The sequence below is a fragment of the Chiloscyllium plagiosum genome, unplaced genomic scaffold (genome assembly GCF_037043375.1).
Source record: "Chiloscyllium plagiosum isolate Xiang-an unplaced genomic scaffold, Cpla_swu_hap1 HiC_scaffold_15, whole genome shotgun sequence".
Lineage (NCBI taxonomy): Eukaryota > Metazoa > Chordata > Chondrichthyes > Orectolobiformes > Hemiscylliidae > Chiloscyllium > Chiloscyllium plagiosum.
Window position 1 is genome coordinate 63,403,970 of NW_028270153.1, and position 144,179 is coordinate 63,548,148.

The 144,179-nt window shown below is 43.2% G+C and overlaps 3 protein-coding genes and 1 long non-coding RNA gene across 6 annotated transcripts; 1 reads left to right on the top strand and 3 right to left on the bottom strand.

The window, feature by feature from the left end:
- Positions 1 to 19,268: 19,268 nt before the first annotated feature.
- LOC148147671 (uncharacterized) lies at positions 19,269 to 25,011 on the bottom strand. The gene has a single exon (XM_087994992.1). The coding sequence runs from the start codon at positions 20,364 to 20,366 to the stop codon at positions 19,581 to 19,583; it is 786 nt and encodes a 261-aa protein (XP_087851118.1). The 5' UTR covers positions 20,367 to 25,011; the 3' UTR covers positions 19,269 to 19,580.
- A 145-nt stretch (positions 25,012 to 25,156) lies between these two features.
- Positions 25,157 to 86,798, bottom strand: ctsz (cathepsin Z). 3 transcript variants are annotated; one of them, XM_087994990.1, is made up of 7 exons: positions 86,659 to 86,798; positions 81,122 to 81,230; positions 41,015 to 41,178; positions 37,758 to 37,937; positions 37,006 to 37,156; positions 26,655 to 26,817; positions 25,157 to 25,530 (listed from the first exon to the last, which is right to left on the bottom strand). In XM_087994990.1, the coding sequence occupies exons 2-7, from the start codon at positions 81,199 to 81,201 to the stop codon at positions 25,420 to 25,422; spliced, it is 849 nt and encodes a 282-aa protein (XP_087851116.1). In that variant the 5' UTR covers positions 81,202 to 81,230; positions 86,659 to 86,798; the 3' UTR covers positions 25,157 to 25,419. The 3 variants fall into 3 exon arrangements, with proteins under 3 accessions (XP_087851116.1, XP_043566054.1, XP_087851117.1); XM_043710119.2 differs by lacking the exons at positions 81,122 to 81,230; positions 86,659 to 86,798 and adding an exon at positions 50,347 to 50,577; XM_087994991.1 differs by lacking the exons at positions 26,655 to 26,817; positions 81,122 to 81,230; positions 86,659 to 86,798 and adding an exon at positions 50,347 to 50,623.
- Positions 68,766 to 93,810, top strand: LOC148147672 (uncharacterized). Its single transcript, XR_015759620.1, has 3 exons — positions 68,766 to 68,869; positions 75,706 to 75,796; positions 93,719 to 93,810. It is a non-coding gene; the product is annotated as an uncharacterized LOC148147672 (long non-coding RNA).
- sys1 (SYS1 golgi trafficking protein) lies at positions 86,213 to 106,202 on the bottom strand. The gene is made up of 4 exons (XM_087994993.1): positions 105,993 to 106,202; positions 102,796 to 103,107; positions 96,754 to 96,821; positions 86,213 to 87,283 (listed from the first exon to the last, which is right to left on the bottom strand). The coding sequence occupies exons 2-4, from the start codon at positions 102,955 to 102,957 to the stop codon at positions 87,043 to 87,045; spliced, it is 471 nt and encodes a 156-aa protein (XP_087851119.1). The 5' UTR covers positions 102,958 to 103,107; positions 105,993 to 106,202; the 3' UTR covers positions 86,213 to 87,042.
- Between the last annotated feature and the right edge of the window lie 37,977 nt (positions 106,203 to 144,179).

Here is a 144,179-nt window from a genome sequence, read left to right on the forward strand (position 1 = left end):
TGGTCTGTAGTTTCCTATTTTCTGCCATCTTCCCTCCCTTTTGAATAAGGGTGTGATATTAACATGTTTCCAATCTACTGGAACCTCTCTTGTCGTCAGGGAATTTTGGAATATTATCACCCATGGAACCACTATTTCTGCTGCCACTGCTTTCATTCTTCTAAAGGCTAGTGAATATAGTCCTTACCAATCCAATCTCTTTCTGTACTTAAGTCCTACCAGCCCAGGAATCAGGATAGTAAACATTCTTTTCCACTACTGATGTTAGGCTAATCAGTTTATAATTTGCTGTTTTCTCTCTGCCTTGCTTCTTAAGTAGTGGTATTACATTAATTAGCTTCCAATCAGGAACTGTTCCAGAGTCTAGAATTTGGAAGATGACCACTAGTGCAGCTCCGTTTTGAGGGTCATTTTCTTAAATACTCTGGGAAGAATGTTATCAGGCCCTGGAGATTTATCTGCCTTTAATGCTGTTAGTTTCCCCAGCACTATATCCCTACTAGCATTAAGATATTTCAATTCCTCCTTCCCATTAGGCCCTGAATGCCCCAAAAGTTTTGTGTCTCCCTTTGTGAAGACAGAACTAAAGTACGCATTTAATTAGTGTGCAATCTCTTTACTCCCCGTTATAAGTTCCAGTATTTCTGACTGTAGGGCACCTATACTTGTCTTTGCTAATCTTTTTCTCTTATAGAAGCCTTATCTATTGTTTTGTATGTTCGCTGCAACTGTACTCCTACTTTTTCCCCTCTTAATCAGTCTCTTTGTCTTTTTCTGTTGGAATCTAAATTATTCCTAATCCTCAGGTCTGTTGCTTTTCTGGCCCATTTGTATGCCTTTTCCTTGAAGTCACTACTATCCATAAGTTCCTTTGTTATTTAAGATCTGACCATGTTTTCCATTTTACTTTTAACTTTTGCAGTTTGTCTATGCACTCATTAAATGTTTGCCATTGCCTATCTACAATCATCCTTTTAAATAACCATCCCCAATTCATCATAGCCAGTTCACACCTCAGACCATTGTAATTTCCTTTATTTAAATTCAGGACCCTAGTCAGAAACAGCTACGTCTGTGAGGATCCACAACTAGACATTTAATGATTCCTTCCTTATTACACAATACCCAGTCATTGATGGCCTTCTCTCTAATTGGTTCCTCTACTATTGATTCAAAAAACTATCCCATATACACTCTAAGAATTCCTTCTCTACAGTATTGCTCCTGATTTGGTTTGCCCAATCTATATGCACTTTTATGTCTCCAATAATTACAGCCATGCCTCTATTACTTGCATCATTAATTTCATTTTTAATGCCTTCTCCAATTGGTGATTTGTAGGCGATCCCTACTATTATTTTCTGCCATTTCGTGTTTCTAAGCTCAACCTATACAGATTCTAAAACAACAAAACACTGAAATTGCTGGAGAAACTCAACAGATCTGACAGCAATTGTGAAGAAAAACCAGAGTTAATGTTTCTAGTCTGTGACCCTTCCTCAGAACTGGAACCATATAGATTCTACCTCACCAGAGCCAGTATCCTTCCTCACAATTGCATTCACTTTCTTTTTAATCAACAGTGCTACCCTCCTTTTTCCTTTCTGTCCATCCTGTCTAAAAATTGAAAACCCTGGATATTCAGTTCCCATTCCTGGTAACCCTGCAACCATATCTCGGTAACCGACACTATATCATACTCATTTAGATATATTTGTGTGACTAATTCATCCATTTTATTTGCAAACGTTCCATGTATTAAGGTACAAGACATGAAGGCCTGTCTTTTTAGCATTTTTAGTCTTGTTCATAGTGGCTCTGCTCAATTCAATTCTTGAATTCTCCTCCCATCACCTATTTAACTTCCCCTTCTGTCTTTTTGTTTTAGTCCTTACCTGTCATCCATCTCCCTATGTAGGTTCCCATCCTCTGCCATGTTAGATTAAAACAATCTCCAACTGCACTTGCAAATACATCCCCTCGAGTATCGATTCTGGTCCTGCCGCAGGGTGCTAGGGATGTTTTTTAAAAAGCCCTATCTACTTTTTAGCTATGTGGCTCGTGAAAGTCCCTGGAAGGTTACGGTGTCATCCATCCCAATAGTACAGATCAAATTATTCCCAGAATTGGTGCCACTGCCAAATGAACTGTAGCCCACATCTCCCAAACCAGTCTTTGAACCATGAGCTTCTCTAATCTTATTCACACTGTTAAAATTTGTATGTGGCTCACGGGGTACTCCCGAACTGGTTACCTTTCAGCAAGCACCTAACTTCTCATGCTCGCTCAGCAGAATTTCTTTTCTAGTTGTGTCTATGTCATTAATACCAACATGGACCATGCTCATCACATCCTTCCTTTCCCACTATAAGCTTTTTTCTAGCCCTGGGCACATGTCCAAAACCCTGGCACTGAGTGGATAACCCAACTGTCTGGACTCATACTCTGCTGCAGAGAATAGTGTTAGACTCCTCACTGCACTCTCCCCGATGACTATTACATCCTGATTACTTCTGCCTCTGGAATGGCATCTTGTACTAGGGCACCATGATCCAGTTAGCTCATCAATACTCCAGCCCTCACTTTAAACAGGATGAGAGAACTTCAAACTTCTTGGACAATTACAAAGGCTGAGGTTTTGATGCTCCTGCCCTCTAGTTCCCTATACCTGCCATGCTTGCAATCACTTTTTCCTGTCCCTGAATACTGATCAAATCATCCTAATAGGTGTGAGCGTATTCCTATGTACAGCGAATTTTCCCCCTCCCTGATGTGTGTCAGTCGCTGAGGTTTACCTCCAGCTCTTAAGCTGAAGTTTCTAAAGCTGCAAACACTTACTGCAGATGAGTTTGATCTGGATCATACCGATATCTAGAAGCTCCCATATTCTGCAGTTGCAGCACATCACCTGCTCTGCCATTTCCAACATGTCACTCATATAGGAAGCCAATGCTGGGGATAAAAGTCAGAAGCTCTGCTTTGAAACCTCAGTCATTCCAGGGTAGGGGGCTGGCAGAGGGTCAGACTTAGTGAGGAACTTGGCTCATTCTGCCACTCAATAGGATCATAGTCAATCTGAGGTTGGTCATTAGTTTAGTGCTGTTAGATTTTGGAGGTTGTGATCATTGTTACTTAATACAGGCAATCAGCCATCTGTAAACAATGTTAGAAAGTATATGGAGTTTGTTAAGCAGCAGTTTCTAACTTAAATAGACACAAAGTAAACATGTGGCCCATGGCAGATGAGAATACCTTACCAATCCCGAAGCTATTCTCTCGAGTGGAGGAGTGGTGGGAAGTTTGGGAGTGGTGGAGTGTTCGTCCCTGACATCGTGCAGTCTTTGATGGTAACCATCTTTGATCTTCCCTTGGGCTGCTGGAGGAGAACTTTAAGACCCCTCTCAAGAAAGTGGTGATTGGTCCTCATGCTTACCCCCACCTACCCCTGGGGGACTGGTCACCTATATTGTGCCAATCACCTGAATAAACCCACTTGGCCAATGACATGGGCAGTTCCTTATTAGTCAGGATGACTGTTATCCTCTTGCCCAACATCATTTGCACTTCAGTTGCCCTTTTAAGGCTAAAACACATGATTTTCCGAGAATAGGAAAACTTGGAATTGACACAGTTTTTGCATCAATTGATACTTTTGATCATTGATATTGGATGAGTGTAGCATCTGGTAAATTTTTGACATCATTCCAGTAGAACATTATAAACTTGGTGATTCTTATAACCTTCCTTTTGTTTTCGTATGCTTGAGGTCTGTTTATATTTGTAGAAGGGTGGTTACTGCTGTAACCCTTCAGCGATACTGGAAATACTAAATGCAAGATGTTAAAAGAATTTAGTTTTAAAGAGAACTCAAATTTCTAATAGTGGGAATGAGATCAAATGCTCAGGGGAAGGGTTTTAGCGATGAGGAGGGCTGAGACAGGGTATGAGGGACCAGGAGAGAAAGCCCAAGGAGGCATTGGTTCAGGGAATGGGAGTCTGCTCGAAGATTTACCTAGGTGGACAAGGAGGAAGGAAGAAAGCAGCTGAACAACTAATTTCAATCTTAGTGACAAGTCTGATCTCACATTTCCTACCATGTTAGTGTTAATGCAATAGGAATTAAATGGTTCATTGAGAGAAGCTTCTTTCATCAGATTTATCGTAATGTTTCAACATGCAGATAAACTGCAGAGCGGTGCATCATTGACAAGGGACATTAATTCTGACTCTTCCCCTTTCAACAGATAAATCCCGACGTCGTGAATGTTTCCACCATTTATTCCAGGCCATGAGGGGCCTGTGTTTGTGTCTCTGAATGTAGTCGGGCTGAAGCAAGCTTTACACTGTTAAATATAAGGTTCATTGTTTAGTCATCATATGTAGGTTAACCTTGCTACTATCTTTCTGATGAGATTTACTGAAATCCAATCTTGGATTTAGCAGGGTTCTGTTTGCCTTGCCACAGGTGGTGGGAAGTGAGGAATGACAGGAACAGGATCCGGCAAAGTTCCAATTCTTGGAAATCCAATCACTGAAACAGTAGATTCAAGCCAGATGAAATTGCAGTCAAATGAAACAGTGCCTTTTTCACACTGCAGTTTCAGTATTTGCAGTGGTTCTAGTCAGCGACAGTTGAGGGAGATATTCAAGTGTTGAAGGCAGTGCAGAGGGGAGCCACGAGATTGATAACCAATGTCATGCTGACAAATGAGGCTACGCTGGAGAGATTGAATTTTTTTTTAAGGCGATATCTGGCAAGTGAGGTTACTGAGTGAGACATAGGAGTCGAAGGGCAGCAAGAGGTGAATATGGAAAAGGTCTTCAGATTGTGTGAGTAGCACATGAGAAATTAGTAAATGGTAGACTTACAGATTGATACGGGCAGATTCTTACTCACAGGAAGAGGCACCAGTACTGGGCATGAACTATCAGGTAAAGCAGTGAAAGCAAAACTTTGAAATAATTCAGTACAGAGTTGGACACTGCAATGGGGTTACTTGCAGGATAATCAGACAGGATTCCATATACTCTTTAATGTCTATAGTTGACCGTCTCTTCTGGAAGATAGCACCTCCAATCGAACAGGCACCCTTCAGCACTACACTGGATTGTCAGCCCAGAATTTGTGCTCAGGTTCCTAGCAGAGGGCTTGAAGTGAAAGTGCTGCCACTGAGTCACACGTGACACCTGTCTAAGTTTGAGATGTAGAAAAGATTGGGGGGTACTTGTGGTATTGTGGCAGTATTCTGACCTCTGAAGCAGTAGGACAAGGTTCAAGTCCCAGAGGTGTGGGACAACACTTTTTAACAGGTTGGTTAGAAAATATCCAGAGAAAAGACTGGAGGGTTTGTGTGGGACAGAGGTAGTGTCCCTACCTCTGGGCTACAAGGTCAGTTTCAGGTTCTACCTTGCCTTAGACATCTGCTGTTAACAGACCTGAACAACTTGGTTAGAAAATATCTCTAGGAATAGACTGAAATTTAAGTTAAATTAACGATATGGAAACCGATTTCAGTGTGTGTAATTGGTGCAAAGGACAATTGGCCTTTAATTGTTGGAGACCCTTAACAGACTTTGAATAACATTGGACCAGCAAAAGAAGAACTCAACAAACGTCACATGGCTCCAGATAGTTGTAAAGAGGTTCTAAAGTCACAAGATTTTGGAATGAAAAGATGCATTAAGGCAACTGAAACTGATGTGTTCAGAAGTTGATAAAGTAAATAAGGAATCTTGGTGATGGGTAATTCATTCAGGTATGTGATAATACTTCTGGACTTTAAAAGGAAATAAAGTAAATGAGGAAGGACTATAGTGGCACAATGGTAGTGTCACTACCTGTCAGCCAGGGGCCTGAGTTTCAAGTCCTGCCTCCTCCAGGGGTGTAATGACATCTCTGATTAGTTTAATTAGGAAAATATCTGAAGTGAATAAGGAGAAACTGCAGTTTCAGAAGGATTTTTGTTAATTAGAAGACACCAATTTAATGCAATTGGCAAATGAACCAGAAGCAACATAAACAGAAATAAAATAAATATTGCTGATACTGGAAATCTGAAATAAAAACAGGCACGGTGGCACAGTGGTTAGCACTGCTGCCTCACAACGCCAGAGACCCAGGTTCAATTCTCGCCTCCCCATGTCTGCGTGGGTTTCCTCCGGGTGCTCTGCTTTCCTCCCACAGTCCAAAAATGTGCAGGTTAGGTGAATTGGCCATGCTAAATTGCCCATAGTGTTAGGTGAAGGTGCAAATGTAGGGAAATGGGTCTGGGTGGGTTGCTCTTCGGAGGCCGGTGTGGACTAGTTGGGCCAAAGAGCCTGTTTCTACACTGTAAATAATCTAATCTAATCAAATGCTTTAAATACTACACAGGTTAGGAAGTCTGTGTAGAGAGCCAGAGCTCATGTTTCAAGACCTTACGTCAGAACAGATTTCTATCTTTCCTCAGTTATGATAAAAGCTTATTATTAATCTGAAATGTTAACTCTGCTTCTCTCCTTCAAAGCTAATTGAAATTCTTAAAAGTCTATTCATGGGATGTTGACATCGCTGGCTGGGTCAGCATTTATTGTCCACCACTAGATGTCCATGAGGAGCTGTTGGTGAGCTGCCTTCTTGAACTACTGCAGTGCATTTGCTATAGGGAGACCTATAACACCATTAGGAGAGAATTCCAGGATTTTGACCAAGCAATATTGACAAAATTATGATATATTTACAAGTCAGGATGGCAAATTTTTGTAATGCAGTTTGCAGGTGGTGGTGGTATTGTGTATCTGCTGCCCTTGTCCTTCAGAATGGTAGAGGTCATGGGTTTGGAAGGTTGCTGTCTCAGGAGCCTTGGTGAATTTCTGCAGTGCAAATGGTACACACTGCTGATGTTGAGCATTGGTGGTGGAGGGTCTGAATGCTTATGGATGTAGTACCAATCAAATGGGCTACTTTGTCCTGGATGGTGTTAAATTTATTGAATGTTGTTGCAGCTGCACTCATCCAGTTCATTCACATACCCAAGTTGTGTCTTGTAGATTATGGACAGGCTTTTGGGAGTCAGGAGGTCAGTTACCTGCTGTAGCATTCCTAGCCTCTGACCTACTGTTAGAGCTATAGTATTTATATGGTTCGTCCTGTTGAGTTTCTGGACAATGGTAACCAATAGGTTGTTGATAGTGGGGAATTCAGTGATGGTAATGTCATTGAATGTGAAGGTGCAATAGTTAGATTCTGTCTTGTTAGAATTGGGCATTGCCTGGCATGGACTACAGTGATTCAAGAAGGCAGCTCACCATCACCTTCTCAAGTAAGGATGGGCAATAAAGGTTGGCCCAGCCAGCAACACCCATACAAGAGTGAATAAAAGGTGAAGTCAATCTAACCTTTCAGGTTTTGAGGGACAAAGTAAATCTGGATTTGGAGAGAAAGATTAATCAACGATAGTCAGTATGGATTTAAGGAAAAGACCGCCGGTGGGCGGCACGGTGGCCCAGTGGTTAGCACTGCTGCCTCACAGCGCCTGAGAAAGTTCAATTCCTGCCTCAGGCGACTGACTGTGTGGAGTTTGCACATTCTCCCCGTGTCTGCGTGGGTTTCCTCCGGGTGCTCCGGTTTCCTCCCACAGTCCAAAGATGTGCAGGGTCAGGTGAATTGGCCATACTAAATTGCCCGTAGTGTTAGGTAAGGGGTAAATGTAGGGGTATGGGTGGGTTTCGCTTCGGCGGGTCGGTGTGGACTTGTTGGGCCGAAGGGCCTGTTTCCACACTGTAATGTAATCTAATCTAAAAAAAAACCTGTTTCACAAATTTGATCAAATCCTTTAAGGAATGTTGATGCAAGAAATTCAGTTAATGTAGTCTACATGGACTTTAGCAAGGCTTTTAATAAAGTTTTTTTATGACAGACTGGTCATGGAAGTAAAAGCCCATGGGATCTAAGGCAAAGTGGCATGTTGGATTCAAAATTGACTGAGAGGCAGGAAGCAGAGGATGTGGTAGAGGGATGTTTCGGTGACTGAAAGTCTATCAACGGTCAGTGGTTAGGATCTCTCTTAGAATCATAGAATCCCTACAGTGTGGAAGGAGACTATTTGGGCCACCGAGGTTGCATCAACCCTCTGAAGAGCATCCTTCCCTATCTCTGTAACCCCACATTTAACATGGCTAATTCATTTAACCTAACATCCATGGACACTATGAGGCAATTTATCACCTAACCCGCCCATCTGTGGTCTGTGGGAGAAAACCGGAGCAGTTGGTGGAACCCCGCAGACACGGGGAGAACATGCAAACCCCACACAGACAGTTACCCAATACTGGAATCGAACCTGGCACTATGAGGGAGCAAGAGCTAACCACTAAGCCGCCATGCTGCCCATCACTCATTGGAGATGGTCATTGCCTCATTGACAGTGCCTGTCTATCACTTCATTCAGATATTAGCAAATCAGATGAGTTTATAGCAATCAGCAATAGTTTCATTTGCACCATTAGACCAGCTTTTAGATCCATGGATTATTTGAAAGTAAATACCCCTAGCTGCTACGTTGAGGTTTGAACCCATGTTCCTAGAGCATGGGCAGTGGCATTATCATTTCACAATGAGCCAATTGATACCCCCTACACAGTGAAGTTCTATATATGTTAAATGTGAGGCTTATGGCATTAAAAAATGTTATAGCGTGAATTATTATGGGATTCCTTGCATACTTCGATAAGATCTCTTCCTGATCATCATCTATCTCGATAGTAGATTGTAAACTTCTTCATGATGTTCTTCATAAATTCCTGATCAAGGGCTTTTGTCCAAAGTGTCAATTTTCCTGTTCCTTGGATGCTGCCTGACTTGCTGTGCTTTTCTAGCACCATACTCTTGACTGTAAACTTCTTCAGTTTTCATCATGACATATCCCTCAAACACTTCGGTTTAGTCTTTTAACCCCTTTGATTCCACATACAGTTCAAGCATGTGTGGGAACTAGAATTAGTTGTGATTATAAAACATCAGGCTCTGTGTAATCCCAGGTTTCACTTTGCCCCTTTGCTGCTGCATGTACTCTTTGAAAATGATGAATGCCCTGAGACATTTTGAAGTCTTCCTGTAATACTTGTGTAAGATCTGCAGAATGAGACCAGGCCATTTAGCTCATAACGTAACTCCCAGATTTGTACTCTGCACAGGTCTTCTCCCACTCTAGTTAGTACTTCAAACCTTCCTCATCTCTGCCTGATCGCCTTTTCACCCAATGGTTTGCATTTAAGGTATTAATGTGTGCTATTTGTCTGGCAGTTGTATAACTGACCTTAATCCTTTCACAAAACTGATCCTTTCTGAGCTCACTATTTTAGACTTTGAAAATTGGACCTTACAATTGCATTCTATAGCCTTGTTACTAAAGTCCTTGAATGTACTGTATTGTCACCTCCAAATTGTTTCTGGTATTCTAGACTAGTATTCCTCTAATGAAGTTTATGCCTATGTCACAGGAGCAAACTGGCAGTTTGAAAGTCTCAAATTGTGACCTCTGATGTGAGTCGAGAGTGTGTTGCTGGAAAAACACAGCTGGTCAGGCAGTATCCGAGGAGCAGGAGAATTGATATTTCGGGCATAAGCGCTTTATCAGGAATACGGCTTGTGGGCTGGGGTGCTGAAAGATAAATGGTAGGGGGTGGGGTGGACAGGGGGAAGGTAGCTGAGAATGCAATAGCACCACACTCTCGACTCTGATCTCCAGCACCTACAATCCACACTTTCTCCTGACCTCTTATGTGCCCAGGAATCTATTGTTTGTCTCTCTCTATTTCTCATCTCCACAACCCCCTTGGCAACGGAATCTGAAAATATAGTGTCTGATATGATATATGTGTGCTTAAATATGTAGCTTTACCTCAGATGCTGCCTGACCTGCTGCACTTTTCCAGTAACACATTTTCAGCTCTGATCTCCAGCATCTGCAGTCCTCACTTTCTCCTAGCTTTACCTCAGAACCACCTCTCTAAAACTGCTTGTACGACATCCAACAGTGCATGGTCAGAAATTTCTTGAGCTAACTATTTGGAAGCCTGAACGACTGTTTTCAGGATCCACCACAATGTCCATCCACTAGGCAGCAACACCATTCCTTTCTGGCCATTGTCTGCAAAGTCAGAAAGATAACTGACAAAGAATGCAAAACCGTGCTTTCCTTGTCCCAACATTCACCAAATCTCATTCACATTAGCTGTCCATCAGGCAACAGCTTAATTTTGATATTTCCAACCTTATTTTCAGATTGCCTATTGACTCCAGCCCCAATTCCCTGATATTCACGATAATTTTATCCAACATAAATCTCAGAGAGATGTCTGTAATCCTCCAATTCTGGTCTCCTGAACTTGATTGAAATTCAGACTTACTTAGAGTCATAGAGATGTACAGCATAGAAACAGACCCTTCGGTCCAACTAGTCCATGCCGACCTGACAGCCCAACCCAATCTAGACCCACCTGTCAGCACCAGGCCTATATCCCTCCTTCCTAATCATGTACCCATTCAGACACCTTTTAAATGTTGCAATTGTATTAGCCTCCACCATTTCCTCAGGCAGCTCATTCCACCCTCTGCATGAAATAGTTGCCCCTTAGGTCTCTTTTATATCTTTCCCCTCTCACCCTAAACTGTGCCCTCAAGTTCAAGACTCCACCATCTCGGGGAAAAGACTTTGTCTATTTACCTTATCCATTCCCCTCATGATTTTATAAACCTCTATAAGGTCAACCCTCAGCCCCCGACGCTCCAGGGAAAACAGCCCCAGACTGTTCAGCCTCTCCGTATACCTCAAATCCTCCAACCCTGGCAACATCCTTGTAAATCTTTTCTGAGCCCTTTCAAGTTTCACAACATCTTTCCAATAGGAAGGAGACCAGAATTGCACGCAATATTCCAACAGTGGCCTAACCAATGTTCTGTACAGTCGCAACATGACCTCCCAACTCCTGTGCTCAATACTCTGACCAATAAAGGAAAGCATACCAAAGAACCTGCACTCCAAGATCTCTTTGTTCAGCAACACTCCCTAGGACCTTACCATAAAGTGTATAAGTCCTGCTAAGATTTGCTTTCCCAAACTGCAGCATCTTGCATTTATCTAAATTAAACTCCATCTGCCACTTCTCAGCCCATTGGCTCTGAACAAGATCCTGTTGTAATCTGAGGTAACCTTCTTTGCTGTCCACTACACCTCCAATTTTGGTGTTGTCTATAAACTTACTATACCTCATGCTGACATCGAAATCATTTATGTAAATAACCCAGCACTGATTCTTGTGGCACTTGACTGGTCACAGGCCTCCAGTCTGAAAAACAATCCTCTTCCACCACCCTCTGTTTTCTACCCTTGAGCAGGTTCTGTATCCAAATGGCTAGTTCTCCCTGTATTCCATGAGATCTAACCTTGCTAATCAGTCTCCCATGGGGAGACTTGTCGAACGCCTTACTGAAGTCCATATAGGTCACGTCCACCGCTCTGCCCTCAACAATCCTCTTTGTTACTTCTTCAAAAAACTCAATCAAGTTTGTGAGACATAATTTCCCACGCACAAAGCCATGTTGACTATCCCTAATCAGTCCTTGCCTTTCCAAGAACATGTACATTCCATCCCTCCAACAACTTGCCCACCACCAACGTCAGGGTCACTGATCCAAATTTCCCTGGCTTGTCCTTACCATCCTTCTTAAACAGTGGCACCATGTTAGTCAACCTCCAGTCTTCCGGCACCTCACCTGTGACTATCGATGATACAAATATCTCAGCAAGGGCCCAGCAATCACTTCCCTCGCTTCCCACAGTGTTCTAGGGTATACCTGATCAGATCCTGGGGAATTATCCACTTTTATGCATTTTAAGACTTCCAGCACTTCCTCCTCTGTAATATGGACATTTTGCAAGATGTCACCGTCTATTCCCTGGCATTCTATATCTTCCATGTCCTTCTCCACAGTAAGTACTGATGCAAAATACTTGTTTAGTATCTCACCCATCCTCTGCTGCTCCACACAAAGGCTGCCTTGCTGATCTTTGAGGGGCTCTTTTCTCTCCCTAGTTATCCTTTTGTCCTTAATGTATTTGTAAAAACCCTTTGGATTCTCCTAAACTCTATTTGCCAAAGCTATCTCATGTCCCCTTTTTGCCCTCCTGATTTCTCTCTTAAGTACACTCCTACTTCCTTTATACTCTTCCAAGAATTCATTCGATCTATCTTGTCTATATCTGACATATGCTTCCTTTTTCTTAACTAAACTCTCAATTTCTTGAGTCATCCAGCATTCCCTATACCTACCAGCCTTTCCTTTCACCCTAACAGGAATATACTGTCTGTGGACTCTCGTTATCTCATTTCTGAAGGCTTCCCATTTTCCAGCCGTCCCTTTACCTGCGAACATCTGCCCCCAATCAGCTTTTGGAAGTTTTTGTCTAGTACCGTTAAAAATGGCCTTTCTCCAATTTAGAACTTCAACTTTTAGATCTGATCTACCCTTTTCAATCACTGTTTTAAATCTAATAGAATTATGGTAGCTGACCCCAAAGTGCTCCCCCACTGACACCTCAGTCACCTGTCCTGCCTTATTTCCCAAGAGTAGGTCAAGTTTTGCAACTTCTCTGGTAAGAACATCCACATATTGAATTAGAAAATTTTCTTGTACACCTTTAACAAATTCCTCTCCATCTAAACCATTAACACAATGGCAGTCCCAGTCTATGTTTGGAAAGTTAAAATCCCCTACCATAACCTATTATTCTTACAAATAACTGAGGAGTCCTTATAAATTTGTTTCTCAATTTCCCGCTGACTATTAGGGGGTCTATAATACAATCCCAATAAGGTGGTCATCCCTTTCGTATTTCTCAGTTCAACCCAAATAACTTGCCTGGATGTATTTCTGGGAATATCCTCCCTCAATACAGCTGTAATGCTATCCCATTATCAAAAATGTCATTCCCCCTCCTCTCCTGCCTCCCTTTTTATCCTTCCTGTAGCATTTGTATCCTGGAACATTAGGTTGCTAGTCCTGACCATCCCTGAGCCATGTTTCCGTAATTCCTATGATATCCCAGTCCCATGTTCCTAACTGTGCCCTGTGCTCTGCCTTCCCTGTTAGGCCCCTTGCATTGAAATAAATGCAGTTTAATTTATTAGTCCTACCTCGTCCCTGCCTGCCCTGACTGTTTGACTCGCTTCTTTTCTCGACTGTACCAGTCTCAGATTGATCTCTTTCCTCACTATCTCCCTGGGACCCACTCCCCACCCTTACTAGAGTCATAGAGATGTACAGTACAGAAACAGACCCTTCGGTCCAACTTGTCCATGCCGACCAGATATCCCAACCCAATCTAGTCCCATCTGCCCGCACCTGGCCCATATCCTTCCAAACCCTTCCTATTCATATACCCATTCAGATGTCTTTTAAATGTTGCAATTGTACCAGCCTCCACCACTTCCTCTGGCAGCTCATTCCATACATGCACCACCCTCTGCGTGAAAAAGTTGCCCCTTTTATCTTTTATACCACTTTTATATCTTTCCCCTCTCACCCTAAACCTAAGCCCTTTAGTTCTGGGCTCCCCCACCCGAGGGAAAAGACTTTGTCTATTTATCCTATCCATGTCCCTAATCATTTTATAAACCTCTATAAGGTCACCCCTCAGCCTCCGACACTCCAGGGAAAACAGCCCTAGCCTATTAAACCTCTCCTTATAGCTCAAATCCTCCAACCCTGGCAACATCCTTGTAAGTCTTTACTGAACCCTTTCAAGTTTCACAACAGACCAGAATTGCACGCAGTATTCCAACAGTGGCCTAACCAATGTCCTGTACAGCCACAACATGACCTCCCAACACCTGTACTCAATACTCTGACCAATAAAGGAAAGCATACCAAATGCCGCCTTCACTATCCTATCTACCTGTGACTCCACTTTCAAAGAGGTATGAACCTGCAATCCAAGGTCTCTGTGTTCAGCAACACTCCCTAGGACTTTACCTAGGGTGCAAGTCCTGCTAAGATTTGCTTTCCCAAAATGCAGCATCTCGCATTTATCTAAATTAAACTCCATCTGCCACTTCTCAGCCCATTGGCCCATCTGGTCAAGATACTGTTGTAATCTGAGGTAACCTTCTTCGCTGTCCACTACACCTCCAACTTTGGTTTCATCTAGTTTAAATCTTCCTGAGCAGCTCTAGCAAATCTCCCTCCCAATATGTTAGTTCCATTCCAATTCAGGTGCAATCCGTCCTTCGTGTACAGGTCACTTCTACCTCAGAAGAGATTCCAATGATCCAAAGATGTGAATCCTTCTCCTATACACCTGTTCCTCAGCCATGCATTCATCTGCACTATCCTATTTCTACCCTCACTAACCTGCAGCACCTACTGCACCATTTGTGACCGTGCTATAAGGCTTTAAGATCTGTACCTGTACATCTCATTCCTCCTTTAAGGTACCCTTTAAAACCACCTCTTGCATCAAGTTTCTGCTCATCCTGTAAAATATCCTTCAGTGGTCATTTTGTTTGCAAATGTTCCTGTGAAATGCCCTGTAGCATGGTAGTGTGTTAAAGGCATAAAATAAATACAAACTGCTGTGGTAAAGTTTGCCAATTGTCTTTGATCATCCAGGAATTAAAGATTAATCTTTTAGATATTGCTGCTGTGAGTGTCCTGTAAGAAATATCATAATTAAAGTAAATATAAATTTGGCATTTTTTACATTTATGTCAAAAATTTTCATTGTGTATAAAATTATTAAATGTTTTTTAACCCAGTGACATTGCTGGAGAGTGTATAATGAAATCTCAGATTGAAGGGGATCTGATCTTGTCTGGCACCTAATTCAGATGATCTTTAGAACAAAATTTTTTTGGGAAATTTCGTAATCTTTCTTTTGATAACGAAGCCTGCTGCAAGATAGTTTTGGTTCTCATTCTTTTAGTGGCCCTTGCAGAAAAAGAATGCAGATGTTCTTTGTAGGATAGTAGATGTAGTAGGGTGTCTCTAAAATTAGAAAGTGGATTTCTGACACAAACCTTATGGATATGATGATTGAACAGCAGTACCAGGCCAATAGGAGAATATTATGTAACATTTCCTTGTGATCAAATGAGGTAAGATTTGAGTTTGCTTTGTCATAAGATAAAAGAATATGAATTTATTTAGGAACAGTGGATGCAGGAAGATTAGCACATCAACGTGGAGGTTCAGTATTCTGGTACCTCAGAAGCAAAGCTGGGTTACGATTGTACAGGTTCTGGAATGGTAACCATATAGACTTTTAAAAGGATCTGCTTGGTGCCCCTAATTACTCTTAATCATTTATCCTCACGTTCTTACGGTCTCTTGTATCATACCATCTGGATGTGAACCCACCCACAACTAAAAGTTCTTTGAATATTTGAGCTAGATGTCTGATATTTTGTCGGATAAAATATTAAACAAAAACATATGTAACATGAAGAGAAGATGGTGGCATTGTGATAGTGTCATGTTTTCCGGAGGTGTTATTCTGGGTGGATTAGATTCCCTACAGTGTGGAAGCAGGCCCTTCAGCCCAACAAGTCCACACCGACCCCCCGAAGAGTAACCCACCCACACCCATTACCCTCTGACTAATGCACCTAACACTGTGGGCAATTTAGCATGGCCAATTTACTCTAACCTGCACATCTTTGGACTGTGGGAGGAAACCAGAGCACCCGGAGGAAACCCACACAGACAGTCGACCGAGGCTGGAATCAAATTCAGGTTCCTGATGCTGTAAGGCATCAGTGCTAACCACTGAGCTATGTGCCGCCCACTGGTACAATGGTTCAAATCCCAAACCCACTGGTGGAATTTAAATTCACTTAGTAAAATCTGGAATTGCAATCAAGTCTAAGTAATGGTGACTGCAAAATTCCCATCAGTTATAAAAGTCCATATGGGTTACTAATGTGCTTTCAGGAAGGAAATCCACTATCCTTACCTTGTCAGGCCTACTACATGTGACTCCAGACCCACAACAATGAGGTTGACTTTAAACTGCCCTCTGAGATGGTCTTGCAAGCTATTCAGTTCAAGAGCAGCTGGGGATAGATGACAAATGCCAGTGATGCCCACATTCTGGGAAAGAATGTAGAACTTATTTTGCTGTTTTCCTCTACAGTGTCCCTTTTACATTCAGAAAACCTTTTGAAAGCCTGTTAAACTTTTCCTGTGTCCCTGTCCTGTACAGATTTTCCTGGTATCTCCATTTGAAATTTCTATGTTTATCCAACTTATTTAACTTGCGTCTCCTTGGTTGTGACATCCATATTTTACCTTTTTAAATGCCTTTCATAGTTTTATTTGAGTAAGACGTGACTTCATTGCTTTTGTATTCTTATTCCATAGATGTTCTGCTTTTTGAAGTCACATTTTGTTGCTGTAGTTCTTGCAGATTCAGGTCTGATAGTTGATCATATTGTGATCACTTGTTTCATGAAGTACCAGTCGTTTTGAATGAAAGATTCCATGATTATAAAGAAGCAAGTTTAGATAACAGCTCCTCCTGCTGGAGTGTCAAGCAGCAGTCTTGGAACAGCCATTTTGAGTTCAGTTGCCATACTTCAGTTCAAACAGGGGTGAACTTGTTAAATTTCATTCATTACACCAACATTTACTAATTTCATGAAATGTTGCTCTTGATAAAAGAATTGAGGGGCTCGAGTTTTCTTTTAGGCAGCAAGTTATGATCCAAAATCCACAGCTTGAAAGAGTGGGAATTGATCCAGTAATAAATTTCAGAATGGAGGAAGGAAAGACAGGGGACTAATTCAATAGTTCTTTCAAAGAGGCACTTCAAAGATTTTGCTCACTCCCCATTGGTGACTGTGCTATGAGGCTCTATATCTAAAACTTTCAGCCTCTCAACATCTCAGTCCTCCTTTAAAGTGCACTTTAAAACCTAATGTTTCACCAAGTTTTTGTTCACCCTCTAACATCTCCTTCTCAAATTTTGTTTGAGAATGTTTCATGAAGTGCCTTAGGACATATTACTGTCTTAAAGGAATATTATACAAAGCATTTGGATGAGCACTTGAATGCCAGGGCATAGTAACTTTGGATCAAGTGCAGGAAAATGGAAATGGTGTATTTTGGTGTTTATTGGTCAGTTTAGACATGGTGGATTGGAGGGTCTGTCTGTCTGTTTGTCAGTTTAGACATGGTGGAATGAAGGGTCTGTCTGTTTGTCAGTTTAGAAATGGTGGACTGAAGGACCTGTCTGTTTGTCAGTTTAGAAATGGTGGACTAAAGGACCTGTCTGTTTGTCAGTTTAGAAATGGTGGACTGAAGGGCCTGTCTGTTTGTCAGTTTAGACATGGTGGACTGAAGGGCCTGTCTGTTTGTCAGCTTAGACATGGTGGACTGAAGGGCCTGTCTGTTTGTCAACTTAGACATGGTGGACTGAAGGGTCTGTCTGTTTGTCAGTTTAGAAATGGTGGACTGAAGGACCTGTCTGTCAGTTTAGACATGGTGAAATGAAGGGTCTGCCTGTTTGTCAGCTTAGACATGGTGGACTGAAGGGCCTGTCTGTTTGTCAGTTTAGACATGGTGGACTGAAGGGCCTGTCTGTTTGTCAGTTTAGACATGGTGGAATGAAGAGCCTGTTTCTGTGCTACATTACTCTTCTTATCTATAAATGTAAATCGTCAATTGTCCTCGATCTGACAGGAATTAAAGATTAATGTTTTTGGACATTGTATCCTGTTAGAAATATCATAATTAAATATACTTGGCATTTTTACATTTATTTTTAATGCCTTCAACGATTGTGTATAAAATTAATACTTACCATTAAACTGCATAACAACCTAATTTAATGTATCTGGTTCTCCCAGTGTGGTCTTCTCTACTTTGGGGAGACCAAATATAAACTCAGGGACCGTTTCATCACCCATCTCCAGTCCTGAAGAAAGCTTGCACCCAAAACATTGACCTCTCCACCTCTTGATGCTCCTCCACCTCCTAGTGTTGGGTCAGAATGGTAATTTCTCTCTTGCAGTCCCTTTGATTGCACAATAGCTGTTTCACAGTGACAGGAGGCGGGCAGCTTTCCCTCTGTTGAACACAAGGTTTACTTGATGCTGTTATTTTGTACAGGATACTGAATACTGAAATCTCTTTTCCAGCTCATTCAAACACTGAGGAAAAACCTCCGCAGTAAAGAGATTTACATTTCTGTCGTTGCATGTCGCTGCATCCGCTGAAGGCTGTACTCGAAGCGGTCCAGAGGTTTGGTGATTGACAGCTGGAGTGAGCAGGTTGTCTTGTGAATAGCTTGGAGAGATTGATAAGATCCTAATGGTTCTGTCAATGCGGACATGGAAAGGGTGTTTTCTGCTGTGGGCAAGTCCAGAAAATTGGAGTCACTGTTTAACAATTAAGTCATTGTTTTGTGACAGAAAGGAGATTTTGTTTCTTAGGATAGTGTGTCTTTGGAACTCTACCTCAGAATGTGGTGCAAAGGGTTCAGAAAGGACTTAAAGATGTTGCCATGGTTGGAGGATTTGCTTTACATGGAGACGCTGAATAGGCTGGGGCTGTTTTCCCTGGAGTGTCAGAGGCTGAGGAGTGAACTTAGAGGTTTATAAAATCATGAGGGGCATGGATAGGATAAATAGACAAGATTTTTTCCCTGGGGTGGGCGAATCCGGAACTACAGGGCATAGTTTCAGGATGAGAGGGAAAAGATTTAAAAGGGACCTAAGGGCCAACTTTTTCACACACAAGGTCGTGTGTGTGTGGAATGAGCTGCCAGAGGAAGTGGTGGAGGCGCAACATTTAAAAGGGTTTAGAGGGATATGGGCCAAGTGCTGGCAAATGAGACTAGATTAGGTTAGGATATCTGGGCGGCATGGACGAGTTGGACCGAAGGGTCTGTTTCCATGCTGTACATCGCTAGATAAGGTCATTGAATAATTTGAAGACACAGGTGAATATATTCTTGTTGGCAGGAGAAACAACAGTTATCGAGATGAATGGGAATTTGAAACACAAATAGATCAGTCTTAATGTTATTGAATGATACAGCAGACTAGAGGGGCTGAATAGACTTCTGCTGTTCCTATGTTCATATGACTTCTGATTTCCTTTAAAGTATTCCTACACATAAATGTAATTTGTGCATATGATGTCTCTGCAGTGATAGTTCAACCTTAGATGATGCCTAATACCACTGATTGGCCCCCAGGCAGATTCACAACACTGCTTTTTTTTAATTTCAAAAATATACTTTATTCATAAAATATTTTGATGATCTGTACAATTGGTCATGCCATACATACGGAAACGTTCCATTTCTTTGCATACAGAGATAGAGTAATCATTTGTATATACAGGTTTGTACGTTTACTATCCAAATATTTAGCTGAGGCGTCAGCGGAGCCCATTTACTGCGTGGGCCCCCAGTTCTTTGGCAGGCAGATGTTACACGGTGGTCTTTCCCCACCGCGCCTTGGCGGCAGCTGCCCCAAGCTTCAGTGCATCCTTCAACATGTAGTCCCGGACCTTGGAATGTGCCAGTCTGCAGCACTCAGTCGGGGTCAACTCCTTCAGCTGGAAGATCAACAGGTTTCGGACAGACCAAAGAGCGCCTTTCACCGAGTTGATGATTCCCCAGGTACAGTTGATGTTCGTCTCGGTGTGTGTCCCGGGGAACAGACCGTAGAGCACGAAGTCCCGCGTCGCAGAACTGCTCGGGATGAACCTTGACAAACACCACTGCATTCCTCTCCAGACTTCTTCTGCATAGGCACATTCCAGAAGGAGGTGTGTGACAGTCTCGTCCCCCCCGCAGCCGCTTTGAAGGCAGCGTGCGGTGCGGCTGAGAGTCCGGGCGTGCATAAAGGATCTCACTTCTCACCACCAGCCAAGCCATGTCTTGGTGCTTGTTCGAAAGTTCTGGCAATGAGGCATTCTGCCAAATGGCTTTGACAGTCTGCTCAGGGAACCGCTCGATAGAATCCGCCCTCTCCTTTTCCTGAAGGGTCTCAAGGACACTACGTGCTGACCACTTCCTGATGGATTTGTGGTCAAAGGTGTTTTTCTTCATAAATTTCTCCACGAAGGACAGGTGATACGGAACGGTCCAACTACTTGGAGCATTCCGCGGCAGCGAGGCCAGGCCCATCCTTCGCAACTCCGGGAACAGGTAGAACCTCAGTACGTAGTGACACTTGGTGTTTGCGTACTGGGGATCCACACACAGCTTGATGCAGCCACACACAAAGGTGGCCATCAGGGTGAGGGTGGCATTTGGTGTGTTTTTTTCCCCGTTGCCCAGAGCTTTGTACATCGAGTCCCTTTGGACCCTGGCCATCTTTGATCTCCATATAAATTGGAAGATGGCCCGGGTGACTGCGACGGCACAGGTCCTGGGAATAGGCCAGACCTGTGCCACATATAACAACACTGACAGTGCCTCATACCTGATGACCAGGTTTTTACCCGCAATGGAGGGCGACAGATTTACAACACTGCTCCCTATCAGTAAAACAAAAGCAAGAAACCTCTGTGCGTGTGTGTGATTTGAACACTTGTTTTATTCACAGGAGCAGCACCTTTCATTTGAAGGAAAGTGTAGGTTTCAGATGCAGATTTTCATGCCAATTTTTCAATTTAGTGAAAAAAGTCAGATCATCAGTTCCTCAAGTGATGTGTCAGCCTTAAGTAGCGAACAACGATCATCCAATGTTCTTTTCTCTTTTGTGCTGTGAGCATGTCTCCCTCTAGCTCGTCAACATTTGCATATTCATGTTCTGTAGCCCATATACCTGTACAGCAATCTTGAGATCCAATTGCGTGACACAGACCTACACCCGTTTCCTGCATCACAAATACTGTTGGTGAGTAATTAACGAAACAAAACAAGAAATTGGAAGCACCCTTTGTTTTTTAAATAATTGCAAATAATGTTGTTTGCAATAACATTTGGGAGTTTTAATCTTTAATTTCTGGAGATTCTTGGACAATTGAGGATGAGAAATCCAACTGCTTGAAACACCACCCATCTCTTGTGTGTTTCATCATCACGTGATGAGTCTGACCTGTGAATTTTCATGATGAGTTTAACTTCTGCTTTCTACTTTTGCAGTGATTACCTCAAAAGGGGAAGAGAATTTGACAATCATTTCTAAAATGGTCGTGGTTGTTTAAATATAAATTGTACGTTGGCAATTGTTCTTGTGAAAATCCCCAGCTGCTTGTTATAATTTTAAAGGATTAATAAAAAGTCTTTGGGTAGTCAGTGTACTCTTAAATGAATTGAAAAAAAAATGTTTTTAATTAAATTGCCACTAATTATCTTATTTAAATTGAAGAGTGAACTCCAAACAAACATGTTTTTAAAAAGCAAACAGGCTGTCAAAGATGCAAATCCCCCATTCAGTTGAATAGAATTAACTAGCTATGACCTTACAATGATGTTGTGACATTGTCAATGCAGTGTTGTATGCTAATTATTTGTAATAGTGTCTGAATTGGATTTCTAAGTGTTTCGTAATTAGGCATTATTAAAACCAGCCAGTTTTAATTGTTCAGCCAGCAGAAATGAAGTGACTATACTTTCACAGATTCTTAGAATTTTTAATGACAGTGAAGGAGGCAGTTTGGCCCACTGTGCCTAGACCAGTCCTATTATCTGGTGCCTTCTCTGGTTATTGGACGGTTAATTTTGCTGCAGTGAAAGTGAGGCTGAGCTGAGGCAAGTACTTATGACTGTACTCATTTTTTAAAATGCAAAGATTTCCCGCTTTCAAGCAATTGGAAAACCCCAGCAAACAATACAGTGCAGTTGTTAACGTTATTGTTAACAGGTGTGACTTGAACCTGAGGGTGTGGACTACACCATGTGGGGGCCTCTAATTGTTAACCTTGGGCTATCAGTGAGAATTATTTTGATTCGTTGTTGATAGCTAAGTAATGTGAATGAATTGAAGTGTTGCCACTCTGCGTAGACCAAGGTCAGTCCAGTTTGGTCACAAACAGAGCAGGAAGCCAAACCCCTGCCACCACAGAGTAAGTAAAAATAGAAAATGCTGGAAGCATTCAGCAGGTGTAGAGAGAGAGAGAGAGAGAGAGAAACTGCTAAAGTTCCAGGTTGATGATCCTTCATAGTCACTGAGGTGTTTGTGTCTCAGATTAAGTGAGCAAAAAAATTTCTAACAGCAATTGACAGAATGATCCATTCATTGCTGAATTATTGCATGTTATTTCTTTGCTAATTCTAAAAGTATGGCCTTTTTCTTTCCTTCTAAACTTTCTTCACAAATTTGAGAAACATCTTCAAATCCCTGAACCTCTTCAGTAATTTTAAGAGCCATTTCTCTCACTGTTAATCAACCACAAGTCACTGAAATTAAACACATTTTCTCACCTGTGATTTATTTGAAGATCTAGGACACTAACCTGCTAGTGTTTAAATCTGATGGGACATTTTTCATAGCCCCAAATCTATTTAAATGTCTAAACCAGTTCAGATCCCAAATCTAAGACCCAAACTGTTCAAATCACAGACAAAAGCCCCCCCACAAACCATTCAAATCCTGACAATGAGCTCCCAAACTGTTATGACACAGGTAAATCCTCCTGCTTAATTTAAACCAGCAACACAGAAATGATTAATCTCGTGTAGTAATCTGTGAAAATCTGAGAGGCCAAGAACTATTTAAAGTAAAAATTAACTTTTTTTTAAATATAACAGAATAATTAACAATTATTTACCGATCTAACTGATCTTTTACTTTCCCTTCTATAATACTAGTCCGATAAAACCCCTGATTAAGATTTACTGAAAAATTCAAATTTCAAAACCAGCCAGCAGTCGAATCTTCTGTTTATATCTTCCTCTGTAGACTTGCTGTAGGCTCTGTAGGCAAGTCGACATTGATGCTTTTCTCTGTGCAAACTCTTCTAGACAGCTACCTCTCAGAGAGTTTGGACTAGCAGCCTAAATCTGTTGGTCTTTTGGCAGATGCTGGAATCCAAAGGAGACAACAAGCCAGGCAGCATCAGGAGGTGGAGAAGTCAACGTTTCGGGTGTAACCCTTCTTTAGGACTGAGGGTGGGTGTGGGGGGGATCTGCAGATCATGGGGTTGGCAGGAGCAGGGTGGTGAAGTGGGGATAGGTGAAGACAGGCAGAGGGTACAACCTGGTTGTTCAATGGAAGGAGTGAATCTGCTGGGTGGAAGGGAGGAGTGGAAGGGAGGGGGAGTGGCTGAACAGGGAGGTTATTTGAAATTGGATAACTCAATGTTGAGTCCTCTGGGCTGTAAGCTGGAAGATGAGGTGTCATTCCTCCAATGTGCAGTTTGGTTTGTTGTGGCAATGGAGCAGGCCAAGGATGGGTCACCGCCCATTTTAATTCGACCAAGTGTGGCATCAAGGAGCCTTAGCAAAACTGGAATCAATGGAGGCTCCCTCTTGAATCAATGGGAAAACACTCCACTCTTTGGAGTCATACCTGGCACACAGGAAGATGTTTGTGGTTGTTAGGGGTCAGTGGTCTCAGCTCAAGGACATCTTCGCAGGAGTTTCTCAATGTAGGTATTTTTTAATCAACCTACTCTGATATGGAATAACTCATGTCTGTTACAGGTTTGGCTTGAACCTTGACCTTCCAGCCCACTAGTAGGAACATTACCACTGCATCCAAGAACCCTAGTTCCTCAGAGTAGATAAATAACCCTGTTATGGACCAGACCAAATCCCCTCAAAATATATCCAGGAAATAGCCTTGACTCTAACGGTTACCTTATTTAAAAACAAATAAAAGATGCTGTGTTCCCGATGTGATTTGATTTGTAAAAATATTAGGCTTACAGCAAAACGCATTTTATTCTTACACTACAGTTAACATTTTTTTAAAAACTGGCATAACTCTTAACTCTATTGAAATCCTTAATATATTATATAACAGTTACTCATCCACTGTTTCACTATAGCAGTATCCCATAAGCGGACCTTTGGCGAAGGCAAATTCAAGAAATCAGATTCGCTCACTTGCTATCTCCTCTGGTCCAGGAGAAAGGAAAAACTGAAAGAATGCACTGAGGAACAGAGCGAGGATGCAAGCTTTTTTAGCAGCAGCAGCAGCACAGAGAGAGAGAGAGAGAGAGCTATATTTAGTTCTTCAACTCCAAAACCCCAAACTTAACAACTGACAGCTAAAACTAAAACCCTGGGTCTGTGGTTCGCCTGACTCCACCCATTCATGCTTCTTTTGTCTAAAAACAAACCCCAAAGGTATTTATTCTGCTTTCCTTGGCACCGAGTTTATAACACCCCTCAGCAGCAGCAGCAGCAGCAGTGTACTGTCCACAATCATGTACTACATGATTTCACTGAGGCTCCTGAGACAGCACTTCCAAACACACTACCATCCTGAAGGCCAAGGGCAGCAGATACATGGGATACCACCCCTGAAAGCTCCCCTCCAAGCCACTTACCATCCCGATTTGGAAATGTATCGCAGTTCCTTCAGTGGCACAGGATTAAAATCCTGCACCACCTCCTCTAACGGCATTGTGGGTCTATTTACAGCAAGTGGACTGCAGCAATTCACGAAGGCAGCTCACCACCAGCCACTCAGTACAGCAATAAATGCTGGTGCAACTAGTGACACCCTCATGTTGTGAATGAATGAAAAACAAAATTAGATTTTGTTGACACTTGAGCTTAGTAGCACTGATACTTTTTTGCAATTCTAGTTGATAACTGGGTTGTGTCAGTAAGATATATTTGCAGACAATGTTGTCAGTGCTGTCTCTGGTAAGTAATATTTATCTTGAACTGCTCTCTGATCCTGCTGCTGATTGAGTCAACTATCATTATCTTTGATCGAGTTTAGTATAGTTGCCATTTACCCAGAGGACTACAGGGCTGCTGTCCCGTTAGAGGGATAACTTAGTGCAGAGTAAACTCACAACCTGAAGCACTCTCTTAATTAATATGTTTCAGGAAAAGATAACATTGTTCTGATTTCCTTTTACTTGCAAAGTGACACGTAGAGATTGTTCAAAATGATATTTTCTGTTGCCTTAGAACCTCTGTGTGCAAAAGGTGTTTGTTTTACAAGTCTGCTGGACATTACTGCAAAAATAAACATCACCTATGGTCCTCAAGGGTTTTGTTTTATTCAAGCTGTGGTCTTAGCCTCTTGGAACCAAAACCTTTCCTCTTCTGTTTCCTGCTATAGAGTTACATCTTTGTTTTAAAATAAAATCACTCAATTCGGTCAACTTTGAGGCGCAGAATATAAAATAATTTGTATAAGTCTGTGATTTGCATTTCTTCTTAAAGTGGAAATCTGAAATGTACTTTTAAAAAGTTTCATTCCTATGAAGAGTAGGTGTGAGGTGAAACCTGTACACCTTTACAGGATAGGATCCCCGTAGGCACATTCCTCTTCGATTGCCAGATTGTAAGAGTTTCCTTTTCCTCCCAGGTAGGCACTGGTGACAATTCGGAGCCAACCTCTTTCCCCCTGAAACAGTAACACAGAGTTAATATAATCTCACACGGCAAAAACCTCTCCATTAAAAAGCAGATAAAACATTAACTTGGGACACCCTCAAGTTACCCTGAAGTAGCTTTTTCCTCACACACTTGTAGGCTGAATCATGTTGAAATCTGTCCCTGGTCAGTGGTTTACATCAAACTATTGAGAAATCCTGACCAGCATGTGGAACAAGGTTGCTTAAATTTGGCTTGTATTTCCTTGGGAAATCTGATTGAGGTGTTTGAAATGATCAAGGGATACAAAAATATTCCTTCTATTTTGACGGAATCTGGGATTTAAATGTAATAAAATTAGAGCTAGGTCAGTCAAGAGTAAATCAGAACATACTTTTGCTTAATAGATGGCAGTAGAACTCAGGAAGTCCCTCCATGGAAGGTCCAATAATGCTGAGGGACTGTTTAAGCTTTGAAGAGCAATACTGATAGATTTTTCTTTTTAGTGAGGGTACCAAGGATGGACCAAAAGGTGATCAAGTCCAGTTGAAGATTTGGATCAGATACTGGATGATCTGTTCTGACGAAGGGGCACCAGACCCAAAACGTTAACCTTGCATACTCTCCATAGCTGCTAGCAAATCTGCTGAGTTTCTCCATCAATTTCTGGTTTTGTTTCAAATCTCCAGCAGTTCTTTGTTTTATAGAATTATCAAGCCTGTCCAAAGAGCAGACTCAATTTTACTCGAGCATAGAAGTCATCCTGGATCTGCATTGAAAGCCAGTTGGTTAAGTGTGTGGTTTTATTGGTTTAGTCTTTCAAGTAAGGCAGAGTTCCAAGCAAACTTTTTTTTTGGAAGAAATGTTAAAGGATGTGGGCATCATTGGTTAGGCCTGCATTTATTGCCCAGAGGGTAGTTCAGAGTCAGCCACATAGCTGAGAGTTTGCAGTTAAAGTCCAAATAATGCTGGCAGATTTCCTTCTCAAGAACATTCCTGAACCAGATGGATTCTTGTAACAACCGTCAGTGATTACATGATCACTATTAGACCAGATTTTATTGATTCAACTTTCCAGCAGCTGTCACAGCGGGATTCGAAGCCACCTTTCGGAAACATCGGCCTGATATAATGAAGAAACTGGGCACCACTTACCCATGGATCACCCCAAGAGTTGCGCACAATCCAGTATTCAATTCCATTCTCTACACCCCAGCCTGCCACTGACACGATATGATTTATCTCTGGTTCTGATTGGTACTCCATATACACTCCCCCAATGTAGGCATCCAGTTTGTTTGTAGCCATAATGCCACAACTGCAAGGGATCAAATAAAAGCATTTAATCAAACACAAAACAGTTCTCCAAACAAGTACAAACTAGAGAACTGTACTACAGATTCTAAGCAGTAGGTTTCATGGTCCTTGAGTGTTAGTCTTGGATCAGGTCTTGTGCTATTACCCCTGTGTGAACTGGTTGAAGGTTAAGCCACATTGATGCATTCAGCAATGCGGACACTTCAGTGCCGTATTATTTGAGACAATACGTTTTCGACGAGATGTTAAACCAAGATCCCATCCACCTTTGTGAATCTGAAAAATTCTGTGCCACTATTCAGAGAGCGAGCAAATTATTTCACAGTGTCCTGCCTATTGTGGATCTTTCAATTAAATTTCCAAAACAATTTGAGCTGGTTACTTAATATGTATGGAACTTTGCTCTGCTCAACTATACTGCTGCATTTTCCCTTTGTTACAATTCACAGGGATACTGTTCTATTGATTTAATAGAAGATAAGGATGATACCTAAATTATTTAGATGACATGATAGCATTGCTGAGTGGTACACTAGTTGCAAAAACAAAAATTAATCATCACTTGGGAAAAGCAAGCTCAGCATTTGGCAGCCTCAGTCACAGACTTTGGAAAGAAAATGACATTTCCCTTGGAAAAAAAGTCAAAGTTTATCAGGCAGTGGTCTTTCATCTCCACTTTTTGGGTGCTAGACTTGGGCATCATTCAAAGCAATGAGACGTGTTCCATCATTGAAGCCTGAGAGCTATTTGAAACAGCTGGTGGCGTCCTTTAAGCTTCCCAGATTTTTGTGCCCTGGGAAACTTGCTGCTTGGGTCAGAAAGAAAATAACTTAAAATGAAGGTATGCAACCTCTTTTTTTTTTGTTTTAAATAGGTATTTTTATTGAAAGAAAAGGAAATTTTAAAAGGTTTTTTTTACCAAAATTACAAAAGTAATACAAACAAGTATAAACACCAATATAAAATTAAATAAATAAGAAAAAGAAAATAAATAAATAATAACCGAAACAAAACGAAAGAAAAAACCAACTAACTACTGATCTATCCTACAAATAACCAAAACATAAAATAGGATATCTTACATTACTAGCGATAAACAACAGAATGATTAAATAACTAAGTACATGCTCAAAATAGATTTACATCAAGTCATAATGAAATCTGTATTTATACGGGATTCCTCCTCCTGGGGGTCCCCAGACCAGCCAGAACCATTACCACAGCCAGACAAAAACCCTGCACAATATGGCCGAAATATCTGTGTTGATATAGTTCAAAAAGGGCTGCCATATTTGAGAGAATAATTCAGTTTATTGGTGCATCATATTTGTGAGGAAGTCAAGGGGGATATACTCCATGACTATCCTGTGCCAGTTCGAAAGTCCTAGAGGGCCTTCAGCTGCCCAATTCACTAAAATATCTTTCCTTGCACAAAAGGAGAGAATGGAAAATAGTTTCCTCCCGTGCACATCCAGGGAGGGAACAGTTGAAAAGCCCAAGAGTAGAGACACTGGATCTCCGTACCCAAGATCTCTGTCAAGACAAGTGCTACTCTGTCCCAATACCTGTGGATATTATGGAATGTCCATAGGCAATGCATGAGAGTGCCAACTTCTATTTTGCATTTATGACACATTGGGGATACTCCTACCTTAAATTTTGCGAGTCGTTCAGGTGCTAGATGAGCCCTATGGAGCATTTGGGAAAGCAAATCTGAGCAGGATTTATACACTTAATAGTAAGGTCCTAGTGAGTGTTGCTGAACAAAGAGACCTTGGAGTGCAGGTTCATAGCTCCTTGAAAGTGGAGTCGCAGGTAGATAGGATAGTGAAGAAGGCGTTTGGTATGCTTTCCTTTATTGGTCAGAGTATTGAGTACAGGGGTTGGGAGCTGAAAATGTGTTGCTGGAAAAGCACAGCAGGTCAGGCAGCATCCAAGGAGCAGGAGAATTGACGTTTCAGGCATAAGCCCTTCTTCAGGAACGGGCTTATGCCCGAAACTTCGATTCTCCTGCTCCTTGGATGCTGCCTGACCTGCTGCGCTTTTCCAGCAACACATTTTCAGCTCTGATCTCCAGTCCTCACTTTCTCCTACAGGAGTTGGGAGGTCATGTTGTTGCTGTACAGAACATTGGTTAGGCCACTGTTGGAATATTGCATGTAATTCTGGTCTCCTTCCTATCGGAAAGATGTTGTGAAACTTGAAAGGGTTCAGAAAAGATTTACAAGGATGTTGCCAGGGTTGGAGAATCTGAGCTACAGGGAGAGGCTGAACAGGCTGGGGCTGTTTTCCCTGGAGCGTCGGACGCTGAGGGGTGACCTTATAGAGGTTTTCAAAATTATGAGGGGCATGGATAGGATAAATAGACAGTCTTTTCCCTGGGGTCGGGGAGTCCAGAACTAGAGGGCATAGGTTTAGGGTGAGAGGGGAAAGATATAAAAGAGACCTAAGGGGCAACGTTTTCATGCAGAGGGTGGTACGTGTATGGAATGAGCTGCCAGAGGAAGTGGTGGAAGCTGGTACAATTGCAACATTTTAAAAGGCATTTGGATGGGTATATGAATAGGAAGGGTTTGGAGGGATATGGGCCGGGTGCTGGCAGGTGGGACTAGATTGGGTTGAGATATCTGGTCTGCATGGACGGGTTGGACCGAAGGGTTTGTTTCCATGCTGTACATCTCTATGAATAGCTTGAGCTCTATTACAAATAGAGATCTTTCTGGCATTTTCCGAGATGTCCTCCCACATTTCTAAAGAGATTTCTAACCCCAATTCTTGGTTTCATGTTTTAAATAATCATTCCATGTCTTTCAATACCTCATTATATAATGAATGATAAAGAGTACTGACTGAGGGCGGCCCCATCAGCCATAGCACTCTCCTTTCCCTATTCGATTTGTAGGGACTGTCTAATAATGTGGACTTCTTCTGTATATAATCTCGTAATTAAAAATACCGAAAAAGATCCCTGTTAGGCAATCCAAACTTCTGGTGCAACTGCTCAAAAGACATCATAACCTCCCCATTGAACAGGTCCCCCCAAGCAAGAGATACCTCTCGACTTCGAAGTTTTAAATATAGCATCGATCAGCCCTGGCTGAAATCATGATGCTCCCACTATAGGAGTATATGGGGAAGTTTTTTTGCAGGTTACCCTCATCTCCTCCAGGCTTTAATTGTATTTAATACAATAGGGTTTTTGCAATAGTCCATAACAGCTCTCATCTTATCCATAAATAAAAGGTTGATGAGGGGACACTTTGCTTGGGAGGTCTCAATGTCTAACCAAATTGATTGTGGGTCACAAGAGACCCAATACAGCATAATAAAGAGCTCAACTGATACCTCCTAAAGTCTGGAAAGTCCAGTCCTCCCCTTGCCTGTGGAAGCTGCAGCTTTTCTAATTTGATAAGGGGCCATCTATGATTCCTGATAAAGGAACCAAGCCAGCCGTGGAGCTTACACAATGCGAGTCTTGACAACACCAGAGGGAGCATTCCTCATAGGATATAGAAGACAAGGTAGAATATTCATTTTAACTAGGGCTACTCTGCCTAACCAGGATATTGGGAAATCTCCCCAGCGTTGAAGATCCTGCCTTATTTTCTCCAATAGGTGCACAAAATTGGCTTTATAGAGCGGACCAAATACTGGGGTGATAAAAATACTTAAGTATAGAAAATCTTCCAGTGACCACTGAAAGGGAAAGCAAGATCCGTACAGTAAGTTGGATATGCTCGCGAGACCACCCAATGGCATGGCCTCCGATTTTGTAAAATTGATTTTATAGCCTGAGAACAAACTAAATAGATTGACCACTCGAATTAGTCGGGGTACGGATATCAAAGGATCACTTCAGAAAAGGAGGACATCTGCATAGAGAGTAATTTTATGTTTACCCGAACCAACCCTCGGAGCCGCTCTGTTAGAGTCAGTTCGTATAGCTTTCGCTAATGGTTCGATTACTAGCGTGAATAATAATGGTGAGAGAGGACATCCCTGACTTCAGTCCCTTCTTCTGGGGCCTTTCCTTTTTTAAGAATGAGAGAGATATTTGCTTCTCTCAACGAAGGCAGGAGGCAGCCCTGACTTATGTGAGTAATTATACATATTTATAAGTGGCCCAGCCAGTTCCCCTATAAATTCTTTATAAAACTCAACCTGGAATCTGTCTGGTCCAGGCGCTTTGCCACTCTGATGCAGTCTAATTGCATCAAGTACTTCCTGGGTTGTCAGGGGCACATTCAAAATCAACACCTGCTTCGAGGTTAAGCCCAAAAAGGCCAAGTTTTTAAAGAAGGATTCCACCTTCTCAGTTTTATCCTCACAGTCCTGCGATTTATACAGTTCAACATAGAACTTTCTAAAGGCTGTGTTGATCTTTTTACGATCATAAGTCAGAGCACCAGCACTTTCTCTAATGGATGTGATAGCTTGTGGAGCCTTTTTGTTCCTAGCAAGGTATGTTAGATATCTACCAGGCTGGTCGCCATATTCATAAAGTCTTTGCTTTGCGAATAATATTTCCCTCTTTGCTGTTTGGGTAAGTGCGGTATTCAAGGCTGCCCTAATGGCTGTGATCCTTTGTAGCTTAGTAATAGAGGGCCTACCAACATACACTGTCTGAGCTGCCTTCAAGCGAGCCTCAAGCAGGTACTGTTGCTCTCCCTTTTGTCTTTTCTGGGTCGCAGAATATCAGATGACCAAACCTCGCGCATAAGCCTTAATGGTCTCCCACATCGTCAACGGGTTACTGGTCGTACCTGAATTAATTTCCAAAAAGGTTTTGAATTCCTGAGAAAAAATACTTTATAAATTTGCTATCCTTCAATAAGAAGGAATCCATACGCCAATGTCAGGGGCCTATCCCATCATTCCTAGTCTTGACTTTCATATATACTGCGGCATGATCAGAAATGCTATCTTACCTATTTTGCAAGACAATATGGAATTCATAAGGGTTGAGGGAGCAAAGAACATATCAATTCTGGTATGACACTTGTGTGGGTTAGAGTAGAAAGTAAAGTCTCTACCCTGGGGGTGAAGGCACTTCCACACATCTGCTAGCCCTAGCTCCTTATTCAGATCTGCTAGTTGTCTAGATCGGAGAGGAAACCCATAGAGCTCTTAGGTATCCTATCTGTCTCTGGATCCACAATACAGTTGAAATCTCCTCCAATAATTGTATGGCGGACCCCAAAAGCCATCAACTTAAAGAACACTTCCGTTACAAATGTAAAGGGGTGCTCCGGAGGGGGCAATAAAGATTCAAAATTCCATATTCCTCTCCCTGTATTAGGGTTTTGATCAGTATATACCTTCCAGACTCATCTTTTATCTGGCTTGAGATTTGGAAAGGAAGGTTCTTCCGAATAAGATTGACTACTCCCCTACTTTTTGAACCGAAAAGGTGAGAGAAAAGCCTGATCAAATCCACCCTGTTGTAGCTTTAAGTGCTCTTTGTCAAGTAGAGGTGTCTCCTGTAAGAGAGCTATGTCAACCCTTTCTTTTTTTGAGACTTGATAATATCTTTTTCCTTTTGATTGGTGAATTACTCCCCTTGACATTCCAGGTGCACCACATAAGTGAATGGCTAGCCATGATCCTCCAGGCAGGTCCGGGGACCCCCCAGGAGGAAGAACCTGAAGCCAGAAGACTTCACGGGGTCCAGCGTCAGTATTAAAGACTCCCAGGGCAACTCTTCCCTGACTGTATACCACTGTGCCAAACCCTCTGCTGGGTCTGTCTACATATCTAAGGATGGTGATGGTGGTGTCTGGGACATTGTTTGTTAGATATGATTCCTGTGAGTATGACTATTGCTTGACCGTTGTGTGGGAAAGCTCTCCCAATTTTGGCACTAGCCTCCAGATGTTAGTAAGCACGGTTGACAGGGCTGTTTCTGCCTTTGTCTTTCCTGGTGCCTTGGTCGATGCTATGGGTTCCATCTGGCTTCAGTTCTTTATTGAAACTTCGCAGTAATTGATACAGCGGAGTGGCTTGCTAGGCAATTTCAGAAGCAGTTGAGAGTTGACTATATTCTGGTTGGTCCGGAGTTACATGTTGGCCAGACCAGGTGGGGATGGCAGATTTCCTTCCCTGAAGGAAGGACATTAGGGAGTCAAAAGGGTTTCATGGTCATCAGTAGATTCTTAATTCGTTTTTTTTTTAATTGAAGCTGCCACGGCTCGTTTTGAACCGGTGTCTGCAGAACGTGAATGGGTTAACAGTTTAACGATAATACCACAAGGCCATCAGCTCCCCTGATGCATAACCTCCCATTTGTGATTGGGGAGGTGCTGGCTTAAATAGTAATATCACTGAACCAATAATCCAGTGGCTCTGGCTATTGGGGGCAAGATTGCAAATGGCACCAAGACAGTTGGGGACAATTTAAATCAGCAGGAAGCTTCCTTGCCCATGTTTAACCTGAAGCCAGAAGACTTAATGGAGTCCAGAGTCAATATTGAAGACTCCCAGGGCAACTCTTCCCTGACTGTTTACCACTGTGTCACCACCTCTGCTGGGTCTGTCTGCATAGCCAAGGATGGTGAATTAAATTGAATTATTTAAAAAACCTGGAATTGAAAGCCAGTTTCAATAATTTGTGGCAGTTAGTAGGTGAAAATTGCCACAGATGACTTTCCATTGTCTAAAAGAACAATTCTAGATATAAAGGGGAAGAAAAAAAAACTAGTTCATTAACACGCTTTAGTGAAAGAAATATTCCCTCCTTATTGAGTCTGGTCGGAAGACTCCCAACTCACAGGAATTTGGGATTGGCAGCAGGGTAGTAATGGTCTGGCTCCTGAGCCCGTCAGCTCTCCAATACCAGGCCAGCCATATCCTCTTTCTCCTTCACTTTCACCTTTTTCTTCTTTTCAGCAATGACAGTGAAAGAAGGTGGCATCATCTGGATCAGGCAGCCCAGGGAGGTAGCAGGGTTGAAAAGTGTAGTGCTGGAAAAAAAACTCAGCAGCTCAGGCAGCATCAGAGGACACACTCCTGCTGAAAGGCTTACGCCCGAAACATCGACTGTCCTGCTCCTCAGATGCTGCCTGACCTGCTGTGCTTTTCCAGCGCTATTTTCTTTTCAACTCTGACTCTCCAGCATCTGCAGTCCTCACTTTCTCCCAGGGCGATAGCAGGAACAAGCTGCCAGACAACGAGAGCCCGAAACTGTGGAGGGCAAGTCCTGGAGGAGTGTGAGCCCAATGTGGCCAGGTGCTTGTGGACTGTGGTATCGAACTATTAACTGCGTTTCATTGTTTTTCTACTTTTGAGAAGGACTGTAATATTTAACTTTTTAAAACTTCGTTTTCCTTATTTTTCTACTTTGTAACTAAAATAGCATTATAAGTGGTGACTTGTAACTGTTCACGACTAGTGAGCATATGACAATAAACCTAATTCAATTCAACAAGTGGTCACCTTGAAAGGAATACCTACATCCCATAAAACCAATTTAAATAAATCACAAGGAAATTCTGGATAAAAGTGGCTGCTGCCAGGAAGCTGGTAACTAGAAGATCAACACGTCACCTGGGCGCACAAAATAGCTATTTTCTTTTAAAAGTGTAGCAAGTTTAAAAGCTAAGCATGCAGTAAAAATATTCAAAGAAATCTGGGTTGGATTGGATGGTAGATGGTCAGGTGAAGCAGGATCCATCACTGGTGCGGTGTTAAGTTACAAACATACAGATTTAGAACAGGAGTTGATCTCAGAGTAATGGAATAGCATTCTCATTGGTCTCACTGTTCTTAACTCTGAGAGACATAGTCAAAAATGAATCAAAGCAGCTTTCTATCTCCTGATTGGTTAAAAATGCAGTTGGGTGGAAATTGACCAAGGACAAAAAAGTGAGGCTATGGTTTAGTCTGGTTTGACTGAACAACTCACCAAAACATGAATGTTGTCTGAAATTACGCCACCCTCTGACTGGCATAAGCACTGAAGACCATAACACATCGGCTAAAAAGGAGCAGAAATTAGGCCAATCGAGTCTGCTCCGCCATTCAATCATAACCGATAAGCTTCTCAACCCTATTTTCCCGCTTTGTCCCTGTAACCCTTGATCCCCTTGACAAGAACCTATCCATCTCATCTTAAATATACTCAATGACCTGGCCTCCACAGCCTTCTGTGGCAGTGAATTCCATAGATTCACCACTCTCTGGCTGAAGAAGTTTCTCTTTGTCTCTGTTCTAAAGGATCTTCCCTTTACTCTAAGGCTATGGCCTCGGGTTCTAGTTTCTCCTGCCAATGGAAACATCTTCCCAACATCCACTTTGTCCAGGCCATTCAGTATTCTGTACGTTTCAATTAGATACCCTCTGATCCTTCGAAACTCCATCGAGTCTAGACCCAGAGTCCTCAAACGTTCCTCATATATGTTAAGCTGTTCATTCCTGGAACCATTCTTGTGAACCTCCTCTGAACATGCTCCAGGGCCAGTACATCCTTCCTGAGATATGGGGTCCAAATCTGCACACAATACTCCAAATGTGGCCTGACCAGAGCCTCAGAAATACAGCTCTGCTTTTAATTTCAAGTCCTCTCAAAATAAATTCCATTGTTGCATTTGCCTTTCTAACTACAGACTCAAGCTGCAAGTTTACCTTGAGAGAATCCTGGACTAGAACTCCTAAGTCTCTTTGCACTTCAGATTTATGAATGTTTCCCCCATTTAGAAAATAGTCCATGCTTCTCTTCTTCCTACAAAAGTCCATGAGCCCACACTTTTCCACTTCTTTGCCCACTCTCCTAACCTAACCAAATCCTTCTGCAGCCTCCCCACCTCCTCAATACTACCTGTCCCTCCACCTATCTTTGCATCATCTGCAAACTTTGCCAGAATGCCCTCAGTTCCTTCATCTAGATCATTAATGTATAAACTGAAAAGTTGTGGTTCCAACACCGAGCCTTGCAGAACACCACTTGTCACTGGCTTCCATCCTGAGAAGGACCCTTTTATCCCCACTGTTTTCTGCCAGACAGCCAAGCTTCTATCTATGCTAGCACCTTGCCTCGAACACCATGAGTTCCTATCTTACTCAGCAGCCTCCTGAGGTTCACCTTGTCAAAGGCCTTCTTGAAGTCCAGATAGATAACATCCATTGGCTCTCCTTCGTCTAACAAGATCATTACTTCCTCAAAAGAAAAAGGGTTCTAGCACATTTATTAGGCACGCTCTTCCCTCGATGAAATCATGCTGACATTGCCTTATTTTACCATACACTTCCAAGTATTCAGAAATCTCATCCATCATGATGGATTCCAGGGCCTTACCCATGACTGAGGTTAGGGTAATCAGTCTGTAATTTTCCATTTTTTGCCTTACTCCCTTTTTAAACAGGAGTGTCACATTAGCAAATTGCCAGTCCTCTGGGACCCTCTGACTCTAGTGATTCCTGAAAGATCACCACTAATGCTTCCACTACCTCTTCAGCTATCTCTCTTAGAACTCCAGGATGTAGTCCATCTGGTCCAGGTAATTTATCCGCCTTTCGGCCATTCAGTTTTTCTTGCACCTTCTTCTTGGTGATGGCCACCATACTCCACTCTGCCCCTTCACTCTCTTGAATTTTTGGGATATTACTCGTGTCACCATGAAGACTGATGTGAAGTAATTATTCAGTTCCTCAGACATTTCCTTCTTCTCCACTACTATCTTTCCAGTGGGATTTTCCAGCAGTCCAATATCCACCTTGCCTCTCTTTTGTCCTTTTAGATATCTAAAGAAGCTCTTACAGTCTTCCTTTATATTACTGGCTACCTTGCCCTCCTATTTCACCTTTTCCCTCCTGTTTTTTTTATTGCCTTGTGTTGGTCTTTCTAAGGTCCCCAATCCTCTGGTTTTCCCCTGCCCTTTACCACATTATATGGTTCTCTTTTGCTTCTAAGCTATCCCTGACTTACCTAGTCAGTCATGGTTGCCTCATCCTCCCTGTACCATGCTTTTTACTTGGGATGAATCTTTGTTGTGTCTCCTGAATTACTCCCAGAAACTCCTGCCATTACTGTTCTACTGTCTTTCCTGCTGGGCTCCTCTCCCAGTCAATTCTATCCAGCTCCTCCCACTTGGTTGAAATCTCCTTGCTCGGAACCCACAAATAGACCAGTGATTGTTGCGTTCCTACATTTCTGCTCAAACATATAGAAAGTGGAGAACCTGATCAAACACTGTACCTGATTGGACCGTTGGCATAAATCTCTGCCATCATATTCTCTCGCCCGTTGACTCTGCCATAGTCACCAACCTTCCAGAGGGTATAATTCTTGACCACGTGGCAGACATTAAAGGTTGTGCAGGTGCCACATCGGTTAAAAGGCTTACAATCTAAAGAGAGGGCAAAAACCAAGCTGGGATTGAATGATTAGATGCTGCCCATTGCTGCTGTTCTACAAAATGGGCTTCTTTGATGTTACATCTACATTATTTGTCCCCAGTCTAAGAAACGGCCAGTCAACAACAATAAAGCATCTCTGTGCAGGTTTAATCAATCCAGGTTAACTTCTTGCAGCCTGGTTAAAGCACAAATTCAGTCCAGAATTCAAGAAAACCTTCATACAGATAGTAGCTTAAATATATTTACTATCACAGGGGGTACTTCAGGCAAAGAGTATAGGTGCATTTGAAGGAAAATAGATAAATGGGGGGGGGGGGGGAGAAAGATTCTAATAGGGAGAGCTAAAGCTTTTAAGGATTAGAACTAACAACATGCACTAGTTGTTCCGAAAGCCTGGTTTTTGGTTGAAGTTTTCTTTTCCCCCAATTGTATTGGATTTATAGCTCTATCCCCTTAAGCCATTTTGTAATATTAATGAGTTCTATCAATCACCCCCTCCATTTCTCCATACATAACCCTGTACATGCTGGAAGTAGAAATAGCACTGTATCTAACTGGTAGTGAGAAGTATGTAGCAGAAAAGGATTTTACCTTGGTCCTTGGCCTGGTAATTGTTACAGGTCTCATCTGGAATGCCGTTTGTATGTGCATATTCCCAGACTCCCATGTGATCCCCCCCTTCACAGGAGCCTGCATTGGCACAGTCAATGACTTCCTGTACAGACAGGTAAGCAGATGGCCAGGCACCTTTGCGTTTAATATTGATCCGATCTGGGAAAAAAAAAAGCATTTGTTGTTACTTATAATTAGATCAACCTATTCAGACAGACATTTTATGACTCAGGTCTAGGGCAGGTGGGACTTGGAACCCAGAACTCCTGGCCCAGTGTGGCACAAGACCATCCAATAATTTGTGCACTCACAATCTGGTGCAAATGCAAGTGGCCACTAATACAAAAATATAGCTCTAGCTTTAACAAATTAACCAGCATGCAATAGGAATATCAAGAGTTTAAAGGGAATAGATTAACACAAGGAACTGCAAAACAAGATTACAGCTACAACCACACATGATAACACAGTACTCCAGACAGTGTGACTGGATTAAAAAAATAGCTTTACCAAACTTCCTACAGAGTTAATGAGTGCAGTCATGACCAGAGATGAACAGGAGTACCAAAGAAGGGGTCTGATGGTATACAAGAGGAAGGAACTAGCACAGTCACACCAAGATCCTAGGAATAACACTGCTAAAGTTTGATGACTGAGTGAAGGGCTGAGAGCTGACAACGAGGTTGGCAGAACAACTCTCAGAGATCTAGAAAACAGTACTTTCCAGACCAGAGTCTAATCACCTTTTTTGTTTCGCTGCTCGCATTTAGGCAAGACGTATACCTCATATCTTGGTGATCCTAATAAACAGTGTCATATAACTGATATTGCCTTTGAGTATTTATCAAATTGCTGCCACGTCACTTTGTGAAAGAAATATCAGTAAAAAGCACAACACCGCACAATGCCACCATGGAGACTGGGGTTTGCTGTAGATCATCTTGCTTCACTTTTGCCTCTAGTCCTGTGTTCTAATCTAACAGACTGGTGGAATCAAGGGACTACAAAAGGGAGGAGAAAGTGAGGACTGCAGATGCTGGAGATCAGAGCTGAAAATGTGTTGCTGGAAAAGCGCAGCAGCTCAGGCAGCATCCAGGGAACAGGAGAATCGACGTTTCGGGCATAAGCCCTTCTTCAGGAATCAGGGCATAAGCCCTTTCCTGAAGAAGGGCTTATGCCCGAAACGTCGATTCTCCTGTTCCCTGGATGCTGCCTGAGCTGCTGCGCTTTTCCAGCAACACATTTTCAGCACTACAAAAGGGAGAACTTGTAAAGAAGTGTCAGTGTCAGCAGGATCATGGTTGAAGCCGTCAAAATTGACAGCCTCACTTATAAAGAACTGTCTCATCAACCTCTGAGTGAAGTTGACTGGTTGGTGTTAAGCAGGTTTGACCAGTAGCTCAGGGGCTACCAAGAGCAAACTTCATTGGTCAAAAAGCCTTTAAATGTTTAGATGCTTGTATCCCGGATAAGTGAAGTGAAACACAGCTGGCTTTTGCTATTGAGGTCAAAATCAAGATCATGACCATTGACAGGGGAACAAATAATGTGCTCATTATGGTAAAAGGATCTTCAGTAGATCCATTGGGCCTGCTACCTATGAATATTCTTGGTATCATTTTCATTGCTGCAATTCAATTTATAAATTGAAGTCACAAAGTTTTAGTTTTCTAAAACTGGACTAATTCTAAAAATTTACAGAAATTTTAAGATCAAAAGAAGGCCATTCAGCTCCTTGAGCTGATTTCATTGTTTAACTTGATCATGGCTGATCCGTACATCAACGCACTTAACTTTGATCTGTGACCTTGAATATTAAAAAAAAATTAAAACCTAACTACAGGTAGAAGATCCTTTATTTGAAATGCTCGGGACCAGCTGTTTTTTTGGAATCTTTCGGTTTTCAGAATGTGACAATTCAATGGTGAAACCTTACTGGAGAAGCTGGCTTCTAATTAAGAACGTGCTTAGCCACGCTCCCCCACCCCCCACCCCGAGTGACACGCATTGAGTCGGTGTCGACTTGGGGCATTCACAGAGAAACCCCAGGCCTGTCGATGCTTGGCCTCAAACCCCACCCCATGTCGCATTTGAGTGACACATGGGTGCCGACTTGGGTTAACTGTTTAACAAGGTTGTTAAGCGAGTAATGAGAAAAAAATTTCACCAAAAACCTTTGGATTTAGGGGCTTTTCAGTTTTTGGATGTTTGGATAAAGGATCGTCTACCTGTACAGTGTCGGTCACAAAATCTCCAATTGACCATCGGCATCCATGATGTTTTTAGGATACCATTCCAGGTTTCTACTACCCTTTATATGAAATAATGTTTGTTGACTTCTCTCCTAAATGGCCCAGCACTAATAGGAAGCTTCTCTTGCTGTGACGAAAACGTGGGTGATTTATATATATTGATATAATTTTGATTTTAAACCAGTCGCATATGGTATAGAAAAGGAGATTGTTCAGAGTAGTTAGGGGAATAAGGTATTGCAGTGTAAGGGTTATCATTTATGGAAACTTTCAGATGAGGGGGGTTTGGTCAGAACTGTGTAGTTTCTTAAAAGACTGAGAAAGCTTCAGCTCTCAGATATATGAATATTCAAGGAAAAGGCTTCAATGCTCACAGGATTGAGACTGTGAAGAAGGAGCTAATTCAAAGCAATAGATTTGATAGGAAGGAAAATTTCCCTGTTTTTGTAAAATAACGATGTTGAGAAGTAATTATACTTGGTTTTGCAATGTGTTTTAAAATCTTTCATACTGTAGATAACTTGGTTTGCTTTATTTCTTTGATGTAGTGAACCTTTGTTTAAGTGTTAAGGCCAAAATTTGCAGCTTTGTGGGCTTACTTTTCAGTGAAAGATAGTCACAGAGAAAACAAAGCAAAAACATTATCGATTGAGCCAGATTTTGTTCTGGATCTGACTTGACCAGTATGATCCATTGGAATCATAACACTGCCAAGGTCCAGCCTTTGTTTATAATGGCTGCAACTTGTTATTATGGATTGACACAAAAAACAGAGTAGAAAATAATGAATATTTCTCACTGCATGCTAGCATGTAGCCAGGTTAGGTCCCTTATCTCCCTCTCACTATAAGGAAAACGGGGTTAGCAACTCTCCTGCAGTATACCTCCAAAAACTAAAGTCTATTTCCACTTTTGCCCTAGTCGCACTAATTCTTTCTGGGTTACAGTTCTACAAGAGCCACACAATCTTCTTAAAGGACATACCTGCCAGAGCACTGGTGCTTCCGTGAGCCCAGCATGATCCACAGTACTGGGGGATGTGCTGGTTCCTGGTGGTGCTAGCAAAGTTAGTGCCATTCACGTTGCGCCAGTCCCATTCCTTTGGCATATCGGCAACGGGAAGGTATTCATGGGGACGAGGGTAAGACCTGGGGAAATGTACAAATGAAGCAACAAGATGTTCTGAAGTCTGACTTTATCTGCAATATTAAACTAGAAAATACACAGTAATGGATGAAGGTCTTGTTTCTAGATCTGTTGTTTCATCGTGACCACAATGATCAAGTGTTGAGGTAAAACACAAGCCAACAGTTCAACTTCCTGCACTTTCACATGCTTAAGATTCTCCAACAGATTCAATGAGCATGACCTGGTGTTGTATAGTGCCACTCACACCCTGGTCTCATCTGCACGGATAATGGTCCTAGACAGCTCAGAACTACGACAATGATAACGAACCAAAACTCCCATTCTTCCCGCAATCTCTACTAGTAGCTGCTTACACACAGTCTATAGTGTAAGGACGGGTGATGAAGGAGCAGCGCTGGTGTTTCCAATTAAACCTGTTAGACTATAACCTGGTGTTGTGTGATTTTTAACTTTGTACACCCCAGTCCAACACCGGCATCTCCATATCATGCCCATCATTATATACCACTCACAAGTGAGACACAGGAATCACATTCTGTCCAGGAGAGACAGGTTTCCTTAGCTAAAGAAAAATTTGTGAACCAACTGAATGTTTAACAACATAACATGGATCAGATAGAGTGAATCTGATATACCTCTTCTTTCAAGATGCAATTGCATTGATTTTTCCAGGCCTTACTCAAGAACACAATTCTTTGATGATTCATGGTTGTTCTCTGCATTCCCAACAGGGGTTTGAACGTTTCCCGTGCAGTTTAGCAACAGAAATCGAGCAGCATGTTAGACTGTTTCCTTCAACATGATTACGGTGTGAAATTTCTTTGAAGCAATTTGATGCTTTCAGAGAGCAATAGAGAGGTCTGACTGGATAAAGACAACAGGTTTTGTTCTAGACGTTTGTGATCAATATGAATTTTTGCAACAGTCCAAAAGCTTTGTGATTAATTTTACTGTTGTTGTTTCCATATTGTTTTCTTGAAAGACTGGATTCAAATTCTCTACTCTGGGATATGGACTCCTATTCACTGGATTATTAATTAGGAATTATCAATCCAGTCACAATTACTTATCACAACCTAGTTTGTGTCTTCTCTCTTCAAGTTGAACAGAATGATTGTGAAATATGAAGGGTTAACTATCAATTTATCCACATGGAATGTCACTTCCTCAAAACTTCCCAAACAGCACGGATCATTGTTATTTATATAGAATACAGGATGTCCTTTATTTTGCTCCTGATAATTGATTCTGTGATTTTATCAAGTTGAAACCAAACACCCAGAAAAGCTCATCTCACCTCGTAATCTGTTAAACTATGAGTGACAGAGAATTCTCATGTTTCACTATTTAGAGAAAATAACATCAATTTTTTTAAACTCTAAAAGTGAAAATTAAACAACTATTCACAACTCTATGCTCCCTTTCTCTTAACTGCTTATTATCTGCCTCCAAATCTGTAACAACATGCTGTTCCAATAAGACACTTATTAAAATTACATCAACTTAATTTCAAACCACACGGCCGCTGTCGTCTTCTGTGTCTTTCTTCTTCCAGCTGAAGATTTTCCTGGGTCGTCTTCTTTCTTTTTACTGCGAGTATATTGCAAATGAAAAAGGTACCTTCGATACACAGTGTTTCCTAATTTCTTGGACGTTAGCTCTCCAGCTGTTTCTGGCTCAATGGCAGTTGCTCTCCATCTCTATCCTGTTAACTTGACTTTCCTGACTAATTGAACTTCTGAAGCTAACAATCTTCTCTCCCTTTCTTTTTCCTTTCTCTCTCATTTTCCTCTAACATGGCTCTTCGTTCCCTCTTATCACAGTTTGCCTCAATTGCAATTCAAGTTTTTCTAACTCTACTGCACTTGTCTGTGTCTCTGATACACCTAAGTGCTCAACCAATTCCATTACAATTTCAGCTTTCCTTTTTCCCTGGTTAAACCCAATGCTAACCTGTTTGCTCATTCTAAAAGTATATCCTTCCTCTGTCTTTCTGAATTTCTTGACAAATTTGGGAAGCATCTTCAAACCCCAGAACCTCTTTAGCAATCTTAAGAGCCATTTCCCTAACTTTTAAATTTTCCACAAGTAACCAAAACTAAACAAATGTTTTCACTTACATTTTGTGTTTAAAGATTTAGGACACTACTCAGCAGAGGTTTAAATCTACTGGAACCTTTTGTACCCCAAATCTGTTCAAATCCGTCCAAACCTCAGACTGGATCTGTCTAAACCTGTCCAAATCTTATCCAAATCCCAGACCTGAAGGAGCTTGTGATTTTAAGTAAACCTGTTACCATGTGACTTCCAACTTTATCCACCCCAGTTACAAACCAACACCGGCATCTCCACATGGTTTTATCAGCTATTGATGGACAATTGAATGACCTGTGGTTGTCTGGATGGGATCTGCCTCCATTTTCTAAACTGGCTGTTTACTTTAGCATTTTCTCAAATCTAATGAGACTTCCTGAATAGTAAATGATAAATAAATAAATAAATAATTTTAAAAAGTTTGTTGCCACTTCACAAATCCCACTATTTGACTCTCTGTTAGGTCACTATTTAAGGTAAAAACAAGAACTGCAGATGCTGGAAACCAGAGTCTAGATCAGAGTGGTGCTGGAAAAGCACAGCTGGTCAGGCAGCATCCGAGGAGCAGGAAAATCGATGTTTCGGGCAAAAGCCCTTCGTCAGGAGTAGAGGCAAGGTGCCTGCAGAGTGGAGAGAGAAATGAGAGATAAATCATTTATCTCTGCACCCTGCAGGCACCCTGCCTCTATTCCTGATAAAGGGCTTTTGCCCGAAACGTCAATTTTCCTGCTCCTAGGTCGCTATTTAAGTCTATCCAGAAATTCCTGTTGATGCCTTTCTATAAAAACTTTGATTCCATTAATGTAGTAAGTTTTGCAATTTGATTGGGTAAAGACAGAAAAAATATTGGGAGCCCAAAACTGGGGCTATAAATATAAAGTAGTGATGAATAAATGTAAGAAGGAAACTTACAAGAAGAAACTTGACAAGAGAATGGATGGACAGTGGAACTGTCTACCATATGGAGCAGTAGAAGTGAAGAGCATCACTGTACAGAATTTAAGATGAAGCTTGGAGAAAGCAACAGAGAATTTGATGGAGTGAGATGAAATAATGTGGGAGAATGTTTGCCTGGAGCATCAATAGTGGCTTAGATCAGTTAGGCCAAATGGCCTTTTTCTGTAAACGCTGTAAATGTTTTGTATTAAATAAAAAGTAACCATTTGACATAGCGTAGTAATTATACACTGTGTTACCTCAGTTTTCAGGCTGTGTATAGGTCAATGATGGCTCAGTGGGTAACCTTTGACTCATTCTCATTGACATTGCAGTGTGGTACTCAATTATTCAGTGAAGACTTTAAAATGGAGGTTATGTCTGATCGATGGTAGAGCTAAAGGAGAGCAGGTTACAGATTCCTGATGCCCAGGTCAAACAGTCTTCTCAAACAGGATATAACAATAGGTCATTTGATAATTTTTTAGTGTGTGTGATCTTGCCATGCGCAAATTTGGCTACCATGTTTCCTTCAACAATGACTGAAAAGGGAGTCCTTTGGCTGTAAAGTGATTTGGGATGGGAGGCTGAAACGGTTGACAATGTAGCTAGCAATATTGTAGTGAGGAGAGAGGGAAATCACAAGAAGCGAGATTAGAGGGACAGAAACAGGGTTGTTTCTAGGGCCGAAAGTTGCAAGGATAATGGGAGGGGGTGGTGCAAAGCACTTTCAATGCAAAAATCAGAATTTTAAACAAGTGGCTTTGTGAAATTGGGAACAAATTGGGAACAGCAGCTGCAGGGCTGATGAATAAACGGGAGTTAGGATATAGGCAGCAAGCCTTTGGATAAAATCAACAGGAGAGAGAAAGAGTCACATGGGATCATAATGCTATGGGTTAATAGGTTAAGCAGCCCGTCGTGCAAGTGCGAGATCCTGTGTTTGAATTTCAGCAGGTTATCTCTGTGGGTTCTCAATTAGCAAGGGTAGTGAGTTGGGCACGTTCAACTCAGCAGGAAGCACGGAGAGTATCTTGTGAATGTTAAAGAATTATGACAGGATCAGAATGACTTTTTGGTTCAAATCATTGCTAGATAGATTCTGGACTAACAGAGGGAATAAATGGTTATCAGGGGTAGCCAGGAATGTGGAGTTAAGGCCACAGATGCACCATGACCTGATTAACGTGGCAGGGTAGGCTAGAGGGTTGAATGGCCTGCTGCTCCCATTATGTGTTCTCATGTGGGAGACTGGCTAGGAAATTCCTGTAAACATTGAGCTAGGCTGTGAAAAGACAGGGGTGGGGATTTCAGCAGCAGATGGGTCGAGATATGCAGTCCTTATGGTGAGGGGGAATGAGGGGCTAAAGCCGAGTTTGGATCAAACAAGAGAGAGTCATAGAGATGTACAGCATGAAAACAGACCCTACGGTCCAACATGTCCATGCTGACCAGTTATCCCAACCCAATCTTAGTCCCACCTGCCAGCACCCGGCCCATATCCCTCTAAACCCTTCCTATTCATATACCCATCCAAATGCCTTTTCAATGTTGCAATTCAACCAGCCTCCACCACTTCCTCTGGCAGCCCATTCCATATATATACCACTCTCTGTGAGAAAAAGTTGCCCCTTAGGTCTCTTTTATATATTTCCCCTCTCACCCTAAACCAATGCCCTCTAGTTCTGGACTCCCCGACTCCTGGGAAAAGATTTTGTCTATTTATCCTATCCATGCCCCTCATAATTTTGTAAACCTCTGTAAGGTCACCCCTCAGCCTCCGATGCTCCAGGGAAAACAGCCCCAGACTGTTCAGCCTCTCCCTATAGCTCAAATCCTCCAATCCTGGCAACATCCTTGTAAATCTTTTCTGAACCCTTTCAAGTTTCACAACAACATTCCGATAGGAAGGAGACCAGAATTGCACACAATTTTCCAACAGTGGCCTAACCAATGTTCTGTACAGCCACAACATGACCTCCTAACGCCTGTACTCAATACTCTGACCAATAAAGGAAAGCATACCAAATGCCTTCCTCACTATCCTATCTACCTGCAACTCCATTTTTAAGGAGCTATGAACCTGCACTCCAAGGTCTCTGTGTTCAGCAAAACTCCCTAGGTCCTTACCATTAAGTGTATAAGTCCTGCTAAGATTTGCTTTCCCAAAATGCAGCACCTTGCATTTATCTGAATTAAACTCCATCTGCCACTTCTCAGCCCATTGGCCCATCTGATCAAGATCCTGTTGTAATCTGAGGTAACCTTCTTCGCTGTCCACTACACCTCCGATTTTGGTGTCATCTGCAAACTTACTAACTGTACCTCTTATGCTCGCATCCAATACATTTATATAAATGACAAAATGTAGAGGACCCAGCACCGATCCTTGTGGCACTCCACTGATCACAGGACTCCAATCTGAAAAACAACCCTCCACCACCACCCTCTGTCTTCTACCTTTGAGCCAGTTCTGTATCCAAATGGCTAGTTCTCCCTGTATTCTGTTCAATCTAACCTTGCTAACCAGTCTCCCATGGGGAACCTTGTGGAACGCCTTACTGAAGTCCATATAGATCACATCTACCGATCTGCCCTCATCAATTCTCTGTTACTTCTTCAAAAAACTCAATCAAGTTTGAGAAACATGATTTCCCACGTACAAAGCCATGTTGACTATCCCTAATCAGGATAATTAAACAGGATATTTCATCAGGATAAACAGTTTACCTCCAGTTGAGACAATGGCTAATGGAAGAGACCAATTGTCTGCCCTCGCTAAAAAAAGTTTTCTAACTCTAGTCTAACCACTGCCCTGTATACATTTACCATTACCTCTTTCCTCTATCTCCCTATTCAGAATTCCATTGGCTTTATTTGTATATGCTGTCCTTGAATCCCTAGGTCTGTGTTCACGTTCGGGTTTATCACATTCGAGTTTACATTCACAATCCTGGTGTATTTTTGGGATAATATGACTGTTTTCTCTTCACATTAAATTTATATTGGTCACCTGTCTGCCCGTGCTCCTGCAACAACAACTTGCATTTGTTTTCGGTCTTTAATGTACAGTAACACACAGTACAGGAAAATAAATCAGACAAAAGCTGACACCAAATCACATACTAAGAGATTTGCCATAAGGTTTACTCAAAGAGGGAAATATCTTCAATAAGTTTAAACAATGTGCTCCCTAGACCCTGATCAAAATTTTCGAAGGATACTCTGAGCAAAGATTTTCAACACTGACCCCCTGCAATATTCCACATTATGCTTCTGTTTTTTGAACCTCACTGTGGGCGGCACAGTGGGTGGCACGGTGGCTCAGTGGTTAGCACTGCTGCCTCACAGCGCCTGAGACCCGGGTTCAATTCCCGCCTCAGGCGACTGACTGTGTGGAGTTTGCACATTCTCCCCGTGTCTGCGTGGGTTTCCTCCGGGTGCTCCGGTTTCCTCCCACAGTCCAAAGATGTGCAGGGTCAGGTTAATTGGCCATGCTAAATTGCCCGTAGTGTTAGGTAAGGGATAAATGTAGGGGCATGGGTGGGTTGTGCTTCGGCGGGGCGGTGTGGACTTGTTGGGCTGAAGGGCCTGTTTCCATGCTGTAATGTAATCTAATCTAAAAATCTACTCTTTCAGTAAGGAATGAGGAAGTCACCCATAGCCTCCCAGTAAGCTCAGATGTTTCCCTCATTTCAAAAGTCCCTTGGTGGCTCCTTGCCAACTTCTTCGCTCTTATCCCGACGAGCAGGATTAGCAAGGGCCAGGCTAGGTGTGGCAGCCCTGTTCTCCGAAACTCCCTAGTTTGCCTTACTTTCTCACTCCATTCTCTAAAAGAAAAACTCTTCACAAAACCCATCCATTTTCCTTAGTTACCTTACCTAACTCCCCCACGTGTGCCAGGAGTTCATTTATCTCATCTGTGAAACACCTTGGCTTGTCTTCTATGTGCTACATAAGCACACATGTTGCCATAAGCAAACTAACCATTCATCTCTGGAGATTTGTTCAGCTTTCATTCAAGTCAGAATCTTTAATCCCTCCACTCGTAATTCACTGAACATGGGTCACCCAACTTCCAGTGCTGAACTCCACCAATCTGGTTCTCCCACCCATTGGGGGGGGGGGGGGGGAAGGTGGCCAAGACATCCCACAACTGGCAACAGTGATGAGAGTATCATTAAAACGCAAATCTTAAGGAAGGTCTTGTGGTGCAGGGGATAGTATCCCTGCCTCTGAGCCAGACGTTCCGAGTGTAAGTACTCCCCTGGCACTTGATAGACACAAGAAGATGCATTCAAAATGCAGCCATAACAGAGTCATAGAGATGTACAGCATGGAAACAGATCCTTCGGTCCAACCGGTCCATGCTGACCAGATATCCCAACCCAATCTAGTCCCACCTGCCAGCATCCGGCCCATATCCCTCCAAACCCTTCCTATTCATATACCCAAACGTCTCTTAAATGTTGCAATTGTACCAGCCTCCACCCACCTCCTCTGGCAGCTCATTCCATACACATACCACCCTCTGCGTGAAAACGTTACCCCTTAGGTCTCTTTTATATCTTATAACAGTTTGAGTATCAATGTGAAAACCTTTCATTGCACACCAATGACAGGCAAGCAGAGCTGAAGAGATTCCTACTCAGCCATGCAACCGAGAGAAAATTGGAGCCTGTGCCATCACTATGCACAGGACAACAGACATGTTTTCAAGTTCCGGTTACCATAACAAAGAGTTCAGGAAGTTAGGAGGAGGGCACACCTCTATCTACATCAATGGAGCTGAGGTGAATGTGGTTGAGAGCATCAGGTTCCTCGGAGCAATGATCACCAACAATCTGTCCCGAACCTTCCATATTAATGCAACAGTCAAGGCGGCACAACCATGCCTCTTCTTCCTCAAGAGGCTAAGGAAATTCAGCATGTCCATAAGGACACTCATCAACCTTTATAGATGCACCACAAAAAGCATTCAGTCCGGATGCATCACGGCTTGGTATAGCAACTACTTTGCCCAGCCATTGTGTAGACAGCCCAGTCCATCACGCAAGCTGACCTTCCATCCACTGACGTTATCTGAACTTCTCACTGCTTCCGAAAGGCAGCCAAAATCAAAGATCCTGCCCACCCCGGTGAGACTCTCTTCTGTCAGGCAGAAGGTACAAAAGCTTGAACACACATGCCAACAGATTGAAGAACAGCTCCTTCCCCACGGTTATTAAACGGCTGAAGGGATCTTTCAAATCTGATTGCTTTTTTATTGCGATTTTTTTTGTAACTCTCCATTTCTTGCTCTGCTGTATCACCCTATGATCTTTGTGTGGTCTGATCTGCCTGTACTGCACACAAAACAGAACTTTTCACTGTACCACTGTACATGTGGCAATAATAAATCAAAACAAGCTGAATTCCCAAATGATCTGTAACACGGTACTAGGGGGAACAATAAACATTCTCTTTAAAAACATAGGCCCCAAGTCTTCCAAACAGATGGGTTTGCAGCAAGGAAGAACAGTTAGGGTAGGGTGATCCATTGACAAAGGAGAATAGTGGTATAAGTGAGTGAGGGAACAGTCTACACTATCAGACCTGAAGATCTCTGACTTTAACAGAAACACCTCCCTTCCCGGACTGACCACTGGACTCTGTCACTTGCACAACAGCCAATTGCGTGGTTGGGGTAATGACAGCTCAGTGCGGATGGGAGCTTTGGACCCAGCACCAACCTGACAATAAAAAGCAGCAGCTCTCTCGGAAATATGGACTGTTACTGTGAAGACGGGGGGTAACCTCTGCTAAAACTGCCTTTTGGGACGACATTGCGAAATGATGTCTCAGCAATACGTTTATATAAATAAAATAATTCAGAATAAAAAAAAACAGGAAGTCACATGTGTAGGAAGCCATTGCTGGGAAGAAAAAGGCAGGAGCTCTGATTTGAAACAACAAGCCTGCCCTAGGAATTGGTCAAGGGTTAGACAGCAGCAGCACTAATGTTAGTGTCTGGCAGGAATCAGAGACAGAGAGTTATTGAACTCTCCAGGACGGTGGGATCACCATCAGAAAGACTGGCTCCTTCCAGCGCTGCCCTGGTTAACACGAGCAGCTTTCTTCCCCCCCATCCCTTTTACCTGACTCCTTGAAACTTTCTACCGGGCAAGATCTTGTAGCAAGGCAGACTGCCTCGGAAGTGCAGGGCTGAGGAAAGGCAGCTGAGCACCGACAGAGTGAGCAGCGAGTGAAACATGGTGAGAGTCGCCAACTTCGGCAGCCCCTGGGGAAACCTGCTGCCCGGCTCGGAGCTCGCACTCGTGACAATATCGTGCCCCGAACCGCAGCTCTTTATAACAGCAGCTGGAGGAAGAGGAACGTCTTTGACTTCTCTCCCCCCACCCTTCAGAATGTCATGTGAGAATGATGCGCCTCAGTGCAAGCTCCCAGAGGCTGTTGCTGTCCCACAGCGACTGCACTGAAGTCTGAGCGTGGAGTAACGCTCAGGGCAGTCCTGTGCTCATTGATGTGGATATTGAAGGCTGAAACTGACCCGGGGCACTGCGAGATCCTCCCCACTTCCCCTTCAGTTGGTGCCATCTAAGTTTTAATGTTCACCTCCGAGGTTTCAGTTTCAAATCCTCATCCCAATTCTCACCCCACCATCTAACATACAGACTCACCAAATTCTTTACTGCCCAGAAAGGTTAACCCAGATGACCCGTATCTCCAGTTTGGAGCTAGTAGCCTCTGTCTGGGAGCTCACACTGATACCCTGCCAACACTGAGTTCAGACCAGTCAAAACAAGAACAGCCTGACACCATCTTAAGACTCCACCTTAACTGACCGGGTCCCAGATATCATTATTCCTGACTATGTTCACCCTCACTGAGAGGTGGTAGTACAGAGGAATACAGTTGGGAAGGAGTTGCCCAGGGTGTCCTTGACATTAACTCCAATATGAATTCTCTTGGCATTGGGTCAAACATGAGTAAGGGAACTTCCCACCATCTCCTCAGTTCCCAGCCACAGCTGATGTGTCAGTGTTTCTTCATGTTGAATACCAGCTGGAGGAAGTATTAATGATGGATAGAACACAGAATGTGCGCTGGATGGGGGATTTCAATGTCCACCAGCAACAGGAGTACTGACGGGGCTGAATCCGAAAGGACAAAGCTGCTGGACTGGGCAGGACTGGGTCTGTGGCAGGTAGTAAAGATGACAAGACAGAAAACCTCCCACTCACCAATCTATCTGTCCATCATAGAATCTTGGGAGTGACCACTGCACAGTCCTGGAGGATATAAATTTCCATCTTGATAATGGGGATACTCTCCACCATGTTGTGTAGTAATATCACAGCAGAAAGTGGGGTAGATTTTATTCAGATCAAACAACTCAAGGCCAGGCATCCGTGTGGGCCATCAGCAACATCAGAATTGTGTTCAATCACAGGCCTATCCTCATCATACCAGAGGACAATCTTGGGTGAAGGAAAAGTAGAAGAGGACATATCACTGACCCTTATTTTATCAGGAATCCTTGATGCCACAGTCACTCTCATCTCACCTCTGGAGCTTTGTTCTTTTGTCCATATTTAGACTATAGAAATTTATACTATTCTGACATCATATCACTCACCTTTGAAGCAGCTGGGATTTGAACCTGGCTCAGAGATATGGAGACTACGAACTGCACCACAAGAATCCGAATGAACCATGACTATAATGAGGAATGTAATGCTGAGTAGCCTTAACACAGCCCAAAATGAGTACCAGTGAGATTATTACCAAGCGGATACTGATTGATAGTACTGTTGATGACACCAATATCACTTTCCTGATGATCGAAAGCAGACTGTTGGGCAGTACTTGGGCTGAGTTGGATTTTTCCTGCTTTTTGTGTAGAGGAACTACATGGGCAATTTTCCACATTGTTGTAGTTATACTGGAATAGCTTGGCTAGGGTGCAGTAAGTTTGGGAGCACAAGTCTTCAGTCTCCTATTGCTGAAATGTGGTCAGGGTACCTAGTCTTTGCAGGATCAAGGGCTGTTTCCTGATATTATGTGAAGTGAATCAAATTGGCTGAAGACTGGCCTCTGCAGGAGGTCTCAATCCGGTGTAGCTATGACACAAAACTATTTACATATCGAAATGTGAAAATCAGCAAATGATAGACGGAGCAATGTGATACCACAACCAGTGGATCCAATCTAAGCTCTGCTAACAATTAAATAACTCACTGAAGGAGGAGGCTCCTTGAATAACCTTATCCTCAACAATGGTGGGAGCGCAGAACACCAGTGCAAAAGATAAGACTGAACTATTTGCACATTTTATAGCCAGAAGTGCTGAGTGGATGATCCATCTTGGCCTCCTCTAGTGATCCCCAGCATCACAGATACCAGTCTTCAGCCAATTCAATTCACTCTTCGTGATATCAAGAAACAGCTGAAGGCACAATTCACTGCAAAGGCTCTGACATTTTAGTAATGGTACTGATGACCTATGTTTTGGAACTAGTGATGCCCTGTGTAAATTTATGGATAATACGAAAATTGGTGGAGTGGTAAATGATGAAGAGCACATTACAGCAGGATGTAGACATGCAGATCAGATGGACTGATCAACGGCAAGTGGAATTCAATCCAGATCAGTTGGGTGATATACTTGGTAAGGACAAACAAAGCAGGGGAATACATGACGAAAGGTAGGATCCTAAAATGCACCGAGTATCAGAGGGACCTTGGGTGTGCATGTCTGCCAGTCCCTTAAGGTTAGCAAGACAGGCAGATAAAATGGTTAAGGCGGCATATGGGATACTTGCCTTTATTAGCTGAGGCACAGAGTTTGTGGGTAGGGAGGTGATGCTGGAAACTTCTAGAATGTTGGTTAGGCCACAGCTGGAGTAAAGACTGTGGTTCTAGAATCCACATTATGGGAGGCATGTGATTGCACTGGAGAGGGTGCAGAGGAGACTTACCACGATCTTGCCTGATTTAAGGTAAAGGGCAGAAAGTTTAGAGGTGATGCGAGGGAAAGTGTTTTCAGTCAGAATATGGTGGAAATCTGGAGCTCACTGCCTGTGAGAGTGATAGAAGCATAAATCCTCATAGCATTCAACAAGTCTTCAGTATGCTAAGACATGCAAAGCTGTTGGCCAAATTCTCGATAACGGCTGCATGGCTAGTTTGCAATACAAATGGATGACAACAATGTAGGTTCAATTTCCTTGGCTGAGGATACAGTGAAGGACAGTCTTTGTTTGCCTCTTCCTTTGCCAGAGACATGGTGACTCTCAGGTTAAACCACTACCAGTCATCTCTTTCTAATGAGAGAGCAGGCCCATGGGCTGGTAAGACAATGGTCACTTGACCTTCCCTTTACTTCAGACCAGCATACACTCTAAGGGCCAAAGCGCATTTTATTGTGCTGTAGATCTCTATGACTGGTTGTTTCAGTACAGCCACAGTATTGACATCTACCCAGCAACATGGAAAAGTGGCCAGTTATATCTTGTCTGCAAAAAACCAAGATCATTTCAACCTGGTCAGATACCACCTTACTAGTCTACTTTTAATCATCGGCAAGGTGAGAAAGGGTTGTTGACAGTATTATCACATTTGCTCTGCAATTATGTGCTCACCGATGCTTAGTTTGGGATCCTTCAAGTTCTTTCGGCTCAGTACAGCCTTGTTCCAAATGTGGACCAACACCTGAACTCCACCTGAACTGAGGCCTGGTATGACGGTTTATGGAGTCAAGAAACACTAGCAAAACTAGAATCATCAGGAGTCACTGACTTGAGTCAAACCTCACTCAAAGGAAGGTGGTTTTCTGCTGGAGGGCAATTATCTCAGTCCCAGGATATTACTGCAGGGCTTCCTCGGGTTAATGTTTTTTCTGTGTGTACCCTGCCTACAAGAGAATTCACCTTCAAGGACTCGAGGTGCAGGGTGTATTTAAAGTTGCATTTATACCTGGTAATTAATCTGCTGTGGATTTGTATATACACAAATAGATTGGTTTGCTATACTTTCTCATTCCTTGCTTATAAAACATTTTACTATTTTAAATAAATGAACCCACAAAGTTAATCAATTGCTGATGAGTGATTCATCAGTCCACTATCATTGACATGACAGTGGTGCAAAACATTGTGCTGAAACCTACAATGTTTGAACAGTCAGCAAGTTAGACTACAGTTGACATATAGGGTTAACAGTATTATTGTAAAGTGCATGAAACAACACCCAATGTTTTGGTTCAGTATAACGTTGAAAAGACCGTTGAAAACACAGCTTGATGGTAAGCCGACAAATCCTGATCCAAAGGTAAGCTTAACTTACTTGAGAAAAGCAAGTCATTGGGATGTGGGCCGGATCAATAACAAACATGTCATAGACATGTTTTTGAGTGTCCACAAAATTCCTGAGTGCAAATCAGGACACAGCAGACTTCCCAACAGAATTCAAAACATTTAAACAGCATTCAGAACTTGGTTTCTTGATTTTAATGGGTTTAATGCAAAAAAAAACAAGCCATTAAAATTTGGAACCAAGGTCTACATAAATTCAATGCATATGAATTAACAGCTGAACTGCAAAAAGATCACCAAAAGACATGGACCACATTAAAGATAATTACAGACAGATTAAACTTATATATTCATTAACTAGAATTTATGTTATTTAGACAGAAGCCTATAAAATCCAAACACGACTCTGTGAGTAGAACCAGTGAAAAGGGCACATTCTATGATTTTTCAGATGGGAAGCTAGCAAGTAATTGTTGTGATGCTGATCTCATCCATCTCCATTGAAGCTTTCCAGAAAGATTTGCTAGTCAATTCCTTCACCTATGGCATTGAAGAGTTACTGATCCTTGAAAGTCAATGAATCTTACGGATCCCAAGTACAAACTCAAATTCTAGCACATCCACTAGAACAGCGAAATACAGCAACTCATGTAGAAGTTTTAGCTTCTGTGTGCACCAAGGACATGTCTAGTTTTCAATCAATTTTTGCAAAAATGCCTATTAGCAGAGGCAGTGTTCTAGAGCAAGAGCTGGTGCAGCTACAAGGAAGTGTGCACCAAATCAACAGAGTACACATGATTATCTTCAAGATGTGATAATGACCATCCGGTATCTGCCAGAAGTGTGTAGATGACATGATCAAGAAACCAGAAGCTAATAATGTACACAACAGGACTAAACAAAATGGCCCAAAAGGAGGAGCTCATAGTGTAGCTGGTGACAGACCAGAATGGAGTGAAAATTGGCTGGCCTGCAGAGAATGTATGTAAATGGGATTTTTATAGATTTGTCAGCATGTGATGATGGGGTCCCACAGGGATCTAAGGCCATCAGATGTAGGAGCATAAGTAGGCCATTCAGCCCATTGAACTTGTTTTGCAATTCAATGAGATCATGGCTGATCTGATGATCCTCAACTCCGCATTCCTGACTTTCCCCCGTAATTCTCGATTGTCTTACTGGTAAGACCAGAAAAAGTAGGAATAGAGGCGTGGTGAGGAGCTGTGATGGTTCCTCAATCTTTTGCAATTTATGCAATTCTTTTTATTCTGTGCTTCAGTTCATAAAGACAAATACTGCTTATGCCTTCATAACCACCTTATCTACCTGTGCTGACACCTTCAGGAGTCTGTGGATTAACACATCAAAATCCCTCTGATCCTTTCCAGGGTCCCATTATTCACAGTGTAGTCCTTTGCCTTGTTGCCCGCCCGAAGTGCATGATCTCACACTTTTCCGAATTGAATCCCAAATCCTATTGCTGTGCCCACCTGACCAATCTTTTGATATCCTCCTGCAACTTGGGGCTATTCCATCATTATTTAGCACCCCACTAATTATCTTGTCATCCATGAATTTCTTGATCATAGCCTTTACATTTAAGTCCAAGCCATTAATGTACACCACAAATAGCAAGGGCCCCAGCACAAAAGCCCTTGGTTCCAAATCTTAATGGCTTGCTTTTTTGCATCAAACACACTAAAATCAAGAAACCAAAGCTCTGGATCCTGTTTAAACCTTTTGAAATCTGTTGGGAAGTCTGGTGTGTGCCAATTTAAACCCAGGAATTTTGTGGCCAATTGACAATATGCCTTTGACCTATACTTGTTTGTTATTGATCCAGCCCATACTCAAAACAGACGTTTAGTCACAGAAACATCCCTCTTCCAACACCCTCTGCTTTCTGTCTCTAATCCAGTTTTAGACAGAACATGCCACTTAGAGTGATAGGCCTTGGATCCCATGGGCTTTTACTTCCTTGACCAGTCTGTCATGTGGAACCTAATGTAGTCCATATTGACTACATTAACGTAATTTGCTGCATCACCATCCTTAAATAGTTTGATCAAATTTGTCAAACATGACTCCATACTGACTATCCTTGATTAATCTATGTTTCTCCATATCCAGATACACTTTGTCCCTCAAAATTTAAAAGGTTAGATTGATTTTTTAAATTCAGTCATGGGAGGTTAGCATTGCTGACTGGGCCAACATTTATGCCCGTCCCTTGTTGTACTTGAGAGGCAACGGTGAGCTGCCTTTTTAAATCACTAAACTCTATGCCAGGCAAAGGACATCTCCAACAAGAGAGAACTTTAACTAATGCTTCTTGACATTCAATGGTGTTACCATCATAGAGTCGTAGAGATGTACAGCACGGAAACAGACCCTTCGGTCCAACTTGTCCATGCTGACCAGATATCCCAACCCAATCTAGTCCCACCTGCCAGTACCCGCCCATGTCCCTCCAAAACCTTCCTATTCATATACCCATCCAAATGCCTTTTAAATGTTGCAAGTGTACTTGCCTCCACCACTTCCTCTGGCAGCCCATTCCATTCATGCTCTCCATGAAACAGTTGCCCCTTAGGTCTCTTTTAGATTTTCCCTCTCTCACCATAAACCTATACCCTCTAGTTCGGGACTCCCCGACCCCAGGGAAATGACCTTGTCTATTTATCCTATCCATGCCCCTCATGATTTTATAAACCACTATAAGGTCATCCCTCAGCCTCCGATGCTCCAGGGAAAACAGCCCGAGCCTATTCAGCCTCTCCCTATAGCTCAAATCCTCCAACCCTGGCAACATCTTTGTAAATCTTTTCTGAACTCTTTCAAGTTTCACAACACCTTTCCAATAGGAAGGAGACCAGAATTGCACACAATATTCCAACAGTGGCCTAACCAATGTCCTGTACAGCCGCAACATGACCTCCCAACTCCTGTGCTCAATACTCTGACCAATAAAGGAAAGCATACCAAACGCCTTCTTCACTATCCTATCTACCTGTGACTCTACTTTCAAGGAGCTATGAACCTGCACTCCAAGGTCTCTTTGTTCAGCAAAACTTCCTAGGACCTTTCCATTAAGTGCATAAGTCCTGCTAAGATTTACCTTTCCAAAATGCAGCAGCTCACATTTATCGAAAATAAACTCCATCTGCCACTCCTCAGCCCATTGGCCCATCTGATCAAGATCCTGTTGTAATCTGTGGTAACCTTCTTCACTGTCCACTACACCTCCAATTTTGGTGTCATCTGCAAACTTACTAACTGTACCTCTTAAGCTCACATCCAAATCACTGATATAAATGACAAAAAATAGTGGACCCAGCACCGATCCTTGTAGCACTCCACTGGTCACAGGCCTCCAGTCTGAAAAACAACCCTCCACCACCAACCTCTGTCTTCTACCTTTGAGCCGGTTCTATATTCACATGGCTAGTTCTCCCTGTATTCCATGAGATCTAACCTTGCTAACCAGTCTCCTATGGAGAACCTTGTCAAATGCCTTACTGAAGTCCATATCACTGAATTATCTACTCTTAACATCCTGGGGGTTCCCATTGACCAGAACTGGTCTAGCCATATAAATACAGTCACGTCTAGAGCAGTTCAGAGGCTAGGAATCTTGCAGCAAGTAACACATCTCCTGACTCCCCAAAGCCTGTCCACCATCTACAAGGCATTAATCAGGAGTGTAATATAATACTTCCCACTTGCCTGGATGGGTGCAGCTCCAACAACACTCAAGAAGTTTGACACCATCCAGGACAAAGCAGCCCATTTAATCGGCACCACATCCACAAACATTCACTCTCTCCATCACCAATGCTCAACAGCAGCAGTGCAGACAATCCAATTCACCAAAGCTCCTTAGTCAGCATTTTCCAAATCCAAGACCTCTACCATCTAGAAAGACAAGGGTAGCAGATAAATGGGAACACAACTTGAGGGCAAGTTTCCCTCCAAGCCACTCACCATCCTGACTTGGAACTATATCTCCATTCCTCGCTGTCGCTGAGTCAAAAACCTGGAATTCCCTCCATATCAACAATGAAGATCTAAGCACAGAACAAGAACTGCGGCAGTTCAAGAGGCAGCTCACCACCACCTCCTCAAGGACAACTCAGGACTGACAATAAATTCTGACTCAGCCAGTGATGCACATAGGTCACGAATTATTGAAAACAAAATCACTGAAACAGCAAGTAGGAAAGATCAATACTTCAAGGAAAACAAAAATTTTTTAAAATGCTGAAAAGGTTTGATAACTATTACATCAGGTTATGATGAAGAAAATATTCTGGACCAACAGGAGCATATAACCTGGATAGAATTATAAGACTCCAAAATAGTTGGAAGCTCTTAAGGAACAAAAAAGCAAATGCCAAGACAATTTCAAGCACTCACCTTTGGTTGATGAATGAGATCAGTCAGGAGCTGCAACAAAACTTGGCTGTAGTGCATCAGGGTAATGTTTGATGTTCCAGAGAGTTTCAATGACAAGATCAATTTTACGAGAGCTAAGAAACAAATAGGGCACAACCAAACACTGACTGAAGCTTACAGACTACCAACTGGTGACAAAGGTGTAGAGGATCAAATTTGCAGGGAAGTCAAGAGATGCAAACATAATAGACAAGTTAAAAAAGGAGGACTTTAATTGCCTGAATATAGACTGGCATGGTAGAGGTAGTGTAGACAGGCGACTGTACGTAGATTGTAACGGGAATATTTTTATAGCAATACTGTTTTAAAAAATTCATTCACACAATGAGGACATCAGTGGCTTGGCCAGTATTATCGGATTACAGAGCAGTTAAGAGTCAATCACATTGCTGTGTGTCTAGAGTCACATTGTAGGCCAGATCAGATAAGGATGGCAGTTTCCTTCCCCAAACAACATCAGTGAACCAGGTGGACATTTCCTGATCATCATTAGACTCTTAATTCCAGATTTTAAAATTGAATTCAACTTCTGCCATAGGAGGATTTGAACCCCCATCTCCAGATTAACAGTCCTGTAATAATACCACTAGACCATCACCCAGGAGAAAGTGAGGACTGCAGATGCTGGAGATCAGAGCTGAAAATTGTGTTGCTGAGAAAGCACAGCAGGTCAGGCAGCATCCAAGGAGCAGGAGAATCGACGTTTCGGGCATAAGCCCTTCTTCAGGAATGACGAAGGTGTGCCAAGCAGGCTAAGATAAAAGGTATGGAGGAGGGACTTGGGGGAAGGGCGTTGGGAATGCGGTAGATGGAAGGAGGTTAAGGTGAGGGTGATAGGCCGGAGAGGGGAGGAGGGCGGAGAGGTCGGGAAGAAGATTGCAGGTCAAGAATGCAGTGCTGAGTCCGCGGGTTGGGGCTGGGATAAGGTGGGGGGAGGAGAAATGAGGAAGCTGGAGAAATCTGCATTCAATCCTTGTGGATGGAGGGTTCCTAGGTGGAAGATGGGGCGCTCTTCCTCCAGATGTCATGTTGCCATGGTCTGGGATGGAGGAGGCCAAGGACCTGCATGTCCTTGGTGGAGTGGGAGGGGGAGTTAAAGTGTTCAGCCACGGGGCGGTTGGGTTGGTTGGTCCGGGTGTCCCAGAGGTGTTCTCTGAAATGTTCCGCAAGTAAGTGGCCTGTCTCCCCAATGTAGAGGAGGCCACATCGGGTGCAGCGGATGCAGTAAATGATGTATGTGGAGGTGCAGGTGAATTTGTGACGGATATGGAAGGATCCCTTGGGGCCTTGGAGGGAAGTGAGGGAGGAGGTGTGGGTGCAAGTTATGCATTTCTTGCGGTTGCAGGGGAAGGTGCCGGGAGTGGAGGTTGGGTTGGTGGGGGGTGTGGACCTGACGAGGGAGTCGCGGAGGGATTGGTCTTTCTGGAACGCTGATAGGGGAGGGGAGGGAAATATATACTTGGTGGTGGGGTCTGTTTGGAGATGGCAGAAATGACGAAGGATGCTACGATGTATCTGGAGGTTGGTGGGGTGGTAGGTGAGGACCAGTGGGGTTCTGTCCAGGTGGTGATTGGAGGGGCGGGGCTCAAGGGCAGAGGAGTGGGAAGTGGAGGAGATGCGGTGGAGAGCATCGTCAACCACGTCTGAGGGGAAATTGCGGTCTTTGAAGAAGGAGGCCATCTAGGTTGTTCGGTATTGGAATTGGTCCTCCTGGGAGCAGATGTGGCAGAGGCGAAGGAATTGGGAATATGGGATGACGTTTTTACAGGGGGTGGGGTGGGAGAAGGTGTAATCTAGGTAGCTGTGGGAGTCGGACGGTTTATAGTAAATGTCCGCGTTGAGTCGGTTGCCCGAGATAGAAATGGAGAGGTCTAGGAATTGGAGGGAGGAGTCTGAGACGGTCCATGTAAATTTGAGGTCAGGGTGGAAGGTGTTAGTAAAGTGGATGAACTGTTCAACCTCCTCGTGGGAGCACGAGGTAGCGCCAATACAGTCATCGATGTAGCGGAGGAAAAGGTGGGGGGTGGTGCCAGTGTAGCTGTGGAAGATGGACTGTTCCACATATCCTACGAAGAGGCAGGCATAGTTGGGGCCCATGCGGGTGCCCATGGCTACTCCTTTGGTTTGGAGGAAGTGGGAGGATTGGAAGGAGAAGTTGTTCAGAGTGAGGACCAGTTCAGTCAGTCGAAGGAGGGTGTCAGTGGAAGGGTACTGGTTGGTTCGGCAGGAAAGGAAGCAGCGGAGGGCTTTGAGGCTTTCGTGATGGGGGATGGAGGTGTATAGGGACTGGATGTCCATGGTGAAGATAAGGCTTTGGGGGCTGGGGAAGCGAAAATCATGGAGGAGGTGGAGGGCGTGGGTGGTGTCCTCAACATAGGTGGGGAGTTCTTGGACTAAGGGGGACAGGATCGTGTTGAGGTATGCAGAGATGAGTTCGGTGGGGCAGGAGCAGGCTGAGATAATGGGTCAGTCGGGGCAGTCAGGTTTGTAGATTTTGGGCAGGAGGTAAAAACAGGTGATGCGGGGTTGTGGGACTATAAGGTTGGAGGCAGTGGATGGGAGATCCCCTGAGGCGATGAGGTTATGGACGGTCTGGGAGATGATGGTTTGGTGGTGGGAGGTGGGGTCATGGTTAAGGGGGCAGTAGGAGGAGGTGTCCGCAAGCTGACGTTTAGCCTCAGCAGTGTAAAGATCGGTACGCCAAACTACCACCGTGCCTCCCTTGTCTGCCGGTTTGATAGTGAGGTTGGGGTTGGAGGGGAGGGTGTGGAGGGCTGCACGTTGTGAGGGTGAGAGGTTGGAGTGGGTAAGAGGGTAATTCAACCAGCACTCTCCCCCACCCTCTGACGACCCCTTCTCCCGCCTCCAACATACCTCATCCACCTGGACACCCCGTGCTGGCCTCTTACCCGCCCTCGATCTCTTCATAGCCAACTGCCACCGCGACATTAACCACTTCAACCTGTCCACCCCTCTTAAAGTGGGGGGTCTTTCAGCTGCCTCTGTATAGAAGTCACTTTCACAGGAATTCAGACACAGTCATATTGCAGGTGAAGGTATGTTGCTTATGAACTAGGATCTGGTTCACTTGAAGGCAGAAACATATGAACATAGGAACATCACTACAGGAGTAGGCCATTCAGCCCCTTGAGCCAGTTCCACTATTCAGTTAGATCGTGGCTGATTTGTGGCCTAACTCCATACACCTGCCTTTGGTCCATTTTCCTTTAGTTCCTTTGCTTAACAAAAATGTATCTATCTCAGATTTAAAATTAATAAATGATCTCACACCAACTGCCATTTGTAGAAGACAGCTCCAAACATCTACTACACTTTCTGTGTAGAAGTGCTTCCACACATTTCTCCTGAACAGTCTGGCCCAAATTCTCAGACTATGCCCCCCAGTTCTAGAATCCCAAATCAGTGGAAATAGTTTAAATTTACTTACCCTGTCTCTTCCTGTTAATCGCTTTATTACTTCAATCAGGTCACCCCTTCTAAATCCTACAAAACACGGGCCTAATTTGTAGAATTTCTCCTCATAACTTAACCTATGAAGTCCAGGTATCATTCTTGTAAACCTGTCGTGCTTCCTCCAAGGCTAGTATACCCTTCTTAAGGTGTGGAGCCCAGACCTGCTTGTCAGACTCCAAAAGTAGGGTCTAACCAGGGTTTTGTTTAACTGCAGCATAACTTCTGTTTTCTGGTACACCATTCTTCTTGATATAAAGGTTAGCATTCCATTAGTGTTTTGATATTTTCTGACATTTTATAGGTCTATGCACCTGAATTCACAAGTCTCTTTGGACCTCCACTGTATTTAACTTGATGCCACCTAGAAAGTTCCCTGATAAATCCACTTTGATTTTCTTAGTAAATGTTTTAGAGAATTCAATCGAACCTTTTAGCTCGCAAATCATGAATGCTTACAAAACTCTAGATATTGGAGCATTTGATGTTCTTGTTGCTGGGATGATTAATTTTTGAGGAAAGAAATAAGGGACAATTTGCCATGGGGATAGCTGGAAAGTCCTTGTACATGGAGTGGGTGCTACAGAATTGAGAGAGAGAGAGAGAGAGAAAAACCTATGCAAAAAAGGTGGGATTAGACTGGGTGACTCATTTAATGATGCAGATTTAATGAGTCAGTGGTTTCTTTTTATGCTGCTTTATGTTTCTGAAACTACTGCCATGGATATGTTAATTCTGCTCTGAATCTGATGCCTCTAACTTCACCTTCACCCACTGTACAGTGTTGAACCCGAACTATCAACCTGCTGACTGCACAGACACTGAAGTAGTCTGGGACAAAACATAGCATGGAAAGACCTAAATCAGGACATGAGACAGTAAGCAAAATTATGGGACAGTCCCAGAAAATCCAGGACTGTTAGTCTCCATGCTTGGAATGTCTTTATCCCCTCATTTGTAGTAGCTGGGCCCATTATTTGCTGCACCGGTCGGGTAACTTCCTTTTTCTTCCTTGAGGATGTGAGTATCACTGGCAAGACCAAAGTTTGTTGCCTATCTCCTTTTACCTTTGAACATATTGACTTACTGGGCCATCTCAAAGGGCAGGAATGAACCAGCAGCATTGATGTTGGTATCAGATGGACCTTTCGACTGGTGCTGTCGGCAATATAGAGTATTCACTAGCTCATTTCTTAGTGTTATTGAAGGTGGAATTCTGCATGATAATTTTCTCTTAATGTATCATTTCCTTTAGTATGATTATGGGACCACATCAAAATTTGTCTCTACCAGAAATCTGCCAACTTCTGTCGGCAAATCAAGAATTTATCATACTTGAGGGAAAAGCTATGATTTTTTTTCCCATTCTCCCACACTCATTTATATTCCATACCACACTGACATTTGCACGCACTCATTGTACATAGTACATACTTCCACTGATTTTGACAAAAGCTGTTGATGAAAGTCACTGGTAAAACCTTTAACATCAAGAAATTTTACCACTGAGAGGATTTTGAAAATTATTACTGTTTAGTTTAAAAAGAAACAACAAAATCTAATCTTATTTTATTTTAAGAGACATCTAAATTAAAGATAATTAATAATTTACATGAAACTTGATTTTTGCAGCAAATAAATTAACACTGTTAGCTTTTCTACACTCAAAGAATCTTTTTCACACATTTTGTTACTCCCTATTGGACTGAAGAGAACAAATTAAAAGAGATTTTACAACAGACATTAAAGTAGTCAGGATTTTAAATATGGAGTTGGAAAAATCTTCAGGCAGGCTTAAAGTCTGAAATGCTAGATTAGTAACTGGAGTTCAGTTTAAAGCATTTTATTTTACACCATAATGTGAAGTCTACTTGTACTAATATAACTGGACACCTATATTTCAAGACCAAATAAATTGATGCTTTATTTTCAATTTCTGTGCAACTTAATGATTAGCATAAAGCTTTATCAGTAAAGGATTGGCAAGGTTTACCAGCAAGGTTGCACTTGGGGGGATGGGATGCTCTTCAGTGAATCAGTGCAGACTCGATGGACCGAATAACCTGTATCTGCACTGTAGAGAGTTTATGATTCTATAAATCCAGCTGTCATAGTTTTGCCCATTCAACGAGTTTATCAATATCTCTTCATTATTTCGTTATCTTTCCTTTATTGGTCAGAGTATTGAGTACAGGAGTTGGGAGATCATGTTGCAGCTGTACAGGATATTGGTTAGGCCACTGTTGGAATATTGCGTGCCATTAGGAAGGATATTGTAAAACTTGTAAATTTTTTCTGAACCCTTTCAAGGATGTTGCCAGGGTTGGAGGATTTGAACAAGAGGGAGAGGTTGAATAGGCTGGAGCTGTTTTCCCTGGAGCATCGGAAGATGAAGGGTGACCTTATAGAGGTTTATAAAATCATGAAGGGCATGGATAGGGTAAACAGACAAGGTCTTTTCCCTGGGATGGGGGAGTCCTGAGAGGGAAAAGATATAAAGGAGACCAAAGGGGCAACTTTTTCATGCAGAGGCTGGTATGTGTATGGAATGAGCTGCCAGAGGAAGTGGTGGAAGCTGGTACAATTGCAACATTTAAAAGGTATCTGGATGGGTATATGAATAGGAAGAGTTTGGAGGAATATGGGCCAGGTGCTGGCAGGTGGGACTAGATTAGGTCGGCATGAACAAGTTGGACCCAAGGGTTTGTTTCCATGCTGTACATCTCTATGACTTTATCTACACTGTCTATAATGCCATCTAGTGTGTGTTACCTACAAATTCAGATATGTATATGACTTTCTATGTCATTATATAGAGTTCTTTCTGGAAATCAGAGTTTGAGAGAGATTGTGATCTGAGGCATGTGATATTTAAGCCTACTTTGCTGTTTTCTCTTTTGATGTTAGACGCAGACTGAGGAGAGTTGAAAAGTGTAGCACTGGAAAAGCGCAGCAGGTCAGGCAGCATCTGAGGAGCAGGAGAGTCGCTGTTTCGGGCATAAGCCTGATGAAGAACTTATGCCCGAAATGTTGACTCTCCTGCTCCCTGTTTGCTGCCTGACCTGCTGTGCTTTTTTCCAGCGCCACACTTTTTAACTCTGATCTCTAGCATCTGCAGTCCTCACTTTCTCTCAGACTGTAGAGAGAAATCTAAAATTGTATGAATAAAAGTAATTCAAACAAACCACCATCTTCAGTTATGTGTTTAGGGTAATGGGATTGCTTTGATGAACCCTTGTCCAGCCTCATTGTGTGCTGTAGAAGATAACTGAGGAATGTTTGGCACCACATTAAGTATAAAGGGTTTCAAACCAGTAGCAGTTGTGAAGACACATTGCTGGGATTCCTTTGTGTTAGCTTGATAGGAATGTTCATACAAATGGGAAGTGTGATATCTAAAAAAGACAGAAGGAAGTGATGGCATAGAAACACAGATAATAGGTGCAGGAGTAGACCATTCGGTCCTTCGAGCCTGCACCACCATGCAATCTCAGTATCCTGCCCCATCCTCATACCCTTTGATCCCTTTAGTTGCAAGGACCACATCCAGTTCCCTCTTGAATATATTTAATGAAATCGCCACAACAGCTTTCTTTGGGAGAGAATTCCACAGGTTCCCAACTCGCTGAGTGAAGACGTTCTTCCTCACCTCAGTCCTGAATGGCTAACCCCTTATTCTTAGACTGTGACCCCTTGTTGTGGACTTCCCCAACATTGGGAATATCCTTCCCGCATCTGTCCAGTTCCATTAGGATTTCATATGTTTCTATATGAAATCCCACCTCATTCTTTTAAATTCCAGAGAATATAAGCTCAGTTGATCCAGTCATTCCTTATATGTCAGTCCGGCTATCCTGGGAATTAGTCTGGTGAACTTTGCTGGACTCCCTCAATAGTAAGAATGTCCTTCCTCAGGCTAGGAGACCAAAACTGCACACAATACTCAAGATGTGGCTCACCAAGGTTATGTATAACTGCAGAAAGACATCCTTATTCCGATACTCAAATCCTCTCGCTGTGAAGGTCAGTATGTCGTTAGTTTTCCTCACCGCCTGCTGCACCTGCATGCCAACTTTCAGCAACTGCTTCACCATGATACCCAGGTCTTGTTGCACTTCACCTTTCCAAAACTGTCACCATTCAGATAATAACCTGCCTTCCTGTTTTTGTGACCAAAGTGGATAACCTCACATTTATCTGCATTATATTGTGTTTGCCAAATATCTGCCCACTCAGCCAGTCTGTCCAAGTCACCCTGCAGCCTCTTAGCATCCTCCTCACAGCACACACTGCCACCCAGCTTAGTGTCATCTACAAATCTGGAGATATTGCATTTAAATCCTTCATCTAAATCATTAAATCATTATATTGTGAACATCTGAGGTCCCAGCATTGAACTCTGCAGTCCCAGTCATCACTGCCAGCCACTCTGAAAAGAACCTGTTTATTCTAACTCTCTGCTTCCTGTCTGCTAACCAGTTCTCTATCCATGTCAATACATTACCTCTGATATCATGAACTTTAATTTTCCTTTCTAATCTCTTACGAGAAACCTTGTTAAAATCCTTTTGAAAGTCCAGATACACAACATCTACTGAATCACCATTGTGTCCTCTATTGGTTACATCCTCAAAACGTTGCAGAATATATTTGTCAAGCATGATTTCCCCGAGTGAATCCGTGCTAACTAGAACCAATTCTGTCACTGCTTTCCAAATGCTCAGTTATTACATCCTTAATAATTGACTCCAGCATTTTCCCCACCACCAACGTCAGGCTAACTGGCCCATAATTTCCCATTTTCTCTCTTCCTCCTTTTTTTAAAGAGTGGAGTTACATCAGCTGCCCTCCAGTCCATTGGAGTCTACAGAATGCTAGAAAATTATCACTAATGCATCTGCTATTTTTAGGGCCACTTCCTTAAGTACTCTGGGATGCATGGAGGTATTGTTGCTGGATTAGTAATCTGGAGACACATTAATGATCTGGTATCTGGGGTCTGAATCCCACCATGGCAGTTGGTGGCAATTCAGTTAAAACAAAATCTGAAATGAAAAGTCTAATGATGACCATGTTAATTGTTGTTTAAAAAGAAATTTGGCTCACTAATGCCTGTTGGGGAAGGAAATCTGTCCTTATCTGGTCTGACCTTCAGGACATCTGGTCCAAGATGGCGGCAGAGTTACTTTACTCTAGTTACCCTAGTCCTGAGCTTGGACAGCATTAGTAGCGATGAGAGCACAGTGTACAGACCTCAGGCGGAGTCAGAGTGCAGACTTCGAACAGGCTAACCCCAGACCTCAAGTGGTGTCAAGCTGCACCCAGGGCATGGATCTTTTGTGGACCCAGCACAGAGAACAGTGAGCCCCTAATTATTTTTCTGGAGCAAGTAGAGGACCTAAAATCGGCAGCTACTACTTTGGCAGAGATGACGTCGGCGAGGTAGACCTAGCAGCAAAGATGGCGCCTGAGGATTGGCGACTTCAATGTTGGTTGGATCTAGCATAGACGGTAGGGAAGCAATGGATGAGGGATAACTGTGCGGGCACTGTTGGTGGTGATGAGCTGGCTCAGGACTGATAAGACTCTTCAAGCTATACCTTTCTTTTTACGATTCTTAAATTATTCAAAATGGCACCACTTCATGGCTACAAATGAAAGCTTTTCACTGTATTTTGTTGCATTTGTACTGTAAAATATTCGTGACAGTAAAATCAACATCCTACAAAAATGTATTTCAAAACAAGGAATGAAACTGTACTTGCCAACTGGCATCAACCCAAAACCACAAGAGCAAACATAGCCCTAAGCATTCCTGCAAAGTCATCATCAGCATCTGGAACTGGTGCCAAAATTGGGAGAGCTTTTTCACAGATATGCAAAACAACAGCCTGACATTTTCAGTAAGGTATGATTCAGTAAGTATGACTCTGTCTTAGACAACAATAGTGGTTAACCGGGGGTAGAGGAAGAAGCTCCACAAAATTCCCCATTCTCAATGATGCAAGAGCCCAGCATGTCAGATTTGCAAATACTTCAGGCAGAAGTGCTGTGTGCATGATCCATTCGAGCCCCCTCTGGAGCAGCATCATAGATGCCAGTCTTCAGCCAATTTGATTCCGCTCCATGTCATGTGAAGAAACAGATTAGAGCCACTGGGTTCTGCAAAGGTTGTGGGGCATGACAACATTGGCTGCAGGTTCCTCTCCAAACTGCTCATCATCCAGACATCGAACTCTGGCCTGGATTTTCTGATGGCCAAATCGACGTTTTGCGGTGTAGAGTGGAGTTATGTATCAGGAGCCTGTGGAATTCCTGACATTGCAGATTCCAAAGGAATTGAAGATTCAGATGGACAATTCCTTTGTGCCTGAAATGATGTGAGGGAATTGAGAGAATTCAGAGGCTTCTGCTGCAGGTAAGTAGTTAAGCAGGAAAAGCTACACTCTTAAAAGTCGGGTCTAACTCCTGGGCAACTATTAAACTGACCTCCCTACTTACCACACACGTTCCCAACAACAACTTCCCCAGACCCCTTACACTCCCCCCGCAATACTATGTTGGCAATATCACCCCTACCCACACCTGAGGCCTGACAAACTATGGTCTGAATATCCACCCATGACCTGAACCTTCTCTTCCCCATGGGATGTAATGCTTCCTTACCCCCCCACCACCTTTGGGACTTGACACCCTCCTTTTGGCCCAAGACCTAAGAACCCTCCCTGCTTCTTCACCTGAGACACAAAACTCCTCGTCCTGACACCCCCCCCACGCTTCTCCTCCCCCACCACCACCTGATCATATATCTCCCACCCTCCTTGACCTATGCTACACACTCCACCAACTTCCTGGCCCCTTTCCCACCTTGCATCCTCCCTACCTGGCACACTATCCCTTACACACCTGGCACCATATCCACGTGACACCATACTTATCTGGAATCCTTCCCCTACTCACATGGCTGTGTCCTGCCTCCCGTTACCTACCTGGCATATTGCCAACCTACTATCCTGGCTCCTTGACCTCACACTTACCCATTTTCAGGATCTGTCAAAGTGGCTTTGGGTGGTACTGGATGAACCACAAAATACAGTAACTGACCACTGTGAAAAAGCATCATAGAGGTCAACAGCACAGAGAAAGGCCTGTTTGATGCCACTGACAATGAGTCTTTTGGTCACTTCACTGATGGTTGAAAGTAGCCTAATGAGGCAGTGATGTTCGGATTCTATAGACTTCTGACTAAATAGCATTGGTTCTAGTTAATGAATACAGAGGTTTAGTCTGTCTCTAATCATCTCCTATGTGGTCCATATCTTTCACTGTTCAGCTGTTAATCCTGACATGTTGAATTTATGTCATTCCACCTTAATTCCTAATTGCTAAACATATGTTAATGGCTTGCCTTTTTGCACCAACCCCACTAAAACCAAGAAACCATGCTCTGAATACTGTTTAAACATTTTGAATTCTGTTGGGACATCTGCTGTGTTCCAATTTAAGCTCAGGAATTTTGTGGTCACTCAAAAATATGTCTTTGACCTACACTTGTTTGTTATTGATCCGGTCCACATTCCAATCACTTGCTTTTCTCAAGTAAGTTAGGCTTACCGTTGGATCGGGATTTGTCAACTTACCATCAAGCTGTGTTTTCAATGGTCTCTCCAACGCTATACTGAACAAAGACATTGGGTGTTGTTTCAGACACTTCAGCACAATTTAGAGTCATAGAGATGTACAGCACAGAAACAGACCCTTTGTTCCAACTCGTCCATACCGACCAGATATCCCAGCCCAACTCGTCCCACCTGCCAGCACCTGGCCCATATTCCTCCAAACCCTTCCTAATCATATGCCCATCCAAATGCCTTTTAAATGTTGCAACTGTACCAGCATCCACCACTTCTTCTGGCAGCTCATTCCATACCTGTACCACCTTCTGCGTGAGAAAGTTGCCCCTTAGGTCTCTTTTATATCTTTCCCCTCTCACCCTAAACCTATGCCCTCTAGTTCTGGACTCCTCCACCCCAGGGAAAAGACCTTGTCTATTTATTCTATCCACGCCCCTCATAATTTTGTAAACCTCTATGAGGGGTACCTCAGCCTCCGATGCTCCAGGGAAAACAGCCCTAGCCTATTCAGCCTCTCCCTATAACTCAAATCCTCCAACCCTGGCAACATCCTTGTAAATCTTTTCTCAACCCTTTCAAGTTTCACAACATCTTTCCGATAGGAAGGAGACCAGAATTGCACGCAATATTCCAACAGTGGCCTTACCAATGTCCTGTACAGCCGCAACATGACCTCCCAACTCCTGTACTCAATACTCTGACCAATACAGGAAAGCATACCAAACGCCTTCTTCACTATCCTATCTACCTGTGACTCCACTTTCAAGGAGCTATGAACCTGCACTCCAAGGTCTCTCTGTTCAGCAACACTGCCTAGGACCTTACCGTTAAGTGTATAAGTCCTGCTAAGATTTGCTTTCCCAAAATGCAGCACCTCGCATTTAACTGAATTAAACTCCATCTGCCACTTCTCAGCCCATTGGCCCATCTGGTCAAGATCCTGTTGTAATCTGAGGTAACCCTCTTCGTTGTCCAATTTTGGTGTCCTCTGCAAACTTACTAACTGTACCTCTTATGCTCGCATCCAAATCATTTATGTAAATGACAAAATGTAGAAGGCCCAGCACCAATCCTTATGGCACTCCACTGGTCACAGGCCTCCAGTCTGAAAAACAACCCTCTGTCTTCTACCTTTGAGCCGGTTCTGTATCCAAATTGCTAGTTCTCCCTGTATTCCATGAGATCTAACCTTGCTAATCAGTCTCCCATAGGGAACCTTGTCGAATGCCTTACTGAAGTCCATATAGATCACATCTACTGCTCTGCCCTCATCAATCCTCTTTGTTACTTCTTCAAAAAACTCAATCAAGTTTGTGAGACATGATTTCCCACGCACAAAGCCATGTTGACTATCCCAAATCAGTCCTTGCCTTTCCAAATACATGTACATCCTGTCCCTCAGGATTCCCTCCAACAACTTGCCCACCACCGAGGTCAGGCTCACTGGTCTATAGTTCCCTGGCTTGTCTTTACCGCCCTTCTTAAATAGTGGCACCACGTTTGCCAACCGCCAGTCCTCCGGCACTTCACCTGTGACTATCGATGATACAAATATCTCAGCAAGAGGCCCAGCAATCACTTCTCTGGCTTCCCACAGAGTTCTCAGGTACACCTGATCAGGACCTGGGGATTTATCCACCTTTAACCGTTTCAAGACATCCAGCACTTCCTCCTCTGTAATCTGGACATTTTGCAAGATGTCACCATCTATTTCCCTACAGTCTATATCTTCCATATCCTTTTCCACAGTAAACACTGATGCAAAATATTCATTTAGTATCTCCCTCATTTTCTGTGGCTCCACACAAAGGCCGCCTTGCTGATCTTTGAGGGGCCTTATTCTCTCCCTAGTTACCCTTTTGTCCTTAATATATTTGTAAACACCTTTTGGATTCTCCTTAATTCTATTTGCCAAAGCTATCTCATGTCCCCATTTTGCCCTCCTGATTTCCCTCTTAAGTATACTCCTACTTTCTTTATACTCTTCTAAGGATTCACTCGATCTATCCTGTCTGTACCTGATATATGTTTCTTTCTTTTCCTTAACCAAACCCTCAATTTCTTTAGTCATCCAGCATTCCCTATACCTACCAGCCTTCCCTTTCACCCTAACAGGAATATACTTTCTCTGGATTCTCGATATCTCATTTCTGAAGGCTTCCCATTGTCCAGCCGTCCCTTTACCTGCGAACATCTGCCTCCAATCAGCTTTCGAAAGTTCTTGCCTAATACTGTCAAAATTGGCCTTTCTCCAATTTAGCACTTCAACTTTTAGTTCTGGTCCATCCTTTTCCATCACTATTTTAAAACAAATAGAATTATGGTCGCTGGCCCCAAAGTGCTCTCCCACTGACACTTCAGTCACCTGCCCTGCCTTATTTCCCAAGAGTAGGTCAAGTTTTGCACCTTCTCTCCTAGGTACATCCACATACTGAATCAGAAAATTGTCTTGTTAACAAATTCCCCTCCATCTAAACCTTTAACACTATGGCAGTCGATGTTTGGAAAGTTAAAATACCCTACCATGACCAACCTATTGTCCTTACAGAGAGCTGAGGTCTCCTTACAAGTTTGTTTCTCAATTTCCCTCTGACTATTAGGGGGTCTATAATACAATCCCAATGAGGTGATCATCCCTTTCTTATTTCTCAGTTCCACCCAAATAACTTCCCTGGATGTATTTCCAGGAATATCCTCCCTCAGTACAGCTGTAATGCTATCCCTTATCAAAAATGCCACTCCCCCTCCTCTCTTGCCTCCCTTTCTATCCTTCCTGTAGCATTTGTATCCTGGGACATTAAGCTGCCAGTCCTGCCCATCCCTGAGCCATGTTTCTGTAATTGCTATGATATCCCATTCCCATGTTCCTAACCATGCCCTGAGTTCATCTGCCTTCCCTGTTAGGCCCCTTGCATTGAAATAAATGCAGTTTAATTTATTAGTCCTACCTTGTCCCTGTCTACCTATTTCCAAATACATGTACATCCTATCCCTCCAACAACTTGCCCACCACCGAGATCAGGCTCACTGGTCCACAGTTCCCTGGCTTGTCCTTACCAGCTTTCTTAAATAGTGGTCCCACGTTAGTCAACCTCCAGTCTTTGGCACCTCACCTGCGACTATCAATGATACAAATATCTCAGCAAGATGCTCAGCAATCACTTCTCCAGCTTCCCACAGAGTTCTAGGGTACACCTGATCAGGTCCTGGGGATTTATCCACTTTTATGCGTTTCATGACATCCAGCACTTTCTCCTCTGTAATATGGACATTTTTCAAGATGTCACCATCTATTTCCCTGCATTCTATATCTTCCGTGTCCTTTTCCACAATAAATACTGATGCAAAATACTCATTTAGTTTCTCCCCCATTTTCTGTGGCTCTACACAAAGGCCAGACCATAGCAACACGACGGTTGGAGGAAGAGCCCCTCATCTTCCGCCTAGGAACCCTCCAACCACAAGGGATGAACTCAGATTTCTCCAGTTTCCTCATTTCCCCTCCCCCCACCTTGTCTCAGTCAAATCCCTCGAACTCAGTACCGCCTTCCTAACCTGCAATCTTCTTCCTGACCTCTCCGCCCCCACCCCGGCCTATCACCCTCACCTTGACCTCCCTCCACCTATCGCATTTCCAATGCCCCTCCCCCAAGTCCCTCCTCCCTACCTTTTATCTTAGCCTGCTGGACACACTTTCCTCATTCCTGAAGAAGGGCTTATGCCCGAAACGTCGATTCTCCTGTTCCTTGGATGCTGCCTGACCTGCTGCGCTTTTCCAGCAACACATTTTCAGCTCAGAATCCATTAGTGCTCTTTTCCCGTCACCAAATCACTCATCACCTATTAACCATCACGAGTTCATATTTACTTTCTTTTTAAATCAACCTATTCAGAATGTTCTTACACACTTCTGGAGTGGGTAGGACTTGAACCCGGGCCTCTTGGCTCAGAGATAGGAGCACTACCACTGGGCCACGATAGCCCCATGTTTTTTTAAACTAATAACAACCACTGTATAAACACTCATGTAGCCAAATCGATATGCAAAGCCCGTTAAGGCAATACTAACAATCACTTACTTAATTTATTTTATATTATATAGGGCCAAATAGTGCTTCTTATTTTAGTTCCAAACCCTTGTTTTATATATATATATTTATTCCATATTGTGAGACAAAGAAAAAGACAGTTGTGAAATGGAAAACACCCATGTAGCCAATTCAATGTTTGCATGCAAAGTCCATTAAAGGCATTGCTAATCATCATTTATTTACTTTATCTACTCTGAACACATTAGTTTCAGTACAGATAATGTGCTAGCAAGTTCTTCCATTCAGAAATTTTGTGACTTTAGAACCTCTTTACAACATCATGGACATTTGTTGAGTTCTTCTTTTGCTGACACAACGTTATTCTATTAACTTCTCAGAACAATTAAGAGCACATGTCCTTTGCACCAATTACACTGACACAAATCAGTTTCTAGATCACGTTGATGTTCCAGTCTGAGAATAACTTTAGTTTCAGGCTTTTGTTAAAATATCTTTTAATCACAATCCTCCTGTTATATCCCATTTCTGGTTAGGTGTAATTTGACCTCCAAACTTCCAGTTCAAGAGGTAGGGACACTACCACTGCATTACAAGACTCTTCAGTCTTTTCTAAACATATTTTTTACAATATTCAGGTGTGTTATGACTTAATTCCGGAGCAGGTGAGCCCTGAACCCAGGCCTCTTGGCTTAGAGATAGGGTCACAACCACTGCATTACAAGAGCCCCTAAGGGCATCAGTGAACCAGTAGAGTTTATAGATATTTCTATTCAACTTGTTCAGTTATGTTGTTACAAACCTCCGGAAAAGGTGGGAATTGAACCTTGTCCTATTGGTTCAGAGGTATGGACATTGCCATTGCACAAGCATCCTCCAGTCTTTCCTGCACCTCAAACTTAAGACAGCTGTCACCTGTGGCTCAGTGGCATCACTTTCACTTCAAGCCCTCTGCTAGGAACCTGACCACAAATTCTGGGCTGACACTCGACTGTGGTGCTGAGGGATGCTTATCCTATTGCAGGTGCTGTATTTCAGAAGAGACAGCCAACAGTAGACATTAAAGAGCACATGGAATCCTGACCAACAATTATCATCACTATAGTGTCCAACTGTGTACTGAATTATTTCAAAGTTTTTGCTTTCACTGCTTTACCTGACAGTCCATGCCCAGTGCTGGTGCCTCTCCCTGTGAATAATAATCTGCCCGTATTAATGTGTAAATCTACCATTTACTAATTTGTTGTTCTACTCACACAATTTAAAAACAATTTCCAAATTCACCTTTTGCTGGCCTTCAACTCCTATGTCTCAATCAGTAACCTCACTTCCTAGATACCCCCTTTTACATATTATAAAAAATCCAATCTCTCCAGTCTCACCTCATTCATCAGCATAGCTCCCCTCTGCACCGCCTTCAACACTTGAAGATCTTCCTCAAGTCTTGCTCACCGGAACTGCTCCAGATTCCGAAATTGCAGTGTGAAAAAGGAACTGTTCCATTTGACTGCAGTTTCATCTGGCTAGTATCTACTGTTTCAGTGATTGTGTTTCTCATTTTCCAACACCAGTGGCAAGGCAAACAGAATCTCGGTCAAATCCAAGATTGGATTTCAGTCAGTCTCATCAGAGTGAACAACGTTGCAGTGGTAGCAGGACTAGGTAAGGAAAGCTGACTTCCTTAGTGAAATTATTGAACCAGATGGATTTTTTACAACAATTGATAATATTTTGGTCATCATTACTTAAGACTACCTTTCAATTCCAGATTTTATGAATTGAATTTAAGCTGTTGTCTACCTGCAGCACATAGACTACAGTACGGCTCACCAACACTGTCTCAAGGGCAACTAGGGATGGGCAATAAACACTGGCCAGGTGGCTGGATGACCTAACAATGAACCTTAAATTTAAGTGTAAAATTTGCTTCAGCCGACTGCAAACACAGATCCCTCGAGGACCTTTCTATTTCTGTCTGCTTACATTTTCAACCAATGCTTTGCATTTAAGGTCTTAAATATCATGTGTTAGTTGTCTGCTAATTGTATAACTGACTTCAACCATTTCAGGAGAAAGTGAGGACTGCAGATGCTGGAGATCAGAGCTGAAAAATGTGTTGCTGGAAAAGCACAGCAGGTCAGGCAGCATCAAAGGAGCAGGAGATTCGACGTTTCGGGCATAAGCCCTCCTTCAACCATTTCACCCTTGCTGCACTCGCTATTTTCATCTTTGAAAACTGGAACCTTTACATCCTGGTCACTAAAGTAATTGAGTGCGACGTACTGTCAGCTTCGAAACCAACGTCTATTTTATTCCTTGCACATCATGATTTAATCCCTTCAATTACATTTATGCCCGATTACAGGAGCACAATGACTTTGTCAAAGTCACATGATAACCTGTGTGACTGAGTGAAACGTAATCTATCCTACCTGGTCATTCTTGACCTATCAGCAGCTTCTGACTTATTTGGCTGCATCATCCTTCTCCAAAACCTCCCCACCATCCTTCACCCGAACAGCAGTACAACTTGGGCCATTTCTATCAATCCAGTTGTAGCCAAAGATTTTCTTGCAAAGGGTTCACTTCTTGCTCCCATAACATGGCTACAAAGCATATGTTTAAAGTATGAGGAGAAAGATTTAAAAGAACATGTGGGGCAACTTCTTTTTACAGTATGTGGTTAGTGTGTAGAATGAACTGCCAGAGAAAGTTGCGGATGCAGGTACAGTTACAACGTTTAAAAGACATTTGGATAAGTTCATGAATTGAAAAGGTTGGGATGGATATGGGACGAGTTTAGTTTTGGAACATGATCGGCGTGGACTGGTTGGATGGATGGGTTTGTTTTTGTGCTGCATGACTCTATGATCTCTAACGTCCCCCAAGAATCTGGTCTGAATCTCCTTGTATTTCTCATCGACATGCTCACCTTGGTAACGCTATATGAAAATTAGATTAGATTCCCTACACATTAGATTCCCTACAGTGTGGAAACAGGCCCTTCAGCCCAACCAGTCCACACCACCTCTCTGAAGAGTAACCCACCCAGAACCATTTCCCTCTAATTAATGTACCTAGCACTATGGGCAATTTAGCATGGCCAATTGACCTGCACATCTTTGGATTGTGGGAGGAAACCAGAGCACCCAGAAGAAACCCACGCAGACATGGGGAGAATGTGCAAACTCCACACAGGCAGTTGCCCGAGGCTGGAATCAAACCTGGGACCCTGGTGCTGTGAGGCAGCAGTACTAACCACTGTGCCACCCAGAAAATACAGTATCTCAGAATATATGCTAAAACATCCAGCTCCACCTCACAGCCAGCTATCTCAAACTGCTTGTCCAACATCCAATAATGGACGGTCAAACAGTTAAATATTGGGAACACCTGAACCATTGTCTGCAGTATCCACTACAATATCCATTTCCTACGTAGAAACGCCACCCTATCCTTGTCCACTGTCTGCAGAGTGGGGTCATCAAGATTTGCTCAGCCAAATACCTGTACCATCCCCAATACCACCATTCCCAACTTCTTTATTCATTCATAGGATGTGGATGTCATGGCCAGACAGCATTTATTGCCAATCTCTAATTTCCCAGGGGCCAGTTAAGAGACAACCATATTGCTGTGGGTCTGGAGTCACATGTAGTCGAGAGCAGGTAAAGATGGCAGTTTCCTTCCCTAAAGGACAATAGTGAACCAGATTGGTTTTTTTCCCCCCCCAACAACTGACAACAGTTTCATGGCCATCATTAGAATCTTAATTCCAGATTTCTTATTGAATTCAACTTCCACCATCTGCCATGATGGTGATTTTAAATCAATTCACATGTCCCTGGAACATTACCTGGGTCTCTGGATTAATAATCTAGCGACATTACCACCTCTCCACAACGCCTCAAAATGTTTTGACTTCACCCCTGATTCAGCTCATTCAGAGGCACTGAAACCCTCAGCTATGACTTTGATACTTCTAAACTTGGCTTTTACAAAGCACTGACCTCCCAGGTTCTAGAAGTCACCCACGAACAGAGAACTCAGAAGGATTAGCACATCAACGGGGCGATTCAGTACCTCAGACGGTAGAATGAACACAAGGTAACCAGTGGATAGGGACAAAACCAGACAGGCTCTGAAAAAAATACTTATATATAACCACAGGGACTATTGAAAGGGACCCTTGATTACTAATGACAGGTTGATCCTCATATTCTTATAATCACATATACAATTTGTGGGTGGCACAGAGGTTCAGTGGTTAGCACTGCTGCCTCACAGCGCCAGGGACCCAGGCGACTGCCTGTGTGGAGTTTGCACATTCTCCCTGTGTCTGCATGGGTTTCCTCCCACAATCGAAAGGTGTGCAGGTTAGGTGAATTGGCTATGCTAAATTGCCCATAGGTGTTAGGTGCATTAGTCAGGGGTAAATATGGGGGGGGGGGTGGCGGCGAGCGAATGGGTCTGCTGGGTTGCTCTTTGGAGAGTTGTTGTGGACTTGTTGGGCTGAAGGGCCTGTTTCCATACTGTAGGGTATCTAATCATATCCTCTGGATACGAACCAACATGTTTCTTTCCGTTAGGCACACATCTAAAAGAAGTTCTTTAAACATGTACACTTTCCCCATTTGTGTAGCTCCTCCAGTTCTTCTAACTAGATAATATTCATTGTAGGATAAACACTAAATAAAATGCTATATAAAACAGACTTAACATGAGGGGCAGATAGCAGCATTACTTCTGTCTCGCTGTATTAGTAGTCCAGAGATTCAGAGAACATGGGCTCTAATGGTTTTCAATCACTTGTGGGCTGTGGGCATTGCTGATAGCCAGCATTTATTGTCCATTCCTAGCTGCCCTTGAGAAGATGGTGATGAGCTGCCTTCTTGAATCGCTGTAGTAACCACTATAGGTAGACAACAGCTGGTGGAATTTAAATTCAATTCATAAAATTTGGAATGTTGAATTTGAATTCAATAAAGAATCTTGGATGGCATGGTGGCTCAATGGTTACAGCACTAGGGACCCGGGTTTGATTCCAGCCTCAGGCATCTGTGTGGAGTTTGCACATTCTCTCAGTGTCTGCGTGGGTTTCCTCCCATAATCCAAAGATTGGCAAGTTAGGTGAATTAGCCATGCTAAACAGCCATAGTATTTAGGGATGCCTAGGTTAGGTGCACTAGTTCTGAGGAAATGTCACTGGACTAGAAATGTTAACTCTGATATCTCTTCACTGATGCTGCCAGACCTGTTGAGCTTTTCCAGCAATTTCTGTTTTTGTTGCTCACTTATCTTTTCTCTACAATGGCCTAGCAAGACAGTTCAAGGAAAGTTAGGGATTGGCAAAAATTGGTGGCCTTGCCCTAGGAAAGAAGGAAAAAAAAAACTTGCCTGTCCAACAGGGTTTTGTTGATAAAAAAAATTTTAAATTTACTCATAACATGTGGGCATCTCTGGTCTAGGCTGGCACTTATTGCGCATAGAGCAGTTAAGATTCAACCACATTGTTATGGGTCTGGAGTCACATGTTGGCCAGACCAGGTTTCCTCTCTTAAAAGGACATGAGTGAACCAGATGGGTTTTTCCAACAATTGGCAATGGTTTCATGGTCATCATTAGACCAAATTCATACACTCAGAATCCCTAAAGTGTGGAATCAGGCCCTTTGGCCCGACAAGTCCACACCGACCCTCGAGTAACCCATCCCGCTATACGATTATCCTATATTTACCCCTGACTAATACACGTAACCTTGGCACCCCTGAACATCATGGGAAATTTAGTATGGCTAATTCATCTAACTCGCACACCTTTGGATTGTGGGATGAAACCCACATTGAGACGAGGAGAGTGTACTAACTCCACAGAGTAACGAAAAGCTGGAATCGAACCCAGGTCCCTAGCGCTGTAAGACAGCAGTGCTAACCATTCAGCCACCGTGCCACCCAAGATTCTTCATTGAATTCAAATTCAACCATCTACATGGCAGGACTTAAACCAGAGTCTCCAGAACATTAGCTGAGTTTCTGGATTAACAATCTAGAAACAATAGCATGAGGCCATTGCCTCCTCATATGAAACAAATCCTGAAATTTAAGGAAGATAAACTTCAGAATGAGAAACAAGCTGGAAACCTAATGGTCAGATTTATTGAGAGGGATATTTGGTACATTACAAAACTGGCATGTGTTCCTCACACAAAGGGTGCATTGTGCAGATTAACAATCAGAGCAATCAAACTGAATATCAAGATAAAAGTGCAGGGTTGCAGAGATAAATGGAAATTCAGCAATAGGGAGAGCAAGAAACAGATTGAGGCAATAAAAAGTGTGTGTTTCTTTTTGCAAAGGTTGTCAAAGCAAACAGAAAACATTTTTACAAAGAGACAGGATGTTAATATGGAGCCATAAAGTGAGGCTGCAGGCGACAGTAATAAAGCAAAGAAATGGCAAACTTGTCAAAGGGAATACGTTGTATCTGTTTTCACAAGTGAAGATGACAAAATACCAGCTTAAAAATAGATCTACTCAATTACTCCCATTGATTTATTAACTTAAAAAGTAATGGAGATGATAATAGAACTTTAACACATCTCCAGGATCCAACAGTTTTCAGCTGAGGGTATTAAACAGAAATTACAGGTGTTAATCATAATTTTACAGCAGATTCGGGAATTGTGCTAATGGGATTGCAAAACTGCAAATGTTTTTTCACCAAGACTGAGAGGGAGGAAACAAGTAACTGAATAACTGCCAGTTTATCAAACTGGGGAAAAAAACTATTGAAATACCATAGAGGATACAGATTGACCCCATTAGACTGTCTGCCTTGGGTTGTGCCATTTGGAAGGTATCAAACTAATACGTTTTCAGAAACTCATGACCATTAGTCGATCAGGAACTAGTTTATATGGTGTATCAGCAGACATTTGATAAGGCTCCACATTAGACATTAATGTGAGCACAATGAATCAGAGCTAACCTCCTGAGGAGCTGGTAATTGACTTGGAGGAGGGAGATGACCGAGATGAAGGAATGTTCTTTGAATGGTGGGATGAACATATGTTGTTTGCAGGGACGTCAACTTTTCGCTACAAAACAGGAAAAATAGACTATATTAGAAGGAGGAACAGAGAGTTGTATTTCAAATTTGCAAATGGCATTGTGTTAAGTAAACAGTACATTCCTTTGTTTGGATGGGAGCAGCAAGTTATAAAGGGATCTAAACAGACTGAGTGAACTCCATCTTTCATTTTACTCAATGTTGACAAGTGAAGATCATCTGCTTACAGTCTCAGAAAGACCAAGTAGCATATTTTCTGAATGGTGAGAAACTAGAAGGTGTGGAGGAAGCCCATGTCATTGAAAGGCAATTACAAAAAGCATTTAAAAATGATGTTGGAATGATAGGCTTTTCTGAAGGAGTTGGAATTAAAGTATGATATGCAATTCAAGAATGAGGCTCCAAGTGTTTACAATCTTGGTTAGACCCCACTTGGAGTACTGTTTTCAATATTATACACAACTGGAAAAGTATATGGATCATGGGATAGGTGCAGTTCAGATTCAACAGAACTATCCAAGGACTTGAGCTCAATAATGAATCTGGTGTGTATTCTCAAGAGTACAGATGGCTGAGTGATCTAATCAAAGTGGTTAAAATGATTAAGCAGTGGATATTTAACACAAAAACAGAAGTTGTTGGAAAAGCTCAGCAAATCTAGCAGCATCTGTGAAGAGAAATCAGAGTTAAATCTAGATTCTCTAAATCCACTGGGTAAGGAATTCAACAACAGTGGGGCCGACTCTTAAAATCAGACCTTGTTCATCTAGGAGTGAGTCAGGAACTGAAAACAAAAAATTATGGAAATCACAGCAGTTCAGGCAGCAATCATGGGGAGAGAGCAAGCTAATGTTTCAAGTCTAGACAACTCTTTACCAGAGCTGATGTGAAGTGTGGAGGGGGTAGCATTTATGCTATAGTGGGGGGGATGGAGTGCTGGGGGAGAAAGGGTACTGACTGTCAGAGTAAGGGATTGGAATGTGAGAATGGCAGAAGAATGGTATGTCTAACTGCCAGATGGTTCCACTGGAGTGGGGGGAAAAGAGGAGAAAGGATAAGCTAAAAGGGAAGAAATGGGAATGAGCTCACAATCTAAAGGTACTGAACTTAATATTAAGTCCAAAAATCATGAATCAGGAACACCTTGTCACATTTAGGGAAGTGTAAAATCTGGAATATGAACTTCAAAAGTGGTAGATGCTGGATGAATTAAAAATTCCAAGAACAGGAGATAGCTTTTTAATCAGGTAAAGCTAACAAAAGATCTGGAGAATAGGTAGGCAAACTGTGTTAAACAGTAGTCATGATTTGGAGATGCTGGTGTTGGACTGGGGTGTACAAAGTTAAAAATCACACAACACCAGGTTATAGTCCAACAGGTTTAATTGGAAGCACACTAGCTTTCAGAGTGACGCTATCACACTATCACCTGATGAAGGAGCGTCGCTCCGAAAGCTAGTGTGCTTCCAATTAAACCTGTTGGACTATAACCTGGTGTTGTGTGATTTTTAATTGTGTTAAACAGGTCCTTGATATTACCTCCAAAAGTATTTTACAATTTGTTTTCCATTATTCACTCCTTCACCATACCAGGTGTTAAGTTCCATAAACCTAAATCTTCTACATCCAGTTTCTTAATTATTTCCATTAGCATTAGTTCTACACTTTGAGTGCTCTCTAATGAGTAATTCATGAAACAGAATGATCCAAGGCAGCAACATAAACATGCTTGTTTTAAGCAACAAATTTTAAAATCTATAAAATACTTTGGTATAGCTGAAAGACAATGCTTTAAATTGGAGAAATGATTAGTATCATCATTTTAAAAAAAAATCACAATTCCATTAGATGCTGACTTTCAGGAAGAGCAAAAGGTGGAAAAATGAAAATTATATTTAGCAATAAACTGGAACTTTTATAATTAAAGTAATTTCTCAACATGGGGTGGCATGGTGGCTCAGAGGTTAGCACTGCTGCCTCACAGCACCAGGGACACAGGTTTGATTCCAGTCTCAGGAGAAAGTGAGGACTGCAGATGCTGGAGATCAGAGCTGAAAATGTGTTGCTGGAAAAGTGAAGCAGGTCAGGCAGCATCCAGGGAGCAGGAGAATCGACGTTTCGGGCATGAGCCCTTCTTCAGGAATCATGCCCGAAACATCGATTCACCTGCTCCTTGGATGCTGCCTGACCTGCTGCGCTTTTCCAGCAACACATTTTCAGCTTTGATTCCAGTCTCAGGTGACTATCTATCTGTGTGGAATTTGCACGTTCTTCCCATGTCTGTGTGGGTTTCCTCTGGGTGCTCTGGTTTCGTCCCACAAGCCAGGTGAACTGGCCATGCTAAATTGCCATAGTGTTAGGTGAATTAGTGAGAGGAAAATGGGTCTGGATGGGTTACTCTTTGGAGGGTTGGTGTGGACTTTTCGGCCAAAGGGCCTGTTTCCACACTGTAGGGGAATGAAATCTAAATCTCAAAATGAGAACCCCCATGGTTACAGCTCAAGGGGAAGCCATACAATTCTATCATGTCCCTTGGCTCAGAGTAAGCCCTTACACACATCCTGTGTGGAGTCTCCCCCTGCAGTTGTGGCATCAAACAGCATTTCAGATCCATTTTAAATGTTTCACATTCAGTTAAAAATTGCCCAACAGGTTTATTTGGAAGCACTAGATTTTGGAGCATTGCTCCTTTATCAGGTAGCTGTTGAGCAGGACTATAAGGCACAGAATTTATAGCAAATGATTAATGTCATGCAACTGAAATGATTATATATTGAACCTAGACTGCTGTTAAGTCTAGGTTTGTTCAATATATCATTTCAGTTGCATGACACTAATCTTTTGTTATAAATTCTGTGATGTATGGTCCTGCTCCACAGCTACCTGATTAAGGAGCAGCGTTTAAAAGCTGGTTTTGAGATCGGTGTGACTTCTTCCAAATTGAAGTGTGTTGGAAAATGGCTATTTTTAAACTTTAGACAGGGTGGGGAGGGGGAAGAGAGAAACGGGGCAGATGGTGTAAAGTCCAGTGCAAAATACTGTATAGAGTTTGTTAATAAGATTGAAAGAGATCTGTAAAATGGGCATAAATTAAGGTGTGAAAGGAAGAAAATTGACCCATTCTACTGAGACAAAGAAAACAGCACACCAACAAGTCAAGGCTGTGGAGAGAGAAGGGAGTATGGAAGAAAATTGAGCAACAGACATAATGCAGTCAGTTTCTGAAGTTGTGGAAGTTGTTGAGATCTCGAGGCTGCAAAATCAAGTGGCGTTCATTGAGCTTAGAACATAGAACTTTACAGCGCAGTACAGGCCCTTCGGCCTTCAAAGTTGTGCATCGTGCAAAATTAATCTGATGCCCATCTAACCTTTCCCATTCCATTATTATTCATATGTATGTCCAACGCCCATTTAAATACTCTTAACGTCAGCGAGTCTACTACTGTTGTAGGCAGGCCGTTCCACAGCCCTACTACTCTCAGAGTAAAGAAACTACTCCAGGTATCTGCCCTAAACCCATCACCCCTCAATTTAAAGCTATGTCTCCTTGTGTTAGTCTTCACCATTCGAGGAAAAAGGCTCTCACTGTCCACCCTATCTAACCCTCTGATTATCTTATATGCCTCGATTAAGTCACCTGCCAATGAAAACAGCCTCAGTTCCATCAGCCTTTCCTCATAAGACCTTCCTTCCATACCAGGCAACATCCGAGTAAATCTCCTCTGAATGGAAACCCACTTCTGCATGGGTTTCCTCCAAGTCCAAAGATGTGCAGTTTAGGTGGATTAGCCACGTTATATTGCCCAGGATTCAGGGAGATGCAGAGTAGGTGGATTAGCCTTCGGAAATGCAGGATTACAGGGATGGGGGTGGGGGGGGGATGCTCTTCAGAGTCGGTGAAGCCTTGATGGCCTGAATGGCTTGCTTCCACACTGTAGGGATTCTATGAAGTAATTATAAGACCCTAAGATGGAGTACGCCATTCAACCCATCAAGTCTTATCTACCACCATTCAAAACAGATCCTGATTTCTCTTACTCACTGAAACTATCGCAGCATTAAATATTTAACAACCCAGCCTCAGCAGCCTTCAGTGGTAAAGAATTCCACAGATTCACTACCCTCAAAAAAACTCCTCCTAATTTGACCCCTTATAGTTATCAGGAAGAGTCAGAGTTTCAATTGAGCTCTGTAGACCTCCACTACAAACCTTCCTCCAGCCCACACAAACATCCATTAACTACTACTGTTTCCTGGACCTCTGGGGCGGCACGGTGGCTAGCACTGCCTCACAGCAGCAGGGACCCAGATTTCATTCCTGCCTCGGGCGACTGTCTGCGTGGAGTTTGCACATTCTCCCAGTGTTTGTATGGGTTTCCTCCAGGTGCTCTGGTTGTGCAGTTTTGGTCAATTGGCCATGCTAAATTGCCCATAGGGATGTGTAGGTCAGATGCATTAGTCAGGGGCAAATGTAGGGGAATGGGTCTGGGTGGGTAACTCTTCGGAGGGTCGGTGTGGACTTGGGCCGAAGGGCCTGTTTCCACACCATATGGATTCTAATTCTCAGTCAAATTTGTATCAGTGCGACTACTATCCTTTTTATTCTATGAGTCGTCACTTGTTCACAACTCTGTTGTGCAGCACTCTACAAAATGCCTTTAGAAGAGCACGCACCCCACATCAACCGCACTGCTCGCCAACTTTGTGTTGCCTCAAGAAACTCCAGCAAGTTAGCCAAACAGAATCTTCCCGTAGTCATCTGTGATTCTATTCCATTTATCAACGTTTTACTTACAGGATGCCTGAAAGTTGTTGGAACAGGTCTGTAATGGTGTCACGACTTTCATCATGAATCAGGCTGAGATACTGGAGGTGGACTATTGACATTAAAGCCGAACCCCAGAAAAAAAAAATCACTGCTATGAGGAGAGGTGAAAACTGAAACAGAGAGAAGGGGAATACCATATAGTGACGGGATAGAGAAAAATATGAATCAAGAGCTAAACCATCAACTTTCAATACTGCAATAAATTTATTCCTCAGTGAGTTTTAAACAAAATAGAGATTAAGCTGTGTTCCCTGCCAATAAAAAAATGGCACAAGGGTCATGGACTGTGTCCACAGGTCAGTCCCTCAAGTCTAGGTCCAGCCTTTAGTTTCAAAGTGCTTTTTATCATTCATTACTAAACTATTTTACACCAGATATATTTCAATATCAAAACAATGGTGCTTAATCTTTGCTTAAAAATCACTGAAAACTGTGCGGATATACCCAGTGTTACAACAGGCTCTAGGTCTCACATTTGAGAATGACAACATTCCTTAAATTTCCAAGTGTTGAGCACTTTTGAGGGTAATTTAGATTCAGAAATGAAGATTGGTGTAAACTCTGGGAAACATTCCAGCTTGACTGCAATGAATGAAGACACTGGGCAGATCAGATGACAAGTTCTTACCACTGAGGAGACGTAAAAGCAGAATTCTGCAATAATTCCAGCATGCTGCATTCTTAGCAAGTCTGAAAAGCTAAATCAATCCATATCCAGTCACAGGTGTCTTCCAGTTTGAACTCTGTTCACCAACTCTGTTCATCAGCCAACCAGATTTTGAATAGATACATGCTTAGAAAGGCTTATCCTTAAATAAAGATGCAGTTTACAAACAGTTTTCACTTTACACATGTTATATTATAGTGGCCAAAATAAGGATTCAATGTTATTGCATTGTGTAGAGAAGTCTTGTTAACATTGAAATTAAATATTTAACACTGGTCATTGGGCAGTTTCATTCACAATTGGACAAATCTGAGGTGCTGAGTGCTCAGGATTCTGCACAACGTGTCACAGGTTAGATTTGGGTCCAGTGTTCACGGGAATGGCCCTCAGTTCTGTCCGCATGCACAAGTACTCTCCTATCACAGCCATCAATGCAATGCACACAATGTTCACCAGCCACCAGCTCAGTGCTGTGGGAAAGTGTAAGTTGTAGATCCAGCAGCCCATGAAGTGGAAGATATGGATGGTCACAGTAAAATCCAAACACTGCTTTCCTCTTCGGATGAAATACCACAATCCAAGGGCGCTGGAGAAGAAAAGAGGAATAGATCATAGATGTACCTTTTAACAGAGCAGACTTTAACATATACTCTGGAGTTCTCAGCATTACGTTTACACTGAACTCCAGAGCATATGAAGGGATAGCTGCACTTTCAAGGGTGTGCCCAATTGGTTGGATGTAAAATATCTCCTCCAATCCACCAGCATGTTATTTCACAGTATCCTTATGGAGATTTGTACAGATTGTCAACCCACAGTTCTGTACAACTCATTTGTATTGTCTGGCAACTGCCTAGTCACTGTCAAATTCATTTCAGATCTCATTGTATAAACTGAAACGAAAGGAAAGCTATCCCTGTATCTCAGCCTGGGGTGATTTCAAACCCAGAGTGGCACTGAAAGGATAGTTTTATTTTACACCATCCCATCAATCCCCTTTTCTGAGCTCTCAAGTGATACAACACCAAGTTCATGAAGCTATCCACAACTAGCTGGAGAACAGCAGCATAGAGGTAATGTCACTGGAGACCTAAATAACACCACTACAAAAGCTGAGTGTTTAAATTTAATTAACAAACCTGAAATAAAACATTAATCTCATAAATAACAATCAATTGCATGACTACAAAAGCTAATGCCTTTTAGGGAAGGGAATCTGCAATCAATACAGAGCCTGGCCTACATGCAATTCTAGACCCACAGAAGTTGACTCTTCACTTCCCTCTGAAATGGCCTGGTGAGCCAGTCAGTTATAGGTTGCTCACCACCACCCACTCAAGAACAATTAGTGATGGACCACAGATATTAGCCTAATCACTACCACTTGAAAAGTTGTATTCCTTTTGGATAATGCTGTCCTCCTGAGTATTTCACAGGTAATTAAACATATGAGTATAGGAGCAAAGTAGCAAAAATGAGCTATTTTGGCAAAAGTAATTATCCTGCTTTTGGTTTATCCATCTTGCACTTCTCATTCGCATTAGAAGGCATATATAGTGCCTGTAAATATGCAACTCTACATTTGGTGTCATTATCTTGTTACATAATGAATTTACAAATGAGACTAAAAGGTACAAAAGAGTGGTATTGATATAGCCCTTTCATGACATCAGAATAGCCATTGCATTTCATAGCCAATGAAATATATTTTAAGTACACATTGTTGTAATATGACAACTGTGGTCCAATTTAAGCAAGTATAACTCCACAAACAACAATGTTTAAATTATGTTCAGCCTTAATGAGATAGGAGCTCATGATGTTGGGTTAGTATATTAGAAGACAGAGTTGGGAGAAAGAGGGCATTTTTAGGATGACAACACATAACTAATGGACTGTCATAGATCAATGATGGGCTGCAACTATTTACAAAATATATTAACGACTTGTATGACAGACATGAACTGGCTGTAGCCAAGTTTGCAGATGACAAAAAAAGACAGAAAGGCAAGGAGTAAGCATGACACAAGTAGTCTACAGAGGGTTATTGACAGGTTAAATGACTGGGGAAAAAAATTGACGGATTGAATTGAATGCGAGAATATCGGAGATGATACACAGTGTAAGAATAGAAGAACCAAGTATTAACTTAACTGGTGAAAGATAAAGAACAAAGAAAATTTACAGCCCAGGAACAGGCCCTTCGGCCCTCCAAGCCTGAGCCGATCCAAATGTACTATCTAAACCTGTCGGTCATTTCCTAAGCATCCGTATCCCTCTGCGCCCCACCTACTCATGCATCTGTCCAGACGCATCTTAAATGAATCTACTGTGCCTGCCTCTACCACCCCTGCTGGCAACGTGTTCCAAACGCCCACCACCCTCTGTGTGAAGTACTTACCGTGTGTATCCCCCTTAAACTTTCCACTTCTCATTTTGAAAGCATGACCTCTCATTATTGAATCCTTCACTTTGGGAAAAAGCTTGTCTCTATCCACCCTGTCTATACCCTTCATGATTTTGTAAACCTCAATCAAGTCCCCCCCCCCAATCTCCTTCATTCTAGTGAAAATAAACCTAACCTATTCAACCTCTCTTCATAGCTTGCACTATGGCACTAGTCAGACCAAAGGTGGAATATTATGAACAGTTTTGGTCCCTTTATTGGAGAAAAGCTATACTGGCATTGGAAGCAGTCCAGAGAAGGTTCATTAGGTTTATCTTGGTATTGAATGGTTTTCTTAGAAGAGGTTCAGTAGCTTGGACTTGCACTTATTGAAGTTTAGAAGGGGACTAATAACATAAATGCAGAGAGGTTGGTTTTCCCTTATTGGGAGTCTAGGACCAGAGGGCATAATCTGAGTACGAAATCACCCATTTAAGACAGAGAATCAAGCAGCACAGAAGTCGTCCTTCAGCCCATTAAGTCTGTACACCAGAAATAAGCTATCACCTACACTACTCCCACTTTCCCCACAGTTGGCCCATAACCCTGAATGTTATGACATTTCAAGTGCTCAATACATTTTAAAAGGTTGAGATCTACCGCCTTAACTGTCCTCCAAGATAATACTTTCCAGATATTTGGGCATCTTAACTGCAAAAACAATTATATCATTAGGAGCCACAATTAGGTATAATCTAATCAACGAATTGGTATACCTTAAAAAAAAATGAAGCAACACATCCAAACAAAAACAGAATCAGATAGAGTGCAGATGACAGACTACTGGGAAATTTGAGCTAACTACTTTTTAAAATCAACTACTGCCTATGATCCTGGAGCTGTAACATCTAAGCCGCATTTCACAATTTAAATTTGATATCCTAAAGGTTTCCAATTTCAGTGACTGTCGGCATAGCTGGCCAGTGACATTCATTAAAATGTACAAGATAAGGACCCAGGGTAGACCCTATTTTGATAAGAGGTTGCTCATGGCAACTCAACTATGTTGCTTTATAAGGACAAGGGCAGTTTTAAAAATATCATATTTATAGATACCAATTGATGCAGCAATATTACATGAATGTTTCATAGGAAACTTATTAGTCAAAAGTTGACATCAAGCAATATCAAGCCACATTAGAACAGATGGCCAAAAGCTTGTGCAAAAAGTTAAATATTAAGGATCAGCTGACAGAGAGATAGGGAGATAGAGATGTCTAAGAGAGGGGTTTTCAGAGCTGTGTGTCCAGGCAGCAAATAGCAGGGCTGCCAGTGACGAAATGTTGAAAATAATAGGATGCAGAAGAGGCCAGAATTGGAGGAGCAAGAATATATCACAGGGGTACAGGGTGGAGGTGGTTTGAGATTGGATCAGCAAGGCCACAGGGAGATTTGAAGGATGAGAATTTTAAAACTGGGGTGTTATCAAACCAAGTGAGAACAGGGCTGATGGGTGAATAGAACATATGGTACCATAGCTATTACAGACCTTACATATTGCTAAAAGGAGACTAAAAGTCTAAGCTTTTCATCTTGTACTCATCAAAATAGGATACAAGAACAGTATTGTAAAAGAGACTCTTTTATACAGAAGGAGAAGAGGGTGCTTGATTGGTTGGGCCATCATTACCATGGAGATGCAGCAACAGTTAACTGTCAATCTTAATTCTCAGGTAGATTCTGATCAGTTAAGATGTTGTCATGTGGGTACAGCAGAATTTGACTGTCTCTCTCACCCTTTTTTGATAAGATGTGTGTGTAAATTCCTTTTGCCTACATTAAACAGGTCATGAATATTTATGTATGTAACTTTTAGCATATGCACACTGCAGGCCCAATGACAGTCTTCAATTGGCTTCCAGTTTAACTCAGCACAGTTCAGATTGTTTAACAAATGATTTACAAAATCAGAATCGCATGTAATGGCGGATATATTTTTCTGAAACTTGCAAACACGGGTGCTCTGGTGCGAGCTACGAATGGTCAACAGGGCATCTTATTTCATACAGTCCACCAATCATAGGGAAGTACAGCCAACACACCTGGCATCACACCAGCACTGAAACTTGGATTACTCATTTGAGGGGTATGCAAAATTTACTTTGGCTTTGTGGCATCACAAGTTAGTGAAGAAAACAACTTGTGGATTTAATGTTTAGTTGCAGCGTGAGACAGCTAGTTTCATCTGTTGTGCAAAGTTTTTAGACACCTTTCCCAGTCAAGATAATGAGGTAGGAGAAAGTGAGGTCTGCAGATGCTGGAGATCAGAGCTGAAAATGTGTTGCTGGAAAAGCGCAGGTCAGGCAGCATCCAGGGAACAGGAGAATCGACGTTTCGGGCATAAGCCCTTCTTCAGGAATAAGGTAGACCAGGCACCATTCAGAGCCAAAAGTGGTGATTGTAGGCCCTTTCATGAGTTTGTGTGATACAGCAAGTGGCGATTTGATTAGATTATCTCACACAATCGTTTTAATTTGCCTTATTTCAGTGTTAAACGTACATGGTGAGCAGGTGGCTACAAGTCCTAATCACATGATTGTCAATAAAATTGATATTGTAGAATGTAGGATTGCTTCTCATGGTAACCAACAAAGTTGTTAGCAACAGCTGAACCTAGGAGTGATCCCATGGCAATGCCACCTAGGTGTGTAAATTAGTGTAACTAAAATGGAATTCAAATGCATAAGTTGCCAAGTTCATGAGTTTGATGAACAGAGATTCAGATGCAGGCAGTATATCTAGACTACCATGAAATAGTGACAGTGCAGAAGTCAATGGCTCCTTTAAGTAGTATATTGGTAAATAAGCTAGCAATGACAAAACAGCACATGAACATACTATTATTCTCAATATGTAGGTTTTGTATGGTCTTAAACATTAAGGAATCCTTCACAGTATATGTGGAAAACTCATTCGGAACAGGTTGCAACAACAGGTATAGCCATTGACAGATACAACAAGACCTTGTGTGTCTTGGGTAGCCCGTACATATGTAGATGGACTAAGCCATGCAGGTTACCAACCTTACCAACAAATGCCTCTTCAGCTTGTTCTCAAATTATGCCCTTCAACGCATCTCGTCCACATCACGCACCTCCACCCTCAGACCCCACCCCTCCAACCGTAACAAGGACAGAACGCCCCTGGTGCTCAGGTTGGTAGGGTGGAACGCCCCTTCCACCCTACCAACTTTTGCATCAACCAAATCATCCACCGACATTTCCGCCACCTCCAAACGGACCCCACCACCAGGGATATATTTCCTTCTCCACCCCTTTCCGACTTCCGCAAAGACCATTCCCTCCGTGACTACCTGGTCAGGTCCACGCCCCCCCTACAACCCACCCTCCCATCCTGACATCTTCCCCTGCCACCGCAGGAATTGCAAAACCTGCGGCCACACCCCTTCCCTCACTTCCACCCAAGGCCCTAAAGGAGCCTTCCACATCCAAAGTTTTACCCTGCACATATAACAATATCATTTATTGTAACCTTGCTCCTGATGCGGTCTCCTCTACATTGGGGAGACTGGATGCCTCCTAGCAGAGCACTTTAGGGAACATCTCCAGGACACCCGCACCAATCAACCACACCGCCCTGTGGCCCAACATTTCAACTCCCCCTCCCACTCTGCCGAGGACATGGAGGTCCCGAGTCTCCTTCACCGCCGCCTGGAGGAAGAACACCTCATCTTCTGCCTCGGAACACTTCAACCCCAGGGCATCAATGTGGACTTCAACAGTTTCCTCATTTCCCCTTCCCCCACCTCACCCCAGTCCCAAACTTCTTTTCTTCCCATCCCCAACCTCCTCTCATTTATCTCTCCACCCTTCAGGCACTCTGCCTGTATTCCTGATGAAGGGCTTTTACTGCACCTCGGATGCTGCCTGAACTGCTGTGCTTTTCCAGCACCACTCTAATCTAGACTCTCAAATGTGGATGTTCAGTCATAACCACAGAACCAGCCACTAGCCACAAGTTTGGATACAACTTTGAGGATAGTGTGCATTTCCTGAATGTAATCACTTTTGTTGACTATGACTTCACTTGGCAGATAATTAAGTACTCCTCAGTATACATGTACTGTACCTAGTCCGCCCCACGTGCTTTCAGTGCTTCAGCATCATTGGTGTATGCTGATTTATGAGGTGGTAACTGGGTAGTATGGTCTCTTTCAAGTTTGTTTTTGCATCCTAGCTCCAATGAGCACAAGATGAAAAATTTCAACTTCAAGTCTCCTTTTAACAATGTGTTAGAACAGTATTTCTCAACCTTTCCGTATTCAACGCCCCTTTCTTATCCTTGAAATCATGCAATGCCCCCAAATCACCGAAGTCTGTTTTTGCACATATAACTGCAATACACTGCAGTGCTGAAATCAGAAAACTTTTGTGAAATATGTTTTATATGCAACAAAAAACAAAATGTTATCATTTATTACTGTTCTTACTGTCCACCTACTTTTGGCTCACTCTGCATAAAATTTAGTCGGTGATAGCAAAATAGTCGATGCAATCCTCGTGGTTCATGTTGTCTTGCTAAATCATATGCATCTGGTTCAATTTTTGTCAAAAGCAATCTCAGGTCACCACGCTGAACAACATCCATGCGATTGCGGGTCTTATCTTGTATTCTGGCGACGGCACTGAATCCTTTCTCAACCAAATAAGAGGTAGGAAATGGTTGTGCAAACCGCTTTGCCTCTTCACTTAATAGCGGGAAACGACATCGGGTGGCATCTTGAATCCAAAAAAGCGGCTCACCCATTTGTGAAAACCGAATTTTCATTGTATTGTCATTTTGGAGCTCTATCATTTCTTCCTGAAGGCGAATATCCATTTATTCTGCGCATGAGATAAAGGGGTCAGCCAGCCATCAGGTGATCTCCATCTCGATAAGATCAGCAAATCGTATTTTCATATCATCCTGCAGTGCACGAATGTGAGCTGAGTAGATAAGTAATTGATCAGTAACATATTCCGCGATATTGTTTAAACTCGGGAACTGGTAAAACTCACGACGACTGATATTCCGATGAAAGAGATCAAGTTTCGCAATAAAATATGTAACAGCATTCCTTGCTTTTATGAAACTCTCATTATCTCCTTGTATCTGCATGATCAGCGAATTGCACTTATCGAATATATCCGTGAGATATGCACACAGTCGTGTTTTATGGTTTCTGCTTTCATACAAAGGTTTTCATTATTTCTGTGTAGGAATTCAATGATAGAATCGAACAGTTCATGGAAACGATTGAGGCATTTTCGAGAGCCATCTCACTTCTGTGTGTAGCAACAATGGCAGAAATTCATCTTCATTATCTTTAAAGAGTTGGTGGAGAAGTCGTTCATTCAGAGCATGTCTCTTTATATAATTTACCACATCTATCACCACTTGTAGAGAATGGTTGAGGGCTTCACTAAATTTCTTTGAAGCCGGATGCTGCCGATGGATAATGCAGTGTATTGTGAAAACATGTGGCACTTCTCTCTTTAATAATGTGACAAATCCCTGATGTTGGCCAGTCATAGCACGTGTGCCATCCATAGCACAAGCAACAATGTTTTTGAGGGGAACAGACTTTTTATCAAAATAATCCTTGACACAGTCGAAGATAGTCTTACCTTTGGTATCTGTTGATAGATCCAGAGCAAAGAAATAGTGCTTCTCATGTTTCATTTTTGTCGATGAAACATATGTACCCCAAAAGTAAAGCTTGATTTCCGCATATAGTACTTTCATCAATTTGTAAGGCGATTTCTTTCGATATCAAAAGGGAACATAATTTATCAACATTTGAGGCAATTTCATCGATGCGCCTTCTCACGGAATCGTTACTAAGAGGAATACGCTTGATAGTCATTGATGGTTCCTGATGTAGCACGGTTGATAATACTTCAGCAATAGTTGGAAGCACCAACAATTCACCCACGGAATGAGGTTTACCACATTTTGCAATTAGCTTCGCTATGTTATATGATGTCACAAGGCCATCCACATTTGTGGCTCCCATCTTTAAAAAAAGCAGTGGAAATCGTTGGTCGCTGATTGAATTTATTCTTTAATGTTTGAAAATATGCCAAATCTTTGTCCTTTTTGTCACTGTGTTGCTTTTCCAAATGTTTAATAAGACGGGAAGGCTTCATGGCCTTGTTGGAAAAACTTTGTTCACAGAGCAAGCACAGTGTTAACTGCTTATTAGACGGAGATTGAATAAAGCCATATCGCAAATAGTCCATGCTATACGGCCTGCACTTTTTCTTACTTGATAAGGCCATTTCTACACTGTTGCTCGAATACCCTGATGGAATCTTGGGTATTACCTTATAACGATAATTGTAAGACGCTCAGAAACGTGGCAAAATTTGATTGGCTAATTAGCTGAAATGTGTATTCATTCTGCCACCCGGTAGAACAGTTGAAAACCTGCGTTTTGTCTTCCTAGAAGCAACATGAGTTAGGTGATATTGATCTCGGCAGTAGAATCAGTGCCAACTGCAAACAAGTTCAAATGGTTTGTCATTCACAACAACCAATCAGTGCAACAACCAATCAGAGCACATGCCTCCATGGGTGCAGGGAAAATAACACTCGTGTTATGCGACTATCCATCTGCACACAGCAACGTCCTTCAAGGACACGGCAGTCTTCCAAATGATTGATAAGCTCTCTACAAAGTCGTTCAGTGCCCCCTTGCTGCCCCCTTTGACTTCAACACTCACCGAAGGAAGGCAAACGCCCCTCAGGGGGCGCTTCCGCCCCCGTTGAGAGACACTGTTTTAGAACATAGTGAGATAGGACACAAAGAGTTTTAACTTTATGGAATAACATTATTAAGCATTATTTTGTTGCTCGTCATCTGAAGGCCACTGGATTTCAATGAATTGCCAGTTAGAGACTAATGGCTTTGTATAGTTCAGAACAGCAGTTAGAGACCTGACTTGTTTTCCATTTACTTTTCAAATTATATTACATTCTCTGCAGGTTGAAAAACTTCTCTAAGTTGGCACATAAGGAAACCCAGTTAGAAGGCTATGTTAAAAAAGTTAAGGAAATACAAACAAATGGCAGCTGGTTTAACTGGTAATTCTAGTGATTATTTGATTTTTTTCCCCCTTCAAGATTTACATAGGAAGGAAATGGCAGAAGATAAACTGCTTCTTCAGAGAACCAGTGCAAAACTGTGCCAAACGGCAGCTTACTGTGCTGCAACAATTCCATAAATCTGCACTGCGATGTCCAATATTTGGAATTAAATTAATTAAATCTGGGGTAGGTGCACGAAGAATTGGTCAGAGAGGGAGATAAGATAATGTTATGCAATTGATATCTTCTAAATTACATTCAGCAGGAAGTCACAACACTAGGTTTTGGTCCAACAAGTTGATTTGAAATCACAAGCTTTCGGATGTGAAGCGACTTCACCTGACGAAGTAGCAGCACTCTGAAAGTTTGTGATTTTAAATAAACCTGTTAGACTATGACCTGAGGTCATGAGACTCCTGACTTTGTCCACCACAAGCCAACAGCAACATTTCCACATCATTACATTAAGTAGTCCTGCAAACTCCTACGGTCTCTTTTTCAACAGTTGTGTATGTACTCACCATGTGAGTGAATTGAGGACAAATGCCATCATCGATAGCCTTCCCTGAGCTGTGGAAAATCCCAGCACCTAAATTACAAACAGGACCAATATAAACAGAAAATTTTTAAAAAACACACGCAAAGACCAAACCACTATTGAGATACCATCAAATACAACACAAACAGACTCTGCTTGAAGCTGGTCACAAGGTTTGCCACAGAGTATATCCACTGTGTTGCAAAAGACAATTGAAATTTAAAAAGAAATGTGGTGTTTGAAGAGGAACACGCAGTTCACATATTACTCCCTCCAGACTCCAGTTGGCATAATTCAATCCTGTATGCTGCATATAGCGATGCAGGCTTATCTGGGTTGGAGAATTATTCAGAGCAAAGGCTTAACAACAAATTAAAATCTAGTTAAGTATTTCAGGTGCATAGGCAATTTTATTCTTTTGCTGTTCTTGACCAGTTTTAAATTATAAAATATAAGAGTAGGGGAACGCACAAACATCTAGAGATATTCAACTTAGATACTTCACTTAAATGTAGATACATATGACCATTCAATGCAAATCTTTCAATGCCTTTGTTCTCAGGTTACAGTGCTGCCACTGGGATTTCAGTTATGCATGATGGAGGCATGTGAAGTTAACAGTATTTTTGAAACAGTAACAAGTAGCATCAGGAATTGTGGACTGTGTATGCATGATACATTACACTGTTGGAAAGTGGAGAGAAAAAGTTTAAGCAACCTTGTCTCCTTAAAAGATACAAGTTTTAATTGCTTTAGATTAGCACAGCTCAAGGTCAGACAGCTATTACTGTTAGGTAACAAAAAAATGGATAACAAAGAATTATTGAATTTGCTGCTTAGAGGAAAAATGAACTTTATTCAAGAAAAAAAGATACCTCTGATAGTGTAAAGTAGAACAACCTCTCAAAGTTTGATATGGATTAGGTATTGCAATGTCATTATGAATTTTACTGCAAACCTCCCACACAATACAAAATGGATAGCTGTTCAGTGCTAAGCCTCTGCTTTCTGTATTCTGCTATTTTAACTGACCCACATGGTGCCATAAAAGCTTGAGTTCTAATAGTTACATTACTGCCCAAAAGACGACGTATGAATTTTCATCAGTAATGTTTCAGTAATCTCTCTAGATCAGAAGAAACAACAAGGCTATTTCAAAAACTACTACAAAGTGCAATTATACCTTGCAAATGATCAGACTACTGAAGGAAGCACTTACTGGACAAAAATCAATGGATATTTCTCACATCCTTCTCACCAACATGCCCACTCCCCGTCAAAGAGAGAGAACATCCTTCCATTATTCTATTAGTGCTTGGGAGATTTGCCTTTGAGAGACTTGCCTCATGTGATCTTTGCCCTTTCATGAAATATCTAGAATGCGTTACAAATACTGAAGATGCAAGTTAGAGTTGCCTTTCATGATAGCTGCAAGTTGGCCAGCACATCCTCAGATGCCAGGTTGACGTTATTCCATGAATATTGAGGGTTAGCCAAAAGTGGTAACAAATTTCATTAAGCACACATCAAATTCTGCATCAAGACAGATTGCTTGTCAACATTAAGTATAGAAGTTGGGACATGTTGCAGTTGTACAGGATATTGGTGAAGCGACCTTTGGGAGTACTCTACATAGCTCTGGTCGCCTTGCTATACGAAGGATATTATAAAATTGAACAGAATGATTTACCAGGATGCTGGGGACTGGATGGTTTAAGTTATAAAGATAAGCTGGGATAGTTTCACTGGAGTGTAGGAGGTTGACGGGCATAGATGAGGTGAATAGCAAAGGTCAGTTCCCTAGGGTGGGGGAGGAATTCAAACTAGGGAGCATATTTTTAAGGGGAGCGGAGAAAAATTTTAGAAGGGACCCGAGGGGAAACATTTTGACACAGAGGGTGGTTTGTATGTGGAATGAATTGCCAGATGAAGTGGTCGATGCAGGTACAATTACAACATTTAAAAGACAGGTCATGTTGCAGGTGTACAGGACGTTGGTTAGGCCACTTTTGGAATATTGCGTACAATTCTGGTCTCCTTCCTATTGGAAGGATGTTGTAAAACTTGAAAGGGTTCAGAAAGGATTTACAAGGATGTTGCCAGGGTTGGAAGATTTGAGCTATAGGGAGAGGTTTAATAGACTTGGGCTGTTTTCCCTGGAGCGTCGAAGGCTGAGGGGTGACCTCAGAGGTTTATGAAATCACGAGGAGCATGGATAGGGTAAATAGATAAGGTCTTTTCCCCGAGGTGGAGGAGTCCAGAACTAGAGGGTATAGGTTTAGGGTGAGAGGGGAAAGATATAAAAGGGACCTAAGGGACAATGTTTTCACGCAGAGGGTGGTCCGTGTATGGAATAAGCTACCAGAGGAAGTGGTGGAGGCTGGTACAATTGCAACATTGAAAAAGCATCTGGATGGGTATATGAATAGGAAGGTTGAGAAGGACCTGGGCTGGGTGCTGGCAAATGGGACTAGATTAGGTGGGATATCTGGTCGGCATGGACTAGTTGGATCGAAGTGAAGCATCAAACTGCACAGTATGCATTCATTGTCAGGGAAGAAGTAGATAAGATAGTGTTCTGTCATGTACACACTACCTGTGGAATTGTGGTCATTGTTCATGGCAGGACATACCATACTGACCTTTTACCTTCCAAGCTAGAAAACTTCTTTCTTTGTTGGGAGCATAGCCTAAACATTGTTTTGAGAATGCAAATTTACCTAATATCTGAACCCTCTTTGTGGGCTAATAATCAAAGGAAAAATGAAAAGCTAAACATCTGCACCTTGTCAGTTACAAAGTTGCTTGCATGAACGAAACACTAATTCCTTAAGGGGACTCCATTCCTGATTTTGTGTCAAGTTTACTCCTGAGCCTTTAACTCTCAAAATTGTTAACATTAAGCCATCCAGCAGGGTCCAAATCATTAATGTCATGGATCAGAGAGAAAAAAAAATAAAATTAATTGAAGGCTACCTCACAACCTGCTCCAGTGTTGAATGTCATTGCCCAGGATGTCAGCTCAATCCCTGAGTGAACAACCTTCCAATTACCTACCACACCTCCATCACTAAACTCTGGTCACAGTCATGACACTCAACTAGACTTAACTTCACCTTAAATCTTCCTCATTATCCTCTCACTACAACCTTAGTTAAACATTCTAAAAAAAAAACACACATCTAAGCTTAAACCTGTCAATAAAACCTGGCTCCCATCAGCCTCCCAAAATCACTTACATTTTCTTGTCATAGTGACACAAATTTCTAATTCCTCTCTGGCCACAGGACTGGGGGACAGCTAATATGGTTTCACTTTTTAGGAAGGGTGGTAGAGATGAACGAGGAAATTACAGACTAGTGAGTCTCACATCTGTGTAGGGAAACTACTGAGAAAATTCTGAAGGAGTGAATTAACACCCACTTGAAAAGACACAGGTTAATTAGGGATAGTCAGCATGGTTTTGACAGAGTGAGACCATGCCTAACAAATCTGTAAGAAATTTTTTTTGAAAATGTAATCAAGGGTGTGGATGAGAGAAGTCCAGTTGACATAGTTTATATGAATTGTATCAAATCCTTTGACAAGGTCCCACATGGGAGACTGATTGAGACCATTAATCCATATGGAATTGAGAGAAACGTGGCAAGATGGATCAGAAACTGACTTAGTAATAGGACACAAAGGGTAGTGGTAGAAGGCTGTTTGAGTGATTGGAGGCTGGGGACCTGGCCATGTACCACAAGGATCAGTACTAGGGCTCTTAGTGTTGGTTATATACATAAATTACACAGATGAAAATGTGGGTGGAATGTTTGGCAAGTTTGCGGATGACACCAAGATTGGAAGAATGGAAGATAATTTTAAGTTACAGGAATATATAGATGGGTTAGCCAGATGGGCAGTGCAATGGCAGATGGTATTTAACACTGGTAAGTACAAGGTAATGTACTTTGGAAGAAACAAGATCTAAAATCCCTTCAGCCCAAAAAGTCCACACCGATCTTCCGAAGACTAACCCACCCAGATCCATTCCCTTACCCTATATTTATCTCCAACTAATAACCTACACTATGGGTAATTTAGCGTGACCAATTCACTAAACCTCCACATCTTTGGATTGTGGGAGGAAACCGGAGCACCTGGAGGAAACCCCCACAGACATGGGGAGAATGTGCAAACTGCACGTAGACAGTCGCCTGAGGATGGAATCGAACCCAGGTCCCCAGTGCTGTGAGGCAGCAGTGCTAACCATTGATTAGAGTGGTGCTGGAAAAGCACAGCAGGTCATGCAGCATCTGACGAGCAGGAAAATTGATGTTTCGGGCAAAATCCCTTCATTAGGAACGAGGTCTCATTTCTGAGAAGGGTTTTTGCCTGAAACATTGATTTTCCTGCTCCTCAGATGCTGCGATATGCGATGCATTTCCAGCACCACTCTAATCTTGAGTCTAATCTCCAGCATCTGCAGTCCTCACTTTCGCCCAGTGCTAACCACTGAGCCACCGTGCCATCCATGACCAAGATGAGGTAGGTTTTTTTTCCCCCCTTTTATTAATTCATGGGATGAGGGCATCACTGACTAGGAAGCAATCTATTGTCCATCCCTAACTGCCCAGAGGGAATTAAGAGTCAAGCACATTGCTGTGGGTCTGAAATCACATGTAGGCCAGACGAACTAAGAATCGCAGTTTCCTTCCCTAAGGATAGTAGTGAGCCAGATGGGTTTTTCCTGACAACTGACAATGGATTCATGGCCATCATTAGATTCTTAATTCCAGATATTTATTGAATTCAAATTCCACCATTTGCCTGGTGGGATTCAAACCTAGATCCCCAGAACATTATCTGGATCTCTGGGTTAACAGAGTTTAGATTAGAGTGGTGCTGGAAAAGCACAGCAGGTCAGGCAGCATCCGAGGAGCAGGAAAATTGATGTTAAGGGCAAAAGCCCTTAATCAGGAATCATTCCTGCTCCTCGGATGCTGCCTGACCTGCTGTGCTTTTCCAGCACCACTCTAATCTAAACTCTGGTTTCCAGCATTTGCAGTCCTCACTTTTGCCTCTCTGACAATACCACTAGGCCATCACCTCCCCACATTTAATGAATGGAAGGACACTGGAGAGCTTAGAGGAACAGAGAGATTTTAGGTTAATTATTCATAGATACCCGAAGTCAGCAGAACACGTGAATAGGATAGTTAAGGCAGCACATGGAACACTTGCTTTCATCAGTCATGACAGAGCACAAGAGCAAGGAGTTAATGTTGAACTTAGAGTATTAGTGATGCCCCAACTAGAATACTGTGTGCAGTTCTGTCACCTCATGACAGGAAGGATGCAATAGCAATAGAGGGGGTACAGAAGAGGTTCAGGATATTGCCTAGCATGGAGAAATTGAGCTATTAGGACAGTCTAGGTAGGTTTATATTTTCCTTTAGAGCAGAGAATATGGGGGCGGGGGGGTGCGGGAGGGGGTGTGTGAGGAACATGATTAAGCTGTATAATATTGGATGAAAAGAGAGCAGTTGTTCCTCTTGGTTGAGTGATCAATCACAAAAGGGCTGAGTTTTAGAGTGAGGGGCAGGAGACTCAGAGGGAACTTGGGAAAAAACCATCACCCGCTGAGTTAAAAGGAATCAGGGATGTACTGCCTGGGAAGAATGTGAAAGCTGGATAACTTACAAACTTTAAAAAATATTTGGATGAGTATTTCAAATATCATAACATTGAAGGATATGGGACAAGAACAGGAAATTGGGATTAGTGCACCTTCAGTGATAGTTATGTCGCTGCAGGCACAATGGGTCGATGGGCCTTTTCTGCACTGTATACATCTATGAATTTATAAAGCACTACAGCAAAAAAAAAGTCTGAACAACTCATCCATAGTATGTTTCATTTTACCTCCTTCCCAGAAAATAGGAAAAATCCACCGGTTCAAACCCCTCCAAAAAGAGATTTTTTTTGAAGAGCTGCTAGTGTAAACAAAAAGCACACTTCAAAAGCTTTAATTTTTGTTTACCTCATAGCTAAATACTTGATCGAGTGAGCGACTGTTCTGTACCAGGCTGTCCACCACAGCCAACCAAATGCCGAGGAAACTGTAATAGATGCATTGCATCAGGATAATCTGAGATATGATAAGAATGGGATCCCATACGTAGCTGCGGAAGTGCCCGGCCATTCCCACCGCACGCTTTGTGAACCAGTAACAAGAATAATCACTTTCAGTCTTTAGTCATTTGGAACATAATGCTTCCTGGGGCTAAATGCCAGCAGAAAGATTCAAAATGCCACAGCTACAAAATCCAGAAGAGAGATGCATTCACCACACCTGAAGGGGAAAGAGAAACAAATACTTTTAGGTGGCAAAATAACATTTAACATATCATTCAGTAGCCACCACGAATTCATGGCTCCTTTGAGAGAATATTAAGAGAAGTTAGTAAAAAAAAAACTAATTTCTGTGCAAAACACAGAAACTTCTAACAATCAGTAGTATTAGGATAGATACAAGCCATTCAGCCCCCTCAAACACATGCCACAATTCAACTTCATCAAGGGTGATCAGTACCTCAACCCCATTTACTTGTCTTTCATATTTTCATGTCCTTCGCCCCCTCCCCTCCCCAAAAAATCTATTAAGCCTGGACATAAATGTCAGTATTCTGTATTATAGTAACAATGAGAAACATTTTAAACACCTCAATTAGGTCACCCCTCAACTTTTTAAACTCAACTGTACTTAAACCAAAATGTAACAAAATTCAATGCAACACTCCTTACCACTGTAATGAATCTGCACTGTAAACCAAGACCAATATTAACTCCTCAACATTGTTTCATGACTTTGGTTTTGCACAGAGTTTTGACCTGCATATTCATGCTAAAGCATCTGGTATGGACTTTAATCCATATGCTTGTAACCCCAAAATAGCAATGCTACCAATCAAGTTACAGCTGACAAAAAAGTATGCAGAGAAAGATTTGGTCAGTCATTACTGCAATACACACACAAAACAAATTTACAAATTTTCAAATTATACTTGGTTTGAATCGACTGAAACATGCTCTTTTGCACATGTTCAATAACAAACAAGGCTGCTGTATTATTGATAAGCTAGATGCTGCCTATATTTCATGACAGTAAAACATGAGGAAGAACAAACGTCATACACCATCCTGAAGATGACCAATAGGTACAGGAACAGAAGGCGGCTGACTGGCCCATTGGGTGATCCACCATTCAGCTAAATCATGGCTGGTCTGATCATGCTCAATTCTACTTTCTTGCCCTTTTCCCCATAATCTTGGATTCCATTAATGATTAAAAATCTACCTCAGTCTAAAATATTGTTAGCAACGTACCCTCTACCGCGCTCCATAATAAAGAATTCTACATGATTCACTGTCGCCAGAAGAATTCCCTCCCATCTGTGTTAAATGGAAGACCCTTACTCTGAGACAATGTCCCCTACTTTTAGACTCTGCCAGGGGGAAACAAACTCTCAACATCTATCCTGTCAGGTCAAGAATTTAACTGTTTCACATAAGGGCACCTCTCTGTACCCAGGATATAGGAGGCGATGGGCCAGCAGTGTTACCAAGTAATGTTCTGGGGACTCAGGCTTGAACCCACCATGGTATATGGTAGAATTTAAATTCAGTAAAAATCTGGAATTAGGAGTCGAATGATGACCTTGAATCCACTGTTTTTGTTAGGGAAAGCCCATCGGATTCACTGATGTCCTTTTGGGAGGGAAGACAGACGGGGGGAGTGCGCGGGATGGGGACAGACGGGGGAGGATGTGTGCAGGATATGACACACGGGAGGGCTCTGTGCAGGATGGGGTGGGGATAGATGGGGGGGGAAGTGTGCGGGATGGGGACAGACTGGGGGGGGGGGGGGGAAGTGTGCGGGATGGGGACAGACTGGGGGGCGGGGAAGTGTGCGGGATGGGGACAGAGGTGGGGGGGGAGGGGGGAGAGGGGTGCGCGGGACGGGGACGGACGGGGGGGGGGGGGTGGGGGGCGCGCGGGACGGGGGGGGGGGGGTGGGGGGCGCGCGGGGCGGGGACGGGGGGGTGGGGGGCGCGCGGGGCGGGGACGGGGGGGTGGGGGGCGCGCGGGGCGGGGACGGGGGGGTGGGGGGCGCGCGGGGCGGGGACGGGGGGGTGGGGGGCGGGGACGGGGGGGTGGGGGGCGCGCGGGGCGGGGACGGGGGGGTGGGGGGCGCGCGGGGCGGGGACGGGGGGGTGGGGGGCGCGCGGGGCGGGGACGGGGGGGTGGGGGGCGCGCGGGGCGGGGACGGGGGGGTGGGGGGCGCGCGGGGCGGGGACGGGGGGGTGGGGGGCGCGCGGGGCGGGGACGGGGGGGTGGGGGGCGCGCGGGACGGGGACGGACGGTGGGGAGCGCGCGGGACGGGGACGGACGGTGGGGAGCGCGCGGGACGGGGACGGACGGTGGGGAATGCGCGGGACGGGGACGGACGGTGGGGAGTGCGCGGGACGGGGACGGACGGTGGGGAGTGCGCGGGACGGGGACGGACGGTGGGGAGTGCGCGGGACGGGGACGGACGGTGGGGAGTGCGCGGGACGGGGACGGACGGTGGGGAGTGCGCGGGACGGGGACGGACGGTGGGGAGTGCGCGGGACGGGGACGGACGGTGGGGAGTGCGCGGGACGGGGACGGACGGTGGGGAGTGCGCGGGACGGGGACGGACGGGGGGGTGGGGGAGTGTGCGGGATGGGGACTGACGGTGGGGGGAGTGTGCGGGATGGGGACTGACGGTGGGGGGAGTGCGCGGGACGGGGACGGACGGTGGGGAGTGCGCGGGACGGGGACTGACGGGGTGGGGGGGGGGGGAGTGTGCGGGATGGGGACAGACGGGTGAGTGGGGGAGTGTGCGGGATGGGGACAGACGGGGGGGGGATTGTGCGGGATGGGGACAGACGGGGGGGGGGCGGATTGTGCGGGATGGGGACAGACGGGGGGCGGGGGGCGGATTGTGCGGGATGGGGACAGACGGGGGGGGGGGATTGTGCGGGATGGGGACAGACGGGGGGGGGGGGGGGGGAGGGATAGAGGGTGAAGGTTAGAAGCTGAAAGGCAGTTTGGGATGGGCTGGTGTTGAAAGCCCTGATCTCGTGGCCGCGCTGCAGGCCCCTGTCACCGGAGGCGCCCTCCCACACCTGAGAACCCACGAGAAATAGCACCTACCTGGGCAGGCCCTGTGTGGAACGGCAGGTCAGCGGAGCCCCTTCGCGGCCGGGGGCCGGGGTCCGGGGGTGTCCTGTCGGGTGAGGGGACCCTGTCACATTGCCGACCCAGGGTGGGGTGTGGGTCTCGTCAGTGCGGTCCCGGTGAGGGGGTGGGGAGCCCTTTCTGTCGGTGATCACCACTGTGTGTGGGGGGGGGGGGAGGGGTGAAGACAAACAGCAAGCGACGCAGCTCGATCCGGGTCCTCCCGGATCACCGGAAACACGCGGCCGTCTGACGTCACTTCCGTCCCCTCCCTCAGGTGACGGACGGTTGGTGCCTTCGCCTTCGTGTGCAGCTGCTTTACCCCCACACCACGTGAGCGCTCTAACGCACCGACGGTTTTTACTGCAGCGAAATCTGTTCCAGTTCTGTCTCCAGCATTTGTTGTTCTCAGTACAGATTACAGCCTCTGCAGTTATTTGCTCCGATACCGTCAAAAGGTGTAAATTTAAAATGGCGTCTATCGGGTACCATGGCAACGCATTTAAACGAACAGTAAATTAATCCAAAATATTTCAGGAGTGGAAAAAAGTGCAACTCTACAATACACACATAGCATTGACTCAATCCTATCTTCATTTCGCTAAGGAATGAGTTGTGTTGAGCTCTTTTAGAGAGATTTTCTTCCTTATCAATTTGGAACCTTTCCAGTGACAGAATAGTAGCATCTACCTCATGTAAAGACAAATGCAAAGTATTCATTTCATACATCCTGACCCCTTCCTCTATGTAGAAATTAGCTCTATCCCTTTTATCAATCTGACTATTTATATGCCTCAAGAAGGCTTTGGGATTTCCTTTCTGTTGACCCCCCAATTTTAAAAAAATCATTATACCTCTTCACTTTAATATGTTTTTCACCTCACTCCGAACCTTGTGATCCTCTTGGTTCTCAATTGTAATTTCTACCTGACACCTTTTGTAAGCAAACTTTTTCTTTATTTTACTTGCTATCTCCTTTGATCAGAGCTGAAAATTAGATTAGATTACTTACAGTGTGGAAACAGGCCCTTCGGCCCAACAAGTCCACACCGACCCGCCGAAGCGTAACCCACCCATACCCCTACATTTACCCCTTTACCTAACACTACGGGCAATTTAGCATGGCCAATTCACCTGACTTGTACATCTTTGGACTGTGGGAGGAAACCGGAGCCCCCGGAGGAAACCCACGCAGACACGTGGAGAACGTGCAAACTCCACACAGTCAGTCGCCTGGGTCGGGAATTGAACCCGGGTCTCTGGCGCTGCGAGGCAGCAGTGCTAACCACTGTGCCACCGTGCCGCCCACGAATGTGTTGCTGGAAAAGCGCAGCAGGTCAGGCAGCATCCAAGGAGCAGGAGGATCGACGTTTCAGGCATAAGCCCTTCTTCAGGAATGAGGAAAGTGTGTCCAGCAGGCTAAGGTAAAAGGTAGGGAGGAGGGACTTGGGGGAGGGGCGTTGGAAATGTGATAGGTGGAAGGAGGTCAAGCTGAGGGTGATAGGCTGGAGTGGGGTGGGGGCGGAGAGGTCAGGAAGAAGATTGCAGGTTAGGAAGGTGGTGCTGAGTTCGAGGGATTTGACTAAGACAAGGTGGGGAAAGGGAAATGAGGAAACTGGAGAAATCTGAGTTCATCCCTTGTGGTTGGAGGGTTCCTAGGCGGAAGATGAGGCGCTCTTCCTCCAACCGTCGTGTTGCCATGGTCTGGCGATGGAGGAGTCCAAGGACCTGCATGTCCTTGGTAGAGTGGGAGGGGGAATTGAAGTGTTGAGCCATGGGGTGGTTGGGTTGGTTGGTTTTGGTAATTAAAGTCCCTCATTATGGCTATTCTATAATGTTTCTCTACAATTTTTCTGCTAATTTGTCCTTCTGCATCCTTTCATTAAATCAGTAGTCTATTGACTACACCGAACAATGTAGTTGCACTCGTTTTGCTCTTTAGCTCCAGCCAAATTGATTTTGTTTTCCAATTCCCAAAAAGTCGACAGGCAGGAGGCTGGAAGAAGACAGCAAGCCAGGGAGCATCAGGTGGTTCGATGGTTCAGGTGTAACCCTTCTTCAGGACTGGGTGTGAGTGTAGGGGGACCTGCAGATAAAGGGGGTGATGGGGGCAGGGTGGTGAGGTGGGGATAGGTGAAGATAGGTAGAGGGTAATGGGAGGAATGAATCCAGTAGGTTGCTGGGAGGACTGGAAGGGAGGGGGAACGGGCTGGGAAGGGAGTTGGAGGAAGGGAAGGAAGGTTATTTGAATTTGAAGAACACAATATTGAGTCCTCCAGGCTATGGGCTGTCCAAGCAGAAGATGAGATGTTGTCCCTCCAGTTCGCAGTTTGGTTTGTTGTGGCAATGGAGGAGGCCAAGAATGGTCATGTCAGAAAGGCAGTGGGAAGGGGAGTTAAAATTGATGGTGACTGGGAGGTCCGGTCTGTCCCTGTGGACTCAGTGGTCAGCACTACTGCCTGACAGCGGCAGAGACCTGAGTTTGATTTCACCTCTGGTGAATGTGTGGAGTTTGCACATTCTCCTGTGACTACTCGGGTTTCCTCCCACAGTCTAAAGATGTGCTGATTAGGTGGATTGGCCATGCTGAATTGCCCATAGTGTCCAGGGATGTGTAGGTGAGGTAGATTAGCCAGGGGAAATGCAGGCTCACAGGAATAAGGTAGAGGGGGAATGGGTCAGGGTGATATGCTTTACAGAGGGTTAGTATGGACTCAATGGGCCGAATGGCCTGCTTCCACACTGTTGGAGTTGTATGATATATATTTCCCCCACTATTACCATTACATTTTTCTTCTCCCCCTCTTGTAGAGCTGAAATATTCATCATGACAATAACATGGCTCTGACTGCTTTCACTAGATAATAGGTGTCCTCATGGGAAACTGATTTGGGACCCTAGGAAACTCCTGCGCAACCTGTCTGTTTCTGTTGGACAGCTTGGTGGTCACCCATTCCCTTTCTGACTCCAGGCCCTTAAACTGCAATGTCCTCATCCCTCTAAATATGCTGTCATTGTAATTCTCATCCTCGTGGATGTGCCACAATATCTCCAGTTATCACTCAAGATCTGAAACTGGAACTCAAGCTTCTGCAGCTGATTTGATTTGATTTGATTTGGTATATTATTGTTACATGTACCTAGTTACAGTGAAAGTTTTTGTTTTGCATGCAGTACAGGTAGATCATACCACACAAAGTGAATTAGGGTAATAGAAAAGAGCAAAGCATACAATGTTATGACTGCAGAGAAGGTGCACAGAAAGTGAGATCAACATTAAATTTAAAATTTGGGAGGTCCATTCAGAAGTATAATAATATTGATGAAGAAGCTGTTCTGGAATCTGTTCACAGGTATATAAAAACATCTATAACTTCTGCAGGATGGAAGAGAGTATAAGCAGGGTGGGAGGGGATCTTTGATTATGTTGGTTACCGGTAGCACTTTCTGCACATGTGGTCATCTGGCATACCGGCAGGGTCAATGACCTCCCACATAATGCATACATATATACATTCCAATCGATCAAGCTGAGCTGCCATATTTTAATTTTAGTTCACTTGTGTTAACCTAATTCTGTTTTGGATTACTTTTTTTATTTTATGGTATTGATCCTAACTTCTCTTATTTCTTGTTTTTCTCAGTTAATTCCAAATATAATTACTTTTCCAAAAAAATTTGTTTTTCTAATTTATAAAAATTTAAAGACAGTCCCTAAAAGTAGTTTCTAACCAACTAATGAACTGATTGTGGAAAGTAGAAGAAAAATGTACCACCTCCCCGTACTTCAAACTCTCTGCTTCGCACAATTTACTTCTTGCAGTGCACTATAAAGCCCTTGACTTCTACAAAAGCCCATCTACAAAAGGAGGGAGCAGAAAGAGAGAGAGAACAGCAGTGATTGGAGACACAGTAGTAAGGGGCACAGTCAGATATTTCTGCAGCCACAGACATGATTCCAGGATCATGTGTTGCCTCCTTGGGGCCAGAGTGAAGGGTACGTTTGAACAGATGCAGGGAATTCTGAAGAGTGGGGTGAACAGTCATGGTTCAAATTGTAACATACAACATGAGTAAAAAGAAGGATGAGGTCCTGCAGCAGGAATTCAAGGAGATAAGTAGTAACTGAAAAATAGGACTCAAAAGTTGTCATCTCCAGATACTCCTGGTGCCATACGCTGGTGAACATACAGTCATAAAGTCTAATGGCAAGGAAGCAGACCCTTCAGTGCAACTCCTCCATGCCGATCAAGTTTTCAGAGCTAAACTAGTTCCACTTGCTTTATCCTTCTAAATCTTTCCTATTCATGTACCTATCCAAATGTCTTTTAAATGTTATAATTATACCTGCATCTACTAAGATTCTTAAGGGGGAGGGTGAGCAGCCAGAAGTTGTGGTACACATCGGTACCAATGACATAGCTAGGAAAAGGAATAAGGACCTGAAAAGTGAATATAGGGAGTTAGGTTGGAAGCCAAAAGGCAGGACAAGCAGGGTAGTAATCTCAGGATTGTTACCAGTGCCATAGACTTGTGAGGCTAGGAACAAAGAGCAAGTGCAGCTGAACATGTGGCTACAGAGCTGGTGCAGGAGCGAGGGCTTCAGATATGTGGATCATTGGGATACCTTCTGGGGAAGGTGGGACCTGTATAAGGAGGACGGGTTGCACCTGAACTGAAGGGATACCAATATCTGAGGCGGGAGTTTTGCTAGAGCTCTCTGGGAGGGTTTAAACTAGTTTGGCAGGTGGCTAGACACCAGAGGTATGGATCAGAGGATGGACTAGGTGGTAAACAGACAGATACAGCGTGCAGAGAGTCTGTGAGGAAGGACAGACAGTTGATAGGGCGAAGTTGCAGTCAGTGTGATGGATTGAAGTGTGTCTATTGTTATGAAGATGTGGGTATACTGTTCCTTTAAGAGAGTTAAAAGCTGGCAGAACTATCTGATACAACACCAAGTGTTCTGAACAAGATATAGTGTAACATTTGGTTAAACAACTCGATTAGCTGGTTGCCTGGAGACAACAAAACAAATTCGAATTAGGCCATTCAGTTTAAATTATACCCCAAAAATACCAAACACCAATCAAGTTTGAATTTCGTATACTGACAATCTTAAAAGCCAATGACACAATTCAAAGTTTTGGAGGTATAAGACTGGTGAAAATTGACCAGTTGGGAGGAGAACTGCCAAGCCAGCCTGAAAAATAGCTTTCTTAAAGGTACCTTGATCAATCAGTAACCTAAGAAGAAGAAAGGAAGACGTAAAGAGAAGATTCGACATCTGGCTGGTTTGAAAATTTGAATTTTGGTAAATCTTAATTAGTGGTTTTATCGGACTAGTCTTGTAGAAGGGGAAAGTAAAAGATAGATTAGAGGAAGGAGTTGTAAATAGTTGTTAGTTAATTACTCTCATACTTTAAGAAATAAAGTTGTTAGTTTTTACTTAAAATAGTTCTTGGCCTCTTGAATTTCCACAGATTACTGCACGGGATAAATATTTTCTGTGTTGCTGGTTTAAATTAAGCAGGAGGGTTTATCCCGTGTTGTAACACTATTTTAATGCAAGAAGTGTGCTCAGGAGTTCCCTCCCTAAAATTCTTGGCCTCACAAACTCATTTTTTTCTTTTAAGATCACCGTAAACCTATACCTTCTAGTGCTGGACTTCCCCATCCCAGGGAAAAGACTTCGTCTGTTTACCGTATCCATGCCCCTCATGATTTTGTAAACCTCTATAAGGTCACCCATCAGCCAGGAAAAACATTCCCAGCCTATCAGCCTCTCCCTATATTTAATAGGGACCTAAGGGGCAACTTTTTCATGCAGAGAGTGGTGGGTGTATGGAATGAGCTGCCAGAGGAAGTGGTGGAGGCTAGTACAATTCCAACATTTAAAAGACATCTGGATAAGTTTATGAATAGGACAGGTTTAGAGTGATAAGGGTCATGTGCTGGCAAATGGGACTACATTTGGTTAGGATATCTGGTTGGCATGGACAAATTGGACCTGTACATGCTGTATATTTCTATAACTCGATGACTAAGTGTCAGGAATAAGGGTGATGAACTTAGGGCATGGATCAGTACTTGGAGCTACGATGTTGTGGACATTACAGGGACTTGGATATCGTAGGGGTAGGAATGGTTGTTGGATGTTCTTGAATTCATATGTTTCAAAAGGAATAGGGAGGGAGATAACAGAGGTGGGTGGGGGGGTAGGGGTTGGGTGGTGGCGGTGGGTGATGGTGGCATGGCATAACTAATATAACAGCTGCGGAAAGGGAGGTCATTGAGGAGGGGTTGTTTACTGTGTCATTTTTGATGGAAGTCAGAAACAAGAGAGGAGCAGTCACTTTATTGGCAGTTTTCTGTAGACCTCTCCAATAGCAACAGAGACACGGAGGAGCAGATTGGGAGGCAGATTTTGGAAAGGTGCAGAAGTAACAGGGTTGTTGTCATGGGTGACGTCAACTTCCCTAATATTGATTGGAACCTCCTTAGTGCCAACAGTTTGGATGGAGCAGATTTTTGTCAGGTATGTCCAGGAAGGACTCCTGACTCAGTATGTAGATAAGCAGGCTAGAGAGGAGGCTGTATTGGATTTGGTGCTTGGCAACAAACCAGGTCAGGTGTTAGATCTCTCAGTGGGAGAGCGTTGTGATAATCATCACAACTCCCTGACCTTTGCTATAGTCATGGAGAGGGATCGGTGCAGACGGTATGGGAAAGTATTTAACTGGGGGAAGGGGAATTACAATGTTATTTGGCAAGAACTCTGGAGCATAAATTGGGAGCAGATATTCTCAGGGAAATGCACAACAGAAATGTGGAGGTTGTTTAGGGAGCACTTGCTGATAGTGCTGGAGAGGTTTACCCCACTGAGGCAAGGAAGGGATGGTAGGGTGAAGGAACCTTGGGTGACAAGAGATGTGGAACATCTAGTCAAGAGGAAGAACGAAGCTTACTTAAGGTTGAGGAGGCAAGGATCAGACAGGGTTGTAGAGGGTTACAAGGTAGCCAGGAAGGAACTGAAGAATGAACTTAGGAGAGCTAAAAGGGGGCATGAAAAAGCCTTGGCGGTTTGGATGAAGGAAAACCCCAAGGTGTTCTACACTTATGTGAAGAGCAACAGGATGGACAGAGTGAGGGTAAGGTCAATCAGGGATAGTGGAGGGAACTTGTGCTTGGAGTCATAGGATGTAGGGGAGGTCCTTAATGAATACTTCAGTATTCACTAGTGAGAGGGATCTTGTCATTTGTGAGGACAGCATGAAGCAGACTGATATGCTCAAACAGGTTGGTGTTTAGAAGGATGATGTGCTGGAAATTTTGAAAAACCTGAGGATAGATAAATCCCTTGGGCCAGATGGGATGTACCCATGGTTACCAAGGGAAGCAAGGGAAGAAATTGCTGTGCCTTAGGCAATGATCTTTGTGTCCTCACTGTCAACTGGAGTAGTACCAGATGATTGAAGGTTAGCAAATTTATTCTCTTGTTCAAGAAAGGGAATAGGAATAACTCTGGGAATTACAGACCAGTCAGTCTTCTGTTGATGGTGGGCAAATTATTAGAGAGGATTCTGAGAGACAGGATTTATAATTATTTGGAAAGGCATGGCTTGACTAGCGATAGTCAGCATGGCTTTGTGAGGGGCAGGTCATGCCTCACAAGCCTTATTGAATTCTTTGAGGATGTGACAAAACACATTGACGATAGAGCAGTGGATGTGGTGTATATGGATTTTAGGAGGACTTTTGATAAGGTTCCCTCATAAGCACATTCAGAAAGTAAGGAGGCATAGTGTACAAAGAAATGTGGTTTTCTGGATATGGAATTGGCTGGACCATAGAAGACAGGGGGTAGTAGTAGATGAAAAGTATTCAGCCTGGAGCTTGGTAGCTTGGTGACCAGTCGTGTACCACAAGGATCTGTTCTGGGACCTCTGCTCTTTGTTATTTTTATAAATAACTTGGATGAGGAAGTGGAAGAGTGGGTTAGTAAGTTTGCCAATGACAGGAAGGTTGGTGCAGTTGTGGGTTGTGTGGAGAGCAATTGTAGGTTGCAATGGGACACTGACAGGATACGGAGCTGGGCTGATAAGTGGCAGATGGAGTTCAACTTGGAAAAGTGTGAAGTGATTCATTTTGAAAGTTGGAATTTGAATGCAGAATAAGGGTTAAAGGCAGGATTCTTGGCAGTCTGGAGGAACAGAGGGATCTTGGGGTCCAAGTCCATTGATCCCTCAAGGTTGCCACCTAGGTTGATAGGGTTGTTAAGAAGGCATATGGTGTATTGGCTTTCATTAGGAGGGGGATTGAGTTTAAGAGCCGCAAGGTTATGCTGCAGCTCTCTATAGCCCTGGTGAGACCACACTTTGAGTATTATGTTCACTTCTGGTCCCTTCATTATAGGAAGGATGTGGAAGCTTTAGAGAGGATGCAGAGGAGATTTCCAGGATGCTGCCTGAACTGGAGGGCATGTCTTATGAAGCAAGGTTGAGGGAGCTAGGGCTTTTCTCATTGAAGCGAAGCAAAATGAAAGGTGACTTGACAGAGGTGTCCAAGATGATGAGAGACAGATAGAGTGGATAGCCAGAGACTTTTTCTCAGGGTGGAAATGGCTATCATGGGGGGGGCATAATTTTAAGATGATTGGAGGAATGTTTAGAAGAGATGTCAGAGGTAGGTTCTTTACACAGAGAATGTTGGTGTGTGGAATGCACTGCCAGCAGTGGCAGTAAAGTCAAACACATTAGGGAAATTTAAGCAATTCTTGGAAAGGCACATGGATGACAGTAAAATGTAGGGTAAGTAGGTTAGGTTGATCTTAAAACAGGATAAAAGGCTGGCACAACTTTGAGGGCTGATGGGCCTGTACTGTGCTGTGCTGTTAAATGTTCTACCAGTTCCTCGGGCAGTTCATTCCACAAACAAACCACTCTCTGTGTGAAAAAGTTGCCCCAGAGGTTCTTTTTAAATATTTCTCCTCTCACCTTAAAAATATGCCCCCTAGTCATAGAGTTATACAGCATAGAAACAGACGCTTTGGTCCAACTCGTCTATGTCAGCCATGTTCCCAAACTAAACTAATCCCACTTACCTGCATTTGGCCCATATCCCTCCAAACCTTTCCTATTCATGTACTTATCCACCTGTTGTAACTGTACCTGCATTCACCACTTCCTCTGTCAGTTCATTCCACATATGAACCACTCTATGTAAAGTATTTGTCCTTCACGTCCTTTTTAAATCTTTCTCCTTTCGCCTTAAAATATGCCCTTTAGTTCTGGACTCCCCCACACTAGGGAAAAGACCCTTGCTATTCATCTTGTTTATGCCTCTGATGACTGGATAAAACTCTAAGGTCACCCCTCAACCTCCTACGCTCCACTAAAATAAGTCCCAGCCTATTTTTATAACTCAAACCCCCCATTCCCAGTGACATCCTGGTAAATCTTTTTTGAACCCTCGCCAATTTAATAATATCCTGCATAGAGCAGGGAGACCAGAACTGTGCACAGTATTTCAGAAGAGGCCTCACCAACATCCTGTACAACCTCAACATAATGTTCCAACTCTTATATTCAAAGATCTGAGCAATGAAGGTAAGCATGCCTTCTTAACCATCCTGTCCACCCGTGATGCAAATTTCAATGAATTATGTACCTGAACCCCAAGGTCTCTCTGGTCTACGACACTATCCAGAGCCCTATCAAATAAGTCCTGCCTTGTTTGTTTTTATCAAAATGCAATACCGCACATTTATCCAAATTAAACTCCATCTGCTACTCCTCAGCCAATTGGTCCATTTGATCAAAATCTCTTTGTAACCTTAGATAACCTCCTTCACTATCCACTATACCACCAATTTTAGGGTCATCCGCAAACTTACTAACCATGCCTCCTATATTCTTATCCAAATCGTTTATATAAATGCCAAACAAAAGTGGACTCAATATCGATCCCTGTGGAACACTGCTGATCGCAGGCCTCCTGTCTGAAAAACAACCCTCCACCATCACCCTCGGTCTCATATTGCCAAGCCAATTTTATATCCAATTTGGTTTGAACTCACTCCCGCCTAGGTGAGGCCAATTTAGTATCCAATTTAGTTTTGAATTCCCCCACCTTATCAATGCTCATCATGTTTGTATAACCTCTGTAAGGTTACCCTTCAACCTCCTATGCTCCAGTGAAAAAAGTCCCAGCCTATCCTTATGACTCAAACCCTCCAGTTCCAGCAACATTCAGATAAATCTTTTCTGAACTCTGTCCAATTTAGTAATATTACTCCTGTGTCAGGGCGATTAGAACTCTACACAGTACTCCAAATGTGGCCTCACCAACATCCTGTACTACAGATAAATGTGTAGCTGAAGAGTTGGAGCAGGAGGGAAGTTGTTAGATTCTTGAGTCACTGGGTTCATTTCCAAGGAAGGTGGGGCTTGTGCAAGTCTGAGAGGTTGCACCTCAACTGGATTGGCACCAACATATTTGGGGGTAGGATTCAATTCGTTTGGTGGGAATGGGATATAGGTGGTGGTACAGTAAGGGATGAAACATAGACAAGTACAGGACAAGTACAGCAATGAGTAATTCTAGAAGGCAGTATGAATATAGTGAAGGCAAGGCAGCATGGCAAGGCTGGATGGCATTTATTGTGAGCATGGCAGATGGGTTGAGGGTGTTGATTAAAGCGTGGGATGTGATATCATTGCTGTTCTGGTGACATGGCTGAGAGATGGACAGGACTGGCAGCGCAATATTTCAGGATATGGAATCTTTACATAAGATGGGGGAGCTGTAAAAGAGGAGGTGGTATCACAATATTGATCAAGGAATCAATTACTGTAATACTCAACACCATTTGTACAATCTTTGATCTCTCTGCCCATACATTCTGTGCCTGTGTGCTTTTCTTCACTTCACCTGACAAAGGAGCAGCAATCCAAAAGTTTGAAATTTCAAATAAACCTGTTGGACCATAACATGGTGTTGTGTGACTTCTGACCTTGTCCACCCTCATAAATGGCACCTCAACATTACTGCAATAAGGAGGGACAATATGTCAGAAGTTTCCTCAAATGAGGCCATATGGGTAGAAACTAAAAACAAAAAGGAGACAATCATATTGCTGGGAGAGCACTAAAGACCCCCAAAAAGTCAGGGAGAAATAGAAAGATAGATGTGTAGACAAACCTCAAGGGATTGTAAATATAGAAGGGGAATTTCAACTTGCCCAGTATTAATTGGGATAAAATTAATACTGGGAAGCGTCTTTAAAGCCACTCAGGAAAAATCTACAAGGGAAGAGGTGGTGCTGTATCTAATTTTGGGAAATGAAGCCAGGCAAGTGGTAGATGTGGCAGTGAAGACCATTTTGCTGCTGGTGACTGTAATTCAGTGAGATTAAGGTTGTTATGGATAGGGACAAAGCTGGACTGGAAATGAAATCTAATCTTGAGGAACGGCTGATTTTACATAAAGTAGGCCAGGATCTGTCCAAAATGGACTGGGAGAAACTACTTGCAGGAAAATGCACTTTAGAGTAGTGGGAAATATTCAAAAGAGTAGTAATGAGAGGACAGGACTATATGCTCCCTGAAAGGTGAGGCTGGGCTTAACAGGGATGAACAGGATTGAGTCGTGAGAAAAAGAAGGGTATGATAGGCTCGAAACAGCAAATTCCCTAGAGGAGTAGAGAAAGTGCAAGTTATCACTTTAAAAAAATAAATTAGCAGAGAACAAAGAAAATTACGATACGAGAACAGGCCCTTCAGCCCTCCAAGCTTGCGCCGATCCACATCCTCGATCTAAACTTGTTGCCTATGTTCTAAGGGTCTGTATCCCTTGGTCTCTGCCTATTCATGTATCTGTCTAGATACATCTGAAAAGAGAACAAAGAAAAAAATCTTAAAAGAGCAAAGAGGGGGAAAAAACACTGATGGGTAACATGAGAGAAAATCTGAAGGATTTTTATAACTGTGTTTGCAGCATGAGAATAACCAGGAAAAAAGTAGGGACCCTGGCGACCTAAGTGACATTGTGTACAGAGCCAGAAAACATAGCTGAGATTTTAAATACGTACTTTGCATCTAAATTCAGTGCAGAGAAGAATGATGTAGGTATAGAAATCAGGGAGGGGATATGTGATATTTGAATGAATTAGCATTGAGAGGGAGGATGTTTTAATGGTTTTAGCAGGCTTGAAATTGGATAAATCCCAAGTCCAGGTGAGATGTATCTAAGGCTGCTGTGGGAGGCAAGGGGGGAGATTGCAGGGGCTTGGACATTAATTTTCAATTCCTGTGGCCACTGGAGGAGTGCCAGAGGACTGGGGTAACTGCTAATGAATTAGAGTACTTCCTAATTCAAGAAGGGTAGTGGGAATAAACCAGCAAACGGCAGGCTGGTGAGTATAACATCTTTGGAACGGAAACTTGTAAAAAAAATTCTGAGGGACAGAATTAGCCTTCATTGGAGAGGCAAGGATTAATCGAGGATAGTCAGTACAGCTTTATATGGGGAATATCATGTTTGACAGATTTGATTGAATTTTTTAAGCAGGTGACTAGATGTGTCAATGAGGGTAATGCAGTTGATGTAGTTTACATGGATTTCAGTAGAGCTTTTGACAAGGTCTAACATGGCGGAAGCTAAAAAATTAAGAAACTAAGAGCCTGGGGGATTCAAGATGGCAGTGATCCAGTAGGTCAGCCCTGCCGAACTCTGCACCAGAACCCAGACAAAGTGGTGCACTCACCCTCCCTTTATTAGCCATTGTTGTAGAAATTGTTTGTTTTTGACCCCCAGAATTGTTCTGTGTTAGTTTAAAATAGTTAGAGAAATGACTAGAGGGAAGGGACCATGAGGATCGCAGCAAGCAGGGCACTCCTTTTCACTCTCCTTGTGAAACTCCGAGAGAAGATTGATTCAGCGATGGAGGAAGCCCAGACCAGGCTGGAACCGATCTTGGTCATGCTGCAGGGCAGTGTGTCGTGGAGGTGGAGCAAGGAACCGCGGCTCCGAAACCGTGGTAGAATCCTTGGCGAGTCAGGTCCTGGCCCTAGAATGGCAGGGACGGGCCTTGGAAGAGCAGGTCGAAGACCTCAAAAATTGAGTTTGTCAGAAGAACATCCTTCTGGTGGGTCTGCTAGAATGGGAGGAAGAACGCCAACTCATCAGCTCCTTGGAGCAATGGCTCCCACAGTTTCTGAAGCTGGAAGTCGGGACAGGCTGGATGCGGGTTGAGTGGGCCCACCATGTTGCAGTGCACAGGCCTGGATCAGACCAGTGCCCCTGCCTGATCCTAGTGTGACTCCAGCATTACAGAGATAAGCAAATGGTGCCGGAAGCTTCTAGAGCACTGGGGAAGGACCTATAGGCTCTGATACACAGAGGATCACAAATTATATTTTTCCAAAATGTTTCTGTAGCCGTGACAAGAGGAAGGCGTTTGAAGAGGTAAAAAGGCAGCTGATGGACTTGAATATCCAGTATTCCATAAGATATTCGGCAATATTACGTTTCAGCCACAGAGGGTCCGTGTTTAATTTTGACTCACTGGAAAAGGCAAAGGACTTCCTGGACACTTTAAAATAGACTGGCTGGCTCGAATAATACAGACAATAATGTTTACCTTGATTTTCTCTGTAATTTGCCTGGTTTACCTGGTTGTTGGGGTTTTTAAAAAATATATGTAGGGATCCTAACTATTATTTCTTTTTCTCACACTTCTCCCTTCTCTCTCCCCTCCCGTTATTCTTTGTTATTTTTTCTCATCATTTCTCCCTTGGTATGGGATTGGGGTGTGTGGTTGGGGGATGTGGGGGCATTATATATTTCTGTTCTACCAGGAGTGCCTAGGGTTAAAGTATGGATAGAACAGGTTGAGTGTCCACTTTTAATTTTCTTGTTATAAGATGTGTGTAACTTTTTTTTTGTGTTGTCTGGGGCTGCGGCACTGCTTCAGTTAGAAGGAGCCTTGGAAGATTAATGGGTTGTATGAGCACCCTCTGTGGGCAGGGGGAAAAGTCTCCTTTCGTCTGTGTTATATGTTGGTCTGTTGTAGAAGATGTTGTTAGAAGTTTTGATTTGGTAGTTTTGGAGTTGTATTTTTAAATTTATGCAAACTGTTTGCTGTTTTCATTTGTCGCACTATGAGTATGGTTCTTCCTCCCAGGTGGGGGGTAGGGATGGGGTGTCACGGATTGTTTCAGACAGCTATAGCTAACCGTTCATTTAAATGGTGCACCTGGAATGTTAAGGGGAGTCATTCACCAATTAAGGAAAAAAAGATATTTTCAATCCTTAGAAAAGAGAGGGTTGATGTAACCTTGCTGCAAGAAACACATTTAACTGATAAGGAGCACTTGAAGTTACAGCAGGGAGGGTTCGGACGGGTGTTTTTCTTATCCTTCAATTCAAAAAGTAGAGGAGTTGCTTTACTCATCCAGAAGAATCTCCCATTTCAACTGTTAGACCAAATTAAGGATGAATATGGGTGGTTTATGATTCTTAAAGCTTTAATACATGAAGAGGAGTATGGATTTTGAATGTATATTGCCCTCCCGGCACATCCCCTCAAATTTTTAACAGATGCGCTTTCCAGGTTTGTGTCCCTTGGGGCGTGTTATACAATTGTAGAGGGAGAGTTTAACTGACATATTGACCCTGAGGTAGACAGGATGCCTAGGGGCCTTGCAGGTATGTCCCTGCAATTCAGGCAGTTGGTGGACCTGAACAGAGAGCTGGAGTTGGTAGGTGTGTGGAGATGTCTTCACCCTGAAGGTAGGGATTTCACCTTTTTCTCTAACCCACATCTGTGCTATACTACGATTGACATGGTTTTTGCCCCAGCGACCTTTTTGAACTTGGTGCTGTCTTGCAGAATCGGGAACATAGTTGTTTCCGATCATGCGTCAGTGTACGTGGTGATCAAGGCCGATAGTAACGGGACAGGCTTGCAGCATTGGCACATGGATCCTTTCCTCTTGAAAGATAGTAAGTTTATAGAGTTTTTTGCGGGAATTTAAAATCTTTTGGGACACTAATTTGGGTACGGCCAGTAATCAGTCAGTGCTGTGGGAGGCTGCCAAGGCCTATGCACAGGGTTTGATTTTTTCTAACTCAGCGACCCGGAAGCGGCAGAGTGGAGAGCAGCAACATTTGCTCGAGGCTTGCCTTCAGGCAGCTGAGACAGCATACTTTGACAGACCGTCTGTAACCAAGCTGTAGTGGATTACAGCCCTCAGGGCTACTTTGAATGCTGCGCTCACCCAGACAGCAAAGAGGGAAATCTCCTTTGCGAAACAGACGTTATTTGAGTATGGTGATAAACCCAGTAGATATCTAGCACACCTGGCCAGAAAGAAGAATGCCCCCCCACCCCCCCCAATTTATCACATCCATCAGAGAGAGTGCTGGTACTCTTACTTGCGATGCCAAAAAGATTAATACAGCATTTAGGAAGTTCTACTTTGATTGTATTGGTCAGAGGGCTGTGAGGACAGAATGGCAAAGGTGGAGACCCTGGGCCTCCCAGATGTAACTTCAGAGCAGGCATCTCTTTTGTCCCTCTGACAATCCAAGAAATACAGGTTGCGGTGAGGCATCTCCAGAGTGGTAAAGCGCTCGCACCAGACGGTTTCAAAGTGAGTTTTACAAGGAGTTTATAGACATGCTGGCCGGGCCACTGTTGGATACATACAATTACTCATACAGTCAGGACTGCCTCCCATCCTCTCTGAGAGAAGCAAATATTTATCTTATTGTCAAGAAAGGGAAAGCCCCAGAGGATTGCACTTCGTACAGGCCCATATCGTCATTGAACATGGATTTTAAAATCCTGTTGAAAATGCTGGCACTGAGGCTGGAGAGGGCTTTGCCCTTCATTGTAAATGAGGACCAGACAGGGTTTATTAAGGGTTGTAGGTCCATTAATAATATTAGGCGAGTATTAAACATGGTCAAGGTATGCCAGCAAGGGTCGATTCCGGGCTTGATAGTCTCCCTGGAGGCAGAGAAAGTGTTTGACCGGGTGAAGTGGCCTTACTGGAGCGGTTTGGTTTTGGAGGGGTTTTTGCCAAGTGGGTGGCAGTTTTGTATAGTGACCCGAAAACAGCGATTCTCACTAATGGTATAAGGTCGGACAGTTTTAGTATTGGCAGAGGCAGCCGACAAGGGTGCCCTCGCTATTATTTACATTGGTGATTGAGCCATTGGCAGAGGCCAACTGGAGGGACCCCAATATAATTGCCCCAGTGGTAGAGGCAGGCAGGCATAAGATCACCCTTTATGCGGATGATGTTCTTCTCTTTTCAACTGATCCGATTACATCTCTACCCCGTTTAATACAAGTGATTAATCTATTTGGTTTGTTTTCGGGTATAAAATTAATTTTATGAAGTCGGAGGCCACGCCTGTGGGGGGCCTTACTAGAATATCCGATCTTGGGGATGGAACCCGTTTCCCTTTCCCACAGGGATGTTTCTTGTGTTTAGGCATTTTTATCACCCTGGCCTTTGATCAATTATATAAAACTAACTTTGTGCAGTTGCTAGAGAAAATAAGACAAGACCTTCAGTGCTGGGAAGATCTTCCAATATCCTGGTTGGGTAGAATAGCTCTAGTCAAAATGAATGTTCTTCCTTGTTTATTATGTCCCATGTGAACGCTCCCTTTGATGCTGCCCTGGTAAGCACTACGGAGGCTTTACATTTGGCTTGGATCTTTCATCTGGCATCATAGGCAGCCTCTCATTAAGCTTGCCAAATTGCTGCTTCCGCAGGAAATGGGAAGTTTGGATTTCCTGGATTTTAAGAAATATCAATTGAGTTCCTTATTATCTTATGTGGCTGACTGGGCTTGCCAGGAACCGCGGTCAATCTAGTTGGACATTGAGGCCTCCCAGGCAAAATGCCTCCTCATCAATTTGTTGTTCATGGACTAGATGAAGACTTTTATGGACCATTGCTGAAATCTGATTGTCCTTAACACGGTTAAAGCATGGAGAATGATGTGACAAAGTGAGGGCAACTTACAAAAAACTTCCCCTTTCACTCCCATAGTAGGAATGTTAGGAGTCTGGGCGGAGACAATGGACTCTGTCTTTAAGCTCTGGGAGTCTAGAGGAGTCTCCAGTTTGGGAGATTTATTTGAAGGGGAGGTCATGATGATTTTCAAGCAGCTGAGCCAGAAATATGAGCTATCTAGGAGGGACCTCGTTCATTATTTTCAGGTTAGGGACTTTATACAGAAAGAGACTACATTGATGGTTAGTCTCTATAAGTTGGGTATGGAGAGGAGAGTGCTCCTGTCTACGGGCGCTCTCTCGGTCAGCACTCTATATGACTTGTTAGGAAGTAATATCTTGAAGGACATTGAGCGGCTGTGCAGAATCTGGACTCAAATTGGGGGTGGAAATCTCGTCAGAGGCATGGAAGGATATTTGGGATAACGTAAGAAAGATTTTGATTTGTAATAGGACGCAGGTTATGCAACTGAAGGTACTCCACAGGACTCATTTGACACCAGAGCAACTTGCGAAATTTAAGACAGGAGCATCCCAATGTGCCCCAAATGTAAACCAGGTGTTAGCACTCTTCCTCATTGCTTGTGGTCATGCCACAAGCTTCATAGGTATTGGGGTACCATAGTGCGTGTTTGGAAGAGGTATTGGGAACTGAGGTTAAGGTGGATCCAGTGACCCTCCTCTTGGGTTTACCAAATCTCCCTTTTTTAAAAGCTCATGGGAAGAAACTATTTAATATTCTTTTGCGGCCGCATCTGGAGTATTGTGTGCAGTTTTGGTCGCCATACTATAGGAAGGATGTGGAGGCACTGGAACGGGTGCAGAGGAGGTTTACCAGGATGTTGCCTGGTATAGTAGAAAGATCGTATGAGGAAAGGCTGAGGCACTTGGGGTTGTTTTCATTGGAGAAAAGAAGATTTAGGGGTGACTTGATAGAGGTGTACAAGATGATTAGGGGTTTAGATAGGGTCGACAGTGAGAATCCTTTTCCACGTATGGAGTCAGCTATTACAAAGGGGCATAGCTTTAAATTAAGGGGGGGGTAGGTATAGGACAGATGTTAGGGGTAGGTTCTTTACTCAGTGAGTCGTGAGTTCGTGGAATGCCCTGCCAGTAGCAGTGGTGGACTCTCCCTCATTATGGGCATTTAAGCGGGCATTGGATAGGCATATGGAGGATAGTGGGCTAGTGTAGGTTAGGTGGGCTTGGATCGGCGCAACATCGAGGGCCGAAGGGCCTGTACTGCGCTGTATTCTTCTATGTTCTATGTTCTATGTTCTGTGTGAGGAAGAATATTCTAATGAGCTTGGTATTGGAGAATCACCCAGAACTCTCAGGTGGCGTAGATTAGGTATGGAGCACATCTCCCTGGACTTATTTACAAGTATGGTGCACCAGAAAAAGGAACTGTTTTATAGAACATGGCCCTTTCTGAATTATATAGACGCAGACTTGTCGGCTATATAATCAGGGCCTTGTGTAGTCATGAGGGTTTTGCCTGGTAGTCCGGGGAGGGGGGCCCTCGGGGGGAAGAATTCCGAACAAATATGGGTATACCAACTGGGGAGCTTTTGGTGGGATTGTGCTGACTGTTGTAACTTAACTGAATGTAATTTAATTTACCTTGGTTCAACTTGGTTTAATTTATTTTTTAAAGTTATTTATTGAATTGTAATTTTTGTACTTTTTTTTCTCTCTCCTCAGTAGTTTGTGGAGTAGAGTAGTAGCTTGTTTACAGTTATTGTCATTATATTATGAGGTTGGTATACTGTTTTGTAGTGATTTTGTAAAAAATTTAAAATCTTTTTTCTCAATAGAAATACTTATATTAAAAAAAGCGAAGAGCCCATGGGATCCTGGTAAATTGGACACAAAATTGGCTTAATGGCTAGAAACAAAGGGTGATGGTCAAATAGTGTTTTTATGACTAGGAGCCTGTGTCCAGTGGTGTACCATAGAGTTTGGTGCTGCATCCCTTGCAATTTGTTGTGTACTTAATGACCTGGACATGAATGTTGGAGGTATAATCGGTACTTTTGTAGATGACAAAAAATTGATAGTGTGGCAAATGATGAAGAGGAAACACTTAGACCACAGGATGATACAGACGGTTTGGTCAGTCGAGTAGAACAATGGCAAATAGAATTTAATCCTAGAAAGTGCGAGGTGATGCGTTTTGTGAGGACTAACAAGGCATTGGAGTGTACATTGAATGATAGGACGCTAGGAAATGCAAAGGATCAGAGGGACTTTGGTATACATGTATACAGATCCTTGAAGACAGCAGGATAGGTGGATACTGGTTAAGAAGGCATCTGGGATAGTTGCCTTTATTAATGAAGACATTAGAAGCAAGTTCAAAGAAGTTATAATGCAGCTATATATATGTTAGGCCACAGCTGGAGTGCTGTCTGCAGTTCTGGTTGCCACACAATAGGAAGGATGTGATTGCACTGGAGAGGGTGCAAAGGAGATTCAGAAGGTTATGACCTGGATGGAGTGATTCAGCTAAGAAGAGAGACTAGGTAGGCTGGGGTTTGTTTTCCTTAGAGAAGAGAAGACTGACGAAGTATCTGAGGTGCACAAAGTTCTGAGAGACATAGACAAGGTAGATTAGGAGAAATCTTCCCTGTTAACAGAGGGACCGACTAATCGGAGGGCCCAGTTTTAAGATAAGGTGTAGTTGGTTTATAGGGTATTTGAGGATAAACTCTTCAGCCAGACAATGGTGGGTTTTTTATAAGTCACGATCTAAAAGGGCGGTAGAGGCAGGAACCCTCAAGACATTTCCTGAGATAAGCATAGCATACAAGGCTACAAACTGTAGTACTGAAAAATGGGATTAGATTAGAGGAATTTTGTCATGGGCACGATTGGTTAAAGGGCCTCTTCCCATCCTGTAAAACTCAATTCTATGAACCTAAGCTTTAAACCAAAACAAATTTGGAACAAGTAACTCCTACCAGTAAATGATACATAGGAAGGAGGTAAATGGAATGGAGATAGACTCAAGAGGAATATAAAATAGAGAAGACACAGCGGATCATGCCCCAACTTTAAAAGGAAATTAAATCAGGCAGACCTATCATTTGTGCTTCCAGTATAGTGAGCTTGAACATATTAAAGAAAATTGCTAGTTCAGAAAATGCCCAACGGGGGAGCAACAGCAATCAGAACTATGTGCAAAGCCTTGAGAGTAGACCAGATCAAGCAGATAAGTGTGGTGCTGCAATATGGAAAAGCAGTGGAGTAATTCCTGATCTTTGCCACTAGATGCCAGAATTGTTCTTTCTTTAGAATGGAACCAAATTACACATGAGAAACAGCGGGCAAAAAGCCATGCTGCTCTTTTAAATCTGTGCCCCAAACACTTCAGTTTGCCTGCTTTTTGTATCTTCCTGTGTAAGGTGTAAAACTTAAACATATAAATGCAGTATCATTTACATATGTTTATGTGCCGAGGAGTGACAGATGGAATTTAATTTAGATAAATGAGAGGTGCTGCATTTTAGAAAGGCAAGTACTGCTAGTACTTACACACCTAATGGTAATGTCTTACTGAACAAAGAGACCTTGGAGTGCAGGTTCATAGTTCCTTGAAAGTGAAGTCACAGATTGATAAGATAGTGAAGAAGGCATTTGGTACACTTGCCTTTATTGGTCAGGGTATTGAGTATAGGAGTTGGGAGGTTGAACTGCAGCTATATGGGGCATTGGTGAGGCCACTTTTGGAATATTGCGTTCAGTTCTAGTCTCCATGCAATAGGAAGGATGTTGTGAAACTTGAAAAGGTTCAGAAAAGATTTACAAGGATGTTGCCAGGGTTGGAGGAATTAAGCTATAGAGAAAGGCTGAATAGGTTGTGGCTATTTTCCCTGGAGCTTTGAGGCTGAGGGGTTAGTTTATAAAATCAGTGGGTAAATAGACAAGGTCTTTTTCCCCAGGGTAGGGGAGTCTAGAACTAGAAGGCATAGGTTTAAGGTGAGAGGGCAAAGATATAAAAGGGATTTTAAGGGCAGCGTTTTCATGCAGAGGGTGGTGCGTGTATGGAATGAGCTGCCAGAGGAAGTGGTGGAGCCTGGTACAAGTACAACATTTAAAGGCGTCTGGATGGTACATGAATATGAAGGGTTCAGAGAGATAGAACATAGAAAAGTACAGCACAGAACCGGCCCTTAGGCCCACGATGTTGTGCCTAATGTAAAATAGAGTAACTTAACCTACGCATCCCACAACTCACTGCTATCCATGTACATGTCCAGCAGTTGTTTAAATGTCCCTAATGACTTCACTTCCACCACCTCAGCTGGCAACGCATTCCATGCATTCACAACTCTCTGCGTAAAGAACCTACCTCTGATATCTCCTTTATACCTTCCTCCTAATATCTTCAAACTATGACTTCTCATATCAGTCAATCCTGCCCTGGGGAAAAGTCTCTGGCTATTGACTCTATCCATTCCTCTCATTATTTTGTACACCTCGATTAGGTCTCCTCTCTTCTTCCTTCTCTCCAGAGAGAAAGGTCCGAGCTTATTCAACCTTTCTTCATAAGGCAAGCCCTCCAGTCCAGGTAGCAACCTGGTAAACCTTCTTTGCACCCTCTTCAAAGCCTCCACATTTTTCCTATAGTAGGGCGACCAGAACTAGACACAATATTCCAAGTGTGGTCTCACCAGGGACTTGTAGAGCTGCAGCAAAACCTTGCGGCTCTTAAACTCGATACCCCTGTTAATGAAAGCCAAAACACCATCTGCTTTCTTAACAACCCTATCCACTTGGGTGGCAACTTTGAGGGACCTATGTACTTGCACACCCAGATCCCTCTGTCCCTCCACACTGCTAAGAATCCTATCTTTAATCCTATATTCAACATTCGAGTTTGACCTTCCAAAATGCATCACTTCACATTTATCCAGGTTGAACTCCATCTGCCAATTCTCAGCCCATTTCTGCATCCTGTCTATGTCACGCTGCAGCCTGCAGTAGCCCTCTATACTATCGACTGCACCTCCAACCTTTGTGTCATCTGCAAATTTAGTAACCCACCCCTCAACCTCCTCATCCAAGTCATTTATAAAAACTACAAAGAGCAGAGGCCCAAGAACAGAGCCTTGCGGGACCCCACTCAACACTGTCTTCCAGACAGAATATTTTCCATCTACAGTCACTCTCTGCCTTCTGTCAGCCAGCCAATTCTGAATCCAGATAGCCAAATCTCCCTGTATCCCATACTTCCTGACTTTATGAATGAGCCTACCATGGGGTACCATTGCAGAAATCCATATACACCACATCCACTGCTCAACCGTCGTTGACCTGTCTTGACACCTCCTCAAAGAAATCAATAAGATTTGTGAGGCATGATCTGCCCCTCACAAAGCCATGCTGACTGCCTTTAATCACTCTATGCTTTGCCAAATAGTCATAAATCCTATCCCTCAGAATTATTTCCACAACTTTGCTGACCACAGATGTGAGACTGACTGGTCTGTAATTGCCAAGGATTTCCCTATTACCCTTCTTGAAAAGAGGAACCAACATTCACCTCCTTCCAATTCTCCGGTACGACTCCTGTGGAGAGTGAAGAAGCAAATATCCTCACCAGCGGCTTAACAACCTCCTTTCTCGCTTCCGGGAGCAGCCTAGGATAAATCTGGTCTGGCCCTGGGGACTTATCAATCTTAATGTTTTCCTAAATTTCTAGCACATCATCTTCATCAATCTTGATCTGGTCAAGACTGTATCCTAGCTCCTCTAAGTTTTCATTTACAACAAGTTTCCTTTCCTTGGTGAAAACCGAAGCATAAAAACTCATTTAGGGCTTTCCCTATCTGCTCAGACTCCACGCACAAGTTCCCTCCGCTATCCCTGATCGGCCCTACCTTCTCCCTGATAATTCTCTTATTCCTCACATATGAGTAAAACACCTTTGGGTTCTCCCTAATCCTTCTTGCCAAGCCTTTTTTGTGCCCCACCTGGCTGTCCTCAGTCCATTTCTGAGCTCCTTTCTAGCAAGCCTGTAATCTTCTAAAGCTGTGCGAGATCCTTGCTTCCTCCACTTTAAGTAAGATGCCTTTTTCTTTTTGACGAAAAGTTCCTCTGTTCTCATCCTCCAAGGTTCCTTAATCTTACCCCTTCTCAGAGGAACAAATTTGTGCATCACTCGTAACAACTGCTCCTTAAATAGTCTCCACCTGTCTGCTGTGCCCTTTCTGTGGAACAATTGCTCCCAGTCAGTACTTCCCAACTCCTGTCTGATAGCGTCATAATTTCCTTTTCCCCAATTAAATATTTTCCCTCAGTAACTGCACCTTTCACTCTCCAAGGCTATGCTAAATGTGAGGCAGTTATGATCACTTTCACCATAGTGCTCTCCCACCGCGAGATCTGACATCTGTCCTGACTCGTTGCCGAGCACCAAATCCAAAATGGTATCTCCCCTCGTCAGTGTATCTACATACTGAGTAAGGAAACCCCCCTAAACACACCTGACAAAAACGGCTCCATCCAAACCATCAGCACTTAGGAGGTTCCAGTCGATATTAGGAAAATTGAAATCACCTATAACAACAACCCTGCTACTTTTTCATTTTTCCAGAATCTGCCCGCCTATGAGATCTTCAATCTCTCAACTGCCAAGAGATAGTCTGTAGAGAAACCCCAATGCGGTGGCTATTCCCTTGCTGTTCCTAACTTCCACCCATACTGACTCAGTAGATAAACCTTCCTCAACAACCTTTGTTTCTGTAGCTGTGATGCACTCTCCGATTTGCAATGCTACACCCCCTCCTCTTTTTCCACCCTCCCTGTTCTTTTTAAACGTTCTAAATCCTGGAACATCAAGCAACCGATCCCTTTGTTTCATCGCGTGAGAAACCTTCCTAATAGATTCAATATATCCTGTCACTGTCCTGTCTGCAAATGACCCCCTTTGAGACATGTGGCTCCGATTCCCACCTCCCTGCCAAACTAGTTTAAACCCTCCCTAATCGCACGAGCAAATCTCCCACCCAGGACATTTGTACCACTCCAGTTCAGGTGCAAACCGTCCTACATGTACAGGTCCCACCTTCCCCAGAAGGTATCCCAATGGTCTAGGTATCTGAAGCCCTCCCTCCTGCACCAGCCTCGCAGTCACGTGTTAAGCTGCATTCGCTGACTGTTCCTCATCTCACTATCTCGTGGCACCGGTAGCAAACCTGAGATCACTACTATACTCGTCCTGCTCTTCAGCTTCCAACCTAACTCTCTGTAGTCACTTTTCACGTCCTCAATCCCTTTCCTGGCTATATCATTGGTGCCAATATGTACCACGATTTCTGGCTGCTCACCCTTCCCCTTCAGAATCTTGTAAACCCGGTCGGCTACCTCCCAGACCCTGGCACTAGGGAGGCAACATACCTGCCGGGAGTCCAGTTCCTGACCACAAAATCTCCTGTCAATCCGTCTAACTATTGAGTCCCCTACCACTAGAGCTTTTCTATTTCCCCCCCTTCCCTTCTGAGCCACAGTGCCAGGCTCAGTGCCAGAGACCTGACAACTGTGGCTTTCCCCTGGTAGGCTGTCCCCACCAGCAGTATCAAAACAGTATACTTATTGCTGAGGGGAACGGCCACAGGGGATCCCTGCTCTGACCATCAGTTCCCTTTCCTCCCCCTGACAGTAACCCAGCTGTCCTTATCCTATGTTTGGGGAGTGACCACCTCCCTGTACATCCTCTCAATTTCCCCCTCAGCCTCCCGGATGATCCGTAGTTCATCCAGCTCCAGCTCCAGTTCCCTAACTCGGTTTTTGAGGATCTGGAGTTGGGTGTACTTCCCGCAGATGTAGTTGACAGAGACATGTGAAGTGTCTCTCACCTGCCACATTCTGCAGGAGGAACATGCAAATGCCCAAACATCCATATCCCGCTACTCTGAAAGCCCCCACAGAACTAAACAAAGGAAGAGAACCAAAAAAAGAGAAACCTGAAAACTTACTTAGTTTACAGACTCTTAGTAAGGTTAGAGGAGGTGGGTGGCAGGCCCTACGGTGTAGGGTCTCAGGTTTAGATCTCACCCACTTAAAAACTCCCCAGAAGTCCTTCGCACCTCCCTCGCACCTCTCAACAAATGGAGGCCCCGACGCCTGAACTAAGGTTTTTAAACCGTTAGACTCACCTTCCCAGAGGTCCCTTGTTCCTCCCTCACACATCTCGGCAAATGGAGGCCCCGATGCCTGAACTAAGGTTTTTAAACTGTTAGACTCACCTTCCCAGAAGTCCTTCACTCCTCCCTCGCACTTCTCAGCAGACATTGGCTAAATGCTGGTAAGTGGGACTAGATTAATTTAGGATATCTGGTCAGCTTGGACGAGTTGGAACGAAGGGTCTGTTTCCATGCTATATATCTCTATGACACTACACCTAGAAAGCGAGAGAAAGAACATAGAATGTTACAGGCCCTTCAGCCCTTGATGTTGTGCCGACCTACGAAACCAATCTGAAGCCCATCCGATCTAAACTATTCCATTTTCATCCACATGTTTATCCAAAGACCCATTTAAATGCCCTTAAAGTTGGCAAATCTATTACTGTTGCAGGCAGAGCATTCCACACCCTTACTATTTTCTGAATAAAGAAATCACCTTACATATGTCCTATATCTATCACCCCTTAATATTGAAGATAAGTCCCCTCGTGCTGGCCATCACCATCTGAGGAAAAAGGCTCTCACTGTCCACCCTATCTAACCCTCTAATCATCTTATAGAAGGCAGACGCAGACTGAAAATTCTAAGGTCCATTATTTGGGAGGATAGCTGAGATGGGAGGAGCTTGTGAGCCTGAAGAATGTGGAGAGTTTCATGATTTCAGCAGCAATTTGTATGTAGTCCTGCAGGCAGCCACTTGAACTTGCTGGTAATAACACTGTCAGAGTTTCATTCATCGACAGTAAGCGCTTCTGATGAACAGGTATGGCAACCACTCTGGGGATTTCCTGGTAATCCATTTGTCTTGGTGGGAAAGGAATAGCATAAAATGGAGCAAAAGAGAGATGAACAACATCAAAAGGAGATGAACCCTGAAAAACATTATTCACTCTGCATACTGCACAGATCACATCAGAACCTGATTGAGAGAATATGTCTAAATGGATTATTCATCACCAAAGGGGCAGTAAGGAAACAGTGCCTCACACTGCAACCATGGTCATTTGTTTTTAGTGCTCTCTGTGTGGTGACATCACACTCAACTCTTGTGACACTGATTTCAAGTAGGTTTGTGTGATATGAAAGAAGAATGATATGAGAGGATGTATTTTACTGGAGAGCTGGGGAATTCATTACCTTTATTATCCTAGCAAATGCTGAAGCTCAGGATTCTTAATGTGGGTTATTAATTCCAAGAATACTTGGATTAGCAGTTCTAATGACACTTAGTATTACAGCGATGCAGTGACATGTTAGCACAATCCAGTTGTTAGTTAATATCTTCCAAGATCTGGGTGCAATTGGTGGTTTGCCTTGCAAGCTGTTATGCAATAACCTGGACAGAAAGGCATCCCCGATCTCACTGCACAACAAGCACACAATCAAACACAGCATGTGATGCATAGAAACCTTCAGCATTTGAAATTTGTCCCATGGAAGAAGATTGTAAATCTGTATGACTTCTCGGTGACAGGCCATGGATAATGACCAGACAGCTACAATGAAACTCATACTCGCACTACCAATGGAGATGATATGGGCTGTGAAGTGTAATCCAGGTTATTGCTCAGAGCCTTGAGTACAGGAGTTGGGACATCATGTTGAATTTGTACAGGACACTAGTGAGGCGTCTTTTGGAGGACTGTGTCCAGTTCTGGTCATTCTGCCTTAGCAAGGACATTATCAAGCTGGAAAGGGTTCAGAAACGAATTACCAGGATGTTACCAAGAATGGAAGTTTTGAATTCTAGGGAGAGGTGGCATAGAGTCATTGAGGTGTACAGCATGGAGACAAACCCTTCGGTCCAACTCATCCATGCTGATCAGATATCCTAACCTAATCTAACCCCATTTTCCAGCACTTGGTCCATATCTCACTAAATCCTTCCTATTAATATACCCATCCAGATGCTTTTTAAATGTTGTAATTTTACCAGTCTCCACCACTTTCTCTGGCAACTCATTCCACACACGCGCCACCCTCTACGTGAAAAAGTTTTCCATTAGGTCCCTTTTAAATTTTTCCATTCTCATCCCAAACTTATGCCCTCTAGTTCTGGTCTCCCCGCCCCAGGGAAAAGACCTTGTCTATTTACCCTATCCATGCCCCTCATGATTTTATAAACCTCTATAAGGTTCTTTTTTTCATTGGACCATAGGAGGCTGAGAGGTGACCTTTTGGAGGATTTTAAAATCATAAGGGGTAGAGATAAAGCGAATGGCAGGTGTCTTTTCCTTATGATGGGAGATTTGAAGACCAGAGAGCATGTTTTTAAGGTGAGAAGAGAAAGATTTTAAAAGAACATGAGGTGCAGCGTTTTTACACAGTGTGGTTGGTGTGTGGAATGAACTGCCAGAGGACGTGATGGGTGCGGGTACAGTTACAGCATTTTAAAAGACATTTGGATAAGTACATGAATAGGAAAAGTTTGGAGGGATATGGGGCAAATGCAGGCAGGTGGGACCAGTTCCGTTTGGGATTATGGTCGGCTTGGACTGAACAGCCTGTCTCCATGCTATATGCCTCTATGAGTCCTCTTTGAGAGTGTTTGTACATACCTAATATCCAGTAAGCTGGTACTGGCTCTTTCCTTCCGACCTACCTGGCTACAGGCCACTCTTTCCTAATAGCTCACCATGTGCAGGTCTCATTGCAGACCTACCCTCCTACTGTGTCAGTATCTGGGTTCAGTAATGTTTTTTCTTCATCATCACTGCCTTCTCTCTCGCCTACGTGTTTCTTGTCCACCTCTACCACACCAAGTTGATAACATCAGATATCTGACAGGCGAAAGGGAAAGGGAAATCATGATGAGGAGAGGGGTACAAGACCAAGATCTTAACGTTATACCATTTGCAGGTTACAAATCCAAATAAGATTGTGAGATGAGGGAGTATAATATTGGAGAAACCAAAACATGAGCTGCTAACAGGTAGGCCTCTCCAAAAGGTCTGTTAACAGAACACCATTTGAAAAAATGTATGCATTTCTTTTGGGTTTTTTCAGGTCAAGTGGCTTATAGAGTCATAGAGTTGTACAGCATGGAAACAGAACCATCAGTCCAACTCATCCATGCTGGCCAGATATCCTAAACTGATCTAGTCTCATTTGCCAGCATTTGGCTAATTCCCTCTAAACCCTTCCTATTCATATACCCATCCAGATGTCTTTTATGCTGGCATCTGGATGAGTATATGAATTGGAAGGGTTTAGAGGAAACAATGTTGTAATTGTACCATCATCCACCATTTTCAATGGCAGTTAATTCCATACACTTTATCCTTCGGTCCCTTTTAAATCTTCCCTCTCTTACCTTAAACCTATGCCCTCTAGTTTTGGACTCCCCTACTCTAGGAAAACCACATTGGCTATTCACACTATACATGCCCCTCATGATTTTATAAATCCTTATAAAGTCACCCCTCAGCCTCCGATGCTCCAGGGAAAATAGTCCCACTTGTTTAAACATCTCCCTAAAGCAATGGCTCTATGTCTAATGTTTCCAGGTAGCTCAGTGGTTAGCATTGCTGCTTCCCAAAACCGAGGACCTGAATTCGATTCCACCTTTGGGCAACTGTCTGTGTGGAGTTTGCACAGCCTCCCTCTGTCTGCGATGGATTCCTCCCACAGTCCAAAGATGTACAGGTTAGATGGAGTAGCCATGCTAAATTGCCCGTTGTGCCCAGGGATGTGCAGGCTAGGTGGATTAGCCATGGGAAATGGGTTGCGGAAAAGGGTGGGATGTCCTTTGGACAGTCAGTGTGGACTCAAAGGGCTGAATGGCTTGCTTCCACACTGTAGGATTCTATGTTTTTTTTTAAAAGATATTTTTATTGAAAATTTAACATGTTTTTACACGTTTACAAAAGAAAACTAAAAAAAACTCCAAGTATAAACATTGATTTACAATTAAGTCTTAAATAAATAATAACCAAAATCTATCAAACAAAAAAACCGTGAAAAAAAACAAAACTAAACTAACTACTCATCTAACCTACAACTAACCAGACTCTATGATTAAAACTCTTACATTATTCAAGAGAAAAAAAAACAATGGATAACACAGAAATTGAGCAGTGATATACATGTTCAGAATGTGTTAACATCAGATCACAACAAAACCCGTATTCGTGCGGGATTCCTCTCCTAAGGAGCTCCGGACCAGCCGGGTTCACCCTCTCAATTAAATAAAGGCCCTTGTTAGGATGATCGAGATATCTGTAATTCAAGAAGGGCTGCCATATTTTATGGAGTAATTCGTTTTTTTTCCTGATGCACCATATTTGTAAGAAAGTCAGGGGGAGTATATTCCATAATTATTCTGTGCCAACTCGAAAGTCCATGAGGGCCCTCAGCCACCCAGTTTACCAAAATGTTTTTCCTTGCACAGAAAGAGAGAATGGAAAATAATATCTTTCCTGTCATAATTTCAGGTGTTCTTTATCCAATAAATGTTAACAATGAGTACCCTACCCCCCACCCCTCCCCACCCACACCAGCACCTGGATATATTTTGTAATATTAATACCATATATGAACATATATGACTATAAAATTACAGTCTCAGCAAATAATAATTAAATCTAGTAATACAGAATAAAAGGGGAAAACAACCCCGCTCCTAAGGACAAAGATAAAATAGGATAAGGTAACCACCTTCCCCCCATTTATATTAACTAGACCCCCTGGCCTATATATATATATATATATAAAAAAGGGGAAGAAAATCGCTAAGTAAAGAATAAATAAATAAACCCCTCTTCCCACCCCCCGGAGATAATATTAAAAAGTAAGGTAATGAAAGGAAAAAAAAGGAGTAAACTGGGGTGGGGGTAGGGCAAAACAACATCAATTAACTCTTATAATTTATCTAAGAGAGTCCAAAAGTTCCTTGGCCTTCTCCGGTGATCCGAAGTTATACACGGCCCCTTCATGGCTGAAGCGGAGTGTAGCTGGGTAGCGCAAGGAGTACTGAATGTTGAAGTCCCTTAAACGCTTCTTCACTTCGTCAAACGCCTTCCTCTTTCAGACCAAAGCTGGGGAAAAGTCCTGAAATAACATAATCTTGGAACCTTTATAAATCATGGCTTGGGGATCTTTCCCAAGATTTCTGGAAGCTTCCAAGAGCATCTGCAGCCGGAACAGGACCGGGCGGGGGCGCTGGTTCGAGCCGGGCCCATGCACTGCAACCCAGTAGGTCCATTCCACCCTTACCTGGCCTGATCCAGCCTCCAGATTTAACAGCTGTGGAAGCCACTGCTCAAGGAACACTGTAAGCTGGCCTTCCTCCTCCCGTTCAGGAAGGCCCAGCAAACAAATATTTTTTCGACGATCTCGATTCTCGAGGTCGTCAATGTGATTCTCTAAGGTCTGGACTTGCTGTTCGAGAGTCCGGACCTGATCCACAGCCAATTCTGCTATGATCTCGGAGGTTGCGGCCTTTAGCTCTGCCCCTCCGACTCAGCGCTCAACTTCTTCGATGTCTCGGCCGATGGAATTCACTCTCCGCCACCTCCAAACGGACCCCACCACCAGGGATAAATTTCCCTCCCCTCCCCTATCAGCGTTCCGAAAAGACCACTCCCTCCGTGACTCCCTCGTCAGGTCCACACCCCCCACCAACCCAACCTCCACTCCCGGCACCTTCCCCTGCAACCACAAGAAATGCAAAACTTGCGCCCACGCCTCCCCCCTTACTTCCCTCCAAGGCCCCAAGGGATACTTCCATATCCGCCACAAATTCACCTGCACCTCCACACACATCATCTATTGCATCCGCTGCACCCGATGTGGCCTCCTCTATATTGGGGAGACAGGCCGCCTGCTTGCGGAATGGTTCAGAGAACACCTCTGGGACACCCGGACCAACCAACCCAACCACCCTGTGGCTCAACACTTCAACTCCCCCTCCCACTCCACCAAGGACATGCAGGTCCTTGGACTCCTCCATCGCCAGACCATAGCAACACGACCGTTGGAGGAAGAGCGCCTCATCTTCCGCCTAGGAACCCTCCAACCACAAGGGATGAACTCAGATTTCTTCAGTTTCCTCATTTCCCCTCCCCCCACCTTGTCTCAGTCAAATCCCTCGAACTCAGCACCGCCTTCCTAACCTGCAATCTTCTTCCTGACCTCTCCGCCCCCACCCCACTCCAGCCTATCACCCTCACCTTGACCTCCTTCCACCTATCGCATTTCCAACGCCCCTCCCCCAAGTCCCTCCTCCCTACCTTTTAGCTTAGCCTGCTGGGCACACTTTCCTCATTCCTGAAGAAGGGCTTATGCCCGAAACGGCGATTCTCCTGTTCCTTGGATGCTCCCGGACCTGCTGCGCTTTTCCAGGAGCACTATAGACTCAGGCTTGCTGAGTTGCCGCCATCTTGGATTCCCCCAAGATTCTATGATTCTTAATGGCCCTCTCGTCTTGGTTGAAGCCTGTCAGATAGCAAGTTGCTCTAATGCTAAAAACCATGACGAAAATAATAGGAAATCATCCTCGTGCTTGTCCTCAAAAAATGACAGAAGATTCTCACCAATTTTATCATCCTAACAACAGAGCAGGCAGATAAATATGTTGATTCCTGGGAATTGAATTTAGGACTTTGTGGTGATAGGACATTTGAGGCTTTTTGAAGGTTTTAAATCCAGCCTTTTGCCTGAGGAATACTTTCTTCTAAAGGCTGCAAGACCCCCACTTGCACCCCTGTGGGCTACACTGCCCTTTATAACTAATTTCAATCTGTCTCTGCAAAGGGAATGATGCTGTATCCATTTTCTCCACAAATTCATGTACAGCCTCCAAAAAAACATTGTCAAGCAGTTTTCCAAAGAACTGATTTAGTTTTAAAAGCCAGAAAAAAAAATCAAGGTGATTGATCTAGAGCTTCTAACAAGGCATGACAGAATGGTTGTGTTAGATTTTAAACTGAGCAGTGCCTAGCTAAAATAAGAGATGATCTTTCTGACCTCTTCAATGTACCTTTTTTATTAATTGAGGACATTGCTTGTGAAAGCAGTTATTTAGAAAAGAATTTTCCCTTTGTGGATTTGTGTCCTTCATAGTAAATTGGTTGACCTAGATTGAAAAGATAAAAGAATTCATGCCTTGAGGGTGCTTGCTCCTGATTCACAAATGTTCTCAGTTGTTCACACCAAGTAAATTAATTGCATAGTGAGTTCCAGGACCTCAAAACCCTTTAAAAGAAGCCATTTCAAATTCCATTGCAAAAGTAAGAAAAGGAATGGTGGACAATTGCTTAGTCTCTCTGAGCCTTGGGTTACGATTTACAAAATCACTCACTCTTGTACTGTACAAAAGAAATATTGGTGAAGCTGGGAGTTGGAATTTAATCAGGGCAAAACATTGGATGCAACACTGGCTTTTCTAAATTCATGCTGTTATGATTCTGGATCAGATTGCCATATTTATGTAATGACCTTGCTAAGGACCAGTAACCTTTTTATTTTTAAAGAAGTTTGTGCGAAGATTTGTAGCTCGGGTGCTCGTTGCCATTCTGTTCGCCGAGCTGGGAATTTGTGTTGCAAACGTTTCGTCCCCTGTCTAGGTGACATCCTCAGTGCTTGGGAGCCTCCTGTGAAGCGCTTCTGTGATCTTTTCTCTGGCATTTATAGTGGTGGCGCTTAGGTGGTTGGCACAGGAGTCCCATTTCCTGGCTTGTCTTAGCGTCTCTCACCCATAGGTGTTCAAAGTTTGTGCGAAGATTTGTAGCTCGGGTGCTCGTTGTTGTGGTTGTGTTCGCCGAGCTGGGAATTTGTGTTGCAGACGTTTCGTGCCCTGTCTAGGTGACATCCTCAGTGCTTGGGAGCCTCCTTTGAAGCACTGCAACACAAATTCCCAACTCGGCGAACAGAACCACAACATTTTTAAAGAAATCTGGGGGTCAATGTTCCATTGTTTTGAACCAACAATAATTTTTACTGTATAATGTTATTATATAGATAGGTTAAATGAATAGGCAAAGATCTGGCAAATGGAGCATATTTCAGGAAATTGTCCATTTTGGCAGGGGGACTAAAAGGTGTTTGTTATCTAAATGGTGAGAGATTGCAGAGTCAGACATACAGAGGGAATTGGGTGTTCGTGGATATGAATTGCAGAGAAGTTAATATGCAGGTCCAGAAGTGGTTAGGAAAATTACAGATTTGATTGATTGTTGTAAGGGGATTTGCATACAAAAGGAGGGCGATTCTGTTTCAGTCATACAGGGCATCGGAGAGACCATATCTGGAGTATTGTGTACAGTATTAGTCTCCAGAACGAAGGACAGATTCGGTCCATCAAGACTGTACCAACGCATGTCCTTGGCAAAGAAGGTTAAGAAAATCCCAAGGCATTTAACCCATATTTAAAGAGCAAGAGGGAAAGGGTAGGGTCCACTCAAGAACAAAGGAAGAAATTTCTGTGTGGAGCTGGAGGAAGCGGGTTAGATCCTTAACGAATACTTCACATCAGTATTTGCAAAGGAGAAGGTCATGGTGGGTGATGAGTCTTGGGAATGGTATGTGGATATTCCAGGCCATGGCTTTCTAAATTAAAAACCTTCTGACTCTACGCGGTCTGTATCCCTTGATTCCCTGTCGATTCGTATCTCTGTCAAGATGCCTCTTAAATGTTGCTACTGCACACCTAACCTCCACCATCTCCTCTGGCAGCATAATCCAAATACTTTCCTCTCTGTGTGTAAAAAAACCTGATTCTCTCATCTCCTTCATACTTGCCTCCTTCTACTTTAAAACTACATCCCTTGGTAATTGATATTTTTACCCTGTGGAAAAAGATTCTGGCTATCCATTCTATCCAGGCTTCTCATAATTTTGTAAACTTCTATCAGGTTGCCCCTCAGTCTTTGACATTTGAGTGAAAACAAACCAAGTTTTCCAATCTCTCCTCAGAGCTAGTACCCTCCAGATCCGGCAACATCCTGGTAAACTATTTTGTACCCTCTCTAAAGCCTCCATATTCTTCTGGTTATATGGTGACCAGAACTGTAAATATATTCCAAATGTGGCCTAACTAAACATCTGTACAGCTGTAACATGACTTACCAATTTTTATACTCTATGCCCCGATCGATAAAGGCAAGCATGCCATCTGTCTTGACCACATTAATCCCTTGTATTGCCACTTTCAGGAACTGTGGGCTTTATGCCTAGATCCCTCTGTATGTTAATGCTTCCAAGAATTCTGCCATTTACTGTATATTTCCCTCCTGCATCAGATTCTTTAAAATGCTTCGCCTAGCATTTATCTGGATTAAACTCTATCTGCCATTTCTCCATCCAAGTCTTCAGCCTGTCTTTGTCTTGCCGTATTCTCTGACAATCCTCCTCACTCTCCGCAGCTCCCCCAATCTTTGTGTCACACACACTTACTAATGAAGCCACCTACATTCTCCTCCAAATCATTTATCTGTTTTACTAAGAATGAGGATCCCAGCACTGATACCTGCCAAACATCACTGATCACTGATCTCCAGTCAGAAAAACACCATTCTGCCGCTACTCCCTGTTTTCTCTGGCTAAATCAGTTTTGTATCCATCTTGCTAGCTCACTGCAGATCCCATACAACTTCACTTTCTGTATCAGCCTACCATGAGGGACCTTGTCAAAGACAACATCTACCACCCAGCTCTCATTATTCATCTTTGCCACTTTCTCACAAACTTTGAGTTTTTTGAGGCACAATCTTCCCCATACACCACCATGCTGCCTATCGCTCATGGAGTCATAGAGATGTACAGCACGGAAACAGACTCTTCTGCCCAACTAGTCCATGCTGACCAGATATCCCAACCCAATCTAGTCCCACTGGCCAGCACCTGGCCCATATCCCTTCAAACCCTTCCTATTCATATACCCATCCAGATGCCTTTTAAATGTTGCAATTGTACCACCCTCCACCACATCCTCTGGCAGCCCATTCCATATATGAACCACCCTCTGCATGAAAACATTGCCCGTAAGGTCTCTTTTATATTTTCTCCTCTCACCCTAAACCTATGCCTTCTAGTTCTGACTCCCCACCCCAGGAAAAAGACTTTGTCTATTTACCCTATCCATGCCCCTCATGATTTTATAAGCCTCTATAAGGTCACCCCTCAGCCTCCGATGCTCCAGGGAAAACAGCCCCAGCCTATTCAGCCTCTCCCTATAGTTCAAATCCTCCAACCCTGGCAATGTCCTTGTAAATCTTTTCTGAACCCTTTCAAGTCTCACAACATCCTTCTGATAGGAAGAAGACTGGAATTGCACGCAATATTCCAAAAGTGTCCTAACCAACATTTTGTACAGCTGCAACATGACCTGCCAAATCCTGTACGTGATACTCTGACCAATAAAAGAAAGCATATCAAACACCTCCTTCACTATCCTATCTACCTGTGACTCTACTTTCAAGGACCCATGAACCTGCCACTTCAAGGTCTCTTTGTTCAGCAACACTCCCTAGGACCTTACCATTAAGTGTATAAGTCCTGCTTAGACTTGCTTTCCCAAAATGCAGCAGCTCACATTTATCTAAATTAAACTCCATCTGCCACTCCTTAGCCCGTTGACTCATCTGATCAAGATCCCTTTGTAATCCGAGGTAACCTTCTTCGCTGTCCACTACACCTCCAATTTTGGTGTCATCTGCGAACTTACTAAGTATACCTCTTAAAGTCACATCCAAATCATTTATAAAAATGACGAAAATAAGTCCATATTTTTCCAAATGTGAGTAAATCCTATCCCTTACAATCTTCTCTAATTGCCCAACCACTGACATAAGACTCACCAGCTGGTATTATCCGTATTATCCCAGTTGTCTTTCTTAAGTAAAGGAACGACTTTGGCTATTCTCTAGTCCTCTGGGATGTCTCCTGTGATTAAAGAGGATACAAAGATTTTGTACAAGGCCCCAGCAATTTCATCACCTGCCTCCTTCAGCATTCTGGGATAGATCCCAGATAGATTTTGGGGGCGGCACGGTGGCACAGTGGTTAGCACTGCTGCCTCACAGCGCCAGAGACCCGGGTTCAATTCCCGCCTCAGGCGACTGACTGTGTGGAGTTTGCACATTCTCCCCGTGTCTGCGTGGTAAGGGGTAAATGTAGGGGTATGGGTGGTTTGCGCTTCGGCGGGTCGGTGTGAACTTATTGGGCCGAAGGGCCTGTTTCCACACTGTAAGTAATCTAATCTAATCTAATCTAATCTAATCCCATCAGTGCTAGTAACATGTCTACCTTAGTGCTTTTCAAAACCTTCAACTTCTCTTTTTCAAAATTGCCATTTCCTAGAATATCAATATCCACCATGACCTTCTTCTTCATGAATACTGATTGGAAGAATTTGTTAAGGATCTAGTCCACTTCCTCCAGCTCCAAGCAAAGATTCTGTCCTTCGTCAGTGAGTGGAACCTATCCTTTCAAACCTAGCTAACCTCTTGCTCCTTAAATATGGATGACACGCCTTGGGTTTTCTTAACCCTTGCCAAAGACATTTCTTAGCTCCTTTTAGCCCTTCTAATAACGTGTTTTGAGTTCTTTCTTGCTATATGTGTCTTTTTAAAGGGCTCTGTATTTTTTAGTTTCCTAAACCTTACGTATGCCTCCTTTTTTGACTAAGTTCTCAATTTCTCTTGTCATCCAAGGTTCACGAATCTTGCCATCCTTGTTCTTCATTTTCACTGGTACATGCTGGTACTGAATTCTAATCAACTGGCCTTTAAAAGATTCCCACACTCCAGATGTGGATTTAACTCAAATAGCCACCCTAATCTACAATCCCCAGTTTTCGCTTAATATTGTGGTAGTTAGCCTTTCCCAGTTGAGTACTTTCACCTGAGGACAATAGTCATAGAGTTATAAAGCACAGAAACAGACCTTTCGGTCCAACTTGTCCATGCCAAGCAGATATCCTAAATTAATCTAGCCCTCTAAACCCTTCCTATTCATATACCCATCCAGATGCCTTTTAAATGTTGTAATTGTACCAGCCTCCACCACTTCGTCTGGCAACTCATTCCATACACACAACATCCTGTGCGTGAAAATGTTGCCCTTTAGGTCCCTTTTAAATCCTTCCCCTCTCACCTTAAACCTATGCCCTCTAGTTTTGGACTCCCCCACACCAGGCTATTCACCCTATCCATACCCCTCATGATTTTATAAAGCTCTATAGGGTCACCCCCTCAGCCTCTGACACTTCAAGGAAAATAGCCCCAGCCTATTCAGCCTCTCCCTACAGCTCAAACCCTCCAATCCTAACAATGTCCTTGTAAATCATTTTTGAATCCCTGCACGTTTCACGACATGGAGTCTAGAATTGCACACAGTATTCCAACAGTGGCCTAACTCTTGTCCTTATCAATAATAACTTAAGATGTACACAGTTATGGTCACCAAAATATTCCTCACTTAACTTTAGATCAGCTGGACAGCTCCTTCCCCAAAACCAGGCCCAGTATGGACTATGTAAAAGTTGTGAAAACTATTCTGAATACACCTAACAAATTCCCTCTATCTAAGGCCCTGACACCAAGTGAGTCTCAGTTAATATGAAGTAGCGATGCTCCGAAAGCTAGTGCTTCCAAATAAACCTGTTGGACTATAACCTGGTGTTGTGTGATTTTTAACCAGTTAATACAGGGGAAGTTAAAATCACCCACCATAACAACCCTGTTCCATAATCTTTCCACATGTCTGCTCCTCTATCACTTGCTCACCATGGGAGGCCTGTCGTACAATCCCATTAAGTGATTGCACCCTTCCTACTCCTGAGCTCTACCCATAAGGCCTCACTGAATGAGCCCTCCACAGTGTCCTCCCTCAGTACTGTTGTGATATTCTCCCCTATCAGTAATTCAAAACCCCCACCTCTTTTACAACCCATCCTATGTCACCTGGAATGTTAAGCTGTGAGTCTTGTCCCTCTCT

Excerpts from the sequence above, each read along its gene's own strand:
- ctsz (XM_043710119.2), bottom strand. The coding sequence starts at position 50,462 with ATGTTTCACTCGCTGCTCACTCTGTCGGTGCTCAGCTGCCTTTCCTCA. Across the intron at positions 37,157-37,757 it reads TTACCAGGCCAAGGACCAAG|ATTGTAAGCCTTTTAACCGA; the intron begins GTAAAATCCTTT and ends CCCTCTCTTTAG. Across the intron at positions 25,531-26,654 it reads ACTCTTGGGGTGATCCATGG|GGGGAAAGAGGTTGGCTCCG; the intron begins GTAAGTGGTGCC and ends TTACTGTTTCAG.
- sys1 (XM_087994993.1), bottom strand. The coding sequence starts at position 102,957 with ATGGCCGGGCACTTCCGCAGCTACGTATGGGATCCCATTCTTATCATA. Across the intron at positions 96,822-102,795 it reads ATCAAGTATTTAGCTATGAG|GTGCTGGGATTTTCCACAGC; the intron begins GTAAACAAAAAT and ends TTTGTAATTTAG. Across the intron at positions 87,284-96,753 it reads GTCCTCAATTCACTCACATG|CGCCCTTGGATTGTGGTATT; the intron begins GTGAGTACATAC and ends TTTCTTCTCCAG.
- LOC148147671 (XM_087994992.1), bottom strand. The coding sequence starts at position 20,366 with ATGGCCAGGGTCCAAAGGGACTCGATGTACAAAGCTCTGGGCAACGGG.